Genomic DNA, 110261 nt, shown 5'->3' on the forward strand with positions numbered 1-110261 from the left:
CTCTCCTAGGCAAGGCACAAGAGGGGCTTAATGCAGACAAGCCCCCCGTCCCGCAGCCCCTTTTCTGTGTAGCTGTGCGGGGTGGGCTCTACACGGACCCCGTGTCCCCCCCCCCCTGGGGGGGGGGGAGGCTGATCGTTCCTGTGTAGAGCAGAGGGCCGTCTTCTCCCGGGGGCATCACGTGGGGTGGCCTGGAAGGAGGCCAGAGCTGCCCCTCCGCCCCTCCACGCGGGCGTGACGCAAGGCGAGGCCGGTCCTCCCCTCGGCCCTTCCTGCTTGGCCCCGTGCCTTGGAATGTGCCCCTTCCTGCCTGGGCCCTCTCCGAGGGTCAGGGTGTGCTGGGTCTGTCCTCCCCGCCCACCCGCGTGAGGTCCGGCCTGTGACCACTCTGGGGCTGCTGCAGCTAATTGCTGGGGAACTTTGGTCCCAGTCCTGCTGGGCCACACGCTCGGCCTGGCCCATTGCGCAATGTCCCCGGCCCCCAGGCGCTGGAGATAGCTGCTAGAAGTGCCCGCGGCGGAGCGCGCCGCCACGCTCGGGGAACACGGAGGCTGGGCGGCAGGTCCAGGCGCCCAACATTCAGGTTGTGCTTGGTCCTGGGGACAGAACCTTCCCCCACCCCCGGGTGTGCGTGCGCCTCACAACTGGCCTCTAACTCCCAAGAGGCCCATGGCTGAAACCCCGAGGAAGAGTGGGGCCATCCGGGGCTGGGGTCCCCACACCACGGCGCCTCTGTGGAAGCTGTGGCGGGGCTGGTCCCGGCGGCTGCAGCCTCCTGCTTACGGCTGGCCGGTCATGACAGCCCGGGCCTCGGCCTGGGGCTGGGGCGGATGCGGGCGCTGCCCTCAGGCTGGAAACAAAGGAGACTGCGTGGCCGCTCAGCTTCTAGGGGACCCAGGCGTCCCAGGGACCCCAAGCCTTGGCCCAAGCAGCAGGAAGGTGGGATGAAGACGGGCACGCTGCAGGCATCCCCCCGCCGCAGGCCAAGGCAAGGACGTAAGAGGTGCCGGCTGCTCTGCAGGCTGGTCCGGCACTTCAGCTCATGCAGGGTGGCGACACCCTGTGCCCTAGCCACGTCTCTGGAGGTGCCCGGCCAGTCCCCGAGCGGAGCCGGGGCAGAGGCTGGGGGGGCACGCCAGCTGCTCACAGCCTCAGACCCCAGTCCAGCTCGGTAGCTTGGTCCCTGGGCTCCGGAAGGCTGAGGAGGGCATGCACTGAAGACCGGGGAGCAGGCGTGCCCTGGGCCAGTTGGGAGTCATGGACGGAGCGAGCCCTGGCAGGGGCCCCCAATGTGAATGAAGAGGGTAGGGGCAGTCAACAAAGACCCCCCCCTCCCCAATGCCCTTCATTTCCCCAAGAAAAGCCAGTGGCAGACCCCAGCAGACTAACGCTCCAGCAAGGCCTCGGGGAGAGCCAGTGCCGAGATCACTGGGGGGATTGGAGATATTTCCTATCAAATGTTTTTATTAGAGTTGAAGGGGCAAAAAGAACACGGGAGCAGCTCTGCCGTCAGTGTGAACCTTCCCAGAGTCCAGGCCGCCTCGGAGCTGGTTCCTCCTGGTGGTGTGGTGAGCACGGAGGGTCGTGGCTGTGCCCCGTCCCCGGGGCCCTGGGGCTGCAGCACCGCCGGCTGGAGCGCCAGTGGCTGGAGGCTCCGGAGAGGACAGAGCCACCCCCCCCCCCCCCCCCGAGTTCTGGGAACTGGCTGGAGGAAAAGTAGTCGCCAGGTGGCAGGCGTGCTCAGCCTCAGCAGGACCGAGGGCCGGGCTGGGGAACGGGGCGGCTGCCCGCGTCTCCTGCAGCTCTGGAGAGCCACCCAGCTTGGTTAGGACCCCGAGGCCCCGGAGGCTACTTTAGGGGCCCCGGCACAGATTTGGTTAAAGATAGAAACCGTCCAGCTCCAGGGAGGGTGTGGCTCATGGCAGGCACACAGTGCCCAGCGCAGCGCGTGTGACACGGGAGGGCCGCCACCTGGCACTCACACTGGGGGTGTCTGGTCAGACAGTCGGCCTCGGCGAGCCGCAAGCGGGGCCTGTCCGTCTGCTCACAGGAAAGCACGCCTCCGCTCACCTGGGGGGCCGACGCGCGCCCTGACCGGCCAGCTCTACTCCCGGCACAGCCATGCTGGGGGGACGGGCAGCCTGGCCTCTCCCCCAGAGCCAGGCTGCTTTCTAGAGGGCACCGTGCGGCTTCTGCCAAGGCAGGAGGGAGGCCCTGCAGACGCTCAGGTCGCACTGGCCACGTGCTGAGAGGAAGCGGGCTGGGAGCCGCGGCCTCGGCTCTGCAGAACCCACGGCCCCCCGCCCCCCAGGTCGCACGGGTGCCGTCGCACGGCATGCAGGGGCCCCCTTTCCTGGAAGGAGCTACGTGCTGGGGCTACACGATCACAACCTCCTCCACCGTGCATCCCGGCATTGGGGAAATTCCACAGAAAACACCGAGAGTGGGTTAGTGATGTCACTTTACACAACCACCTGGAAGCCGAGCAAAGGACACAGGCACCTTACAAACACCCGGGGGAAAAGGCACCTGGTGACCCCTCCCCAAAGCCACGGCCGGCCCGTGTGTGCCTGCCTGCCTGCCGGCGCGTCAGCGAAGCACGGTCACGCGGGGCGGGGCGGCGGCCAGGTCGGCCTTGGACGGGTAGACCACCTTCAGGGTCCCCTCCAGGTCCACCACGCGGACCTGCTCCACCACCAGGGGGCGCTGCCCATCCTTGCCAGAGTGCGGGTTCCTCTGGGAATCCGAAGGTGGTTCAGAGGGGTCTGCTTCTGCATCGGAGAGCGCTCCTTCCTCTTCGTTTTCTAAAGTGTATTTGTTTAATTCTGCCATTTTCTGCGGAGGAAAATCCTTTTTAAGCCCAGTGGGCAGGCAGGCCGCTGTGCCCTCGCAGGAGCCAGAGGCGGCGGTGGCTACTCACCAGCACCAGGGCGTCCATGATGTCTTTGCAGATCTGCAAGCTGGTGGCACTCGTTACTTCCAAGAACAAATCACAGGTCGTTTTCTTAATCTTAAAGGAGTGAGATTTCAGAAAAGACCAGTCATCACAACACAAACCTACACAAGCCAAGACCAGGACTTCTAACAGGGCCCCCCACCCCCGAAACACCTGCTGTGGGGCGGAACAGGCAGCTGAGGAGGGACAGCCCAGGCCCCCAAGACGCCGGGACACACAGATGCCACGTCTGCCTCCCGTCACCCTACCTTTGTCTTTTCGCTGTTTGTGATTGGTGGGAAAGAAATCACGTCTCCATCGGCATCCACGAGACAAGGGTAATTTTCCTTCCCATCCAGTAAGTGCAGATACCTGGAGAGGACATAGATAGCAGGCAGGCTGTTAGGGCCCGCAGCTTTGGGGGCGTGCTGTGACCCGCCACAGCCAGGCAGGGTCAGTCAACCTACCTGTGCAGTCCCGACACCGTCTGCCTCTTCCTCTGTTTCCTCTGTTCCTCAGCTTCCAGCTGCAGCTGCCGCACCAGCTCCTTGGCCTTGGCTTCTTTCCGCCCCAAGGGGACGATCTGTTAGGGCAGACAGACACCTGGTGACCCCACAACCCCCAAAGCTCACTGTCCAGCTGCTCCTGTCTTGGCACACTAATGACATCCTGGCTCCCGCACTCCCCGGGGGACTCGAACTCAGAGCCAGCCGGTCTCAGAGCGGAAAGCCAGCGAGCGGGCTGAGGATGGAGTGCTCTCCCGTGGGATGACTGCACAGATGCTCCGCGGGCTGCGCCTTTACAGAAGGGCCTCTACTCAAACGCTCCACAGCCAAGCTCTACCTCGCATCCAGCAGACGCACAACTGGGTTTCTGAGGGTCCACAGTGCGCAGAGGCCAAGGAGACAGGTCCCCGCACGCAGAGCTGGCCAGGCCAGATAGCGGGCATCCGAAGGACCCCCACAGTAGTGCTCACCCAAAGCCAGCCCTAAGGTCGATGCTTTACAGGTGGAGCACTGACTACCATTTCCAGTTAAAACTTAATGAGCGGTTGGGGGCCAGTGGCTTACACCTGTGTTTCTAGCTACTCGAGAGGCTGAGATCTGATGACTGCAGTTCAAAGCCGGCATAGGCAGGAAAAGTCTGTGAGACTCTTATCTCTAATAAACTTCCAAGAAGCTGGAAGTGGCGCTGTGGCTCAAGTGGTAGGATGCCAGCCTTGAGCAAAAAGAAGCTTGAGGACAGGATCCAGGCCCCGAGTTCAAGCGCCAGTATTGGCAAACACATCCGTTAATGACCCAACGAAAGAGGCCGCTTTGAGATTTTGTGTGATGGGAATTGGGCTTCAGATAGGGCGTGTCTCCTCATCCCCCCCCCCCACGCTGGCTAGAAGCACGCCGGGAGGGCTGGGCTCCGCCATTAGCATCTTTGGAAAGTAAGCGCCAGGGCTCGGGCCCGGCAGGTGGCACCTTGAGGTCCTCAGGCGGCCGGGCCGCGTAGAGCAGGGGTCCCCGCACGGCGAGGAGATCGTGGGTGGCGATGGTGGCTGCCGTCCTCTTCTCGCAGAGGTCCTCGTGGAGCTTCGTCTACAACACAGGCAGGAGAGGAAGAGGGGCACGGTGGGGTGCTGCAGGCGTGCCCCACAGACCACACCCCCACAGGCCTGCCCCCTCTGCCCAAGTGCGGCCGGCAGGACCCTCATCTGGTCACAGCAGCGCTGGTTCTTCAGTTCTAGAGTTTGGTGTTTCAGATCTCAAGAACCCACCCAGAAATGACATTTATGACAGCAAAACAAGTACAACTTCAGGAAAACGCCCCAGGAACTCTTCTAGCACAGCAGCCTGCCAGGGAGGGAGGGGTAAGCTGGGCTCGCGGGCGGCGGAGAGTGGGAGGCCCGGCCCCGCGGGGCTCGCGTGCAGAGGTGTGCCTCCTGTCTTGAACTGGCATCACAGACGACAGCTGGGATGAGTGACACCTGCCCAGCACCGTCGCTGCTACAAGGGGACGATGTCCTGACCCTCGCAGGAGCGCGATTTACTACACAGTCAGAAAACCCGCCCGGGGCCCGGAACGGAGGGGGCTGGCGTGCACTCTGGGTGGTGGTGAAGCCATTTGCAGAGTGCAGGGTAAAGTGCAGAAGCTGAGTGTGAAAGGCGCGGGCCCCGCGCGCCAAGCCCACCATGGGGCGAGCGGGGGGGTGCTCCCGACCAGCCCCCGTGGACGGGGAAGGTGAGGAGCCAGCGAGGGGATCGGGGCCGGGACCCACAGCCGGCCGGCACCGCGCCCCCCCCCTCCCCGGGCCGCAGTCTGTGCCCACACCTGAGAGCTGAGGAAGCGCTTGAGCGCGTTTCCGGGTTCCAGGTTCATGCCTCTCACGACGGCGCCCACGAAGTACGGCCGGATGCCGCGGACCTCGGGGCTCACCCGGACGGTCAGGGGCGTGGGGTTCTCCGAGACCCGCAGCACCCGGAGCAGCAGCTGGGCCGTGTCCGCGGCCGCCGCCTCCCCCTCGCCGCTCTCCCGCCGCTGCTTCCGCTGCTCCCGCCGCTGCCTCCGGCCGTCTTCCTTCTCGGAGCCCTCGGCCCGGCCCCGGCTCCGGCCCCTGGCGCGCAGGTACTCCAGGATGGACCGCGTCTGGCAGCTGCCCACCATCTTCTCCAGGCGCTTGTCCTGGAGCTTGTTCCCGCGGAAGTTGATCTCCTTGAGCTTGGGGCAGTCGGCCAGCTCGGCGGGGATCTCGCTCAGCTGGTTGTTGGCCAGGTCCAGCGTCTGGGGAGAGAATGGAGAGCGGGTCAGGGGACCCAGCGGGCAGGTGAAGCAGGAACGCGTCACCTGGCTGCCCGTGGCTTCACGTCTTGCTGCTGCGTGGCGGTTCTGGGGCCTGCACCCAGACCTGGCTAGTGCCTGACAAGCGTTCAGCTTAAACCCTCAGCTGCCCTGCCCCACTTTTGCTTTTTTGTTTTTGAGATAGGGCCTAGCCTTGAACTTGCGATCTTTCTGCGTCTGCCTCCTGAGCAGCTGGGACTATAGCTATGCACCACCATGCCCAGCTATACACACCATCTCTGTCCTACAAGGAGTCGCCAACAGCAAGGAGCTGCCGCGGGGCCAGTCCCTCCCGTGAAACCTCTTCTGTGCCTGAAGCATCTCCCTCCGGCTTGAATCCTGGTCGTGGCAACACCTGTCCTCTTTGGGGCCAGCCACCGAGCTAGAGAGCAGGTAACAGGCGAGGAACATGAGCGCCTCAGCAAACAAGCATTGCTTCCTTCAGGAACAGGTTCCCATGTGGTGCGGAGCAAAAAAGAAAGCACGGAGCGGAGCCTCCGGACCGCGCGCTCCTCCACGTTCAGACTCGAAGCTGCCAGGATGTGGCCCGTCTCTGCTCTTCCCTTCCACAGTTGCAGCTGATGGGCTGAGGAACAGTGCTGGGGTCACTGTCTGTCCCCGGGCATTCTTGGAGTCTTCCATAACTCCCCACGGGCCAGCAGACCACAGTGCTCAGCTAACACTGCCCACTCCTCAGAGCCTGGGCGGGGAGCCCTGGGGCAGCGCTGCGCAGGTCCCTCCTTCCCTTTGGGCTGTGGGAGAGAGGCTCCTGCCTGCTTTGAGCTTCTTGTTCCTGACGGGTGTCTTGCCCAGTATGGCTGGCTGGCAGCTTTGGAACCCTAATGATTCTTATGTCCTCCAGGGGTGGCGGGGGCGCTGGCCGGCCTTGCGGGGACTAAACAGTCAGGGTCTCTGGGAGTCCCAAGGGAGGTGTGGCCTCCACAGACAGATCTGAGCTCTACAACACACAGGTGCCTGGCGGCATTCCCCCCGCCCCCCCCGACCGCCCCATGTGGCGGAGTCCCAGTCCCACTTGGGAGGGAGGGGATGTCTGGCGGCTCTGGGGCCCAGGGAAGGGGCTTCCGACATGCTCATAAAGGTTCCTGGGGCACGGCTACGGAAGCCGCCCAAGGAGAGCACGGGAGGGAGGAAAGGGTGACCCACAGCCGCCAGGCAGGCCCGTCCGGTACACTGCAAGGTCAGCAAGGCTGGCCTCAGCACGCGGGGACCCCCGGGAGGGAGGAATACCTGGCGCCCCTGCAGCGGGAACTGGGGGTCAGGCCATCAACACAACTGTTGCGCAGGTGGGGTGTGCTTTCTCCAAAACAAGTGCTTCGGATTTGGGACGCACCCATGAGGAAACCCGAGTGTGAACAGGTGGTCTGCACGCGCTTCCCAGGACCCGCGCGGCAGTGAGCTTACACGACCACCGCAGCGAGCGGCCTTTCGCCGCCACCCGGCACAGCCGTCACACGCGGAATTCCCCACTCGGGCACCATGCCAGCGCTCAAAGTTTTAGATCGTGGGTTTCTGGACGAGGGATACTGAACCTATTATTTCCGACCTCTCCAGGCTCTCTAGCACTGTACACAAGCCTGGGGGTGTGGACTGAGTGGTGGGGAGCCCGGCCATGCGCCCAGAGCCTGCCCGCCAGCTTCTCCGATCGGAGGCAGTCTCTCCCGCCAGTCGCTCTAGCAGGGGCACCGCACGCTGGTTCGGAGCCCAACTTCCGGGGCTCGGCATTGGGGCAGGCTGGAGGCAAGGGCCGCAGAGTGGGCCTGCCGGGCCACCAGCCCGGAGGCGTGGGTGCCTGGGTGCTGCGTGGGAGGTCAGTACAGCCCAAAGGGGCTTTGACTGGAAAGCTCCATTAAGGCAAGAACTTTCCACAGAGAATCCAGACGAGGGAAGATTTCTCTAGGATCTGCCAGAGGGGGCAAGGGAGAGCCAGAGAGAAGCAAGCAGAGCCGCATCCTGCAGTACCAACACAGCTTTGCAGAGTTGAGACATTTTCCTCCGAAGCACACTCAACCCAGCAACACCGGACCCCCACAAGGAAGCAGGAAATCAAAGCGGAGCCTCAGGCTTCACAGTGGAGGCCTGGCTGGGTTAGCAGAGCGCCCCCCGACGGCACAGCAGGAAGTGCCGAGCAGGCCCCCCTGGTCCCAGGGACAAGGTGTGGACATGCTATGCGGAAGCGTCCCGGCTGCGTGGCTGTGACCGGAAGAGCAATGTACGGGATCACCACAGCGCCCTTTTTCAAATCACACCCTGCCAACAGCTGCGAGGAACCTGGACTTTCCAGGCCCTGGGTGTGCCCCGCCTCCTCCCAGGAGCTGAGACGTGCGGAGCATAAGGGAAGGGTTCGTTCATCTTGGTTTGACCGTCAGGAGGCAGAAGAGCTCATGCCGAAAGCGGAATTGCTCTGTGAAGCACGGCCCTGGAGGAGGCCCTCTGAGCTGCACACAGGGCCTTTCCTGGGTCCCAGGAGAAATCTGGATGGTGTGTCTCTGTTAACTAGCTGTGCCACAATGCAACAGCTTAGCAGCCCCGGCAGGACACCACCACGGGCCTGGGTGATGGTCACCCAGATTCAGGCAGGAGAAACCTGACAGACTTCGCCCACAGCAGCCCTGGTGGCACTGCACCAGAACCTGGAAGACGCTACTCCCGTGTCGCCAGAAGAAGCAGGTTCAAGACAGGGCAATGAAGCCGAGCACATTGGCGGACAGAGGACAGGGGAGGGAGGCTAGCTCCTCAGCTTCCTTGACCCAAGAGGCTTAGTGGCAAGCAGGGTCCAGCTCTTCCTGCCGCACAGTCCCAGAGAAGTGGGCCTAAGAACGAGGCCCAGGAGCTCACCTGCGATCATTTCCCTCTGGGAGGTCAGTGGGCAGGCAGAGGCCTCTGCTCTGACTCCTGCCCCTGATCCAGGCACCTTCTGGTGTCTGCGTCCTTGCCCAGTGCCTCCTCAGACCCCTAGCCTGGGCTCTGCCTGCTTGTTTGGCTGGATGAACTGGAGACGTGGGAAAATGCTACAAGTCTGGGCCTGAAGGCTTGGCAGCGTCTTCATCAGTGTTAAGGAACGCCACACTGTCACACGATGAAGTGATGGGGAGGTATCATGATGGCACAGAGAGCAGCCAGCCAGCCAAGCAACCAGCAGCAAGAGCAGCTAAACTAGCCAACTAAGCCCGGGCAGACACAAGCGACTGCGGAAAGCAGTGTACGCTGAGTATGTACTCGCATGACGTAGGGGCCTTGTCAAGACACACAGATTCCTGGGAGGCCAAAACATCCACCACAAGGGCAGGCAGAACAGACAGTTCTATACCTGTGTGTGAGTGTGCTGCCTGCTTCTGGGCAAGCCTGGGCTTTTCATAGGTCAGGCTCGGTCACCCGGACCTCGGAAGGTCGTTAGGTCCAGGGAGGCACCGCCCGGGAAGGAGCTCGGTCACCAGCACCCCCTCCACCACCGCGTGTGGAAAGCAGACCCGGGTCCCTGCGGCGGCCTGGCTTCGGACCCGAGGGCCGCACGTGCCGGCGGCGTGCGGGGCACCCAGGGGCCGCCCCGGGGCGCGGGGCGGGAGGCGGCTGGCCTCCGAGGGGCCCCTCCCCGCGCGCGCCCCGCCCACCTTGAGCGCGGACAGGTGCGCGACGTCGGGGCTGAGCGCCCGCAGGCGGTTGTCGGCGGCCGCCAGCTCGCTGAGCAGGGGCAGCGCGCCGGGCCGGAAGAGCTCGGCGGGAAAGGCGTCCAGGCAGTTGCCGGTGAGGTTGAGGCTCTGCAGGCGCGGGGCGCAGCGGGGCAGGTCGGCGGGCAGCTCGCGCAGCCGGTTGCCGCTGAGGTTGAGGCTCTGCAGCTGCGGGAGGCCGGGCGGCTCGGCGGGGCCCAGGCCCTGGCCCGGCGGCAGCGCCTCCAGGGCGTTGCCGGACAGGTCGAGCACGCGCAGCGCGGGCAGCGGGCCCAGGCCGGGGCTCAGGCCCGGGCCCAGCGCGTTGCGCCGCAGCACCAGGCTGTGCAGGCGCGGCAGGCCCTGGGCCAGGCCGGGCCCCGGCGCGCGCAGGCTGCCGCAGCCGCTCACCTCCAGGCAGTGCAGCAGCGGCAGCGTGAAGAGCCGCGGCGGGAGCCGCCCGCCCGCCGCCCGCACCCGCTCCTCCAGCCCGGGCCCGCTCAGCAGCAGCTCGCGCCGCCGCTCGCGCTCCGCCAGGTCCAGCTCGGGCCAGGCCTCGGGCGCCGCGGCGCCCGCCATGCCGCCGCCGCCGCCGCCGCCGCCGCCGCCGCCGCGACGGGCTTCCGGCGCGCGCGCGCCACTTCCGGTCTGTACCGGCGGCGCGGGCGGGGCGCGGCCCGCGCGCCGAGGCGCTCGTGGGAGGGGCGGCGCGGGCCGCGGGCGTGTCCGGCCCGGGCCGGGATCCCCGCGTGGCCGCCGTCCGCGGGGCTCCGGGCCGCGGGGCTGCCGCCGGGACTGCGGGGCGGGCTGAGAGCGGGCCCGCTCGGCCGAGGGCTCCCAGCCCAGGCGGCTTCGCTTGTTCCAAGGTGAGCACGAAAGGGACGCTCACGGGGAAGAACGGCCACCAACACGCCCCCCCCCCCCCCTCCTAAGACGGGGTCTCCGTCCAGCCGAGGGCCCGGGCTGGCGTCCAACTCCAAGTCCCCCTGCCCCCGGCTGCCCGACTGGTGCGGTTACGGGAAGGAGTGCCACACCAGGCCCGGGGCCTTCATAGCTGCTCCTCTCTGGCCGCACCCCCTAAGGAAGAGCTGGGGGTTGAAGTCAGGGCCTGGCCTGTGCAAACTGGTGTTCCCGCCAATCAGGGCCTGGCCTATGCTAACCTGTGCTCCCGCCAATCAGAGCCTGGCCCATGCTAACGTACTCCCCCCCCCCCTCCGAAATCAGAGCCTGGCCTATGCTAATCAGTGCTCCCACCAATCAGGGCCTGGCCTATGCTAACTGTGCTTCCGCCAATCAGAGCCTGGCCTACACTAACCGGTGCTCCCGCCCTCCGAAGTCAGGTGCTCCCGCCAATCAGGGCCTGGCCTATGCTAACCGGTGCTCCCGCCCTCCGAAGTCAGGGCCTGGCCTATGCTAACTGTGCTTCCGCCAATCAGAGCCTGGCCTACACTAACCGGTGCTCCCGCCCTCCGAAGTCAGGTGCTCCCGCCAATCAGGGCCTGGCCTATGCTAACCGATGCTCCCGCCCTCCGAAATCAGGGCCTGGCCTATGCTAACCGGTGCTCCCACCAATCAGAGCCTGGCCTATGCTAATCAGTGCTCCCACCAATCAGGGCCTGGCCTATGCTAACCGGTGCTCCCGCCCTCCGAAGTCAGGGCCTGGCCTATGCTAACTGTGCTTCCGCCAATCAGAGCCTGGCCTACACTAACCGGTGTTCCCGCCCTCCGAAGTCAGGGCCTGGTGCTCCCGCCAATCAGGGCCTGGCCTATGCTAACCGATGCTGCCGCCCTCCGAAATCAGGGCCTGGCCTATGCTAATCAGTGCTCCCGCCAATCAGGGCCTGGCCTATGCTAATCAGTGCTCCCACCAATCAGAGCCTGGCTATGCTAACCGGTGCTCCCGCCCTCTTAGTGACAAGTTTGGGGACCGTGGTGTAGGTTAAGTTCTGGCTCGCCTCCTCTTTGCCCACCCTTAGCATTTACACCCTGGGGAGCCTGTGTTTGTCAGCTTTCTATTGCTGGGACAAAGAGGACGAAAAAGGAAGTGTTTATTCTTGTTCCATCTCAGGTTTCAGCCGTGGTGAGCTGGCCCCGCGCTTGAGGTGTGGTGTGGCAGACTTCCTCACAGGGGCTGGGAGAAGGGAGCAGCAGAGCCAGGCGCCTGCAGGCTGACCTTCCCCGTGCCCCTGGGATGGGACCCTACTCTTTTGGTCAGTCACCGGGAGGAACGTGTTTTACAGCCACCTGGGCCTTGGACAGCAATGGCACACACTCGCCCCCTGCGGGCCAGTTGAGGTGGTGTGTATGCAGGTCCTGGACCACCCCGAGTGGGCTCCCCAGGGGCGCCCTTTGGGGTGCACTGGTGCTGTCCATCATCAGGTAGCTGCTGGACAGGGCTCCTGTCCAGATCCCTGCCCTGCCCTCCATACACTGGTCACGCCAGACACGTCTCAAGTAATAATGCTGTTTAAACACCCCAACTCCTGGTTGTAAGCTAGTCCACGCATGAGTGTACACTAGGATTTCAAAATAGGAGCAAGTATAGGACCATCGACGGTGCTCTGCACACTCAGCGTGAACACGGACAGCACTGGGCTGTGGCCTGGCGCCGTGGGAGCGCCTCCTCCACGGGCACTTGGAGAACTGACAGCAGAACTTTGCCAGCAACTTGCTCTAATCTGCTGGTGGCTTAAAGTCCTTCAGGTTCTTCAGCGCCAGCTCATCTCCAGGACTGCCCACAGGACCCAGCTATGTCAGGGCAGCCTAACACTGAAAATTTCTTTCTGGCCACTAGTCCCCCCACTCAAAAGCTCCGGGCCTAGCCACTCTCCACTCGTGTCTACTGATGTTGTAGTCACTTAGGAATTGCTGTCTCGTTGTAGTCTTCAAATAAAAGTGACCAAACATTTAGTGATCTTTTTATTATATTAATATGCTTGAGGTGAATTCAGTGCTTAAGCCCTAAAACAGTAACAATAAAAAATATATTACTTATAATTCTGGTACCTGAAATAAAGACAAATAGAAAAGTATGTTAAAACATTAAAAAGTTGCAAATTTTCATTAAAAGTATTTACATTTGTGTTCTCATGTCAAATGCATATATGTTCAAATTAGATTACTTAATAAATATCTTAAGTTATGAAAGAATAACAAACAATAAATATTAAATATCCACAACATATGCATAAATGAAAATTTAGTTATTAGCATCCACATTTATATATTTATGAATGGCCAATGGGTCTTTGTACTTTTCGTGCTCACACCAAACACCGATGGCTACCAGAATCATTCTAACAGTCACTCGCAATCCCCCGTAACAGGCATGGCTAAGACGGTCACGTGAAGTATCTGGACAAATACTGTCCTGAAGTGACAGCAGGTGAAAACATTACATGTTTATTTCAGTCAGAGAAAAGAATAATGCCTTGATTAGCTTTTCCATTATTGTTTTATTTAAAGAGGTATTTTACTAAAAACGGATTAGAAAATAATGGTGGGCACGTCTGAGACCGCAGCATCTGTAAACACGGCGGTGTCCGTACCTTGCTGGCTTAATGAAGCTGTATGCCCTGCAGGTCCTGACCAGGTGTCTGCGCGCACAGACGTATCCAGGGACTTCACTCGTCAAGTACCTGTTATTTTTCAGTTTTACTGTTCTACATGGTCAGGAGTTAAGAGAATACTTACACACTAATTGTAACACTAATTTCCTTGATCCCCAACGTTTCCAATGGCTTTTTGAAAGCCCGCCCGAGCAACCTCAGGAAGCCAGCAGAGTCCTGGCCCCAGGTGGACGGGGCGCGGGGAGCGCAGACGGCGACCCGAGGACCGACACACCGGGCTTCCAGGCCAGCTTCCCACGGCCCTCCCCCCCAGCTGCCTGGCGGCCAAGTCTGTCCAAGCCAAGTTCCCAGAAGGGGACCGTGACCTGCGGCCCGGGATGGAGGGTGGGGGTGAGGGCTGGTCCGAGCTGCGGAGATGACGGCTTCCCGCTAGGCCACGCGCTGCTTGGGAAGGGCCTGGGCACGGTAGGGGGGGAAGGACCGGGTGGCAGGCTGACGTGGAAGGCGAGGCTTGTGGAGGCACGTGTGTCAGGGAGTGTGGGAGGTGCTCCATGTCACGACCCTAATGGTCTCAGACGTGGAAGACTACAGGCCATCAGAGACGCCCGTGACACCCGACTTTCCAGGACCCAGTCAGCGTGGACGGTTTGAACCCCTGAGCCAAGGCGTGGACCCCGGTGTAGCACACGGCCAGGCGGAGTCACAGGAAGTGCTCAGGGAGTGGGTGCAGGGCCTTCTCGCTTCCTCTTCTACCTTGATTTCTTGTTCTGGTGGAAACGGGAGTCCTGCAGACCCAGCCCCGTTCTCCATGGCCAAGCACACTGCCCAGAGGCCTCACAGACACGGCTGCCATCGGCCTGGGGGGGCCCTGTGCAGGAAGGGGGGTGCTGCTGGCCGCCGCGGCCCCAGGCTGCAGGCACCTGGCCCTCTGGCGCTCCTGCCCATGCCCAGGCGCAGCGTGGCCAGGCCCTAGCTCGGGGTGGGCTCTTTGGTCAGATTTCTGCCCTGTGTTTACGTGAAAGCAGCCGCGACCAGCCGCTGAGGGACAGAGCACAGGACTCTCCGCCAGAGAGTTGCAGATGTGGTTTAGAATCAGGACGTGGAGACACAGGAGGCCAAGGGCCTGTCACCGCTGGGTGTGTGTCCTGCGAGAGCTCTTACTCAGGCCTCCCTTGGGGGTGGGGATCTTGCTTCCGATCTTGGCCACGGATGAGCATGACCTGGCTGCGGTGGGGCCTTTACCTGCAGGGAAGACAGTCATATGGGACACAGGGAATGTGCTAGAGCAGGGACACACTCCTCACTGGGGCAGGAGGAAGGGCTGGAACAGAGCACAGGCCTGAGGCTATGGCTGTCTCCCAGCCTGGCAGGTGACAGTCCGCAGGTGACCACAGCAAGGAACTGGTCCCTGATGGAGATACTCGCACGGCGGCAGGAGAATGGACAACGGCTCAGAGAGGCCTTTCGTAGGGGCAGAAGGAGCCATTCCTCCTGCCAGCTCAAATGCCCAGCACTGGAACATAGCAGCAAGGTTGGGCACATGGCTAAGAGGAGCCACGGGCCTAAGGCTGGACCAGGATGGCATCTGGCCACGTGAGCCTGGGGCAGGGCCCGGGGCAGCCTGCGGTGACACAGGTGTCACTTCTAAAGTGAAGGTGCATGCTCTCATGAGGTGACCCAAGTCGGAAACAAACCAGCGACCCGGGTGGTTTGCAAGCAAAATAGTAGCACTACTTATGGGTCCATTTAGGTCCATGTGTCCAAGCCCTTGGGCTCCATCTTGTAGGGAGAGCCACGGGCCACCGTGAGTGTGTCTTGTCCTTACTGGTTGAATGCCTCTAGGAGGAATTCAGTGGAGCAGCCGGAGCCGGTGCCCACCAAGAACTCGGTTGTGAGACTGGCCTTCTGCTCACGAAGGAGCCAGAGCACCGAGTGCAGGGATTGGTGCTGGGCCCCGCAGGGCACAAGCCTCACCCCGCTGGGGCGACTGGGCCTTGTGCAGGACGTGGACCCCCCCGCTCCCCAGGGGCCAGGCCTCACCCCGCTGGGGCGACTGGGCCTTGTGCAGGACGTGGACCCCCCCGCTCCCCAGGGGCCAAGCCTCACCCCGCTGGGGCGACTGGGCCTTGTGCAGGACGTGGACCCCCCGCTCCCCAGGGGCCAGGCCTCACCCCGCTGGGGCGACTGGGCCTTGTGCAGGACGTGGACCCCCCACTCCCCAGGGGCCAGGCCTCACCCCGCTGGGGCGACTGGGCCTTGTGCAGGACGTGGACCCCCATGCTCCCCAGGGGCCAGGCCTCACCCCGCTGGGGCGACTGGGCCTTGTGCAGGACGTGGACCCCCCCCCCACTCCCCAGGGGCCAAGCCTCACCCCGCTGGGGCGCCTGGGCCTTGTGCAGGACGTGGGTCTTGCGCAGGTTCATCGTGCAGCCGGTGGGGCTCATCAGGTGGGCCTTCCAGGCCTGCAGTGGAGGAGGGGACAGTCAGTGTGGCCACCGGAGGGGCCAGGGCGAAGCTCGTGACCTCCATGACGGTGCAGGCCGCGGGTGTGGCTCCACCCCAGCCAGTGCCAGGGGCCCACAACCCGCTGGGCCTTCAGAACCAGGTCTGGGAGGAGCCGGGAAGGGCGTCCTGCCCCGGGTGAGGCTGTGGGTGAGCACAGGCCCTGAGGGTGGGGTCAGAACCCGGTGTGCATGGACTGGGAGGTAGGGCGGGGTCAGGTGGCAAATGCGCTTGCTCGGTGTGTGGCTGGGCGCATGCCGTTTGCGCTGCCAGCTCAGCTGCCACAGCGGGCGCTGGTTCCCAGCACAGCGGGCCCCAGGGGAGGGGCGGAGACCACCAGCCACCGTCGGCACCGCTGAGCGCTCAGCTCAGCTCGGGGCAGCTGGGGATGATGCTGTGCCAGGCAGCAAGCCTGGGAAGGGAGCCCATGTGCACACCGACGCCACTCATGTCAGAAAGGGAGAGGACGGACAGCGCCGCGGCTAAGGGTGCCGACTCAGAGCATGCCGTATTCTACACGGAGGGACATCCACCAGAGCTCTGATAAAAACTCCCCCAGGACTCGACTGTGAAATGCACCAATGAACCTGGGTGCGTTTACAGTCGCTACGGAGCCCGTGCAGCTGCTTGAGGACAGAAGCAAGGCCCGCGGCTCCCATCGTTGAGGGGTGAAGGCGAGTCCTGTGTTGTCTCACGGGGGGCAGAGCCAGGGTGGAGTGGGGGACGTGTGTCACCTAATTCCACATCTCTGGGCCCTTGGGGACCGGAGCCTGGGCTGGAGGATGGGGACCTGCAGAGACGGAGCTCATGAGCTCCAGGGAGCCTCGCAGCTGACAAGATGGAAGGATGGAGGCCACGCCTCGTCCCCCCACGCTTCCTCTGGCTCTGCCCATGGAGCAGGCCTGGCTACAGCACCCGCTTGCAGCCCCGTGTGTCTCAAAACAATTACCCTTGGAGAGAGAGCCCACCCAGGCTGCAGGAGGCGATCGGAGGCTACGAGGTCGGATGGCAACCTCAGGAGCCCCGGGCAGAAGCCCGAGACGGCGTCGTCACCGAGAGCGGGGACGGAGTGAAGGGGCACCCTACGGTTACTCTGCAAGTTCAAGGTGAGGTGGAAACCAAAACATCGGCTGCCACGGAGGAGCCAGGACCTGACCTACACTCGGGGAGCCGGAGGGGAGCCAGAGCGGGCCTGCAAGGGTGATGCGGCCCCACGGAGGGCAGCGCTGGCTGGCGTGGCGTGCAGAGCCATGGACTGCCCGGGGCCCCGGGCCGCCTCTGACGGTGGAAGGGCAGAGCACCACGCGCTGGCCCTCCCCAGCGAGTCGCCACGTGCCTGGGGTAGGGAGGCCCCACAGCGGGGCCCAGCTGCGCCCCCGCCCCCCCCCCCCCGCCAGCAGCCAGAGGGCTGCAGGGTGAGGCCGCAATCTACCGGTGATGGCGGTGAGCAGCACGGCCGTCCGCTCTGACCTCCTGCAGAGTGGGGGCGCCTGGAGGGGACCCCTGACGAACGCTCGGGAAGGCAGGCGTGGGGCCGCCCGCGCACAGGTCCTTCCCCGACGCGCGGCCGGGGGCGCGTCCGCGTGTCTCCCACGCCCCCACTCACCTCCTCACCCGGCGTGAAGTTCTCATGGCACAGAGGACAGCGGTTCGCCAGCTTCTCTGACTTAGCAGCTGAAACGATTTAGTAAACTGATTTAATTGAGCCGAGTGAGCTGCTCAGATGGTAGAGCACCTGCCTAGTAAGATCAAGGCCCCGGGTTCAAACGCCGGTAGCCCCCTGCCCAATAACATAGCTGCATGTCTGAAAGCTAAGTAAGGGAGAGAAACAGGACACGTGGATAGCCTGGCTGGGCAGACAGGCGGCTGGCGGGCAGCCTTGACTGTCACTCCACTCCAGCTGCCCAGGCCCAGGCCCAGGCCTGCCGAGGGGGTGGGGCACTCACCGTCCCCCTCCCTCACCCTCAGCTGCCCAGGCCCAGGCCCGCCTGCAGGGCGCAGGACACTCACGGTTGCATTCCCTGGCTTTGAGGTGTCTGGGCAGCTCCTCCTTGGGAACAGCCTCGCTGCAGCGGTGGCACTTCCCAAACTCGTCCCTTTTGTCACACTCTGTCAGCAGGTGCTCCGTCAGGCTTGAGATCTCGACCACCTGCACCCAAGGGGACCCAGGGCTCACTGCTGAGCTGCGGCAGCGTCCCGCAGGCCGGCCCTGCTCGGCGCCCACACACGCAGGACCGTTTGCCAGCGCTGATTAAACCCTCGGTACTCATCCCACAGGGCAGCTGTAGGCGCGTGAAAACCTCTCCACGCCCCTCAGAACCACCAAAGGCCCTGCAGAGTGGTGGGGGCGGGCTGATCGGAGTGCCGTGTCTGCCAGGGGCGGAGGAGTTCATCAGTGGTTGGTTCTATGTATGGCTCTGGATTCAAATTCTGACTCCCCAGTGGTGTTTTTTTTTGAGTCCTGGAGCTTGAACTCTGGGCCTGGGTGCTGTCCTTGAGCTCCTTAGCCTCAGTGTTATGTCTGGCTTTTTTTTTTTTGGTGATTAATTGGAGTCTCATGGACTTTTCTGCTTGGACTGGCTTTGAACTGTGATCCTCAGATCTCAGCCTCCTGAATAGCTAGGATTACAAGTGTGAGCCACCAGCGCCTGGCTACTCAGTATTTCTAAGAACAGCCAGAGATAAGAATCTCTTGCCAATGGGGCTGGGAATATGGCCTAGTGGCAAGAGTGCTTGCCTCCAACACATGAAGCTCTCGGTTCGATTCCCCAGCACCACATATATGGAAAACGGCCAGAAGGGGCGCTGTGGCTCAGGTGGCAGAGTGCTAGCCTTGAGCAGGAAGAAGCCAGGGACAGTGCTCAGGCCCTGAGGTCAAAGGCCCAGGACTGGCCAAAAAAAAATAAAAAGAATCTCTTGCCAATTTACACATGTGGCACCCTGAGCTCTGTCAATGGACTCCGCACCGAGCTGGAGAGGACATTCCCACATGGAAGTTTTTGGAGTCTCCTGTCAGAGGGTTTGGTGCCAGGACAGACTCCTACCTGGGCCTGAAAGAGCCCAGGGCAAGGGAGAGAGTGGCTTCCTGTCTAAGAAGGTGGGTGGCTTTGTACAGCTACTAAAGGATAATAAAAAATACATAAGAAGAAAAGACAAAGAAGCAAGCGAACAAAAGGAGCATGGCACTGTGGGAAAATGAGCTTTATCACCCGTGGGCAGGGAGGGGAGGGGGGAGCAGGGAAAGCAAAGGAAGAAGTGTGTTCAACACCCAACTTGTGAGATGGTAGGCCCTCTGCACAACACCTCAGTGATAACAGTAAAATTGTATGAAAAGAGAAAAAAGCATGGAGCAGGCGCTGGTGGCACACGCCTGTAACCCTGGCTACTGGAGGCTGAGATGTGAGGGTCGCAGCGGGAAGCCAGCCCAGGCAGGGAAGTCTGTGAGACTCTCATCTCCAATGAACCAGAAAAGGCTGGACGTGGAGCTGTGGCTCAAACGGGGAAGAGTCAACCTTGAAACCAAAGCTCAGGGGCAGTGCCCAGGCCCTGAGTTCACACACACACACACACACACACACACACACACACACACACGGAGCATGAGCATGGCGGAAGCAGGCCAGTGCCTGCCCAGCAAGCACGAGGCCCTAAGTTCAAACCCCAGTACTGCCAATAAACAAACAAAAAAAAATTGGTGAATTCAGAAAGTTACGGTAGGGAAGACTTCTCAAGCAGCTCATAAAAAGCATGAACCACGAAGAAGACTGGGTGGCGGTGGCCACAGGTGGCACATCGGTACTGGGTGGGATCAGGAGTAGCTGGGGCTCTTGGGGTGGTGACGGCCACCCGGCGGTGGCCTCTGCTGCACTCCCGCGGGCCTCACCTGCCGGCAGTGGCCGCATCTCGTGAGCATGAGGCAGTGCTTCCAGTAGTGCAGGTCCAGGCCTTCCTCCGTGAAGGACTCGCTCCGCTCCCCACAGAAGATGCACAGGCTGCGAGAGAGCACAGGGGTTCCTGCCAGGCCGCCCCAGTCCCGGCCCACACGGACCTTGCTGAGGGGTGGGGGTGTCCTCCCGTCCTGCACCGCCCAGGCTGGCTGGCAGGGCCGAGGGGCCCCGTCAGTGCCACGCGGTGGCTGAGGCGCGTCAACTGAGGCTCCCCGGCTCTGCATTTTGAAGGCAGTCATCAACACGTGGGAAGTTTAGATCACGAGGAAGGAAGGGGCCTGAAGGGCCTTGCGCCTTTGTCATGGCCACTGGGTGGGGAAAAGCGTTTTGTTGCCACAGAACTTGTGGTTGGTGGGGCAGTGACGTGTGCTGGAGTGATGGGGGCGGTGGCCCCCGGGACGTGTGCTGGAGTGATGGGGGCAGCGGCCCCCGGGACGCGTGCTGGGGTGCGGGCGGGGGCGGTGGCCCCCGGGACGCGTGCTGGGGTGCGGGCGGGGGGCGGCGGCTCCCGGGACGCGTGCTGGGGTGCAGGCGGGGGCGGCGGCCCCCGGGACGCGTGCTGGGGTGCGGGCGGGGGCGGCGGCCCCCGGGACGCGTGCTGGGGTGCGGGCGGGGGGCGGGGGCGGCGGCCCCCGGGACGCGTGCTGGGGTGCAGGCGGGGGCGGCGGTCCCCGGGACGCGTGCTGGGGTGCGGGCGGGGGCGACGGTCCCCGGGACGCGTGCTGGGGTGCGGGCGGGGGCGGCGGCCCCCGGGACGTGTGCTGGGGTGCAGGCGGGGGCGGGGGCGGCGGCCCCCGGGACGCGTGCTGGGGTGCGGGCGGGGGCGGCGGCCCCCGGGACGCGTGCTGGGGTGCGGGCGGGGGCGGCGGCTCCCGGGACGCGTGCTGGGGTGCGGGCGGGGGCGGGGGCGGCGGCCCCCGGGACGTGTGCTGGGGTGCAGGCGGGGGCGGGGGCGGCGGCCCCCGGGACGCGTGCTGGGGTGCGGGCGGGGGCGGCGGCCCCCGGGACGCGTGCTGGGGTGCGGGCGGGGGCGGCGGCCCCCGGGACGCGTGCTGGGGTGCGGGCGGGGGCGGTGGCCCCCGGGACGCGTGCTGGGGTGCGGGCGGGGGCGGCGGCTCCCGGGACGCGTGCTGGGGTGCGGGCGGGGGCGGCGGCTCCCGGGACGCGTGCTGGGGTGCGGGCGGGGGCGGTGGCCCCCGGGACGCGTGCTGGGGTGCGGGCGGGGGCGGCGGCTCCCGGGACGCGTGCTGGGGTGCGGGCGGGGGCGGGGGCGGCGGCCCCCGGGACGCGTGCTGGGGTGCAGGCGGGGGCGGCGGCTCCCGGGACGCGTGCTGGGGTGCGGGCGGGGGGCGGGGGCGGCGGCCCCCGGGACGCGTGCTGGGGTGCGGGCGGGGGCGGCGGCCCCGGGACGCGTGCTGGGGTGCGGGCGGGGGCGGCGGCTCCCGGGACGCGTGCTGGGGTGCGGGCGGGGGGCGGGGGCGGCGGCCCCCGGGACGCGTGCTGGGGTGCAGGCGGGGGCGGGGGCGGCGGCCCCCGGGACGCGTGCTGGGGTGCAGGCGGGGGCGGTGGCCCCCGGGACGCGTGCTGGGGTGCGGGCGGGGGCGGCGGCCCCCGGGACGTGTGCTGGGGTGCAGGCGGGGGCGGGGGCGGCGGCCCCCGGGACGCGTGCTGGGGTGCGGGCGGGGGCGGCGGCCCCCGGGGCGCGTGCTGGGGTGCGGGCGGGGGCGGGGGCGGCGGCCCCCGGGGCGCGTGCTGGGGTGCGGGCGGGGGCGGCGGCCCCCGGGACGCGTGCTGGGGTGCGGGCGGGGGCGGTGGCCCCCGGGACACGTGCTGGGGTGCAGGCGGGGGCGGTGGACCTTTCTGATCCAAGACAACTGTGTGTGGGCATAGGGTGATGTCCCCAGTTTTCAGGCCGTGGTGAGGCGCCCACTGACGGGGTGGTGAGCGCAGTGACCCATGGGGAGCCACCCATGCCGGAGGTTTAGACTTTCTGCCGCAGCCCTCGCACGGAGGTGGAGCCGGCTTGACTCACTTATCCCAGTAGTGGTCATCAGGCGCGTCCGGGGCACCGGGTGGGGCTGCTTTTCTCCCCTGAGGGTCTGGCAGAGAAAGGAGAAGGGTTTGGGTAAGCTTTTGCAGAGCCACTTACTTTAGCAGCACGGTGGTTGGTGCTGGGAATGAGCGGAAGCGGATTCCAAAGTACAGTCACCTACCCTGACTCCCGGCCGTCACAGCTCCGCTCTCCTTCTCCTGGGACAGAACAGAGACACCGTCACCCTGAGTGTGCACTGTCGGCAGTAGTCAACACGCAGGATAGTTTCTATCACAGGGAAGGACCCTGAAGGTCCGCGCAGGCTTGTCGTGACCGCTGAGGGGCGAAAAGCGTTTGGCACCCACAGAACTTGTGGTACAGGACCCCCACGTGGGCTGGGGCAGCCCAGGGCCGGTTCCGGGCTGCGGCTTCAGTACAGCTGAGGAGGCCTGGCTCGGGATCCCTTTCTGCCTCTTGCTCCATTGCTGATCTGTCCTGACTCCCAGCCCTGGCGGGAAGCTGCCGTGGCTCTCCTCCCCAGCAGCTGTGTTCGCAGGCGTACGTGCCAGCCTGCCTGTGTGCCCCGCCAATGCCCTGTGTGGGGCATCGGCTTGGCAGGTCCTGAGAGATCACCCCTTTCTCCTGCCCTGGGGCTGCGTGGCTGTTAGCCACTCCTACCCCCTTCCGGGTTGGAACTGGAAAAGGTAGCAAACCAGCCCCGCCTTCCGCCTCGGCCACGTGTGTGTCAAAATGGCGCTGGGCCAGGCCCAGGGGGCGGTCCTGTGGGATGTGACAACCGCCCATAGGGGAAGTTCTGTGACATCACTGTGATGGACAGTTCATCAGCCTATCGCTAGTATCCAGTTAGTCCCTCCCCTTCCTGCCGCCATTACTGTCATATAAACCCCTCCCCTGAGTAAAAGGACGGATTTCCCAGAAGTTTTCCCTGAGACAGCCCGTGTGTCCTGCCTCCTTATTCTTAGCGAGTGGGTGGGGGGGGGGGCATCTCGCGGCCACACACGCCAAGGCTTGCACGTAGCCCTCACTCCAGCTTTGCCGTCCACGGGACGGGCGGCTCACGCTCGAGGGTGAAAGGGGACTACACAGGAGGTAACAAGGCCTGACACCCGCTGCTCCTTTAGCACATGCCGTGAGGGCGCAGAGCCAGGCAGCTGCAGCTGCCAGCAAGAACCCCGTGTACTTTGCAGACGGAACCTTGAGCCCGTGAACAGTTCTTTTTCTTTTCTTTTTTTTTTTTTTGTGCCAGTCCTGGAGCTTGGACTCAGGGCCTGAGCGCTATCTCAGCTTCTTTGCTCAAGGTTCACGCTCTGCCACTTGAGTCACAGCTCCACTTTTGGCTTTTTGTTTTTTTGTGTTTTTTTTTTGCCAGTCCTGGGCCTTGGACTCAGGGCCTGAGCACTGTCCCTGGCTTCTTCCCGCTCAAGGCTAGCACTCTGCCACTTGAGCCACAGCGCCACTTCTGGCCGTTTTCTGTATATGTGGTGCTGGGGAATCGAACCTAGGGCCTCGTGTATCCGAGGCAGGCACTAGGCTATATCCCCAGCCCTCACTTTTGGCTTTTTGGAGCTAAGAGTCTCATGGGCTTTCCCGCCTGGGCTAGCTTTGAACTATGGTCCTCAGGTCCGAGCCTGTTGAGTAGCTAACATTATAGCCATGAGCCACCGGTGCCTGGATCACCACTTTCTTCTTAGGGTACTTTCTTTCAACTTAGGAACTTAACTACAACATTAAGGTTTCAGTACTAATTCCAGCCCCAGGCATAGGGCAGTTTAGTCAAGGACACATTTTTATCCAGCCAAATGGTCTGGTCCCACTGCAAGCAACAGGCCGGAGGCTTTGGGGAGGGCTGCAGGTTAGGAGTATTTCCAGACTTCCTTCAGTCAGAGAGAAACCCTTACCTCTTCTTCCCCGTCTCCTCCCTGCCCTCGACCTCCTCTGGCCACCGGCCCCTGGCCCCCTGCAGCAACTTCCTACAAGCCCCACAGCTGGAGGCGTTGCATTTCTGACTTTTTTTTGCCAGTCCTGGGCCTTGAACTCAGGGCCTGAGCACTGTCTCTGACTTCTTTTTGCTCAAGGCTAGCACTCTACCTCTTGAACTGTAGCACCACTCTCAGCCTTTTCTGTGTATGTGGTGCTGAGGAATCGAACCCAGGGCTTCATGTATACGAGGTGAGCACTCTACCACTAGGCCACATTCCCAGCCCTGGATTTTTGACACTTGAGTCCAACTCCCAACCTAAACTAACTCAGGAACAGCAAAGATACCACTTGTGCCAAGCAGCAGAGTGAACTGCAGTGGAAACCCACAGTCATAGGACGCGCGCATGTTCCCGACCTGGACTTCAGCCTCCATTTCCTTCAGGGCCGCCAGCTGCCCCTGTAGTGCTTTGATTTCTTCTTTCTTCTGCTTTTCTGCTTCCTCCGTAGCGGCTCTTTTCTGTGCCTGGAAAGATCATTTTTCTGTGAGGAGGGCTTTCTGACAGTAGAAGACACCGAGGTTTATTTCTGACACATTATGATACTTAGCGACAAGAATATAACTAGGATTAAGTAAATTGCACAGGTTAATGTCATGAAAGCTTAATGGCAGACAAAGGTGCCAAGCATGGGTCAGTCTTCCCAGACTGGGGTGTGAGGGGCTCACTGGAAAGAGGCAGAAGAGCCAGGACCAGAACTCCAAGAACCAGCTTTCTTACTGCAAGAGCCAGGACTTGGGGAACCAACATTCTTTTTTCTTTTTGGTACCAGTGCTAGGGATTGAATTTAGGGCTTAGCTTTTATGCTCAAGGTTGGCACACTAGCACTTGTGCCACAGCTATACTTCTTCTGGCTTTTTGGTAGTTAACTGGAGATCAGAGTCTCCTGGATTTTCCTGCCTCGGCTGGCTTTGAACCCTGATCCGCAGATCTCAGCCTCCTCGGTAGCTGCGCTGACAGTCGTGAGCCACTGCCCCAATGGCATCCACTTTCATAGTGTAGGAGCCAGGTCCTGGACTAAGGGAAGTATCACTCTTAGCTTCGTCCGTCTCTCACAAGGGCGAACTCACCCTAATTTCAGCGTCTGTGAGCCTGCCATCTATTTTGGCGAATCCCTCAAAGATCGTCTTGTAGAGCAGGTTCCGGCGCGTGCTGCTGTCGTCTGGAGGGAGGTACTCCAGGGCGAGGGCCGGGTGCTGCCGGTACACGTCCAGAATCACCCGCACCGCCATCTCTCGCACCTCGTACACTCGGTGCTCCAGGGTGCTCACTGCGAACTGAAACAGAGTTGGAGGCCACGCGAGGGGCCGCTGATGCTCAGGGTAACGAGGCTAACTTCCTTCGCATACGAGAAGACACACAGGCGCACCACACAAGTTCGGGAAGGAAATGCTCAGGTCCCCTAGGTCCGTGCCATTTCCTCGCACACACTGCACACGTATGTGTGCCTCGGCTTCTGTCTACCCCGCATCAGGAAGCACCGCTTCCCAGACTTCACGTGAAAATCACAGCACACACTAGACACGTCGACAAGGAGACACGGCGGCCCTCACGCACCTGCCTTCAGTCAGCTACGACTGTCCTGAAGTGCTGCGGGGGTGGCTGGCCCCGCTGAGCCTCCCTGGGCCGCCCTCTCTCGAAGCTGATGTGCGAGCCCACCTCCTCTGCAGGTGTCTGCCCACACTGTGGGTGCTCCTGCCACCCTGCCCTCGTCTCGAGCCCCACTGGCCTGCGTCCGGCTTGTCACTGCGGTCACTTCTGCCCTCGGGGCCCCTGTGCACGGGGACTCCTCCTTCCTCGGCACTGTGGGGCCAGGGGGAACGTGACCCGGACACCACGATTGCCACCAGTGCACCCTTCAGACTCGGGCCACACCGCGGGATGCCCTGGGCACAGATCACGACGATCGCCTCACGGACCCTCTGCCGTCCTCTGCCCTGCTCTTGTCTGAGCCCAGCTCGTCTGTTCACTTAGCCTGGGGCCTGGCAGTTCAGGTCCTTGGTCCTACGGCTCCCTGGCCTGGTGTCCTGCTTTGCCCGGTGCCCTCCGGCCTTGCCGATGGTATGGAGCCACAGCCACAGAGCGCCATCAACGTTCAGGCACCGACACCCTAGGGTTTGTCATACACCAAAGCTCACTGGGACCAACGCTTCGCCTGGTCTGAAGTGGGGTGCTGGGGGATACCGCTGCAGAAATAGGAATGTGTGTGGCCCTGGAGAAATAAGGACTCAAACTTGGGGGCAGGAGAGGGTGATGGCAAGCCGGGCGTGCCGGCACACACCTGTGAGGCTGGCTCTCAGTGATGAGGCAGGAGGGGCGTGATTCAAGTCCAGCTTGGGACCACACAGTGAGGGCCTGTGTCACACGGAGCTAAACAAAGCCACCAAGAGACCAAGACCGTAAATAATGTCAGGCCAGCGGAAACGGCAGCAACAACAGGGCACTGGTGGCTCTCGTCTCCAGCCACCTCTGACAGGGTCCACAGAGCGGAGCTCGAGTCAGGACTGGCGGCGTGAACAGGACAGGGCCCTGCGCAGTCAGAGCAGGGCAGTGTCACGGCCTCGCCTGCGAGGAGCCGAGGGTGGGGGGCTCTGGGGGCCGAAGGCAGTGATCCAGGCTGGAGAGGAAGGTGGCTGTGCGGAGGATGCGGCTATTCAGTGTGGCTGTTACCTCCCTCACGCACCACGTTCTGATTCGTGCAAACGTCACGCCACTCACGGCGGGCGGACGGAAGACGCGAGGTGCCCTCAGGCATTGGGCAGACCTGGTTATGGTCACCCGACACTGATGAGCTGTGCCCCGGGCTGCAGGCCACGTGGCGCGTCGCCGCGGAGCTGGCTTACCTTCATCACGTTGTCCACGGTGAAGCCCGAGTTCTCCGTGCCCAGGTCCCTCAGCAGCCGGGCCAGCAGGTCCACTTGGCTCATGGCCAGATGAACGGAAGTGTTTGCTCTCAGCGGCTGCACCAAGGCAGGCGGGATGATCTGCAAACACCTGACCTCCTTGAACAGGGCCATTTCCTGCAAAGCCAAGGGGGCCTGTCACTTTCTACTTGAAAATGCCACAAGCAATGTGGTCCACGTGGCGCAATCTTCACACTGATGCAAAACAGGGAAAAGTGATCGGAATTAAACGACAGGAAAACCGCCGATGTATAAACTCACATTTCTACTCAATGGTACAAGCCCCATGCACAAGAAATAAAGTCACGGTCACTGGGAGATTAATGAGGGCTGCCGAGAAAACAGTGGGAAACTTGAGGGTTGAGCTCCAGTACTCCTCAGCTTCATGAGCGAGGTTAACCTGAGCCACACAGGAGGCACAGACTGGAGCATCATGATCTGAGGCCAGCCTAGGCAGAAAGCACAAAATCCACTGGAAAAATGACCTGAGACAGAAAGAGCTAAGGCAAGGCTCAAGCAAGTACAAGGGTCTGGGTTCAAACCCAGGTATTGAAAAAAAAAAGCTATCTGTAAAATACTTAGAGAATGGAATTATACCTTCACATATAATACATTTTTAAAAATCTTTTTTGTTGTTGTTGTTTTTCTTTTTTTGCCAGTCCAGGGGCTTGGACTCAGGGCCTGAGCACTGTCCCTGGCTTCTTTTTGCTCAAGGCTAGCACTCTGCCACTTGAGCCACAGTGCCATTCCTGGCCGTTTTATGTGGTGCTGGGGAATTGAACCCAGGGCTTCATGTATAGGAGGCGAGCACTCTTGCCACTAGGCCATATTCCCAGCTCCATTTTTAAAAATCTTAAATGATGAAACCAACATATTTTTGGAAAGCTGCCTTTTAAAGTTGACATTATAAAATACTGAAGCACTTGAATTGCAGCATAGGAAGAAATGTTTTCCTTTGCTTTGGAGACAGGGTTTCACCACGTAGCCAAGGCTTGCCTCTCCCTCTCAGTTCTTCCTCAGCTTCTGGAGTGTTGGGATTGCAGGCAGGAGCCACCACGACTGGCTAATAGCTCCATGGATCATGTCATCTAAAATAATCTCTCGGGGCTGAGAATATGGCCTAGTGGTAAAGTGCTCGCCTCGTACACATGAAGCCCTGGGTTCGATTCCTCGGCACCACATATATAGGAAAAGCCAGAAGTGGCGCTGTGGCTCAAGTGGCGGAGTGCTAGCCTTGAGCAAAAAGAAGCCAGGGACAGTGCTCAGGCCCTGAGTTCAAGCCCCAGGACTGGCAAAAAAAAAAAAAAAAAAAAGTTAAAATAATCTCTCATTTTTCCAGCACAATTAACTTTGTTTGGGCCCCTGAGTTGACTGTACAAATATGAAAGACCAAAGAAGATAAACTGCTTCAGAGAAGCATGTACCGCAAACTTCTTAAGCAACAAACAAGAGTGGTAGACATGTGGCCGCTCATTTGGCAGGTTTGCGTGCAAGAGCTCAGTCCCTGTGACGTGTCACTACAAGGCCACCTGAGATGCAGACTACAGAACAATGGCAGGGTCACACACTCCTGTAATTCCAGCTGCTGGAGAGGGTGGGGCAGGAAGATCAATGGAGTCTACGAGTTCAAGGTGACTCTGGGCAAGAAAGTGACACGTTGTCTCTTAAGGAAAAACAACAACACGTCCTTCGTATGTTAATTAAAAAAATAAATGACGATCAATGTATGTTCCAATTTTCTTCCTTGAAAACTAACATTCTGTCCAAATTTTATACTACATTATTGAGAATACGGTGACACTTCAATATGATTTTTTACCTTCCTATTAATGTTAACTATTTTCCTAATTAATTTCACTTAAAATTTTTAAGTTTTTTTTTTAAATATAGGAGATTTGCAGCTCTTCATATTTTAGAGAAATGACCTTTTGAGACAGGAAACTATTAGATTCCTACCTCTGAAAAGATGTGCACATTCACAAAATTCTACGGAGGATTTTAAGGAATTTGTTAGATCTCTGGGAAATGTGGCTTAGTGGTAGAGTGTTTGCCTGGCACGCATGAAGCCCTGGGTTCAATTCCTCAGCACCACATACACAGAAAAAGCCGGAAGTCATGCTGTGACTCAACTGGTAGAGTGCTAGCCTTGAGCAAAAGAAAAAGAAGCTCAAGCACAGTGCCTAGGCCCTGAGTCCATGCCCCAGGACTAGAAGAAAAAAAAAAAGAATGCCTACACTGGCTAATTAAAGAGAGTAAAATATTTTTATTGTGTTAAAGAATCTCTTCTCTGTTCACATCTACTCAGTTTTTCCCACAACACCCAGCCTGGAGAAGGCATGTTTTGTCAACGAATGAAAATTGGATTAAGAGTTATACATTTATTTGTATCCTCATATTCTCTGTTTTAGTATGGGTGGGTTTTTGGGGTTTTTTGGTTGGTGTTGGAGCTTGAACTTGGCCTGGACGCTGTCCCTGAACTTTGGATCTCAGCCTCTTGAGTAGCTAGAAATATGGGCCTGCTCATTTCTTTTTAAATGTAAATAGTCCATGTTGCATAAAAGAAATGTGAACCCCAAACCACTGGTTTTACTTAAAGGTTATGTCTAAGCCAAAACTCCTCTCACTGGCATGGGGTGAACAGGAGGATGGCTCCGGGGCCTGGGGCTCCAGGGGACGGCCGCGAGGGGCCCAGGGCCAGAGCTGGGGGAAAGGTCACACCTGAATGAAGTTGGAAGCCATGACACGGAGGCGGGCCGAGGAGTCTCCGGTTCTGGCGAGCAGCGCAGGCAGTGTCCTTTCCACGCAGTGTGTCGTCTCAGCTTTACTCAGCTTGTGCTTGGGAATGTACTGCGTGATTATCATCTTCAGCAGCTTCAGGGACGCCTGAAAGACCTGCGGGAAAGGGGGTAACACACGGGGGCGGTGGCTGGAGTGGCGACATCAGACTCCACGGGACATCTAGCCTGAAGGGCTGGCGTGGCAGGCAATCTGGAAACTGCTTCCCAGATACAGACTCCCGCACCCATGCGGTCCTTGTGTTCCTCCTGCTACCAGGAGGGGTGCCGCATACCGCTGTGACCTGAGGCTGCTGAACACGCTGTCCACACACGGGCTCCTGCACCGTGAGCCCACGCGTGGGCGGAGGCACTGACTCTTCTCTGGTGGTGGGACCGACGGACTCATCCCATGTGTCAGGTGGGTTCGCTGCCACCCAGCTACAGCCCGTGCCTAGGTACCACGTGCGATCAAAGCACCATTCCGGGCGGAGAGCTCACCCTGCTCACCAGCACGAGGGCAGCTACTCGAGCTGGAAGGACATATTTCCCTTTCCTTTTCCCTTGTCCTGTCTCCTTGCCTGCTTCCCACGTGGGGTGGCCCGGGAGTGGGCTCGCAAGCTCCGGGCAAAGGCACTGCGCTCCTCTGCGGCCCCAGACCACAGGGAGTGGAGGGAAACTCAGGACAGCAGAAACAGAGCGCTGGATGCTAATGCCAGCCTGGCTTGAACGCTCACTCTCAGATGCGCACAGAGCTACAAAAAAGCAAGGGAAGGGTGACAGTGTCCAGGAAGAAATGCATTCTTTTTTTTTCCTTTTTTGGTCTGTGTGGGGCTCGAACTCGGGGCCTGGGCATGGGCCCTGAGCTCTTTTACTCAAGGCTAGCACTCTTGTTTTTGAGTGGTTAATTGGAGATAAGAGTGTCACAGGGACTTTTCTGGCTGGGCTGGCTTCTAACTGATTCTCAGATCTCAGCCTCCTGAGTAGCTAGGATGACAGGCGTGAGCCCCTGGCGCCCAGCAGAAATGCATTCTTTACCTGACTAACCTAACTGTAACCCCTCTGTTCACAGCTTTATAATAACAAGGAAGATAACGTGGGGAAAGCATCAGTGGCTCTCGGGCTCTGCAGGTGCTGTGCAAGTGGACACGAGCCCCCGCACACGCCGCCGCGGGCCCAGCAGGGGGCAGGGCTGGGCGGCTGCACCTCTGGCTGCATGGCATCGGGACACAGTGGGGGCTACGCGGGGACCAGGCGGCCCCCCAGCCATCCGGGGCCACTGTGGAGCCCTGGGACCTGGGGCGGGGAGGACTCACCGAGATCACAATGTCCTTCATGGCTCTTCGGATGAGGAAGACGGATGCTCTCAGGGTGTTCTTTAAATCTTCCTTGGGGGTTCCAACGGGCAGCTCCATCAGCCTTTTACACAGAGCGAGCAACGCGTCCTCTCGGCATGACCACATCTTGGAATAGGCCCCGGCCACCTGCCACAAACACGAGTCTGCCTTCGCTGCAGGGCACCATGGTCCCCACCCCATGCAACATCCCCTGGACTGCGCAACCTGGACACATGGCTTATTTTTGTATGAAGACTGTTCTAGTGTCAGGCTGTGTATCAGACAGCTTTTCCCTAACAGAGAAACCACATGGACGTTAAAATGTGACTGGCGCAGACATTTCTAAGCCAAGGCCCAGGGAGAGCTGGGCCTCTTTTGGACACTTTGGGAGCAGCCGGCATTTTCCAGGGGAGCTGGTCTTCAACATGAAGCTTGGTCTTAAATAAATGCTCATCCACACGACCTGACATTTTAGCTCCTATTTTCAGTGGGGCTTCTTCGGGGACATCAGGAACATTCTAAAACAAGGCCTGGCTGCTCCCACCTCCTCCCTTCCCAGTGTGTGTGCATATGTGTGCATCTGAGTACACTTTGGGTTCTCTTTTTTTTTGTCGATTGTGGGGCTTGAACTCCGGGCCTGGGTGCTGTCCCTGAGCTCTTCAGCTCAAGGCTAGGGCTCTACCACTTGAGCCACAGCACCACTTGTGGTTTTCTGGTGGTTAATTGCACATTAGAGTCTCACAGAGTTTCCTGCCTAGGCTGGCTTTGAACCGTGATCCTCATGTCTCAGCCTCCTGAGTAGCTAGGATGACAGATGTGAGCCACCAGCACCAGGGCCTGGGTTTTCTTCTTTACCAAGGTCTCTCCCAGCACGTCAATGGCGAAGCTGGCTTCTCGCAAGGCCTTTTCTGTCAGGGGCTCCGGCTCCACTGTGCCTCCCCTCTGAGCACCACGAGAGTCTGCCTCACTAATTTCGGGGTCCCCCGAGGCATCCCCCTGAGGCTTGCGAGTGGCTGGAAGAGGCCGTTCGTCATAGGGCAGAGTCTCTGTCTGCGGTGGGAGGAGAGGAAGCGGTGAGGCTCTGGGGGGCCGGGCAGGGCTCCCCCACAGCTTTCCACTCCTGCGGGAAATGAGGGATCCTAACGGTGCATTTCCTTAAATAGCAGCATCATCAAATTACTTATGATTATTATATCATCACAGTACTTTCTACTGCAAGTGGGACGTAAATGACCAAGTTAGGCCAGGCTTTCTACTATACGGTCTTTCTAACCCACAACTAGGTGAAACAGAAATCCATGTGACTCGAATGCTTGCTTCCCTCCCTCCCTCCCTCCCACCCTCCCCTCTTCTTCTTTCCTTCTCTCCTCCTCCTCCACCCCCGGCCATGTATTACAAGATACACCGTTGGATTAATGTACGGATTTACAGACACGCTTCCCTGCCAGGGAAAGCTGACCAGCGTGATAAACACCACCGGTTAACAGCTCCACCAAGGAGGAGCCACTTCAGTTCAGTCACACAGGTTATAAAAGTGACGGCTATTCTTTTCTTTTTCTGACAAGATCATGATGTTTTCCTAGTTTATTGCCTAGGATTAACTACCAAACTTGACTTTAACAGACATATTTCTGGTAGCTGACATTTAACAAGCTCTCTCTGCCCCTGCCTAGGCCCATTCCATTTTTTTGCCCACCAGACCAGCTAACACTGAAACTAATTTATGCTGGGCACTGCTGCTGATGCCCCCTACCCCCCAAAGAAGATGGACTTCCTGCCCTCATGGGGAGGGTCCTGCTCCCACGGGGACACAGCAGGCACGGAGCGGAAGTTCAGGGGATGAGCTGAGATCCGACCCACTTCCTGGGGAGGTGCGGTTGCAGTGCTGAAGCTGCCCAGCACGCGCTGCAATGGCAGTGCGCGTGCGCCCTGTGGAGCTCTGCCCCTGTTCCAGCATCGACTCCATGGTCAACGCTGAGAGGACTCAACAGCGACCTCTGCAGGGCATTTCAACTCCAGTCACCGGCCTCACGGAGATGGGGTGTTGGGGAGGTGACAGTGCTCCTCTCAGGGGCACCGCGGGACCAGGATGGAGCCGTGGCTCCCCGTGGACATGCTCTGGGGTGCAGGGGCCCTTTCTCTCCCAATGTGGTGCCTGAAATCTCTGCCACATCTCTCCTCCGCTAGAGGCTGGCGAGGTGTGTGGCTGAGGCTCACCTGGGGGGGCGAGCTTGAGGACCCCCGCTTAGCACGGGCACGCGCTCACCCCGGATGGTACAAGTGGCCAGCATGCTAGCTCTGTGGTGCCGGGGACCAAAGGGAGCTGAGCGCTAGGAAGAAACCCACTTCCTGCTCACACTGCTGAGCTCCTGAACCAAACCAGCCCTGAACCCCACATGATCGTTCACACTGCTAGTTGTAGGAGCCAACAAAACCCTTACTTCAAGTCCTGCTTTCTGTCACCTGACCAAGTCCACAGGCAGTACTGGGCCTGGAACTCAGGGCCTGGCACGTGTGAGGCCCAGGTGCTCTACCATGTGGGCCGTGCCCCGGCCATGCCCACGGCCTCTTGTTGGTGTTCAGTAATCCTAGAGTGCCAGGGTGGGCCTGGCGCAGGGCCTGCCCTCCACAGGCCTCGGGGGGTGCAGCCCCGTGCCGCGCGGGCTGCGGAGGAGGGACTTACAGGGTTTCGCGGCGGCACAGGGCCAGCGGCAGGGGGTGATGGGTCTGCTGCGAAGCACCGAGGCGTCGCCAGGGTGTGCGACGAGAGTTGCTCTTGAAGAACGGGGTCTGCAGGCGGGTTTTCGGGCCCCACCTCCGCTGGCTGCGGTGGCGAGGGCGCCGGCTTCTGGTGGCGGGGGCTGCCGGGGTGGGCCAGGGGCTGGAGGGGCAAAGCGCAAGGCCGTCGCATCTGGAGGAGAGGAAGGGGTGCTGCTCGGGAAGGGGACTCCCGCCCGCCCGCAGCCTCCGCGTACGGCGGGGCTCCCCCCGCCAGCGGCCTGTGCGGTCACCCTGGCCACAGTTAGGGTCGGGGCTACAGAGTCACTACGCACACCCAGATCCCAGTGTGAGCGTGGGTGTGTACACGCACCCCCACCCCCCTCCCAGGGAAAAGCAGGATGGGGCAGAAGGCACTTGGGGTGGACCCAAACAGGCCTGGGCTGGAAACGGGGCACTGCCGTGCACTGTGTGGCTTAAGTGGCTTTGTGCCATGCCACCCAGGAAGAACGGACTTGGGGTCACCGCCCGGCGGCTCCCAGGCCTCAGCCAGGGCTCTGGCCCATCTCCTGCTTCGAGTGCTGGACAGGTGGAGGCACACCGCCACCCCATCAGCCTGAGGCCAGTAGCCGGGATGGAGGGGCTGGGCAAGGCCCGGGAACCGGCATTCCCCACCCACTCGGTGGGGCTCGGGGCCTGAGCTTCCTTCCTGCACTGGGTTTTGATCACCTGTCTACATGAGCTGGCGTGATGCCCGCTGGCACTGAGCTCTGGACGGAAGTCACACCTTACACAAGAGGCCAGGGCTGGAGGGACAAGGAGCTCATGGACAAATGGCAGTGCCATGACCTCCCGACCCAGGTTCCCTTCCTCCTCTACTGTAAATGCTCAATGATCACATCATAGCAGAATCTGCCTCGCACTGGGTCCTCCCCCCCCCCCCCCCCGCTCTCCCCCACGTCCCCCCGGCCCCGCAGCATGCCCTCACCTCCGGCTCTCCTCCCTGCAGGAGGCCGTGCAGCTCCAGCTGCTCATACACCTGGGCGCGGTAGCGTGCCATCTGCTGCTTCTTCTCCTTGGCCAGGTCGTAGTCTTCCTTCTCCACGGCACAGCGCTTCTCCACCTCGTACCGCCCCAGGCGCTCGCCAACCTGTGGCACGGAACAAGCTCAAGAGTTCCAAGGTGGGCTGGGGATATAGCCTAGTGGCAAGAGTGCCTGCCTCGGATACACGAGGCCCTAGGTTCGATTCCCCAGCACCACATATACAGAAAACGGCCAGAAGCGGCGCTGTGGCTCAAGTGGCAGAGTGCTAGCCTTGAGCGGGAAGAAGCCAGGGACAGTGCTCAGGCCCTGAGTCCAAGGCCCAGGACTGGCCAAAAAAAAAAAAAAAAGAGTTCCAAGGTAATGTTTCCTGTGGCACGCCTGGGCCGGGGCGGCGGCCACATGTGAGTCCACGTGGGAGGGCCACGCAGGAGAGCACTGTAGGACGGGCCGTGTCTCCCGCTGCCATCCCAGCACCCGTAAGCCGGGACCCTCACACGAGCTCTGAGGCAAGCCGCTGCCCGCCAGCCCCTGCAGCAAGTGCTGAGGGCCCTGGCTTTGGGCTGTGGTGGTGGTGAACCCTTTGGGATGCTCACTGTCCCCACCACCTGACCGAGACCCAGGACCGGGCCCTGCACTAGCTCCTTGGCTTTCGGGAACCTGCGCTCTGCGGTCTATCCCTGGCAAAGGGGGAGGCGGCTTCTCAGAAGCGGCACCTTTTGCAAGTCAGCGATTGCCTGCTTCAGTTTCTTGGCGTGATCGTAGCGCTCCTTCTGGACAGCTTCCCGCTTCCTCTCATCCAGCTTGCGTATGATCTGGGCGACTTCAGGGTCTTGGTACATGTCAAAAGCCAGGTCATCGAGTGGGGAGATGTAGTCCGACCTCCTGAGGGGAGAAAGGACCACGTAGGGCAGGTGGGCCCAGGGGCCCATGCTCGCCGCTGGGGAAAGGCGCTGTCTGTCCACAGCCGCTCTGGCGGGAAGGGTCGGGTGGCCTTCAGGCCAGGGCTTGAAGTGAGGGCGGCCTTTCTGCGGCTAGTGCTGTGCTCCTGATGCCTAGCTGCTGTGCAATGAGCCTCTGAGCTGGGGGTGCATTCGTTTGTTCGTTCACTCTTCATTCATTCATTCATTCACTCACGTAGCAAGTGTTCTAAGAGCAGATCTGGGCCAAGTGAGGCAGAAGCAAGAGGCCTGTGCGGTGCCTGAGGCAGATACAGCTGGGGAAAGTGAAGAACACAAAGGGTGGCCAGACCTCCCCCCCAGCGTGGATGTGGGGGCAGCAGTCCAGGCTCCACGTCGTAACAATACCACACTAACTCGGAGGACCACGAAAGGTCTGTATTCTTTAAGTACTTCTTAACAACTTATGTGACGTGTATCTAGCTCTAAAGTAGCCATAAAATGATCTTGCCCAACTGATCACTTGTGTCAGTTAAGACCTTTGAACTCTGCCTGTGCCCAAGGAGAGCTGATGGCTTCACTGCCTGTTCCTGAGGGACCGGAGACACCTCAGTGCCAGAACTGAGGCAGTCTCTGCAAGGCAAAAGGGCAGGTTGGCAGAATACCAGTCCCGGGGGTCGTAGTCTTTACAACCTGGCAAGGTATCCCCAACACTTGCTTATCAGCCCCAGATGCCTCTACAGGCATCCAGACACCCTGAAATCCAGAGCTCCGGAAGGGGCTTGTCACTGGCGATTCTGACCACTGCGGAGCAGGGGAGGGAGGGCTCTTACCCAGAGAAAGTTCCTTCCAAGGCTGGGTCCTCAGGGTTGTGCCCAAGATAATGGTCAATGAGCTTCTCTCTAGAGGTCTGTAAGAGCAAAAGATCTGCTTAGAATCTCAACACACAAGGGACGACACAGAAGTGTAACTTTAGTGTTAGCTAGCAAGCTGTAGCAAGATTCAGTGATCTTCTTGAGTAGAAGAGAATTTACAGTCGCTAAAATAATCTGACAATTATTCACTAGTCAGTTTTAGGAAGGTTTAAAACATATCCTTGTAATGGTGTTAATGACACGTTTCGCGATGAAAATAAATGACTTGGAATGTGACTCCCAAACTTACAATATTGTTCTTGTCACCAAAATCCGCAGGGTCTCCAATGATATTTATCGCAACCAAAGCAACCTAAGAAAGAGTTAAAATCAACAAAATGTTTGTTTGAGATGTCTCACACCTTTTATAACTGGTTATGAGCTACACAGGGATGATGTGCGTATCAGAGTGTTATGATAACATACAGAATTATTAGTTTAAAAAATGAATTATGTGCTGGGTGCTGGTGGCTCATGCCTCTTATCCTAACTACTCAGGAGGCTGAGATCTGAGGATCATGGTTTGAAGCCAGCCTGGTACAGGAAGTCCGTGATATTCTGATCTTCAATTTAAAAAGTTGGAAGTGGAGCTGTGGCTCAAGTGGTAGAGCACTAGCCTTGAACACAAAAAGGGACAGTGCCCAAGGCCCCAAGTTCAAGCCCCAGGACCAGCACAGACACAAAGATTATGAGAAATAATATCATGCTGAACCAATTGGCTATTCTAGCCATTGACAGCAGGGGAGAGGAACCTTTTTTCTGCCACATACTACTAATTGTGTATTAGTAACTTCATTCATGGGCCATACAAAACTACCAACACAGCAAACAGCCACAAGCAGCTGGACAGAAGCATGTGCCTGGCCCATCATATAGACCAAATGATTTCTAGGGCCTTCCATGGCTCGAGGCTGGATGTTCCCTAGGCTTGGTTGTTCAAGGCTGTCCACACATCTGGAAATATGGTTCTTAAGGTCCCTTTCTGCCCTGCATCTCTGAAGTCCCGTGTCCTGGTCTTCAGTGTTCGGCTGCAGGCCCAGTGCTACTCCAGGGAGACAGCCTAGCTGAAGCCAGGAGCAGTGGTTACCCCAAAAGCTTCTCTTGGTAGCAAAGTCTTCACACGCACACAAGAGAAAACACCCAACTCATAACGCTGTGAGAGGATGGCACAGAGGCACGAGTGTAGGGCATCAGTCTTACCTGATTATATATGTTGTATTTGTTGACATAGTTTTCATGAAAAATCAGCTTGAGAAATTGCCCGACTGCATCCACATAAACAGACTTTAGTTCCCGGGCTTTGCAACCTGTCTTTTCGTTGTCACAGAGAGAGACGTAGCTAAAACAAAAAAACACACACCAAGGAATATGTTGAAGACAAAAGTGCGGCTTTTCCTCCTGGACTTGACTGGTTTAAATAAAAGCTAGGCCTGAGTGAGAAGCCTAGAAAAACCCCTCAAAGTCAAATTCTCATCTATAGTGTTTTAAGAGTGGGATTAGAACTCAGGGCTTCACACTTCAGTGGCAAGCACTCTATCAATTCAGCCAGGCCACAGCTTTTTTTTTCCTTTCAGTTTCTCAGGTGGGGTCTTGGACTTCTGCCTGGGCTACAGGTGGTGTGCAATTTTCCCATCTCTGCCTCCTGGTAGCTGGGGTTACAGGCTTGGCTTGTGCCACCACGTCTGACCCTCTAACTGATACTCTCGAGGAAAGCTCTCTACTCGCAAAGTAGCCAGCAGGTGTGACATAGGAGACAGTGCTAGGAATGGCACAGAGGACCAAGACCGGGAATCCATGGACTGTTGAGAGCTCTGAGGGAGTGTGGTCAGGTTAACAGTCAATATTACCAAGTTTTAAATTCCATTCTTACCCAAGTCTGCGAAATCGCTCAGCTTGGTATGGCGCAAAATATTCTGGCAAGCTTTCACTAATGTAGAACTCGATTTTGCTCGCAATCATGTACTGGTGGGCTAGTAATTGTAGCTTTCGAATTCGACACCGCTCTACCATCTGAAGAACAATTTCTTGTGGAAACTGGCAGAACCTGTAAGTCAATGCACACGTGCTTGTGTTCCTGAGCAATGCCTGCAGCTCCCAGCTGCTGTGATTAGGCAGGAGCAGGCTGGAGAGGCTGCCAGGAGAGGACCGTGATCACATCCTGCCTCTGATGCTTTGCAGAGGCACGGCTGAGGCTGGGACCTGCCAGCTGCCCAGCATAAACCTTGCTTTGGCAACTAGACGAATGCTGGAGGGGAGCCTCAAGTTATTATTGATCCGAATGAATCAGTCTAACAAGGCTGGGCCCATGGACTGGGAGAGGCCAGGGCCTTCCTGCAGGGACTCGGGCAAACGCCTGCTTCCAGGGTTGGGCTAGCATTTTGGGACCACTTGCTGTGTGTGCCTGGGCTGGGGAAGCTCACACTCTAGCACGTGGGGGGCCCTACCCACGGAGGAACACCCCACAGCATGCACTGAAGCATACGGGGGCTTCTACCCACGGAGGAACACCCCACAGTAGACATGGAAGCATACGGGGGCTTCTACCCACAGAGGAACACCCCACAGCACACATGGAAGCATGTGGGGGCTTCTACCCACGGAGGAACACCCCACAGTACACACGGAAGCATGTGGGGGGCCCTACCCACGGAGGAACACCCCACAGCACGCACGGAAGCATGTGAGGGACCCTACCCACGGAGGAACACCCCACAGTACACACGGAAGCATGTGGGGCTCTACCCACGGAGGAACACCCCACAGCACGCACGGAAGCATGTGAGGGACTCTACCCACGGAGGAACACCCCACAGTACACACGGAAGCATGTGGGGCTCTACCCACGGAGGAACACCCCACAGCACGCACGGAAGCATGTGAGGGACTCTACCCACGGAGGAACACCCCACAGTACACACGGAAGCATGTGGGGCTCTACCCACGGAGGAACACCCCACAGCACACATGGAAGCATGTGGGGCTCTACCCACGGAGGAACACCCCACAGCACACATGGAAGCATGTGGGGGCTTCTACCCACGGAGGAACACCCCACAGCACACACGGAAGCATACGGGGGCTCTACCCATGGAGGAACACCCCACAGTACACACGGAAGCATGTGGGGGGGCCCTACCCACAGAGGAACACCCCACAGCACACACGGAAGCATGTGGGGCTCCTCAGGACAGTGCTGCGTCCCTGTGCAGGGCGGCCCTGGCCTCACCGGCTCCAGAGGCCCGAGCAGCCGCCCCACCGCTGCCCAGGGAACACGCGTGGACAAGGGAGGGCTGTCCAGGCTCTCCCAGCAGGCCCGACGCGCTCCCAGAGCTGCCCGTGGCCAGGTCTCCGTGGCGTCTTCCTGCGCTCTGGGCCTCCTGGACAGCCTCATTTTCAAACCACCCTTTGGTGACCCTGCATTCCTCTCAGCAAATGCCACTGTGACTGCAGTCACCACAGCGGCGTTCGCAGCCCCTTGCCGGGCCCCTTCCGGGGGGCCCCACTGTAGCCACCACAGCCTCCCCGACACCCAGGACCCCATCTCCTGGGTCCAGACCTCGCTCAGTCCACACACCCTCACTCTCAGCCCAAGTGGCCGCGATGCCCTCGCAGGTCCCCGTCGAGCCTCGAATGTGCCCAGGGCTCCCTTCTCTCCTCAGCCCCACAGCTTAGGGAGCCCCACGGGGCAGTGCCGGAGGCAGGCCCTTCTACATGGGGCGGGAGACCCGGCATTTCCACGCCGGCATCTGCGACGCAGCAAGCTCCACGGCCCAGCCTCATCTTAGGGCAACAGGGAAGCTCCTCTTCTCTCACTACGCGGGACCACGGCCTGGGTATGCAGCAGGCTGTGGCTGCACTCAGTGCCCGCCAGTAGGGGGAGCAGAGGAAGGGATGGGAAGGGGCTTTCTGGACTGGATCCGGCCGTGGGCATGGTGAGGACCAGCTCTGCACAGACACTGACGTTAGAGGGATATAGATCAGAACAGAGCCCGCTAAGAGGAGGGCTCTGGGATGTTTGCTTCTGGGGGCATGACTGCTGGTCTTTCCTAACCTATTTTCAAAGATGCAAAGGTTGTGTAGAGATGCAGCTGGGAAAAGGGTTGGAGAAAGGACTCGGTGCTTGAAGTAGACACTGTGTGTGTGTGTCTTTGTCCAATCCAGTGCTGTTTCAGATAGGAATCAGTCACTGATTTCAAACAAAGGCCTTGATCCCCGTGTTCTTTGTAAGACCCTTTCAGGAACACACAGTCCCTGAAGAAATGCAGCCAGCACTGACCTCAGCGGAAGGAAGGGCCTCAGGGTGACCTTTATGTGCTGGGTTTGAACCCAGGACCTTGCATGTGGGAGGCACGAGCTACTCTTTTGGCCTCTCTGAGGCGGCGTCTTGCTTTATAGCACAGGTTATGCCTGTGTGCTAAGTTGCCATGATCGCAGGCATGCCTCCAGAGTGCCATGATTATAGGCATGCACTGTCACATCTTGTACAGTCTCTTGAGTGTGGGCTTATCTTATAAGAGAAATAGGCCCATCCCATTTTCTTTCTTTTTTTTTTTTTGCCAGTCCTGGGGCTTGAACTCAGGGCCCGAGTGCCATCCCTGGCTTCTTTGTGCTCAAGGCTTAGCACTCTACCACTTGAGCCACAGCGCCACTTCTGGTTTTTTTCTATATATGTGGTGCTGAGGAATCGAACTCAGGGCTTCATGTATATGAGGCAAGCACTCTTGCCACTAGGCCATATTCCCAGGCCCTCAAATTTTCTTTAAGAACAAAAAGCCATTGAGATGTACAACACTGAAGCACAATCTGACAGTCCTGTAGCATATGACATCCAAGTTACAGTAACAGCAGAGACAGACCAAAGGAAGTCACGTGACACTGTCACACACTCACACACACACACACACACACACACACACGCCCCACTCCAGCTTCACCTTGGTGACCGCCATCCACTGACGGTGGGTGCATGGATCATTAGTTCCCGGGCACTGAAGCCGTCTTCGTGTCCAGAAGAGCTGACCACTACGAATCCAATCTTGTGGGGCATTCTGCACGCTTGGGCTGTGTATAAGAGCAGGGACATTTTCTTTAAAGGAATTCATTAACCTAACACTGAAAGTGCTAGTTCATGCACATCCAACGTACACAGTAGTTCACAAAGATTTTTTTCCATCACTTTTCACAGACATCTCTGGTCCTACTTAAAGTAGAACTTACCTTGATTTTCCCCAAGTACTTGTCCAAAAGTTAGGCTTGTGTTATGGGCTGACTCATGTCCCCAAAGATGTTCAGTCCCTACCTTGGTACATGTGAATGTGACCTTACTTGAATCAGGGTCCTAGTGGGTGTGATCCAGTGCAAATGAAGTGTTAAGGGTGGGCCCAATTCAACATGGCAAGTGTCCTTCTAGGAAGGGAAGAGGAGTGGGGCGCAGTTCAGTAGTTCAGAAGGAAGACACTTGACTCACATGTGTGAGGCCGTAGGTTTACTCTCCAGAATTGCCTCAAAACAAAAGCCAAACAAACAAAAAAAACCAGGGCTGGGAATGTGGCTTAGCGGTAGAGAGCTTGCCTGGCATGCATGAAGCCCTGGGTTCAATTCCTCAGCACCACATAAGCAGAAGAAGCCAGAAGTGGCGCTGTGGCTCAAGAGGTAGAGTGCTAGCCTTGAGCAAAAAGAAGCCAGGGACAGTGCTCAGGTCCTGAGTCCCAAACCCCAGGACTGGCAAAAAATGAAAATAAAAAAATCAAAATCTAACCACTGAGCGCTGATGGCTTACACCTGTAATCCTAGCTACTCAGGAGGCTGAGATATGAGGACCACAGCTCAAAGCCAGCCTAGGCAGGAACGTCCATGAGACTTATCTCCCTCCAATTAACCACCAGAAAACTGGAAGTGGTGCTGTGGCTCAAAGTGGTAAAGCTAGCCTTGAGCTGAAGAGCTCAGGGACAGTGCCCAGGCCAAGTTCAAGCCCCAAAACCGACAAAAGAAAAAAAAAAACCCACCAATAGTGCCAACAAAAACATGCATGCTAAAGAAGTGAGTAAAAGACAGACACACAGAAACATGGAGAATACCACACGGTGACAGAGGCAGAAGCCAGAGCCAAGGAGGAATGCCAAGGGCTTCTTTAAGCCCCCAGAGGCCAGGAGGAGGGTGGGACCTTTTCTCAAGCCTGCAGAAAAGGGAGGCCCTGCTGGCATCCCGACTTCACCCTTCCAGTTCCAGTTTGTGATACGTTGTGATGGCAGAAACAAAGGTTTTTTTTTAGTTAGGAAACTAATAGGGCCAATGTGTAAACTAGTAACCAATGACAAGGAGAGGCAGAGCAACTTACTCACAAGTGGTGTAACAGGAATTGATCACTAGGGTGACAGTGATTGATCACTAGTGTAACAAGAATCAATCACTAGGGTAACAGTACTTTAACCACTAAGGGAAACAGTAATTGATCACCTGGGTGACAGTGACTGCTCTGTGAAAATGATAGGTTCATAAAGTGCAAACTTGATGACTACAGAGACTGGATGATTGACTGACTCAAAGTATTTTAAATAACACTAGGAGCTGGGTGTCAGCAGCTCATGCCTATAATCCTAGCTACTCAGGAGGCTGAGGTCTGAGAGTTGAAGCCAGTCCTGGCAGGAAAGTCTGTGAAACCCTTATCTCCAATAAACTACCAAAAAAAGCTGGAAGTGGAGCTGTGGCTCAAGTGCTAAACAGCTAGCCTTCAGCAAAAGAAGCTCAGGGACAGTGCGCAGGCCCTGAACTCAAGCCTTAGGACTTGGCAGTAAACGATATAGTGTTGGCATAAGTATATCCACATAGAGGAGACTGAGAACGATCGTTCTCAACTTGTACAAAAATGAATTCCAAATAGACTAAATGTTTGGATGTTAGACAAACTGGGCTGAAACTTAATCACTAGGCACTATGTTGAAAATGAACTATATTAACTTGTGGGTGAGGACAGGAGGGGAAAACTAGGGGAAAGCGAGGGGGGGGAGGCATTGTTGAAAAACAAATGTCCTCCTTATCTGACTTACACAACTATAACCCCTCTGTATGTCACCTTTATAATAATAATAAAAATAAGAAATAACTAAACCATGTCTTATCAGTAAGAAAAATGCTGAAACTGCTAGCCACAAACATAGGGAGAATTCTTGAAGGTATAGATATCATTTTTCTGAACAGAACCCCAATTCCTCAGAAAATAAGAGTAAGCGTTGAAAAATGAAATTATATCAAACTAAGAAGCTTCTGAACAGCAAAGGCAACAACCATTGGAACCCAAAGAAAAATCTACAGACTAGGAGGAAATCTTTGACTGCTAGCTAAACACCAAAAGGGTAAGAAATACAACTGATAAATGGGAAAATGGACAGACAGTTCTCAACAGAAGTACAAATAAACACGTGGAGAACTGTTCTCAGTCAGCGGGTCAGCCGTAAAGGAAATGCAAAGCAAAACAACACTGAGATTCCATCTCACCCCAGTCAGACTGGCCACCACCAAGAAAACAACAAACGTTGGGGGAGGGAGGGCCTCCTGCACTGTGAGTAGGAATGAATGTACATTCATCACTACGAAATCCGGATAGAGGTTCCTGAAAAAAAACACAGAGCTATGACCCGATCCTACTATACCACTCCTGATATAAATCCAAAGAAAGGCGAATCACCACACCGCGGAGACTCCCACCCAGCCATGTTTACAGCAGCCAAAAGATGGAGTCAGCCTAGGTGTCCATCAGCTGATGGGCGGATAAAGACAATGTGGTAAATGTACACAATGGAGCATCATTCAGCTATGCAAAAGAATGGAGTTAGGTCCCTGGTGAAGTAAGACAGACTGAGAAAGATAAACATTGCCTGTTCTCTCTCTTATGTGGAATCTAGTTCTTAAAAATGAGTGATGGGGAGTTGGAGGAGTGGCTCAATTGGTAGAGCACCAGCCCGTGAGGGAAAGCAAGTGTCAGGGAGTGAGTTTGAGTCTCTGTCTTGGACCAGAAAAGAAAAAACAGGTTCTTCTTGGGGCCAGGTGCCTACAGGAGGGGAAGAATGAAAGGAGAGTGTGGTGTGGGTGAATGCGGTTGAAGCACTTTATATACATGCATGAAAACAGAAAACGAAAACTTTAAAAGTAGGGAAGGAGTCTGATCAAAGTACAGTTTGCATGTGCAGAAATATATCATGATGAAACTCCTTTGTGCGATTAGTAGTTTCTCATTAAAAAGCTCTACTCCCTCCAAATGCCCCGCACACAATGAAGAATTCACTGCAATAAAAATGCCAGAATGTAAAGAGTGAGAAAAGAACGTTCGCGGGGTAAGTTTTCCATGTTGTGATGTGATGGAGCCCAGCTCTGGCCCCCGTTGGATGGCAGCAGCACGTGGAGGGTGGACGGGGGTGTCTACTTCTGTGGCCTGGCACCCGCGCGGACGGTCCTCACTGGAAACAGTACCACGCTCCGATGGTCCTCTGGCCCTGCGGGGCTGCCCACTGGCTCCCCCATGCCGTCAGGTCCTGACCTGCACGGGGCAGGCTCCCAGCCGGGATCGGAGCGCGGAGCGCGGAGCCCACGCCTCCCCACGGGAAGGGGCTCTCAGGGGAACAGATGTTTGTGGTCCACATGACTCCATGCCCGGACTAAGCAGAGGGGCTGCTGGGGCCACCCGTGGCAGAGGCGCCCCACAGTGGCACCGGCTCAGGGCAGAAGGCCCCCTGTGAGGACTTCAATCACCTGCACCGCTCCCAGACTCCTGGGTACTTTTCAGTTACCAGCCAATTAAAGCCCTGCTGAGCAAGCCATTGGAGCTAGGTTAAATCACCCGGTGAACAGAAGAAAAAGAAAGCCATCCGTCACTAAGTCAGAGGACATTAGAAATGTCTCTGAGATAAAACACTGGTAACTGCAATTTTCTTTCAGAGGTCACTTGGAGCCGGGCTCGTTTTAACATGCCTGACGTGTGATCTCCATCTTCCTCCAGCTCACAGATTCACTGAGGACGATTGCTTCCATAAACCAACGACTGGCTGGCGCTTGCTAATGTTTCTTGAAATATGTGAGTAAAAACATAACGATATGCCACTAAAAGTCTTATCTTGTATAAAGTAGAGGACAACTCAGCTAAACAAACCCAGAAGATAACAAAAAGCAAATTCAAAACCAAAGTTGAGTGAAGTAGTGCCTTGTGTAGCCCCAGCGGCAGCTCCCTGTGCCCGGGAATGGCACAGACTTCCCTGATCTGCTAGGTCACTCGGGTTTCGAGCCTGGAGCTTACCTACCCCAACTGGCCACATCTGCCCTTACCACCCAAAGCCACCTGGTGTGCCAGGCTGTACTGAATACAGCCCTCTTCTCCAAGCCTTTCTTGGCCTGAATTCTAACCTCAAAATTCTAATGCCAACCTTCACTAACGCTCATGGGTAGCATCCTTGAACACAGAATTTCTCATTCATTCGATCACTTCTAAGGGCGGAACCTTGTCAGTATCTGCCTACTCTGTCTCAAGCAGCTAGGTTCGCATATCCATCAATATATCGTGTACCACAGTTACACACTGGATATTTACGTCCAAATATGAAGGTGTCTCCACTGCTGCCCCCAATACTAAAGTATTCACCCTGAAGATCTGCAGGATGATGACCGCGATGTGTGTGTGTGTGTGTTGCGCACGCATACTGGGGCCTGAGTGTTGTCCAGCTTTTTTGTTCAAGGCTGGCATTCCAACACTTGGGCCACAGGTCCATTTCCAGCTTTTTGCTGGTTAACCGGAGATTAGAAGTCCTACCAACTTTCCTGTCCAGGCTGGCTTGGAACTGAGATCCTCAGATCTCAGCCTCCTGAGTTGCTAGGATGAAAGACCAGAGCCACCAGCACCAGGCTCCACGACGGTACTGACATCTGAAAAATCATCCCCAAAGGCCCGAGTCGTCCATCCCTGAATGTCCTCCTCATAATAAACCTTCAGTGTCGCACGGAGACATTTCCAAGGCTTTATTAAAACAACACCACTGATCCTATGGAAGAGCCAGAGTCTGATGAATGCATCCTGCCAGCTGGTCTTCGCCAGAGGCGTGTGCGATCCCACCAGCACACCCAGCAGATGCCGCTTCTTCCCTGAGTGCAATCACTTTTCCACCCCCGGCCATGCTTACTTCTTGCCCCAGAACAAGCTAAACTAAAATTCAACAGTAGCAGCTTCCAGATACTTTGTTACACGATCACTGGACTAAAATGGTTTCTAGGCAAAGAAACTTAAGTGTTAGAATTAAATAACAACTTGGGGGTTGGGTGGCAACGAGGTACTTTTTAACAGACTGAAAAAGGCTTCGGGGAGACCTGGAACGTAAAGAGCAGCCGTCCACGGTGTTTTGGAAACCGGTCCCCGTCAGTGAGGCGCGCACTACAGGACGGGGCGGGGGCGGGGGGTGAGGGGGGAGGGCTAGGAATGCCTCCGACGCCCGGACTCGGGGCGCCGGCGGCGGGGCGGCCGCTAGGCGGGGCGGCCGGGGTGGGGGAGTGGGGGGGGGGGGAGCGGCGCCAGGCCCCGCAGGGCCGCCGGGCAGGGTGGCGGGAGGGGATGGACCAGGCTGGTGTCGGGCCCCGGCGGGACCGCGAGCCCCACGGATCCCTAGCAGAACGGAGACGCCCGCCGCCCCTCGGGTACCTGCTCAGCACCGACGACTGCGGCGGAAGCGCGGGCGCTGCAGGAGCGCGGTGGGCGGGCGGCCCTGCGATGACCGCCGTCCTCCCGGGCTCAGGGGATGCCTCCGCCGCCGCCCCGGGCCGCCCGCACCCCGAGGCCGCCGCGGCGGCGGTGGCAGCCGAGGAGCAGCCCGGGCCACCTCCGCCCACCGCCCGGGCCGCGGCCGCGCTCTCATGACAACCGGGGCCGGCCGGTGCCTCCGCGCCTGCGCGCCTCCACGCCCCGGCCTGCGCACGCGCACAGCGCCGCCGTCCCGGACTGCGCCTGCGCACGGGCGGCTAGCGCTCCGACCTGCGCCTGCGCACACGGGGTGGGGTCCCGGCCGCGCCTGCGCCGGAGGAGCGGGTGCGGAGCGCGCGGGTTCGGATCCCAGTCGGCCCCGGCGTTCGCTGCCGCCGCGCCGCCATGTGCGCGGTGCTCCGCCGGCCCAAGGCCGTCCGGATCCGGGCCTTGCACAGCTCACAGAAGTTCGGTGTGGCGGCGCGGAGCCGCGAGGAACTGCTGCGCAAGGGCTGCCTCCGTTTCCAGGTCCGCCGCGGGGGTCGTGCGGGCTCCGGAGCGCGGGCGCGGCGTGCGGGCGTGGGGGCGCGCGGCGGGCCGGGGCGGGGTCACGCGGGGTCACCCGCCACCGCCGGTCCTCCGCGTCCCCCGGGCGTGTAGACGGCGCCGTGGGCGGCGTGCGGCGGCTGCGGCGCGGCCCGAGCGCGGCCCCCCCCGGTCCCCGGCCCCCCGGCCCCGCACTGGCTCGGCTTTCTCCCGCCCGCGAGGAGCGCCCCCGGGCGCGCCCCGGGCAGAGGCCTGCACCCCTTCCTACCCGCCGACCGCGGTCGCGTCCAGGCCCACCCCGTCAGCCCCCTGTCCTCCCCAGCTCCCGGTGTCCGGCTCCCGGCTGTGCCTGTACGAGGACGGCGCGGAGGTGACCGAAGACTACTTCCCCAGCCTCGCCGACGACTCCGAGCTCCTGCTGCTCACCGCAGGCCAGACCTGGCAGGGCTGTGAGTTCCCAAAGCGGGGAGAGGCAGCGGGTTGGACGTCCTGGGGGCTTCAGCAATGCAGATGGAGATGGGTGAATCTAAGAGAGGAAGCCAGCCACCAGTTAGAGCTGGAGCCCAGTAGTTCATGTTTTTGTCCTTGTTTTTCAACAGTGCCCAGGGCTAAGGTTGGCTGCTGTCGTGCTGGGTGCTTGCTTTGGCAGGTGGTTCTTTTAAGGGTGTCTGTATAGGAGCCCCCCCGCCCCCATGGGAAATCTTTCAGAACCAGCTCAACTGCAAGTTCTGCACCTCGTATGCCCTTCCTTCCTCTGGGAGGGACATTGGGTGCTTGCGCAAAGGGGATGTTGCTGCAGGAGGTGGATCTGGGGACACGGGAAGGACTAGAAGCTCCGACAGAAGGGGAAGTCACCTGGTGAGGGACTGAGAGAGGGGAACTGAAGAGTGGTGCTCTGCGTGGCCACAGGCTGAGGACTCGGCTGTCGGAAGTGACACTCGACTGGCGTGCATTCTGAGTGGGTTTCAAGCACCTATTCTTGTGGGGCCTCTAAGAAGCAGGCACTCGGGCTGGCCCTGTAGAGGTGGAGTCTAGACCAAAGAGCTGACGGGGCCATGGGGAATGGATGTTTCCCTTCATTCCCTGGTTCCTGGTGGTGTTTGGACAGAGCAGGACCAGGTGCTCTCTCCCTAACCATCCATCTCCATCTCTGTCTTCTCTACTTTATCATCCTCCCTCTCCTGAGGCCACTCATCCTTTCCTGCATAGATTTTTTTAGGTTTAAAAAATGGTGATAAGTTTGCAGAATGTTGCCAAGATAGCTGGAATGCTCTGCGTACCTTACCTGTTTCTCCCCAAGTTTCACCTGACATAATTGTAGTAGTGTAGTCTCAAAACCAGGAAGCAGACAGCCATGCGGCATATGGCTTGCTCTGTGCCAGTCATAGAACCAGCACTGCAGGCAAGGTGTGAGGTTCTCCCGCCCCCTGCCCTCCTGGATACCACCCTGTTATAACCCTGGTGATCCCTGCCGACTCCTGGTGTGTCCGCAGTCTCTTTGTTTGTTTCTGGAATGTGAGGTTAGTGGACTGAAGCAGTCTGTGACCTGAGATAGGCTACTCTACTCAGCCAGCCGGTCACCCATACTTCATTGCTTTTCCTTGGCAGCTTGCTCATACCACTTAGCTTTCCATTTACCTGCCGAGAGATGCTTTGGGTCTTCTCAATTTTCAGCTACTACCAGTGGTTTTCAATTTCTCTGGGAAAAAGGGATAGGAATCCAGTGCTGGGTCATAAGTGAATGTTTAGTTTATTTTTTTCTTTTTTTAAAAAAAGTTTATACTTTTTAAGAATTTAACATTATTTCCAAACAGACCTATCAAGGAACATTTCCCTCCCCTTCCATTTATGTAGACATTTTATGCGGTCAAACAGACAATTCCTTAAAGGCCATTACTTGTGTTTACATAATTACTCTACATACATATGTTTAGTTTTTAAAGACATAGAGATGTCCAGTCTTCACACTTTTATTTAGTATTATACTGGAGGTCCACTGCAAGGATAATTAAGAGAAAGAAATGAGGCATTCAGACTGGAAAGAAGTAAAACTCTACTTGCAGATGATACAAATGCTCAGGAGTCCACTAAAAATCATTAGAACTAATAGTTGAGTTTAACAAGTTGCTAGATATAAGATCAACACAGAGCCAATTTATTTCTGTGCATAAACAGCAATCTGAAAATGAAATCAACTCAATTTATAATAGCATCAAGAAGAATAACACAAATGTGACTAAAAAAGAAGTGTAGAAGTTAGGCTGAGGGGCTGGGGATATAGCCTAGTGGCAAGAGTGCCTGCCTCGGATACACGAGGCCCTAGGTTCGATTCCCCAGCACCACATATACAGAAAACGGCCAGAAGCGGCACTGTGGCTCAAGTGGCAGAGTGCTAGCCTTGAGTGGGAAGAAGCCAGGGACAGTGCTCAGGCCCTGAGTCCAAGGCCCAGGACTGGCCAAAAAAAAAAAAAAGAAGTTAGGCTGAAGGCTACAAAGGACCGTTGAAGGAAATTTAAGATCTGAGTCTGGTGATGCTTGTCTGTGAGTCTAGCGTATGAGGCAGGAGAGCCACAAGTTCCATTGAAATAAAACATCCCAGGTTCATGGGTCAGAAAAGTAACATTGGGGCTGGGGATATGGCCTAGTGGCAAGAGTGCCTGCCTCATATATGTGAGGCCCTGGGTTCGATTCCCCAGCACCACATATGCAGAAAATGGCCAGAAGTGGCGCTGTGGCTCAAGTGGCAGAGTGCTAGCCTTGAGCAAAATGAAGCCAGGGACAGTGCTCAGGCCCTGAGTCCAAGGCCCAGGACTGGCAAAAAAAAAAAGTAACATTGGTGCAGCGTTCCCCACACTAACTGACCTACACATCCAGCATAGCCCATGAGATGTGTGGGGCTGAGTTCTCAGATCCTCACCCACACTGGCGTGTTGCAGAGAGTGGGTACAGAGGTTCCTCTCTGGGTCCTGACTTGCATTCACTGACACATCATGTCTTTAGATGCTTATTCTCCATTCGGATGTCTTCCCTAGAGGACTATTTACACAGATCCTCTACCCATTTTGAACTTGGTTATCTTTTTCCTAAAGAGTACAAGAGTCTCTTGGATTTGTGTGCCCAGGCTAACTTTGATACACAATCTTCAGATCTTAGCCTCCTAGGAAGCTAAGATTACAGGTGGGAGCTACCAACACCTGCTGTCTTTGAACTCAGAACCTGGGTGCTATTACTTAGCTTTTTCACTCAGTGTTGGTGCTCTACCACGTGTGCCACAATTCCAGTTCTGACTTTTTGGTGGTTTATTGGAAGTAAGAATCTCATGGAATTTCCTGCTTGGGCTGGCTTTGAACTGTGATCCTCAGATCTTAGCTTCCTGAGTAACTAGTATTGCAGACTTGAGCCACAGCACCTGGTCTGACTATAGTAATTCTTTTCTTTTTGCCAGTTCTGGGCCTTGGACTCGGGGCCTGAGCACTGTCCTGGCTTCTCTTTGCTCAAGGCTAGCATTCTGCCACTTGAGACACAGCGCCACTTCTGGCCGTTTCCTATATATGTGCACTCTTGCCACTAGGCCGTATTCCCAGCCCAGTAATTCTTGATAGGGTTTTGATCATGGGTCCACTTGCATCTGTTCTTGTTTTGTTACAGTTGTGAGGTGTTTTTACTTTTGATGGAGGTCCATAGGGCCCTGGTTTCACTGGATATTAAGTGCCTTCTGGGGAGAGCACACTACCGTTGGAGGTGTGGAGTGGGTCCCAGGAGAGCGGGAAGAAGGGGTGGAAGGCCTTAAGTGAAGGCAAAGCCAAAGGAGGGGCGGGTGTGCCTGGGTGGTGCTGGGGTACGCTAGGTGCTCCCCCTGACGGGGGGTGGCAAGAGCAGCCGATTTGGGGTCCCCTGGCAGGGCTGGTGCGGTGGAATGTCAGTCTTGCAGTCCTGGGGGCTGAGTGGGCAGGCCCTCTGCTCCTGGCCTCTCTGCTGAGCGAGGTTCTGTGTGTTTCCTGCTGGTGGCAGATGTGAGTGACCTGGGCCGCTTCCTCAGCGTCTTCCAGGAGCCACACTCTGCGGTCATCGAGGCGGCCCGGCAGCTGCTGGCCGGCGAGCAGGCCCCACTGCGGCAGAGGCTGCTGGCCGACCTGCTGCACAACGCCAGCCAGAACATCGATGCCGAGACCCGGGAGCAGGACTCTCCCTGGTTTGAAGGTGGGTGGTGGGGGTGGGCAGGGAAGGGCTTCCTCAGCAGTAGCCCTGGAGAAACGGAGTCCGCGCAGGTCCCCTCAGCTTCTCAACGGGTCCGGCCTTAGGGAGGTCAGGACAGATGCTCATGGACAGCCCGGGCTGTGGGCCCTGAGCCAGAGAGGACTTGAGGGTGGGGGAAAACCCCCTGGGTGCCTCTGGCTGGTCTTGATATTATTATTTACAAAATTGTGGCAATGCAGGAAACATCAGATTTAGCAATTTTACCTTTTTTTTTGGTGGTAGTGAACTTAGGAGACTGGGTCTATGCTTCCTCTAGAGAACTGGCCCTTGTTATCCCCTGCCTGTTTCCCGAGGTGGTTTGCTTTTTCATTGGGTTTAAGTGTCTTCTTCTGGTTTACTTTGCTCATGTAAAACACTTTTGTTGGCTTGATTCCAACACCTTGTGTGGTTCGGGCCTATGTGAGCTTTGTGCTGGCTGCATTCAGGGCTGCTGGTCTTTGAGACAAGAGTCCACCAGCAATCCTCCGCTCTCCAGTAAAGGCTCAGCGTTTGGCCTCTTAAGTGGTGACTTCTTTATTTCTTGTGACTGAGTTTCCTTACAACAGTAGTGGGGCTTGAACTCAGAGCCTCCCCCTTGCTAGGCAGGCGCTCTACCACGTGAGCCATGGGGGAGCATGGCTTCTAGGCCACCCTCGCGGTGGTTTTTTTTTTTATTTTTTATTTTTTTGGCCAGTCCTGGGCCTTGGACTCAGGGCCTGAGCACTGTTCCTGGCTTCCTTTTTGCTCAAGGCTAGCACTCTGCCACTTGAGCCACAGCGCCACTTCTGGCCGTTTTCTGTATATGTGGTGCTGGGGAATCGAACCCAGGGCCTCATGTATACGAGGCAAGCTCTCTCGCCACTAGGCCATATCCCCAGCCCCTCGGTGGTTATTTTTTAGATAAGGTCTTAGTTTGGGGCCAGGGCAAGCCTTGGGCTACAGTCCACCTACCTGTGCCTACTCTGAAGCTAGTCTTGTAGATGTGCACCCCCACACGTGGCTTCTTGAGATGGGGTCTTGCTGACGTTTTGCCTAGGCCGGCTTCAAACCTGGATCCTCCCACTGTCTGTCTTCCGAGTAGATGGGACTGCCCAGCCTCCTAACCTCGTACAACTCTGTGTTGTCAGTGACCCAAATAAAATGTGGTATGCTGCTTTCAGAAAATGACAAAATGACAAAAAATTGAAAAAGCCCGTACGTGTTTAGTAGAGTTTAAAGTCTGGTTAGCAGGATCTCCTTGGGCGATTGCGTCAGCACTGAGTATGCAGTTACGCGGCCCAGGGCTACCAAATCTGTCAGAGATAAGAGGCTCCTGGATTTGTCTGCCTGGTCTGACTTTGAACCTAGATTCTCAGATTCCACTCTCCTGAGTAGCAAGGATTGTAGGTGGGAGCCATCGCTATCTCCTGCTCCTTATCTCCCTCTTATGTGGAGTCATACAGCTGTTTCTGTTCTTATGTGGAGTCATACAGCTGTTTCCGCTTGGTGATGGCTTGTCCTGTAGCAGGCTGTCCTCAGGTTCAGCGACATCCTGTCAGATCACCCATCCTTATTAAAGTCCATGCTCTGTTGCTGAAAAGAGCACACTTCATCATTTAGTATCCCAAGGACACCGGGGTTGCTTGTGTGGAGGGCCTGGGGACCTGGGAGGCTGTAGCCCCCTGGGCAAGAAAGGCTGGAGGGGAGAAGCCGGGAGTATTTGAGATGCTCCAGCGCAAACCCCACATAGACCCTGCATGTCCCAGTCAGGTGCTTCTCCAAATGAGGCAGCCTGACCCTGTGTTGGGCCCCCTGTCCCCACCCAGGCTGCCCCGTGGGCTCAAGGGGTCTCCCTCCCTTGTAGGCTTGGAATCCCGATTCAGGAATAAGTCTGGCTACCTGAGGCACAGCTGTGAGAGCCGGATCCGAGGCTACCTGAGAGAGGTAAGCTCCTGTCATGGCCAGGTCTTCTGGGTGGGTTCTGCGCCCAGGGCGGGTGGCATTTGGTGTGTTGCCACCCCTGCTGGTGTGTTCTTTGTGGCTGCTGACCGCAGCCTGCACAGGGCTGTGACACCGTAGCCTCTGCCGGCTGCCTCAGCAGCTCCAGAATCTGGGCCGCGTCCTGACTGTGGCTGGGAGGCCCTGGGCTGCGCATTGCGTCCCATTACAGAGGCTTCCTGGCCCGTGAAGGTCTTGGTGGGCCTGCTGGCAGCCCGTTCTGATGGGAACCAACTCCAAGTAGGGAGCCTCCTCGTCCTCTCTGATCCGCCTGCCTCTGCCTCCCAAGTGCTGGGATTACAGGCATGCACCTCCATGCTCAGACGGGTCTCTTTTCATTCTTGTCAGCCTCATGGGCAGCATTGTTGCTCACTCAGGTGCTCTAGAGGTTTCTCAGGATGGGATAAGTAAGCAGTGGCCAGACTTTCAGACCACATGACTGTCGTTAAGAGTCTGGACCCCTGGCCAGAGGGACAGAGTTCCTGAGGGCCATGAATGGGAGGCAACTGTGGACTTCGGGGCTCGGCAGTGTCCTCTGGCCCTTCCAGGTGAGCACTTACGTCTCGGTGCTGGGTGGCAAAGCACAAGAGGAATACAGGCGGATCCTGGATGCCATGAGCCAGCAGCTTAAGCTATGAAGTACCATGGTAGCTACTTCGACCGCAGAGCCCCGGCTGAAGGCCGACTCTGCACGCCGGAAGGCTGGTTCTCCTGCCAGGTGAGCTGGGATTGCAGGTGTGCCCACCATGCTTGGCTCAAAGAACTTTTTAGGGACTAACCCCACCGGGTCTGCCACCCAGCAAGCCCACCCGTGGGTGGTAGTGGGTAGTGAGGGCCTCGCTCTCCTTCCCTGTCCTTGGTCCTTGCAGGGCCCTTTCGACCTGGATGGCTGCAGGTCCAAGCACTCCATCAACCCCTACGGCAGCAGGGAGAGCCGAATCCTCTTCAGCACGTGGAACCTGGATCACGTGTAAGTGCGTGTGGGCCTGGACTTGCAGGAGCCTTGTCGCTGAGACGCAGTTCTCTGAGCCTGTCCTTACTGAGGGAGTGTGACTGTCTTGTGGTGTCGGGGCTCAAGACCCCCTCTCTCCTCTTCACCCAGGGAGATGATAAATCCCAAATTGTGAAAAAACACTCGGCTTTACCCCCCCCCCCTCGTGTCCGGAGTAGACGCAGGAAAGAGATTTCGGGGAGCCGGATTGGGATGTTCCACCAGTCTCAAAGAGCTTTAATCAGGGAGAGGTTTTATAACGGTAATGGCGGGCAGGAAGGGGAGGGACTAAGTGAATATTAACGATTAACGATTGGCTAGATGGGCTGTCCCTCAGGTGATATCATGGAACTTCCTCTATGGGCGGAGACCACAGCCCCCCAAGGACCGGGCCTCCGCCATTACCCACATGGCCGAGCCGAGAGGCGGGGCTGCTTTGCTTCTCTTCCGGCCGAACCCGGAAGATGGGAGTGGCTAGCTTTTACACTGTCCCAGGGCTGGGGGAAGGGCGGCGTCTTGGGAGCTCTCGTCCCCCTTCCCTCATCAAGGCCAAAACTGAATCCCCAACATCGCGGGCAGTCATTGGTGCTGCCTTTGTGGTTCTGGTTGGAAGCCCTGGTGTGTGTGGGAAAGGGGTGGCTGGACAGAGGCTCTTTTGTCGCTGTCCAGTGCTTGGTGCTGACCTGTCCCTCCTTGCTCTCCATTGCCTGCCTGTGCCTTGCTCAGAGCTCAGGGTCCGGCCCCTGGCTGCCCAGTGCAGGGCTGTCAGTGGCTCTGTGCTGCATGTCGGAGTGGAAGAGCAGGAAGGGGAGCTCTGGCAGTGACAGCATGGGGTGGGGGGTGTTCTTCAGGGGGATGCTCTCAGCTGTGAGCTCATGCTGAGATAGCACAGGGTGGAGACTTCTTGGTCAGTGTGGTCTTTGCTGGTAGATTTTTGTTTTTGAATTCCATGGCCTGTGCTTGCTCGGCTTAGTTTCTGGCTGACAGTATACCAGGGAACACTTCTGAGGCAGGATAGATTAGGGAAAGCCAGGAATGCACAAACTCAGGTTAAAGCAAATACAGGACAATGATCTTCACCCATCAACTTTCCTTGAGATTAAGGAACTAAAGTTGTTTTATGGGGAAATAAGGCAGGATAGACTAGGGAAAATAAGGCATGGTTAACGCAGCCAGGAATTTAGAAACTGTGTATTTAGAAATATAGAATCATTGTCTTCTTTGTTTTAATCCTTGTACTACTTTATATGCTGTAGTATTAGCATAAGGAGAAAAAAAGCGCAAGAGCAGCTTTATCCATCTGACCTTGTCTGCTGGCCCAAAACAATTAGCATGCTCAGAAAACTGAGAGAGGACATCATAAAACAATTAGCATGCTCAGAAAAGTGAGAAAGGACATCATGAAACAATTAGCATGCTCAGAAAACTGAGAGAGGACATCATAAAACAATTAGCATGCTCAGAAAACTGAGAGAGGACATCATAAAAAAGACACATATTCTGGAGAAGCAAATACTTGGAAAAATGGCTTATCCCAGCACAAAGTGCTCACTTCAGAGGATAAACTCTATGGTAGGATGTGTTCTTTATCTCAAGGGTAGACACCAGTTTGAAAATACCATGGCAGAATGTATTGTTTCCTAGAAGGGATGCCCAAAGATAATGGTCATATATTTAAAGTACAGGTCAGTCTCAGAGACCTGAGCCCGAGCGGGAAAGGTAAACACCTGTCTGTATAACTTGAAGTCACACCCTGCCTTTATCATGTAAGTGCCCTTGATGTCAAAGAGCTCCGAGTCTCTTCCTCTGAGAGCACCCGCACTCTCTGAGAGTGGGCCTCTGCCCTTCCGCTCGCCTGTCCTCTTGTCTGCTTGCCTACTTAGTTCTGCCAAGTTTTCACACCATTATGACTTGTCCAGAAATTCTTATTCTGTGCTTGAAGTCAAGGACTCTAAGTAAAGAGTCCCAGCTTTTAGCAGGAAACTTCATAAACATCACAAGCTGGGGACACTTGCAGTTTAGCTTTTTGTTGTTTATTTTTGGAGATGAGATCTTAGTCTTCTTTGCCCAGGTTGACTTCATCTCTGCCTCCATATTCGCTGGGATTACAGGCATAGTCCTTGGGTACCCGGCACGTGATTCTCCTGTTAGTCACCACCTTTTGTCTCTTAACTGGGGCTTTGTCTTAACCTTGCCTTGAAATGTTAACTCTGTGGGTCACTTAGTTCCACATCTGGCTACAGTAGCCATTCAGTAAATATTTCTTGACTTGTGTTGCATGAATAAATATTACTTACCTATTATTCTATTCTATTCTGAGTTTCCTTTCCATGTTTCCTTCTCACGTGTCATTTGTTTTTGGTCTCTGTGCTTTCTGTTGATGAGCTCTGGTTTCTTTTTCAATCTGCCCTTTGGCGTCTGGAAGCAAGCACTCGGTGTGTTCTTTTAGCTGTGTCCCTACTATCGGTGGTGTGGAAAGTCGGCATGGCTGCCTTCCTCATTCTTCCTCATGTTTCTGAGGGCTGTTGTCCCGCCTGGTTTCAATCCTGCACGGAAGGCTTGCATTTACCCTCCGCAGTGTCACCTGCTTCTCTACTCCTAGGCGCTTCCTGTGGCTCACTTCCTTTGGAGGGCAGGTGAGGGGTGGTGGCTGCCTGGACTGCTCCGGGCTCCCAGGCCTTTGTCCTCCTTCACTGCTGTCCTCGGCCATCCGCTTCTGTTGGCCATCTGAGTTTCTGTGTTTCTAGTGGTAGTTTTAGGACTGTTTGTTTTTCTTCAAAAGTGATGCACACGCAGGCATGGGTCTTCCTTTCCGTTCTGATGGGGGCTTGTGTTCTCTGTTCTGTGGCAGGTGTTCTTTGGGTTGGAGAATCCCTGCAAAGCTTCTCCAGGCTCTCGTGGGCGTGGCTGGCCTGATCCTGTCCTCCCCTCCACCTTCTCGCTCTGTACTGCTCCTCCCTCCTGGCTGACTCGTGGCGTGGACTGCATTGGGTCCCTGGCTTGACACTGAGACTTCCCCAGTGTGATGTACGTGGGAGATTCCTTGGGAGGTACTGAAGGTATGTGGTCAGCAGGTGGGGCTAATCCAGCAGAGCTTCCTACAAGGGGAAGGAGGCTCTCCCGCTTTGGCCCGCTGCCCTGGGCGGGCAGACAGCATGGCAAGCTGGCCACCTGCGAATCAGGAGGCGGGCTGACCTGTCCAGACCATGCTGTACCTTTAACTTGGACTGCAGGCTTTACGCCCCCCCCCCCCCTCAACCTGCACATGCATTTTAGTTTGGTGTGAGACCAGGACTCGGAACTTGGTATCTCCTAGTTTCATTCATGGGCTGGTGCTCTGCCACCTGAACTGCACCCAGCTCCTTCCCAGACGTTTACCTGTGGCAGCATGGAGCCAGCACTCCCTGTGTGCTTGGTGGTGCTCTGGCCTCAGTATCCTCGCTCTGTCCACTGTTTATTTCCTATTTGGCAGAATCCTTTTTGGATTCTTTTAAAAATAAGCCTGTTTTGCAAGGCCAGCCCTGCAGGGGTCCCTGCGCCCCGGGTGCTCTCCCGACCAGTGGGAGAGGCGAGGAAGCGTGCCCCGCTGAGGGTAAGCCCAGAATAGGTAACGAGCCACGAGTTGCTCGCACGCAGCCCAACCTAACCTTTCTGCCGCGGTTAGTTGACTCGGGAGAAGTTCAAGACTGCTTTCTGTTTATTGGCGCGAACCCGATCTTAAGTCTGGGCAATGGCAGCAGGAAGAGGAAGGGTGTAGTGTACCTAGCCAGGTTACGATTGGCGGTCAGAGCTGTCAGTCAAGGGTGGAAGGCCGTGGGACCTCGCTAAGGGGCGTCCGAAGTCTACGTCACTACTAGCGGGACCGCCCCCAGGTTACTGCCGGCCGCCATCTTGCTGCACTTGGTCTTAAGGCTGGGAGGCGTGGCCAGCTAGAGCCGCCTTTCCCGTTCTGGACCCTGAAGGCAGGCGGGGCTAGCTGGGATCCCTCTTCGGGTTCCGGTGTAAACAAACACGCCCAGGGGCAGGTGGGGCTCTTCAGGGCCTCACTCCCGGGAGGCGGCACAACAGCCACACACTTCCGGGGCGCGAACAGGCGGGGCCAGTTGGTGCGCCCCCATATCTCCCCGTTTTTCGTTTTTAATAAGCAGGTGGATGTCCTACTCGAGAATGCGCTTGTCTTAGGTTGTTTCCCCCTTGAGGAATCTTACCCATCTTTGGCTGACCATCCTAGCTCTTCGGGCCATCCTACCTGCGAGGCTTGCCAGCCCCAGCCAAGGAACTCGGGGGGGAGGGGTCTGCACTTAAGAGGAGGCCCTGCTATTTCTGCCTCACACCTGTACACTCCGGCAGACTGCACATCCTGGAAGGGGCCATGACCAACCTCCTAGGCTTCCCAAATGGCTAAAAGCAGCATAATGCTGCCAGACCACCATTGACTGGACAGCTCTGGCTCATTGCTTAAGAACTAGGGTGTCGGGGTTTTTAGCTCCCCCCTCCCCCGTGCTCCCCCGACCTGCGGGAGAGACAGGGAAGGCACGCCTCAACCCAGACGACCCAAGAAAGGAAAGGGCTGGCAGACTGCCCACACCCAGCCCTCCCTCACTGGAGGACAATCAGACGGCCTGGGAGTCAAGTCAGCGCAAGATCTCGTTTATTGGGGAAGTTTGTGCCACTAATATAAAGCACAGGAGCCAATCAGGTCTAAGATCGGCAGGAAGGGGCGGGGTGAGCTGTCCATCAAGGGCGGAAGAGCCGGGGCGTCACAGCCCATAGAACCGCCTCCGGATTATCACCAAAGACACTTGCAGCAGCTGCGCGCTGTTGTTAGGCGCCGCCATCTTAGCCATACGTTGCCCCAAGACTGAGAAACAGGTGTGTTGGGCTATACTGATTGTGGGGGGATAGCCCTACACGCTTTTCCCGCCGGCCGGAGGCCAGAGCGTGTTCCGGTTGAGACTAAGCCGAGATGGGGTAGAGCAGGCGAAACCACCTGTCCCAAAGCCCCCCTTACATTTAAGAGCAGACACTGGACACGGAGATTTTGGGGAGCTGTCTGGCGAACTTCCGTTTATTCAGGGGGAGTGTAATTGCATTTATCACAGTGATGACGTCGGGAAGGAGAGGGACTCGGGGCGCCTAACTAGGTACTAGCGATTGGCTGACCTGGGCTGTTTGTCAATAGTGGCACCTTAGGACCGCCTCCACGGGCTGACGTCATACCCCAATAGAACCGCCCCTGGGCCCCGGCGGCACCATCTTGGAGGCAGACACATGGATCCAAGACGGGAGGCGGGGCTGGTCCACAACTACTCCTTCCGGTTCAGGACCCGGAAGGAGGCAGGAGTGGTTTCCAGCCATGTGGCCCCAGGGCGGGAGAAGAGACAGGACTCTCGGGACTGCCCCCTTAAAGGTACAGCCAGAGCCCAACACAGGTGGGGCCAGCTAGTTGACTTCCAGGTGTGCCCCACACTAGGGGAAGCCTATTTGCCCTAGCATGGGTCAGGTGTAAATACAGAGGCAATATAAGCACAGAGGCAAATGCAAACACAGAGGCAAATATGAACACAAAGGTCATGCATGGGAGGTCTCTCCCATGAGGGGGAGAGGGTAAGGGAGCCACCCATCTGGCTCAGTCCAGGGAAGGTTGGAGTTTAGTCCGTCTCCGCGCTGCTCAAGGTGGGCAGGCAGCGCCATCCCCATCTCTGGCAGTGAGGTAGAAGCAGGTCCAGGCCTTGGTGGTTCTGGAGGTCCACAGCAGCCAGGGTGCTAGCAACTTAATTCAGGTAGTTAGTAAACAGTTTATCATAAACATTGGAGCAAGGTGTAAAAACTCTCAATGCCTATTCCCCCCGCCCAACGGGAATCCCCAAGCTCAGCAGCAGGGGAAGGGCAAAAGGGAAACAACAGTGCAATACTCCATTCCGGTTTTTTGGCAAAGCTGTAGGCGATATCACCACAGCAAAACATTGCGCCATAAAAGACGGTAAGGTAGAGTCCAGAAAGCAAGCAGCAAGCAGGGCTGGGCACTGGAAGGAAGGGAGGCTGGCTGTCGCCATTGTCGTCCACCGCTGACACACACAGACAGGTTTCCCGTGGTTCCAGGGAGGAGCAGCCTTTCTCTCAACCGAGAAAAACGAGTGCTCAGTAAACTCAGAGGATACTTAAGGGCAATGCACAAAAACATTCTCTCCAAAGAGGAATTTGGTTAGTAGCACAGATGGCGGAAAGCAGGGAGAAAAACCATGCATTAAGACCTTGTTGCTGTTTAAAAACAACCCTGGAATCCCCCAACTTGTCAGACCTGTGGTGAAGCAGGAGCGAAAGCAAGTAATTTTAAAACCATGATGCCAGTTTTTACATGTTTTACCAACAGACAGACGGACAGACATGCAGACAGACAGTTGTGCACAGTTTTGAGCACGCTTAGGAATATTGGGAATATTTGTCTTTTTTGGCCAGTACTGGGGCTTGAACTTAGGGTCTGGGTGCTGTCCGTGAGCTTTGTGCTCCAAGCTAGCTCCCTACCACAGCCACAGCTCCACTTCTGGCTTTTTGGTGTCTCGTGGACTTTCCTGCCCAGGCTGGCTCTGAGCCACCATCTTCAGATCTCAGTCTCCTGAGCAGCGTGGGTTACAGGCGTGAGCCACTGGTGCCTGGCTGGGAATGACCCATTCCCCCCCTCCCCCCTGTATTTTCAGCACTTAAACAATGTCCACAAATCAAGGTTTAAATGGCAAGATAACATTGCTTACATGGGGCTTTGCTGAGTAGTCCTGGCTTGCAAACAGCCACGTGAGGCTCTGTGATTCCCTGGTGTTCCTGCCACCTGGCTCTTCTGTGATGTCCCCAGTGGGCCTCCCGTAGTGAGGCCTTCCCACGTGAAGCTCTGGGCTGATAGGAAACGTGCCCAGCGCCCTGTGGTCAGGGGCACCGTGCCCACAGAGGGACAGTCTCCAACCCGGCTTTGCAGGATAGAGAAGAAGCGCACCATCGTGCCCGCCCTGGCGGAAGCGGTCCAGGAGCAGGGTGGACGGGAGGTGGACTGGGAGTACTTCTACGGCCTGCTCTTCACCATGGAGAACCTGAAGCTAGTGCACATCGCCTGCCACAAGAAAACCATCCACAAACTCCAGTGTGACCCCAGCAGGATCTACAGAGCCAGGACTGGGCCTAAGAGGCGCCGGCAGCCTGCTCGGAAACGGCAGTGAGGCCGGGCCCTGCGTGCAGTGCGCAGGACGCGTGCATACCTGTGACTGGTGCTATTTTTTTTTTTTAATCACTTCAGTAGTTCCTGGAAAAACACTTAGAAGTCTTTCCTTCAGTCCAGTCCAGTTCTCAGCCTGTTTCCCACACCCTCCGACAGCCTAACTTCCAGGGGCAGCTCGGGGGTGCACGTGTAGTGGGCAGGCCAGCGGTCTGGAGCTCGGGGCCTTCTCTCTGCTACAGCCGCGCTGCGTGCCTCGTGCGTGGCCTCAGCATCCCTGAGCACCAGGGCTGAGCGTGCTGCACGGCCTGAGGCCTCTGTTCTCTGCTGCTCCCTGCTCCACTGCTAGATGGCTCACAATAGCAGCGTGGCAGAAATGTCCCAGATCTCTCAGTGGGAGTAGCTGTGTGGCATTGCATCGAGCCATGCAGAGTCCTCTTTTTATAGGTAAGTGGGGTGGGTGTATTTAATTTTGTGATTCAGTCACGAACATGCTTATAAAGCAAAGCTGTAGCAGTTTTACGCGTTGGTGAGACAGTGTTTCTTATGGTTCTTGGAAACAGAGCTGTGAAGTGCTCCAGTCCTGGCTGAGAGTCTGCTTTAGTTTTTTTTTTCTTGTCGGGGCGCTTTAGCTCAAGGCTAGCACGCTACCATTTGAGCCACAGCACCACGTCCTGCTTTAGAGTTTTTGGCAGTCCTGGGGTTTGAACTCAGGGCTGTGTGTTTGCTAGGCGGTGCTCGACCACAGGGCCCGCGGTCCCTTGGCTCTGGTAAGTGTTGCTGTGTGCAGAGGCAGTCCTGAGGAGCATGCCATGTGAACAGCGCTCATTCTGGGAGCTGGGCAGGGGTGGGATCCAATTCTAAATTACTGGTTTCCTACATCATGTACTGTATCATACCTGAACTATTTTTTTTTAAAGAAACGTGTCATAACATTTCATTGTTTTTAAAGCCATACATTTTTATGATGCTTGCATTTTTGTATTCATCATGTAATCAGAAAAATAAAGTGTTTCCAAAACAGACATATGTGAGTTTTGCACTCACTGAATGGTAAACATCAGGATGGAGGCAGAGGTTGGAGGTTGACTGGTTGCTGAGTCCTGCTTCTCCGAAACACCGACGCCTCAGAGCCAGCAGCTGGTGGAGCCTTTAAAAGTCCCGCTGCCCCTGCTGTCCAGTCCAGCCTCTCCTTCCCTCTCAAACACCAACCCCAGAGCCACGCCCCTCCCCCCAGGTGCTCCTGCTGCTTCCTCCCTGCTAAGGAGCCCTGGGGAAGGAAGGTCTCTCACCCCTCCTCCTCCCCGAGGCGTGACCAACCTGTGCAGAAAGAGCGAGCTTTGGGCCCTCAGCTGGGAGGGGCAGGGGGTTACAGGTGCCAGGTATGGCACGAGTGGGTAGTTTGGGCATGCCTATGTTGCAGGCCTGTGCCTGAGTCTGTGAGCCAGCATGCACACTTACACACACACACATGTACACGCACACACACACTGATTTTCAGAGGAGCAGTCTCCACACCCCGGCTTGAGAGTCGCCCTGGGCAGCTTGGTCCTTGACTACACTTGTTCCCTTGCACCCCAGCTGAGGGATGCGGAGAAGCAGCCCCCCTGGGGTCCCCACCGCGGAGCCACAGGACTCCCTGGCCAGGCCTTGGAGGCCACGCTGCTTCCAGAGGACAGAGCCCGCTCTTCCAGCTAGGCTTTAGGATGTGGCATACCCAGCATGCTCTAGGGTCACTCGAGTACTGCAAGCAAGGGAGGCTCACAGGAGCAGGGAGGTCCTCAGAGGCCTGTCCTGCAGTGGTATGGGTTGTGGGGGGCACTACTTTGGCCGGCAGTGGGGTATCAGCAGGAAGGTCCGCACAAGGCACCCCAAGCCTAATGGCTGGCCTTAGCAGTATACCCAAGACCCCAGCAGCGCTGAGCTTCCTGGCTGGCTGGGGGAGAGGGCGGTGTCCCTGCAGCTGCCTGGGGACACCGGAAGCTCGTGCTTGGCCTCACCAGGCCCTGGGCCCGCTTCCTGCTGCCTACTGTGTTCACGGTTTGCTGTGTCCTGTGACTAGGTGAATGGGTCCCAGGTCTGTCCTGGCCTGGGTCCCAGGAAAGCACACACACCTGTTAAAGGCTGGCACACAACCCAGGCAGGGCAGTGCAGTGCTCGCGGCCGGGGAGTTTTTTGTCTCTAGGCTTGGTTCTGTGAGTTGCCACACTGACATCGGAGCTGTCTGAGCCCGCACCACTTCGCTTCCTGTCCCCTAGCTGCAACCACCGGCCCCTGCCTATGTTTTTTTTTTTTTTTTTTTGGCCAGTCCTGGGGCTTGGACTCAGGGCCTGAGCACTGTCCCTGGCTTCATTTTGCTCAAGGCTAGCACTCTGCCACTTGAGCCACAGCGCCACTTTCAGCTTTTCCTGTGTATGTGGTGCTGAGAAATTGAACCCAGGGCTTCACGTATGTGAGGTGAGCACTTTACCACTAGGCCATATTCCCAGCCCCCCTGTGCTGTTTTCATTGGACATTTGTGTTTCTATGGGACCTTGACAGTGACCAGGGGTTTGGGTCTGTTGTCTCAACACTAGGAGCGTCCACATGGGACCCACTGACAAACATGGCTTCCTGGGGTTGCCATGGGGACAGGAGGCCCCGATCGCTGCCCTGGCCACACCTGTGAGCACAGGCTGGACGGCCAGAGGGCAGGCGGCCCCCAGAGGCACTGAGCTCCTCTTACCCCTTTGCCAGGTGTCTTTTCTGGAGGCATAGTGGGGTTCAGCGTCTCAGAGCTGCATGCCGAGTTCCACTTACAGGACTGCCGGAGTTGACAAAGTTCTCTACTCAGAGGAGCAGTCACCTCACTCACAGGCACTGTAACTTACTGTACTTCACGGGAGGACTTGACAAGCAACAGCTTCAAGTCATCGCTCCTCAGTCAATTGGTTATAGGATTATTCGGAGCAGATGAAGGTCCCACTTGAGGGGACGATGACTGCAGAGAAATTCACCCGCGGGGGGGCCGGCGTTTTCAGTATTACCGTGTGAACTCAGGGCTTGTGCTTGCTAGGCAGGTGCTCTACCACTTGAGTCATGCCCCAGCCCCTTTGCCTTGGGCCTGGACCACGGTCCTCCCATTACACTTCCCAAGTAACTGGAATGATATATGACAAGCACGTGCCACCACATCCAGCTTTTTTGCTGGTTGAGGTGGGGTCTCCACCTCTTGAGTAGCCAGGGTTACGGGTGTGAGCCAGGCAGCTGGCCTGAGGACAGGTTTTGAGCCGTGAGAGCAGGGGGCTTCTGCCTCCAGAGCACGCGGACACGGTGCTCCCACTTGATGTGGGTGTGAGCCACATCCGGCGCTGGAGGACAGCTGGAGCCAGCAGCGATGGCCAAGGCACAGGGAAGCTGCTGCCACGCCTGCAAAGCGGCGCGTGCCCCTCCCGTGTGCCCCTCCCGTGTGCCGGGCGGGCTTTGTAGCTGGCTCTCGCTTACCTGGGACCCAGGCTCCTACCTCTTGCACAGCTGGTGTCAGGAAGGGGTCTGCTCGCCCATCCTCTCGCTGGCAAGCATGTCCCCCAGGGCTCCGCAAAGTGAGGAGGGGGCTGGGGAACCTCTGCGAGGAGGGGGTGGGGAGGTCCGAACGCCTGGAAGCACCGCACCGGAACCCGCCCCAGGGCCTCACCTAAGAGCTGGCTGCGGCCCACCACGGGACTCAAACACCGGAGAATGGAAGGAAGTAGGTCTTAGGGGGTCTAAATCTTCATTAAGAGGATTTTCAAAATAGACTTTATTTCTTCCCCATATATATCTCGCAAAAAGTTTTCAAGGCAAATAGAAGCTTCACATTCAGAAGAGTCTTCTAAGAACCGGCTTTAACTTGGTCTTAAGAATGATCAGATCTTGATAACAGAAGTTTGTACACTGTCAGAGCTCGAGTGAAGCTCGCCTTCCCCAGCCGCCCAGCCCGCGCTCACCCCGTGGGGAAACCTCGGGCGCCCTGCGTGTGCGCTGCACTTTTATGCACCAATGTTCCAGTTCCATCAAGAACACATGGTCTTGCAGATACATTTTATAAAAATGTTACAAATTCCTAAGTCATGGAATTGTCAACCACAGAGTATGCCGAGAAGTCACTGCTGCGCTCCCTGCATTTCTACTTCGTCCTCGTCCTCGTCGTCTTTGGCTCTGAAATGCATTTTCCTGAATTCTCGCCTGCTCATTGAAGGGCAAGATGAAGAAGCTGGTGGCAGGTCCTTAGAGGGGAAAGAAAGCTGACTTCAGTCCTAAGTGACACTGCACAGGCCCTAACTCCGCAACCCAACACGGCTGGCCCTGGATCACACATGGCCTGGCAGCCTGGCAGGCGGCCTCTCAGACATGGAAACCATCACTCGAGTACTCGGCCTTTGACACGAGACATGCTCCAAACAGGAAGTGTGGCCGTCTCCAACCCGCAGATCGATGTCCCTAACCCTGCCGTGGGGTTCAGCGTGGGGGGACTCGGGGGCTGGGTAAGTACCTTCAGTTAGCATCGTCTCTTGTGCCACCGTCGCTAGCTCGCGTTTAACTCTGCAGGTACTCTCTGCTGAATGATGGCCTGCGCAGCCCTGGGCGGGAGGGGCCTTACCTGCATAAGCTCAACGTTCCCGAAGAACCGGCTCACTGGCATGGGCTGATTACTGTCTTCATCCAGAAGCACGCTGTTGTCCATCTGCAGCGGCGGTGCCCGCGCCTCCTCCGCCTCGCCTGCGGCCCTGGCCTGCCTGCCTGGTCCGCCACTGGACTCCTCCGCCGCCGCGCCGGCCCCGTCTTCAGTCTTTGCGGAGTGCGTGTCACTCGCTGCTCGGCCTGGGCTGGGGACGGGAGCCGCAGCTTCCGGCTGGGGGGGCGCCGCGCCGCCTTCCGCACACTGGCTCTCTCCAGGGGCCTCGGGGGCCACTTTAGGCAAAGCACCGTCACTTTTAGGCACTGGTTTCTGCAACTCTGCCTTCACCAGATGGCCTTTGTCGTACTTGAACTTTTTGGAAGATCTTCTGTCCAGGGCCTTGTGCGACGGGGTAATCTGCCAAGGGGGAGAGAAGGAACCCACCATGGAGGCACGGCAGACGCCGCTGCCCAGGCGGTTCCTGTCCTCACGCCTCACACACAGGAGCTACAACATCATCTCTGACCTCTGTCTGCCACCAAACCACTCCAGAGACACTGACACTCAGTCCTCCCGGGGCTGGGGTTTCTTGACTGTCATTTAAAATTCTAGTCATATGGAGGCACAAGTATTTGCTTTTGTCACCAGAGAAGACCTGTCACGTTGTTAGTGCTCTGCAAACACTTGTGAAACTGCCTTGGATGAAACGTGACAGCAGCTCCACAGGCGAAGGGTGGTAGCGGCGGTGGGTCCTCAGCCGTGTCCCAGGTCCTGGCTGGGACAGACAAGCAGGCCCAGCTACCAAGTATAGTGATGAGACTGGTCTAGCTCAAGCACTACACCACACTTCATGGCAGACTGTGAAAGGCCTTCATCCCATCCCTGAGCTTCTCAGAGCCTTTGGGTTAGTCCAGGCACCTCTAAATCCTAGCTATTCAGGAGGCTGAAATGTGAGGATCACAGTTTGAAGCCAGCCTAGACAGGGAAGTCTGTAAGACTTCCATCTCCAATTAACCACCACAAAGTTGGAAATGGAGTTGTAGCTTAAGTGGTAGAGTGATAGCTTTGAGCAAAAAAGCTAAGGGACAGTGTATAGGCCCTGATTTCAAGCGCCAGTACACACACACACACACACACACACACACACACACACAGCCTTTGGGGTGAAGCAGTGTGGTGAAGACCTCTAACACCTTCACAGGGGCACAACTGGCCAGCATGTCTCTGACCCTCACGCGCGCCCCAGGGGGCTATGCCTGGGAAGTGGCCTGGACTGCAGAGTGGATCGCTGCAAGCAGGGACAGCGCTGCCACGGGTCCTCTGCAACGTCCCCTCTAGTGCAGGAGCAACACTGATGTATTTCATGCCACACTTTTTGGAGTGACAACTGTGGAAAATGGGTCCCCAGCCAGGACCCTGGCATTCTCCAGGGGACCAGGCTCACCAGACATGCTGTCTTGGCAGACTTGGAGCCAACGACGTCCTGGGCAGAGGCCAAGCTGGCGGCAGAGCAACTCCGGGCTCTCAGGCGTGCTGAAGACCGCACTCCACCTGTGAGCTAGACAAGACCACAGCTCAGAGAACGTTCCCAAAGGAGCACACACAGCTGCCAACTTCCCAGATCAAGAGAAGGGCTCCTGGAGACCACCCCATGCCCCCAACCTCACCATCTTCATGGAAAGGTAGTGACATCCTCAAAGCTCCCATCCAGACCCATCTCTTCTGGGTGACATACAGGGTTTGGGGGCTTAGAACCATCTATCCCCTTGTCCCTATTCCTAGAAACCAGTGTCTGCATGTTAACCAGCCTGAACTCACCTCAAAGTGGTGACAATAAGCAGTACATACATGCCCTTTCTTAGATGCCTTTCAAACTTTTATATGGTAATAAGGTTGGCAGAAGCTAACAAGAAACAGCAGAACCCTTCTCTGAGAGTCCATCCTAGTTTAAAGCATGTAGCTTCCATATTATTATTATAATTATTGTGTTGGGGACTGAACCCAAGGCAGTGGTCTGACATTGAGCTCAAGTGACAGCCTAACGCCTGCCTCAGAAATTGCAATGTCGGGGCTGGGGATATGGCCTAATGGCAAGAGTGCCTGCCTCGTATACATGAGGCCCTGGGTTCGATTCCCCAGCACCACATATACAGAAAACGGCTAGAAGTGGCGCTGTGGCTCAAGTGGCAGAATGCTAGCCTTGAGCAAAAGGAAGCCAGGGACAATGCTCAGGCCCTGAGTCCAAGCCCCAGGACTGGCAAAAAAAAAAAAAAAAAAAAAAAAGAAATTGCAATGTCAACAAACTGTCTACTTATCCTGAATGCAAGGGAACTGTCTCCAAGACTACAGAGCACTACCACACTGACCCTAAAAACCAGCACAACCCTGCTCCTAGCTCCAATCAGTGCAACTCTGTCCCTGACTACTGAGCAGTGAAGAAAAATGGAGATCCTCAGAAACACTGACACTACTACATGCACAAACATATGTAAAGGGACAAGAGAAGAGAGAGAGGAAGCAGAAAATATACCCAAAGAAATACTGAAAACAGCTCTCTATACATCTTGGTACAGAACTTCGGGTAAGACATATCCACAGATGGACAGATCTTTGTAAAGTTTTGGAAAGCCGAAGATAAGGGTAAAACCTTGGAAGCATGAGGAGGAGAGGAACTCCGCTCTACGGGGAGTGGTGGTGGGAAGAATCTCAGATGAACCACTGGCTTATCAGCAGAAACAGCGGAGGCCAGACACAATACTCAAATATAACCAAAGCACTCAGAAAACAAACTACCAGCCCCAAATCCAATACCCGGGGAAAGTACCTGTCAGAGATAAAGGTGGAAAAAAATTCTAAATGGACAAAAGCTGAGAACTTGACATACACATTCCTCCTTTTGTCTCCTAATTGACTTAAAAGAAGTGGTACACAGCAATGTGCATATAGCATATACAGAAACACCACATTTACAAATAACAAAACTGTGGATAAGAGCAAAGCCTTACTGGACTGAAGAAGTCACTGCAGATGATAACACGCCATAATACTGTGTAGTTGGGTACTGATATGAATAGATATGATGTACAAATCACACGAAAAGTGGGTCTAGGGAGAAGAGCCACTAATATTTCTGCATCTCACTGGGATTAAGCTCCTACAACTCTGAAGTTGATGTGGTTAAAATGCATACGATGAAACAGTTTCCCCGAAAACATGCACGGGTCACACGTTAGTAAAATGTTAAAGCGGTTCACTTATGCAGAGGAGGAACACGGGAACTATGTAGGGCGCCCAGAAAACTAGGAAATACGCTACTCAATCAACAAGCCTGAATGTAAATGGGTTAAACAATTCAGCCAAAGGGCAGAGGCTGTCTGGGGGTGGTGGCGGTGGTGTGTTTAAAGATCCAGCTAAGGTCGACGGGAGCCACACTAGGGTGGAAGGCCAGAAGGCAGGCGGGAAGTGGCGAACTCCCGTGACCCCACGGGACCCCAGCACTCCCGAGGTGGCGGCGGGGAGAAGGCAAGCGTGAGGCCCGTCCTCCAGGCCAGCCGGCCGGCCAGGGGCCCGTGCCTTCTCACGCCCGTCCGTCGGACATGACCGTGCCCGGGCCGAGGTCAGCAGGCCCCCGGCAGACCTCCGGGCGCTGGGCCACCCCCACTCCCGGGGAGCGATCTGGGGCGAGCCCCCGGCCCAGGGCGTAGGGGCTGGGGGCTCCCACCCCCAGGGCCCGGCCCGGGGCGAGGCTGGGAGCGGCCCCGCCCCCGGGGCAGGCGTCCCGGCCGGCCGGCGGGAGCCCGGCGCACGGCCCGTCGTCCGTCGGTCGGTCGGTCGGTCGGTCGGTCGGTCGTTCGGCCCCTCCCTCACCTTCCTGCTCCTCATGAGTGCGCGCCGCGCCGCCGTCCCGCCCCGGCCCCAACGCTTCCCGGCCGAGCGCCGGCCCCGCGGACCCGAGCCCGCGCCGCGGCGGCGTCTGACGTCACCGCGGGACGGCCAATCACAGCGCGGCACGTGACCCAACAAAGCCGTTCTTCACGTAAGCGGGCGGGCGCGCGCGCGCGCGCGCGGCGCGGCTCCCAGGGCCCGGGAGCCCGACGCCGCCGGAACCGGAAGTCAGGCGGGCCGTCGGCCATGTGGGTGAGGGGCGGTTCCCACCGGGTCTCCGCGGCCGCCATGTCTGGGAGGGGTGGCCCGGCCCCCTCGGCGGGGCGCGGGGACGGGGCGCGGGGACGGGGCGCGTCCGCTCGCCGCCGCCAGCCAGCCGGGCTTCCGCAGCCTCCCCTTGTCTCGGGAGGGCCCGGGGCCCCGCACTGCAGCTCCCGTGGGTTCGAATCACACCCCAAGCCCGTGTCCGGGCCACGCGGGAGGCCCGGCCCGGCGGGGCTTCCGTGCCCGCCCCAGGCCTCCTGAGCACGCTTCCCGCAGAGGTGGGAGCCCCCGCCTTTCCCCCCCATGGTCAATGTGGCCCACCTCCGGGAATGGGAGGCGCCCCCCCCCACCCGCCCGGCCCCGAGGCCCTTTCACCGAAGCCGGGCCCTGGCCGGGCCTGTGGGAAAGCACCTCTGCGTCCTCAGGCAGACTCTTCTGGAATTTGGCAGTTGAAGGCGTTTGCAGACAGACACACAAGCAGACAGGCAGACACACACACAAGCAGACAGGCAGACAGACACACACACAAGCAGACAGGCAGACAGACACACACAAGCAGACAGGCAGACAGACACACACAAGCAGACAGGCAGACAGACACACAAGCAGACAGATGGACAGACACACAGACAGACACACACACAAGCAGACAGGCAGACAGACACACACACAAGCAGACAGGCAGACAGACACACACAAGCAGACAGGCAGACAGACACACAAGCAGACAGGCAGACAGACACACAAGCAGACAGATGGACAGACACACAAGCAGACAGACACACACACAAGCAGACAGGCAGACAGACACACACAAGCAGACAGGCAGACAGACACACACAAGCAGACAGGCAGACAGACACACAAGCAGACAGGCAGACAGACACACACAAGCAGACAGGCAGACAGACACACACAAGCAGACAGGCAGACAGACACACACAAGCAGACAGGCAGACAGACACACACAAGCAGACAGGCAGACAGACACACAAGCAGACAGGCAGACAGACACACACAAGCAGACAGGCAGACACACACAAGCAGACAGGCAGACAGACACACACACAAGCAGACAGGCAGACAGACACACAAGCAGACAGGCAGACAGACACACACAAGCAGACAGGCAGACAGACACACAAGCAGACAGGCAGACAGACACACAAGCAGACAGATGGACAGACACACAAGCAGACAGGCGGACAGACACACACAAGCAGACAGGCGGACAGACACACACAAGCAGATAGACACACACACAGGCAGACACACACACACACAGGCAGACACACACACAAGCAGACAGGCAGACAGACACACACACAAGCAGACAGGCAGACAGACACACAAGCAGACGGACAGACAGAAGCAGACAGACGAACAGACACACAAGCAGACAGGCAGATACACACACATAGGCAGATAGACACAGACAGATGGATAGACACACAAGCAGACAGACACACAGGCAGTCAGCCAGACAGACACACACACACATAGGCAGACAACAGACAGGCAGACAGACCCACAAGCAGACAGGCAGACAGACATACAAGCAGACAGGCAGACAGAGACAGACAGACACATGCCCCCGACCCGGGCATGTCCTCACCTCCTCCTCTCCAGCACAGAGCTGCGCGTTGATGACATTGAAGGGAGCTGACATATGTGTGACAGGCGGAACATCTGTTGTAGAGGAAATGAATGTCAGCGTTGCCAGCTGTTCAGAACCAGTGTGGTATGGATACCCAGGGAGGTGGTTTGGCTCAGTGGTTCCACTGAATCCTCCAGAGGGTTGGTGTGTCACAGAAGGCACTTCCTCTCTGTGATTAGCGGAGGATGATGTAAACACACATGGTGTGTGCGGATTCAGTCAGCATTCGGGCCTTTCCACGCCAGAGGTCAACACCCCAAAGGGCTCTTGGCCTTTTTCCACAGATCTGCTCTGTTGCTCCCTCTCTCTCCCCAGTGGGGGGATGGGAATGGGGTTTGCTGTACTGTGGCTCAGGCCTCCCTCTAGGATAGTGCTTGACACTTCCTTCGGCCGCCCCACTAGCACATCCAATCAGCAGCGCGGGTGAACTTTAGGTCCTAAGCCCTTGGAGCTGGTTTTCACTTTTCTGGCTTCTCCTGACAGCAGGGGCTATCACTGGTCACCAGTCCATGTTTTTCACTGCTCCAGGAGCAAGGCTACCAGTCTAAAAGGGATCTGCAAGGCCCAGCCCAGCATCTACACACAGTAGCCACTGGCTAAATGCTCGCTGACTGGGAGGCTCCCTGGGCTTGGCAGCTGCTGCCCTCTTCTGGGCGAGGCCTTACCAGAGGCCCCTCCCTCAAGGTCAGTTGGCCAGTGGCAAATGTTTAGACTGCTTCCCTTTGCCATCTGGTCTGTATCTCCTGCACATCCCAGAGCATGGCTCGTTCATTCAGAAACTGTAGACTTGGCCTTCAGGTCCAGAGTCCTGGGATTCCACATGTTGGCTCCAGCTCTTTCCTCTCTACACCAGAGAACGAGAAGATAACGGTGAAGGGCAGAGAGAGGAGACTTAAACCAGGCCTGGGCAGTTGTGGGAAACCTTTCAGCCCATCTTCAGCCATTTTCTCAGTATAGACCTGAGCTTTTGGTTTAAAGAGACAAGGAAGTGAGGATAGACACACAGACACATGCACACACACACGGGGGGGTGGGGCGGCAGGAGAGTTGCATAATTATTCAACAGTCCTCCTGTCCTGGTTAACGTGTGGTCTGTTTGATCATTACAGAGGGGGTCCTGAGAAGTTGTCATCAAAATCTGTCCTGTGAGGCCCTGCTGTCCCCTCCTTTGGGGGAAATTTCCTTCTTCTCTCTTTGTAGACATGTTATTGATTAGTTCTATCCTGCCTGGAACCCAAGGTGAAAGTGACCACAGGAGAAGAGATACACAAAATGGAGACAGAGATGCTAAGCTTTTCTTGTGCATTTAGCTTATTCTTGGCCCCGAGTAAAGAGTCACTGCTTTTCAGCAAAGGCAGTGGAAGCCATTGGTACAGTTCACCGTACGGCTGCCGACTGGCCGTTGTGGGCCTCGGAGGGACCCGGGCTGGGTTGCAGTGCTGGTGAGCTCGAGCCGGACTCCCTGTGGGCCTTTTTGGAGCCTTGCTGACAGTCCCGTCGGGGAGACGGGTGTTCCTGAAACAGTCACACCAAGACCTTGACTGAGCGAGCCACAGAAGCGGCGCTCTGTGGGGTGGGGTGTGAGGCGTTGGACCTGCACCGGGAGGCCCGGCGATGCCCCTGGGGAACCACAGGTCACCACTTCCCTCCCCCACCAGGAAGAAACATACAGGAGACAGGCACGGAAACTGGGAGAGGGAATATTCTGGAACTTTCCCTTTAGCCTCTTTCTCATTGCTGAGAGGGTGGCGGGAGATGCCACGGGAGGGAACACGGATGTGACACCTCTTCCTGCCTCTCTGTGTGCCCTTCCCCCATCCCCATCAGCTGGGCCCCCCCAGAGTGAGAGGCTCTGTCACCCCGGTGGCAGCACGAGGTGTCTGCACCGGGCTGCATGGAGTCCGTCTCCCACACAGGCTGTGGGCCCCTGAGGATGCGGACAGCATGGTGTCCCGGACCCCCTCCTCCTTTTCTTTTTCCAGTCTAGGTTGGAAACCAGCCCCTGATCATTCAAAGCAAATGCTCCACCGCTCAGCCACTCCCCAATCTCCCCCTGCCCCTTTCAGTGTCGAGACAGGTTCTTGCTAAGTTGCCCAGGTGGGCCTTGAACTCGCCAGAGTCCTGCCTCAGCCGGCCAGGTAGCATCTGTAGAATGAACAGTGGTCCTCACTGAAGGGAAGGCGATCACAGATTCCTAGGAAACTTTGTATGCCTGAACACTGCCATGTTCATAGCACAGTGTTTACCTTTGACAAACACTTGAAGGGGGCGACGAGCTTTCGGCTGATCAGTGGTCAGCAGGCTTTCCCAGTGCAACTGGCCAGAGCGGGGCCCCTAACTGCCGAGACATGATTGCTTCTATGAGGAGGGATTGTATCTTACCCCCCCCTCCGCCCTCTCGACCCTTTTCACTTAAAAAGTGATGTCATAGGATGACACAGAAGGCAAGGACAAGCCCAGACAGCCTGCACTTGTTTCTAAAGTCCTCTTGCTTGCTTCACTCTGTGAAGGTTTTCCTTTGCCGGTCACAGAGGCCCGCAGCAGGACAGCCCTCTGTTCTTGTCTTCACTCCTCATGTGAGTTGATTCCACACATTTCTGCTAGAGTCCTAAGAGGGGAAAGGAGGCTCTAGATCAAGAAAGAGTGCAGCCAGAGCTCAGGAAAAGCTTTCAGGAGCTGGGGGGCCTGGCGTTGGGCTTTGTGAGTGAAGGGGGTGTCAGCCACCGCCCTAGAGGAGAGGCAGGCAGAGCAGCTGGGAGGTGGCTGAGGAGGAGGCCCCCGGCCTTCCCCACCCTGGGGCTTAGCATCCCGGCAAGCTTTGCAGCCTGCGACATTAAAATGGGAATGTAGTAAACCATCTGGGCCTCAGACCTCCTCCGTGGCGCTGCGATCGGGATGTGGCTGTGGGCTGACTGCGCCCCTCCTGTCACAGCCACGTGGGCATCCACGGCCTGAGTCGATGGCTCAAGGAGGTGTGCGGTGACCCGGCTCATGGCCCCTTCTCCGTCCCCTGTGCTCCTCAGACAGGAAGCACAGAGCACACTTCACTCGGCTTCTGCACACTTTTGTCTTCCTTGTCCACGTACCTTTTCCATTCTTGGCTTCTTTCTTTCGTCTTTAATGAATTGTGTATTGTGCGGTTGTGCTGTCGCCACTGGCAGCTCAGAATCAGCTTTGTGCGGGTCATCTGGACATAAAGGTTTGCGAAGCCAAGTCCTCGGTATATTCCACCTTCAAGGACCCCGCGGAAGCATGCCGGGGAGGCCCCGGCTGTTTCCCCGGGTCTCGGCTTCCTGCAGCTGCAACTGCTTTCTCGGAGTCCCTGCGAGAGGCTGCAGCTCCACCTAAGGGCACGGCTGGAGCTGGCAGCTCCGCGCCATCAAGGGAGAGCTTCTGATCTGCGTGGCCCGTCCACGGGGGCGCGCCAAGCTGGCCGGGAAAGCCAGACGCCGAGAACAGCATCCCTCCTTCCGGATCCAAACGCAGCGTTCCCATCGCGCGCTCCGACGTCATCCGGGCCCCAGCGCCGGCCACATCCGCTGCCGCAGCTCTGCCAGCCCTGCCAGCGGCGCCATCCCGCTCGAAATGTCCTTGGAACAAAAAGCTTGGAACTTGCACAGCCTGGACAAGGCTAACTTTCTAGCTCTGTGGGAAAAGTACCGTTTTTTTTTTTGAGAGGCTTTGGGCCAGTAGGAAAAACAAAAAAAGCAAGCAAGGATGAAAAGCCTTGTCCGGCCAGCTCCGTCTGGTGGCCGGGGAGGCACCGGCGCCGTCGGTCGCGGGGAGCGCGGGGTGAGGCTCCACTGCAGGGCAGGACGTGCGAGGGATCCTGTGGTGGCTGCCTGGCAGGAAGCCGCTCCTGTGCCCCTCCCCTGTGGCCGTGCCGGCCGCACCCAGGAAGAGAGCCTGGAAAACGGCCGCGTCCAGGCCTCTCCGTGATCAAGACCCCGCGTCACCCTCTCCTGCCGCCCCTGATGCCGGAGCGGGTGCCCAGGGGGAGCCATACAGCGGGGATCTGCCAGGCGGATGGACCCAGCTCCAGCCAGGGACACCCGAGCCCAAGTCAGCCTCAAGCGCCATTGCCGCGGGGCCCACCAGAGCTAAACCTGATCAGAGTTGAACTCACCTGCGTCCTCCAGGCCACAGAGCCCCCGGGCCCCCCGGCTGTCCAGAGGGATTGAGGGCCTCAGCGGGGACAGTGAAGGCCAAGCCGGGAAGGCAGTGTCTGCCCCGGAGGGTGAGGCCTAGAGGCCTTCCTCCCACTGGCAGGAGGAGCCGTCGCAGGCGTCCCGTGGCTTCCAGCGACGAGGGACCGGATGGGTCTGGTGCCACAGGAACAAGCTGCCAAGGAACCTGCATCTCCCCGTACCACGCGGTGGACCTCAGTGGAGGACAGAGACGTCCAGGAGGAGCGTGACTCGCTCACAAAGGTCTGGCCGGCATGCAGGCCAGAAGCAAAGCAGTTCTGAGCAAGCCAGAGCCACGTGGCAGGCCACAGAGAAGCCTTGCTCCCCTCGCCAGGCGAGGGGGGGGGGTGCTGCCCCCCCACGGCCCAGGACCAGGAGGGCAAACGGTCAGTTCCTTTCACCCAGATCCTCCGCACGGAGGGATCCATGGATTCCTTGATGGGCACTGTCTGCCAAGGGCCCTTGGTGGGCGCCGTGTCCCGCGGTTTCCTAAGAATCGGGAGCAAGTCCGGGTCAGGGCATTGGGAAGCAGCTAAGCGCTGGGCAAATGGCACTGCGTGTTAACGCTGGCAGCCTAGCCAGGGCTACCTGCCGCCTGTTCACAGCCACTAACAGGTGTGAACTGAAGTCTCAGCTGTCACCTTGCTGCTTGGGTCTGGCTTTGGCAAGGCTGCATGCTCCCCGTCTACTCCCAGCTGTCTAATGAGATGGGTTCACCCTGCCATGTGGGAGCGTCAGCTTCTCCTTGCTCCCTCCTCCCCCTCCCCCTCCCCTCCCCTCTCCTCCCCTCCCCCTCCCCCTCCCCCTCGCCGCCTGGCACCGAGCACGAGGCGGGCCTGCCTCCTTATCTGGGCTCCACACATGTCTCTGCGTTCATGGGGTGCCGGCGCACACCCAAGTCGCAGCTAACAAGGTTTCCTCATTGTTAAGGATCTTGTGGCAGAACTGTTTGGAATTTTTGGACATTCCCAAGCGGACTCAGCCTGAAGTCAGAGACCAAGAGGTTGAGGGCTAATCTTTCCCCCCCGGAGACGTCACTAGGATGTGCACTGCTCGCGTTCCGCAAGGGAGAAGGATCCAGATCTGGAGTGCGTGCACACGCACACACGCGCACACACGCGCGCGCACACACACACAGCAAGCATTCAGGCTCTCTGCGAAGGACCCAGCTCACCCAAGACGGCGCATCCCCAACCCTAGGGCTCCCTGCTGGACCCTCAGAGCTGGCAGCCGCCACCCCGCGCGCAGTGAGGGCTCATTACGGGGAAGGGGCACAGGGCAAGTAGGCGAAGGAAGGGGTGGGCGTGGCAGAGTCCAGGAAGAGCACCCGGAACAGTGCTGTTCCTGCGCACTCCCCCGGGGTCCCTCTCCCTCACCGAGGCGTGACACACGCGTGGTCTCACCAGCCGCCTCCGCTCCCGCAGCTCTCATTAAGGGTCTGTCACGTGAGCAGGCTTTGTAAAGGACTCATCCCCCCCCCCCAGCCCGCCCCACCCTCGGCTCCTGCGTCCGGCTGCCCCACCTGAAGTGGCTTGGACTATCCAGGGTGACCAAGGCCCCGGGCAAGCAGCGTCTGAGAGGCCACCTCCTGCGGGAAGCGGCGGGCCCGGGCCAGGCCCCGGGGGCAGGACTGAATCATTCACCACGCGCGTTCTCGCAGGTGCTCCTGGGCGCCCGCGCTTGCTGCGAGCTCGCCGGCCTCTTCTCCCTCTGTCTCTGTAGCTCTCGGATTTCTGCTGACATTCCTTTGAACGGCGCTGGCCTGTGGCAGGAGCCTGATGAAAAGGAAGCTAGAAGCTTCACAGAACACTGTCCTCGAGGGAAACAGAGGCACCCTGCCTTTTTCTCAGTGAGGAAGACATGGTCTTTGGAATAATATTTTAATTTACTAGAAACCCTTCGTCTCTGTTGCTAAGGGGAAGCACCCTTCCCACAGAGCGGGATAATGTAATCCACTCTTTGTGCAACGCCTAAGCCAGGCCCAAGAGAGCCTGGGGTGCCACGTTGCTTGACTCACCGAGATAGAGGCACCCCCAAGACTAGAAGCCCAGCCTTCTCCTCCACACACACGGCCACCGGCACCCCAGCCAGCCAGGCTCCTCAGTCTTTCTGCCCCCAGCAGACCTGAGCCCCTTTCCAAGCCCCAGACCAACTTTCCCTTGTTGGTGTCAAATGCACGATCACGACTCGCCACCCAATGACCGCTGAAGCCGCTCATTTCTATGGAGGTGAAGAGGCCAGGCAGGCATGGCACCGTTGGGGTGCTGCTGTTCTATTCGCAGCAGCTTGTGTGCCAGCAGTTCTCATGGGCCCCGCTGGCGGGGGGGCTGTGGTTGAGGGGTGCTCTCATGGCCCCCGCCGGTGTGGGCTGTGGCTGAGGGGTGGTCTCATGGCCCCTGCAGGCGGGAAGCTGTGGCTGAGGGGTGTTCTCATGGCCCCCGCCGGCAGGGCTCCATGCTGAAGGGAGTTGCTTTCTGTTTGAGGCTCTGAGGAGAAGGGAGGTTTTTCTAGTGAAGGCTTAAAAACAATCTGTGCCTGTAGTCTCAATGTCGGGGCCACCTGATGTCCTGAACCCCTTCATGCCCGGGGCACCGAGTGAGGGGTCTGGGGGGCGGTGCGCCCCTGCAGGCTGGGCTGGCAGTGCGGCAGAGCACAGGTGCCCACCGGTGCCAGCCTGGGGGTGGGCATCCGGGACAGGAGCGCTGTGGTGTGTGTCACCACGTGTGGACAGAGAGGACCGCTCGGGCTTGGCCCCACGTGACAGGCCGGGGATAACCGTCCACGTGTGCTGAGCACACGCCTGGCGGAGCCCAGGACTGTTCCAGAACCCTCTGGCTTATGTCATGGGAGTCTCACCACAAACTACCTGAGCTGCCTCTTGCCTTCATTCATTTATCTTTGGGGAAACAGGCGCAGAGGGGACGTAATTTGAAGATCACATGGCAAAGCGGTGCTGAGGCTACGCTCTGGATATAGACTGCCCAGCATTGCAGACCACAGGAGAAACCTCAGCCCCCGCGGAGCCTGTTGTGTCTCAGTGCTGACAGCAGGGGGCAGCACAAGACAGGAGAACAGGCAGCTGCCCATGTGGCCCACGCAGGGGGCGTGCCTGCTCTCTTCCTTCCCCCCTCGGCTGGACTCGGGTGGGGCCCCCCGTTCCCAGCCCACGTGTGCCCTGGAACTCAGCTTCCCCGCCGGAGGCTCCGACAAGTCCACACCAGGGCCGCAGTCTGCTCCATGCCTCGTTCCTGACAACACGGAGATTGTGGTCCTCTGTCCACCGGCACATTTGCCTTATTTCTTAGGGGTCCAGAACCCATGTTGGAAGCAAGGTGGCAGGATTTGGGTCCCTCAGAGACCTCGGCAGTGGGCAGCTCTGCCTCTCACCTGCGGTGAGGCCTGGGGAAGGTGGCTTCCCAACAGTTGAGTCTTGGTCGTAAGATGCAGACAAACGTGCTTCTCATGGCCACGCTGGGAATCAAACTGGATGGCTAGCGAGTGCGCAGGTGTGCCACGCGCCCCGGGGCACCACCGACGTGCGCGGTAGATCCCTGGTGGCGGGAGTGCACGGCGGTGTGGCGTCCAGGAGGTCGCCATGGCGGAAGCCCACGCGTGCTCGGTATGAGGAATTCAGTATTGTACGGCACAGATTTGTCTCCACACCCGTCACCCACTGAGCAGATGCTACCGCTCAAGTCTAAACTTTCTACTTCATTACTTCAATGAAGCACATTCACCTTTGTCCTGAGGGTTGCTTTTTGGGAGGTAGATTTTCACAAAATGGAGAGCGGGGAGATGGCAGATCCCGTAACAGTTGCAACACGCTGGATCACAGTGTGGGGTGGACGAAAGCTCTTCAGAATTGCCTGAGCCGCAGGAAGCCGGCACAGGAGGGAAACTCTGTGCTGAGTACAGGCGGCTCCCACCTATAACCCTAACTGCTCAGGAGACTGAGACTGGCAAGATCGTGACTCAAGGATAACGTGGGAAGAGAGTTTATGTAATCCTTGTCAACAAATAGCTGAGCATAGCTGTCCATACCTGCCACCCTCGTTACGTCGCTGTCCATACCTGCCACCCTCGTTATGTAGCTGTCCATACCTGCCACCCTTGTGTGGGGCTCAAATTCCCCATCCCCCCGCTTTACCCGGGGAGATGCCAAATCCCAAATTATGAAAGACACTGGGCCCCGCTTCTCCCGCCAGTGGGAGGGGTAGAGCGTGTCTTTCTGGGCTAAGCTGAGCTGAGGAAGGATGCCTAGACCTCCCCCCTGTCCCCCTCACGTGTCAGGAGCAGACGCAGGACAGATTTCGGGGAGCCGGTCTGGATGGTCCACCAGTCTCAAATTTATTCAGAGGGAGGGCAGAAGAATTTATTACAGTGGTGAAGGCGGGAAGGAGAGGGACTTGGGGTGACTAGCTGGAAGTTAGCGATTGGCTGAGCTGGGCTGTTCGACAAGAGAGGCACCCTGGGACTTCCCCCACAGGCTGACGTCATACCCCAATAGAACTGCCCCTGGGCTCCGGCGGCGCCCTCTTGGAGGCATCCACGTGGATCCAAGATCAAGACGGGAGGCTGGGGGGCTGGGGATATAGCCTAGTGGCAAGAGTGTTTGCCTCATATACATGAGGCCCTGGGTTCAATTCCCCAGCACCACATATACAGAAAATGGCCAGAAGTGGCGCTGTGGCTCAAGCGGCAGAGTGCTAGCCTTGAGCAAAGAGAAGCCAGGGACAGTGCTCAGGCCCTGAGTCCAAGGCCCAGGACTGGCAAAAAAAAGACGGTAGGCGGGGCTGAGCCAGAACTACTACTTCCAGTTCCGGGCCCGGAAGGCATAGGAGTGGCTTCCAGCCATGCGGCCCCAGGGCGGGAAGAGGGGAGGGTCAGTCGGGGACCGCCCCCTCTACGTATGCAGCCAGCATCCCCACACCCTTGTTAAGAACGGGGCTGAGGTCAGGAGAGCTGAGGTCCCAGGCTACCTAGGCATGCCAAGAGTCGAGGACACTTCAAAAGTGCTGGGCTCCGGATATACCTTTAAGAGCAGGCCTCTTCTCCCGCCCTGGGGCTGCATGGCTGTTAGCCACTCCTACCCCCTTCTGGGTCCAGAACCGGAAGAGGTAGCAAACCAGCCCCGCCTTCCGCCTCGGCCGTGTGTGTGTGTGTGTGTGTGTGTGTGTGTGTGTGTGTGTGTGTGTGTGTGTGTGAAAATGGTGCCGGGCCAGGCCCAAGGGGGCGGTCCTATGGGATGTGATGACCGCCCATAGAGGAAGTTATGTGACATCACTATGATGGGCAGCTTATCAGCCTATTGCTAGTATGCAGTTAGTCCCTCCCCTTCCTGCCGCCATTACTGTTAAATAAGCCCCTCCCCTGAGTAAAACTGGTGGAAGTTCCAGAAGCTTACCCTGAAACGCCCGTGTGACTCCCGTGTCGTTCTTTAAGTGTGCGAGGGGAGGAGGGGGCGTCTCGCGACTACGCACCCCCAAGGTTTGCTCATTGGGCCGCACTCCAGCTTTCCGCCCGGCGGGACGGGGCGGGAAACGCGCGAGGGTGAGAGGGGGTCCCGACACAAAAGTCTGAGACGCTCCGTTGCATCAGAAGAGGCTGGCGTGTGGATGCATGCCCGCAATCCCAGCTATGGGAGAACAAAAGCCTAGGAGCATCACAGTCCAGGTGAATGTCTGGGCAGGAAGTGAGACCCTCCCGGGACTGGAGACGTGGCTCCGTGGAATATTGCCTATCTGATGAGCACAAGGCTCCAAGTTTACATCCCAATACCTCTAGGAAGATTGTTCTAGAATTCACTTTTATTGACTTATTTTGACCGTTCACACGTGAAGGGGGGGGCGTGCTGTCGCTGTACCACTCAGGGCAAGGGTGTTGTGTGCCGTTCTGGCCCCCCTCTGAATCACCTGCTCCTGACCCTGACTTCCGGAAGACGTGGCTTTCACCCTTGGTGCCCCAGGTGACAAACCCAGGCGTCCTGGTTGAGCTGAACATCTCCCTTTGACTCCTAGAAAGCGGCAGCATGCAGGCGTGGAATGCTAATCAGTCGCTTAGGAGAGAGGCCTCAGACACAGCAGCAGGCCTCTGTAGAAAGCTCTTTCTCGTCACTCCTGGCAGTGACCCAGCGATGACACTGTGGGAGCCACAGACAGCCACGCTGAGTCAGAAGGTGCCTCCGACAGCAGCGCTCTGAAGGCAGGAGCTCGTTTATTCTCCGTAGATGGCCTTTTTCTGAATGAGTGTGAGGAGACGTAGAAATCTCCAAAAACATCCAAAAGTTCCCCCCAAAGCTTCTAAAGTAAAATTATAAATGATAAGGAAAGCACCATGTTGAGGTTTAAAGGGCAGCATTTTAAATTCTTTTTTAGAATGGGAAGGGACCGACATCTACGATTACCTACCGGTGTGATGTCAGACCCAGTGTGATTTATTCCGGGTGGATTCAGACGCATCTGAGCTAAACTTTGAAGCGCAGCCTGCACTTCAGCGCAGTGTGCACCTGAACACATTGCTTAACCCTCTGGCTGCCATGTTCCTTCTCTGACTTGGGGACAGTGTGCCACATGACTCTGGGCTGCACCCCAATTGGCTCAAGCCAAAGAAAGGCCCCCAGGAGTAGCTGCAGACCCCAGGGCTCAGGTGCTGCCTCTGGTTTCCACCCAGGCGTGAAGGCTTCGGTCTCAACGTCCATGAGGCTGGGGAGCAGGCAAAGGCTCAGGGTCCACATCCCCGATTTCTTACGGGCAGACTGTGCTTCTTGCATTCTGATTGGGCCCTGCTGTGAGCCAATCATCAGTGTCGGAGGAAGACTGAAGCGGATTGGTCAGATCCTGCTGGGTGGGTGATCCCAGGGGGTCCCGGACCTGGTCCCAGAAGCCCCCTGCTTCTGCTTCTGAGTGGAGACTGGCATGTCATAGAGGCTCAATAGACTAGCCCCCCGCCCCCTTCCTTTCCTCTGCCTTGGGGGCTAACGGGGGCAGGTCAGAGGCCGGCAAGTTGAGCAGGGGTGTTGGTATTCCAAAGGAGGCCTGGAAAGTAGGGCGGAGCCTCTGTCTGCAGATGGGCACTGGGACGATCTCCTGATTTCCCTCAGGGCAGCTCTCTCCCCCCATGCCGAGCGGCCTTGTGACGGGTTGGAAGGAATGAGATGACACCTGGATTGCGCGGCCAGTCTTTTCCAGGCAGCATTTAACCTCCCGTTCTGGGGTGAGCACAGGTGTTTCAGGGAGGATGCCTGGCCTCTGGGGGCACCTGCTCCTGTGGCCTGTGGAAACACTCCAGCGGATTCCAGGGCGAGTTCCCAAACACAAGCCCCGGCTGCCCACAGCCCAGGATGGCGCGTGACTGGCAGGGTGTGGCCGGACACCCGAGACGCGGCGGTCCCCGCCGGCGCTCCCGGGCCAGGGCTGTGCTGGCGCGATTGCCACCCCGGGCCGCAGAGGAGGCAGCGCTGTTCTGAGCCGTGTGGAGGATGGAGCGCCCCTTCTCTGCCCAGCAAGGCGCCCCTGCTTGCCCGCCTGCCTCCCACCTCTGGACCCCGTCCCGCCATTCTGCAGCTACAAAGGGCTCGCCCTCTCGGTGCTATTTGTGGCTTCCTGGCTCACGTGGGTCTCCTACTCGGTTCAAGGGAAGCCTTTGTGTGGCGGCGAGGCCAGCCGCGGAGGCCGCCGCTTCCTCCTCGCTCCTCAGCCCACAGCAGCAGCTGCCTTTGCACAAATCATCGGTTTTCTTCTCCAAATAAGGACTCAAAGGTGTCCGCGTCTCCACACTCAGGAGCTGAGTGGCTGTGGTGATGCCGTTCCCTGCTCCCAAACCATCCTTCCTTTTTTTTTTGTCAGTCATGGGGCTTGAACTCAAGGCCTGGATACAATCCCTGAGGTTTTTTTCCCCCCTCATGCCAGCACTCTACTATGGGCCACTTTGAGCGACAGCACCACTTCCAGTTTTCTGTGGTTAATTGGAGCTGTGAGCATCACGTACGTTCCTGCCAGGGCCGGCTTGGAGCTGTGGTCCTCAGATCTCAGCCTCCTGCGTAGCTGGGATGGCAGGCGGGAGCCCCTAGCGCCCAATCCATCCTACTTTTGGTACCAGTCCTGGAACATGAGCTCAGGATCTGGGTGCTGTCCCCGAGCTGTGTTTAGTTCAAGGATGGCATTCTACCACGTGAGCCACAATCCCATTTTTAGCTTTTTTTTTTTTTTGGCCAGTCGTGGGCCTTGGACTCAGGGCCTGAGCACTGTCCCTGGCTTCTTCCCGCTCAAGGCTAGCACTCTGCCACTTGAGCCACAGCGCCGCTTCTGGCCGTTTTCTGTATATGTGGTGCTGGGGAATCGAACCTAGGGCCTCGTGTATCCGAGGCAGGCACTCTTGCCACTAGGCTATATCCCCAGCCCCCATTTTTAGCTTTTTGATAGTTAATTGGAGATGAGTCTCATGGACTTTTCTGCTTGGGCTGGCTTCAAACCACAATCCTAAGATCTCAGCCTCCTGAGTAGCTGGGAAGAGCCACCAGCACCCAACTGAGACTGTGTGTGTGTGTGTGTGTGTGACAGTACTGGGACTTAAACTTAGTGCTACCTTTTACCTAGGTGCTACCCTTTAGCTTTTTCATTCAAGACCAGTGCTCTACCATTTGAGCCACAGCTCCACTTCTGGCTTTTTGGAGGTTATTTAGAGCTAAAGAGTCTCATGGGCTTTCTTGTCTAGGCTGGCTTCAAACTGCTATCCTCAGATTTCAGCCTCCTTAGGCAGCTAGGATTACAGGCGTGAGCCACCGGCGCCCGGCTTAAGAAGGGCAGCACCCTTCATGAATGAGAATGTGTGGGGAATGGAGGGCTGAGCGTGTTTTGAGACTGCGGCGTTTGCTCTGGCTCTGTACCCAGTGGCCAGGGCAAAGGCTGGCGGGGTGGCTGAGGTGGACGGGATCCAGGGCCTGCTCAGGATCCGGGGGTAGAGCCTGACTGACAGAATCTGACCACCAGAGGAGTGCCTGAGCGCAAGCTGCCCTTCGCACACGGCCAGTGGATGGCGGTAAGGCCACGGAGCCCCGGAGAAGACATGACCGCGGGCGAGCGCCCCCTCCTGTGGGCACTGCTAGCTCCTTGGAGAGGCCTCCCCTGCCCCTCCCTTTCTAGCGCGTGCTCCGGCCTGCCGTGGCTCCTGGGTCCTCCCCCAGGTGGACCCTGCCTGTCTGAGAGCGAGATCGAGATCGGCTGTGTGGCTTGGCCCCCTGTGGCGCTCAGGGGCAGGCGCTGCGTGTTCCCTGCCTGTGGGGTGGGGTTAGGGTGGCACTGTCGCTCAATGCTCCCAGGGGCCTCGGAGAGGGCCTCCGCCCCCTCTCCTCCCCCAGGGAAAGCTGCAGCCAGATTGTGACCAAGGGTTGCTTCCCACTGCCTTGGTCCCGCTCCCCAGCAGAGGAGCCGTGCCCTGTGGGGAGAGGCGGGGAGGCAGGGGCTGCAGCCGGGCTAGGGCACTGTCTAGGGATGGAGTCCTGCCGTGCCTCTTACTCTGTGCAAAGATTACAGCAGGCCCAGAAGTTGCCAGACGTTACTGAAATGAGCACCTCAGAGCTGTGCGTTTGGGGCATGCGAATCATGTATTGATTAAAAATGTTCCATAACACCTTCTACTAGAAAGTGGGGATTGATGTGAGCTTTAAATGAGATAATCCATCTGAGCTCCGAGGAGAGGGCCTAAACCTGGCATTGATCAGCAGAGGCTGACAGTCTCCCCAGAATTCCTGGGATTTAACTCATTCTTCCCATACGTGCAAACGCCATGCTCTCCTCGGCAGGAATGGAGGATTCTCTTGGCTCAATATCCTCCATTCGGGAGGTCTCCCCGGGGGGGGGGGGGGGGCGAGCTTCTGGGGTTTGCAGCCCGGCCTGAGTGCAGTCCGCAGGGAGCGAGGGCCGAGAGGAGGAGGAGACCCTGTCCCAGCGGGCTTGTGCCGGGGTCACTCGGGGACAGTCCCGCTCCGTGTATGCCGGCTTCCGTGCCGATGGATGGACGGCTTATGTAAGATAGCTGAGGCGTCGGAGGGATTAAGGAAGGTGGAAGCCGTTTCAGGTGCTCCGACAGCTGCCTGCTCAGCCGCGGCCTGGCCTCCGGTGCCGCGCTTTGAAGGGGGCCCCCCTCCCCGGGGCCGCGCTGGGGAGACCCACCTCAGGGCCGCTGGGTGCGGGCAGCGGGAGGAGGGGCAGGCGCACGGCCCCCTCCCCCTCCCCCGTGCGGGGACCCCCGCCAGGGGGTTCTCGTGGGTCCGGCGGGCACCCCCATGGCTGGCTTTGCCCTGCCTGCGTGGGCCAGCAAGGTGCCGGGCACTCCTCTCCCCGAGTTGTCGGCCTCCGGGAGAAGAGCGAGGGGCCCGGGCTGGGCTGCAGTCACCCCCGTGGTCCGGGCAGCGGAGGGCACCGGCGGCGGCAGCCCTCGTCCAGGGCCCACGTGACCTGTGCTTCCTCTCCATGTAGGGGCTCTGCCGGCACCCCAAGTTCACGCCCGTTTCCCCAGGCCCCCCGCGGCGTGCTTCTCTGACCACCCCCTGCAGAGCCCCTGTGACTCCCTGTCCTTCCTCGTTCCACAGGGAGTCGAGTAGTTCTGGAGGTGCCCCCCCCCCCCCCGGCTGTCCTTACCATCTCCTGAGTCACAGCGTGACTGGCACACGTCTGCAGTAGCTGGGTGGCAGATGCCTTTCTCAGATGGAGCCATCTGGTCAGTTCTCCAAAGTTGTGGCAGTTTGTGGCAGGTGTGTGTACCCAGCAGGTGCTTAATGTATGCAGATCATCTTCCCCCCACCCCCTCCCCGGGCTGCCTCCAGGAGAGCTGGGACCACCGCCATCTTGGTGGCTTGCTGGGGGCTTTGGGCTTCCCCAGGGCAGGGCCGAGGCTCGCCCTGCCCATTCCCTGACTCTTGGCCAGGGCCCCAGTCTGTGCCCACCGCGGGGCGTTGGCAGCATGGACCAGCATATTCCAGGAGCTCTGTTCTCTCTCCCTCAGGGGGGCTCTGGGGTTGGGAAGGAGGGGGAGGCCTCCCCATCTCCTCCTCATCCCCCCAAGGTCACCGTGGAGTCGCGTGAGCCAGATGTGGCTTTGCCAGCCCAGACCTCCCTTCTCCCGGCGCCCCCTCCGCGGCCTCCGGCCGGAACGCTAGCCCGCTGGCGTGGTTCCTTCCCCGTGATGCCCACGGAAGCTGAGGGGGAGACATGTCCTCCTCACGGGGCTCTTGCTTTTGCACTGGGTCAGCGTGTGGTGAAGGAGTGACCCGTGCTCCCATCATGGGTCGCCGAGAGGGGTAGGGCGGCTCCAGGGGGCATGGCACAGACAGTACCCACCTTTCCCAGGACCTGCCGTTGCCCTTACTTAGAGCAGAGACTCGGGCAGGGAAGTGGGGGGAAGATGGGAGGCCGGCCTCCTGGGGAAGCTGCGTGGCTGGCTGGTGGCTCAGCAAAGGCCCTGCTTCTCCGCCCTCTCCGTGACACCGGCCTGCCACACTCCCGGGCGTGCCGCGACGTTGCCCTCCTGTGGCCTGGAGGACACAAGTCTAAAACGGGTGCGCTCAGGATGGGATCGTTCTGGAAGCTACCGGGGAGAGTCCGTTCCTTGTTGTTCTCAGCTTTGGAGGATGCCCACACCCCTTGGCTAGTGGCCCCTCACGTCAACTTTGGATAAAGACACTGTGACCACACGGACCTCAGATAAGCTAGGATGTCCCTCTTGTCAGGTTTCTCCAGAGAAATAAGGCCGTAGGATCTCTGTCTGTCTGTCTGTCTGTAAGTATAGGTGTAATCGTCCCTCAGTATCGGTGAGAAGTTTCTTCCAGGATCCCCCATAAATACTTGCTCAAATCCCTCCTAGGAAGCAGCCCAGTATTTGCGCAGAATCTGTACATATCCTCCCATAGACTGTAGGACTGACGCGTTTTGTTGCAGTGCTGGGGATGGAAGCCAGGGCCTCAGGCATGACAGGTCACTGCTCTGCTCCCCCCTGGGCGACACCCCAGCCCCCCCGCAGGCTGGAAACCATCTCTACATTACTTACAGCTAATTCAATGTAAATGCTATGGAAATCCAATGGAAATGCTATGTAAATAGTTGTTATACTGTATTGTTTAGGGAATAATGACTCGAAAAAGTGTATATGATCAGTACATATGCAATTTTGCTGCTTTTTAATTTTTCTGATTGATGTGGAATATTTGTACATATTTATGAGGCTCCGTGCGCTGTTTTGACTCGTGTCTGCGTTGGGTAGCGATCAACTCGAGGTAATTAGCATATCTATCATCTAAACATTTGTGGTGAGTGCATTCCGAGGCCTCTAACTGCTCTGCTGTGGACGCTGTGCCCACGCCGCGGCGACGCTTTCCTCCCGTCAGACGTGACCCCAGCGCCCGCCGCCCGCCTCCCTTGCCTTCCCTCTCCCCATCGCGCCGCCTCTGGGAACCCCACGCTCCTCTCGGCTCAGCGGAGATCAACTTGCTTAGATTAGACCTTTGCGCAGACTCAAGCCTTTTTCTGAACATTTTTAATTTGAAGTTGGTTGAATCCATGGAGCCTAGAAGTATGGAGGGTCAACTGCATACCCATATCAATATCAATATCTATCTATCTGTCTGTCTGTCTGTCTGTCTGTCTATCTATCTACCTCTCAATCTATCTGTATGCTGTCTGTCATCTATCATTACAAACGTCCATCTCTCTAGAAAGGACTTATCATGGGAACTGGCTCACATAATTATGGAGCTGAGACATCCCTGAGCTGTACGTCTGGCAGCTGGAGACCCAGGAAAGCTGACAGGTGCAGTCAAGCCGGAAGCGCAAGGCCTCATGGGTCTCAGGACCAGAAGCGCTGAGGCCCACGGGCAGGGGAGAAGAGATGGCCAGCTCAAGGAGAGAGGTCAACTCCCCTCTCTCCACCATTCTGTTCTATTTGGTTGGATGATGCTGTTTCACTGGAGGACGCTCACCTGAGTGGGGAGCACCCACTGCCCCTGGAGGACGCTCACCTGAGTGGGGAGCACCCACTGCCCCTGGAGGACGCTCACCTGAGTGGGGAGCACCCACTCCCCCTGGAGGACGCTCACCTGAGTGGGGAGCACCCACTGCCCCTGGAGGACGCTCACCGGTGTGGGGAGCACCCACTCCCCCTGGAGGACGCTCACCTGAGTGGGGAGCACCCACTCCCCCTGGAGGACGCTCACCTGAGTGGGGAGCACCCACTCCCCCTGGAGGACGCTCACCTGAGTGGGGAGCACCCACTGCCCCTGGAGGACGCTCACCTGAGTGGGGAGCACCCACTCCCCCTGGAGGACGCTCACCTGAGTGGGGAGCACCCACTGCCCCTGGAGGACGCTCACCTGTGTGGGGAGCACCTACTCCCCCTGGAGGACGCTCACCTGTGTGGGGAGCACCCACTGCCTGGAGGACGCTCACCTGAGTGGGGAGCACCCACTGCCCCTGGAGGACGCTCACCTGAGTGGGGAGCACCCACTGCCCCTGGAGGACGCTCACCTGAGTGGGGAGCACCCACTCCCCCTGGAGGACGCTCACCTGAGTGGGGAGCACCCACTGCCCCTGGAGGACGCTCACCGGTGTGGGGAGCACCCACTCCCCCTGGAGGACGCTCACCTGAGTGGGGAGCACCCACTCCCCCTGGAGGACGCTCACCTGAGTGGGGAGCACCCACTCCCCCTGGAGGACGCTCACCTGAGTGGGGAGCACCCACTGCCCCTGGAGGACGCTCACCTGAGTGGGGAGCACCCACTCCCCCTGGAGGACGCTCACCTGAGTGGGGAGCACCCACTGCCCCTGGAGGACGCTCACCTGTGTGGGGAGCACCTACTCCCCCTGGAGGACGCTCACCTGTGTGGGGAGCACCCACTGCCTGGAGGACGCTCACCTGAGTGGGGAGCACCCACTGCCCCTGGAGGACGCTCACCTGAGTGGGGAGCACCCACTCCCCCTGGAGGACGCTCACCGGTGTGGGGAGCACCCACTCCCCCTGGAGGACGCTCACCTGTGTGGGGAACACCCACTCCCCCTGGAGGACGCTCACCTGAGTGGGGAGCACCCACTCCCCCTGGAGGACGCTCACCTGTGTGGGGAGCACCCACTGCCCCTGGAGGACGCTCACCTGCGTGGGGAGCACCCACTCCCCCTGGAGGACGCTCACCTGTGTGGGGAGCACCCACTGCCCCTGGGGATGCTCACTTTTCCGGTTAATATCCACTCCTGTTGGATGACGCTCCGTTGGATGGTGAGATTCTTCACTCAGCCTGTTGGTTTAAGTGTCCGTCTCTCCTGGAAGCACCCTCACAGACACACTCAGGAATGTTCTATGGACTATGTGACCATCTCTGGCCCAGGTACCCCAGGGACCCCTTGCACTGTCCCCCCAGGTCCTCAGAACACACACACACACACACACACACACACACACACACACACACACACACAGTCCTTTTCTCCATATCAGCCACCATGGTGACATGGCGGCGGGGGGCGGGAACAGCCACCACACCCCAGGGCTCTGAGAAGTGTCCAGCGTCCTCTGGCATCGCGAGAGGACCGGCCCGTGCGGGGCTTGCCTCGGCCGAGGCCCCGGCTGCCCTCGCAGCCCCCCGCGAGGGCTTGGCTACCATGGTGCATTATTCAGCGGGGTGTGCAGAGATTCAAATTGCATCTGGCTGAGGAAGCTCCTGCCCCCAACACCTGCCTGTGACAGAAGCGGCTGCCTCACAGAGACTCATTAAAAATGAAAACATGATGTTGATTTCCAGCAAACTTAAATTACTTAAGCTGGTGTAAGTGGGTAAATATTTCATGTGGCAGTTTATTAAGTTCCCACCAGCAGCAGGTCTGGTGGTTTGGCCGTGGGACCTCTGCCGCTCACCCTTGGTGCGGTGGCCGGCGCAGGGGGCCGTGACCAAGAGACAGAACTGCGATGCACGGGGGGGGGGGGGGGGAGCGAGCAGGGGGGGCGGCCGGCGGTCGGGTTTTCTTGGTGAGGGACATGAGAGCCGTGAGCAGCCAGGGGCTCCCGTCTGCCTTGGTCCTCTTTGGTGGATTTTGGAAGCTACCGGTACCGTGGTTGCCGGGAGCCGCCTGGGCCTTCCTCGTGATGTGTCTGCACCTGGCGGCGGCGGTGGAGCTAGAACACAGGGCGTTCATCCCCGGCTCCCCACCTCCTCCTCTCTGCCTCAACCATGTCCCCCAAAAGAAAGTCTACCAAGGAGCAAAGTGACCCAAGGGCTGGTGAGGGGCGGGGGATCCCGTGCACCTGCACTGGGGACTCCGTGTAGGCACCAAGCCTCTTCTTTCTGGGGTTCGTCCCTCCACGCGTGCGCACGGCAGCTTTCCTCGGCTGCCTCGCGCGGCGCGAGAGGCTTCCTGGGGGCTCTTTCTGTGCTGACAGCTCGGCCACGTGGCCTGGGATAGCCGTGGCCTAGGTCGTTTTACAGAGATCGCAAAGGCTGTGTTTGCTGGAAGCACGGACCGCCCCCTCCTCCCTGCAGCACTGGGGTTCGGACGCGGTCTGAACTCTCTCGGCGGGCACTCGGTAGCGTGAGCCATGCTCCCAGGCCTATTTTCTCTGCTTATTAGTATTCCTGTGATGGTTTTTGCCGGTCCTGGGTCTTGAAGTCAGGGCCTGGCTGCTGCGCCTGAGTTTTTGTGCTCCAGGCTAGCACGCTACCGCGTGAGCCGCAGCTCCAATTTTTTGGCTTTTTGTGCTTATGTGGAGATAAGGGTCTCCTGGACTTTCCTGGCTGGGCTGACTTTGAGTCACGATCCTCAGATCTCAGCCTCCCGAGTAGCTGGGATTCGAGGTGTGATCCACCAGTGCCCGGCGTGCCGTGGTTATTTTTGAAAATAGGGTCGTGATTTCTGCCACGCTGGACTGTGGTTCTTGTATTTGGTCTCCCAATACAGTCGGGAGGCCAGGCGCCTGCCGTGTTGTGCGGCTGGTTCTGCCGAGGGGGGGTCCCACGCATGCGTGGCCTGGCACCGCGGTCCTCTGACCTCAGCTTCTCGATGACCTGGGGTGAGGGGCATGTACCGCCTTGCCTAGCTGTTGGTTGAGATGGAGGGCTCATGCACTCTTTTCCCAGGCTGGCCTTGAACTGGGGTCTTCCCAATCTCTGTCTCACAGAATAGCTGGAATTACAGGCGCGAGCCAGCTCTCCTGGAAAAACATGGACTCTTTGCTGGAAGGCACAGGTAGCTGAAGAGCGCAAGGAAATCAAAGGCGTGGTGTCTCCCTGTCACACGGTGTCTGACCCCCGTGGGGGGTGGCAGTCTCTGAGCCAGACTCCTCTCGGGGCTGCACACAGGCGCGAGCGTGCGGGGAACGTTCTCCCGAGTGAGCAGCCGGCATCCCGGCTCTGCAGGCCTGGCTCTGCCGTGCTGCTTCCTGAGCATTCGTGGGAAATAATGGCAGCTCGCCCTGCACGTGGGATAGGGTGACAGGGCCGCCAGTCGCAGCTTCGGGCTCGGAGGGCGGAGGTCGCTGAGATGGAGTTGTGTCGGTGCCAGGGTGTGGGCTGTTTGGTTCCACGTGGCCCTCCACAGCCGTCTGTTATTGGGGGGCGGGCGGAGGGGGGCTGAGGGCCGAGGCATTGACGCCATGAGCCGGAATGGTCCGTTTGGCCGGCACTGCCCTCTCAGTAGGAGGAGAAAAGGACCCGGGGTTGCCCGCAGCCGCTCTCGGACCTTGAGAGGAGAAAGTCAGAAAGCTGTTCTCCTTTCCATGTAGAAAGGGCCGGGGTCGAGCAGCTCCCCCAGCTGGTGCGGGGTTTCCAGAGGCGCGGGGACACAGAAGGCCGAGTGACAAGCAGCTCTGGCAGCCTCTGGTCAGTGTCCCTCACCTGCTTGGACAGAGGCATCGTCCCTGGCCGCCGCATCCCGATTCCAGCCACTGTAAGAGTCAGGGGTGGGGGTGGGGGTGAGGTCTCTGCCCCAAGGGGAAACCACAGCCTGTGCCCAGCCCGTCCTCCGAGAACGCTTCGGACGTCAGCACGTAGCTCTCCGTGTCACCACCGCGCAGGGGCCCAGGAGAGAAGGGATGCCGGATGCCGGGGAGCCTGAAGGTGTTTGTGGATGTGGCCCAGATTGTCACCCCACTGTGAGATGGGGAGGTGGGAACTCGCTAGGACTGTGGAGGGGGGTTAGTGTCCAATGAAGCCGTCGGGGCAGAGCCCCGTGATGGAATGGAGGTGCTGTACGTCAAGAGAGAGATCAGAATAGGCCTGTTGATGCTCTCTCCCTGTCTCGTGTCCTGGGCCTCCCCAGGACTCCGCCAGCCGTCTGGCCGCCACCACAATGGTGAGCCAGATTGACCTCTTTTCTTCACAAAACCACCCGTGTCAGGCACGTCATTATAGCAATGGACAACAGAATAAGGCCCTGCTTTACATTCTTCGTCACATGCGTGCTCCCAGTATCTTGATCACCTTTTCACTGGCAGTACATGATCTTCTCCCCCCATGCTGAGATTTTTTTTTTGTTCTTTTGTCTGCTGTGTAATTTTGTATTGCATCCTGAACATCTGAAAATCCCGTTAAGAGACTCTGCTTTGTTTAAACGTGAAAACACGTCGATGTTTTCCTTTTAACAAGCAGCAAACCTCGTTGAGTTCAAATGACATGTTCCAGTCTGCTCCCTCCCTGTGGATGGTTCCAGCGTCGGCTCCGTTTGCAAGGCCTCTGCGGAGCTGGCTGTGCGGGGGGGGGGGGGGGGTCTGGCCCACCCACCTACCACCTGGTGTCCGCCTTTGAACTTGAACTTGGGCCAGCTCAGTGCCGCCGGAGGGGAGGGGCCACCTTCACAGATCATGGGTAGGATTGCTTCCCAGAGCTCTGCCCCCGCTGCCATGTTCCCCAGCTCTCTTTGGCCCGTTGTGACCCTCGGCCCTGACGTGCTTCTGCGATGGTGTCCGTAGGCAGTGACAGAAGGTGGATCTCCAGATCGCAAGGAAGGCCCCCTCCCTCAGAACGTGAGCACCCTGCGAGACTCGGGGTATGGGAGAGGAAAGAAAGGCAAAAGGTTGGGATTCCCGGCCACTCTCAGAACACCGGGAGACTGCTCTTCTTCTCACCGAGCCGGAATCCGAGGGCTTCACTCTGATTTTTCTCAGTGCCAACGGCCACCTGTGGCTGTCCAGAAGCCAGGCCCTGCCCTCCAGGGGGAAAGGTGGCGCTGGTTGAGATCTGACGGGCGATTCTGAAATTTGACGTCTGTTCTCAGTCTGCTTCCTGCGAGTTCCCTTCAGGGTCCTCAGCGACCGTCTCACGCACCTGGTACGTTCACCCGAACGATTTTCACCCGTGACTTCTCTCAAGCGAGCTTTGCATTTCTTCCTTCTCCTTCCGGAATTCCAGTCACACACATTTCAAGCTGCTCGGAGCGATTCGCAACATCCATAGTTCTATGCTGAATGTTGAAAAAAAATGTATGTCTTCAAGTCCACTGATCTTCTCTACTGGAGCCTCAAATCTGCTGTTGGTTCCGTCTAGTTGATTTCTCCTCCCAGGAGCTGGAGTTTTCATGCCTAGAAGTTTGATCTGAACATTTATTTTTCATTTATTTCTTTTACAGTTAAATTAAATGAGTGAACCATACAACTTGTGGGTGAGAAGGGGAAGGGAAAAACTGGGAGACAGCAAGGGAAGAGGTGACATCGCCCCCAAAGAAATGTACTCATGTAGGACTTACGTAACTTCAACCCCTCTGTATATCACCTTCGTAATAACAATTAGAATACATTAAATAACGTTACATTTATTTTTTCTTGAACTTTAAAAGATTGTGCAAGGGGTTACAATTGAGCACATCCATCTAAGTGTCCCATACTTCTTGGTTGAGTCACTCTTTTCCTTTCCCCATCCACCTGTTCTTTCCTTGTAGACCTATTTCTCATGTCCTACGTCATCACATATGTACACTGAGTATTCTTCCTGTTTTTGTCCCTTTTTTCATTTTTCATTCATGTCCACCCTTCCTATTACACCCCCTTTACAATCTTATTTCAAATTCCTGATATACAGAGATCTCTCTCTATGTCTCTATATAGTTTTTGTTAGTATATCATATTATGTATTAAATATTTTGTATATAATATAATACTATGTTATGATATATCTATATATGCATATTTTTTGTTAGACTGCCTGTCAATTGTTCAAATGGCTTATACCATGACTTTTACAGTACTTTTTCACGCCTGACTTTTTGAGCACATGAATACAGTTATAGTAGAAACATCAATGTCAGTTTCTGTTGATAGGTGTGTGTGTGTGTATGTGTGTGTGTGCGTGCATGTGCACACCCTGGTTTGCACTCAAGAGTCTATGCTTGCTAGGCAGGCACTCTACCACTTGAGCTGAGGCCCCAGGCCCAGGGCAATGAGTATCTGTCAATTCGTCTATTCCACTCCTGACTGTCGGGGTAGAAGAGTTTGGTTATGTGGATTTCCATTCCTCTGACCAAGGAGACTGCCCACCATGTTGAGCTCTCAGAGAAGACCACCAGAATCAGTGAATGAATCTCAGACTTGGCCAGGGAGGTCTCCGTGGGCCATAAAGAGAACTGTCACTGCGTGTAAGCACAGGATCTGAGACAGAGCAGGCTGTAGGCATAGCCCAGTCAGGGCTCCAGGTCCATTTCTCGACTCAGCTTTGCTTCTCTTCAGGTGGCCTCTCGATGGCTATATGAGGACAACCAGCCAAGCTCCCATTCAGACCATGTGGGAGACGGAGAGATGGAGTCGAATTTTTTCTCAACTCTGATTGGCTGGTGGAGGTCATGTGCCCACTCTGTAACCTATTATATGCTGGATGGAGTTGAATTCTTTCTCAACTCTGATTGGCTGGTGGAGGTCATGTGCCCACTCCGTAACCTATTATATGCTGAGAGAATTCTATGTGCTGATTGGTGAAACAATCTCTGACAAAGACAATGCCGTAGTGTGATGGGCTAATGGGGGTTCTTCCAAAAGGAGAGGTGGAATGACCTCTAGGGCCAGGGGCAATGCAGAGATGGGAGAGACAGTAGCCCCAAGCTGGATGGCATGGCTCCTTCCTTCCTTCCCTCCCACCCTCCCTCTCTCCCTCCCTCCCTCCCCCTCCCTCCCCCCTCCCCCCTCCCTCCTTCCCTCCCTCCCTTCTCATTGGGAACCAACAGCAGCAGCTGCATTTGCTGCCCATCCTCTCAAATCCATCACCCGCCAATGCCTGGAAAAATGCAAATAAAAGCAAGATTATGATATTTTTCGTAAATAAGCAATGTAGCAACTCAAATCTGGTTCGGGCCGTCAGCGGAATCCACCAGAGAGATATTGATGTTGAAATATTTGCCTGTGTTCTCATGGAACATTTATTGTAGGACGCTGGGCTCCAGTAAAGCTTTTATATAAATTATTCATTATGGAATTCAGACGACACGCCAAAAGCCCTCCCACCGAGGGATGCCTTTCCCACGTTTTCTTTTATTCTGACTGCTGAAGAGCCGGTCTGCGTTAGCACCCGGTGTCCTCCGCCAGGCAGGCCGTGTTGTTCGCAGGGACTGTGGGTCCGGGGGTGAGACTGCTCTGGCCTTGTGCTGGCATCCCTTCAAAGCAACGGGGCTTTTCCTTAGGGGTTTCTCTGCCGGGGGACATGCTAGGGCCCTTTCCTGTCCAGGAGTGTTCACAGGGATGCCGGGCCCCGGGAGGACCTGTCCCTCTTCTTGTATTTGGAGAGAAGAAGGGGACCACGAGCTCAGCCCTTTATGGCTCAGGCTGTGGAAGCTTCCCGGGCCCCACCTAGCAGGTCTGCTGCGGGGCACCGTGGGGCAGATGTTCCCACCTGGGTTTTCACCAGAGGAGCTGAGATTCGGAGATTGTTAGGGGCTAAGCTGTGTCTCCCTCTCTCCCCCTTCATTCCAGTCACCTGTAGATGTGACCTTGTCTGAAGAAGTCATCACGTTACGCTGCGGCCGCCGGACGGGCCTTAGTCCGGCCTGACGGGTGTCCTCAGAAGGGGAGACTGAGAAGATTGCGGTTCAAAGGCCGTCCAGGTAGAAGAGTCCTCCAGGCTTCATCTCCAAGTCACCAGCCAAATGCCAGGCTGGAGGCGGGGCTCGAGTGGGTGCAGTGACGGGGGAAACAAGCAAGCTGAGCGGAAGTGAGGCCTTGAGCTCAAGCCTCTACACCAGCACACACGCACCCGTGCACGCACGCACGCGCACACGGAGCCCTGCATGCCCCCGCGAGAGGAGATGAGATCACAGCCCACGTGGAAGATGGTGTGAGCCCCCAGGGAGAAGAGGAGTGTTGGGCGACAAGGCCAGGGCAGAGGCTGAGGCCGCTGCCTGCGGGACAGACAGACAGACAGACAGACAGCCTGGAGCCCCGTTCCGTCAGCCCCAGGAAACAACTGGCCAAGGGGCCACAGGCCAGGGCGGGGACGGAGGCCCCCGTGTGGAGGCCGGGAGCAAGGAGCCCTGGCTAGCCAGCGTGTCTCGAGAGGGAGGCGCAGACGGGAACCTGGCCAGCATCTTCGTTCCTTCCCTCGAAGAGCCCCGTAAGCGCTCTGTCAATATTTGTGGGATTAACTTCTCAACGCACCCGTGAATAATCGCACGCGTGGGGAGGGAGCCCGCCGGCCCGGGACGACGGCTCGAGGCAGGGCTGTGCTCAGCCCCGGCCGGCCCCGCACGCCCACCCCGGAGGCGGCCATGGGCCGTGACCCCATCGCCCTCCAGCCCGGAGGCCGGCAGCGCGGGCCGCTCCGCCCTACAGCCTGGGCCTCCAGGGGCAGGCAGAGTCTGCTCACCTACCCTACTGGGGGTCCCGGCAGTGACGGCTAGGGTCAGAGGTCAGGGGACTCTGTGTCCCGTGCCGCAGCTGGCCAGCGACCCCGGCCTCACTTTCCCTTCCCCACGGAGAACAGCCGGTGGGCTGGTTCACACGCAGGTCCGCTCTTGATCTGTCTTTCAGGGACTTTGGGGGGCGGGATTTGAACTCAGGGCCTCCTGCTCGCTAGGAAGCTCTCTTCCACTTGAAACATGTGCCAGTGCTCTTTTTTGAATTTTTAATGTCTCAGTTTTTTTTTTTTAGCATTATTTATCATTTTCCCCTTAGGGAAGAAATACATGGTACAAAAAAATAAAGAGATGTATCGGACTTATCCTGAGAGCACTGATCACTTCACAGGGGACACTGGTGGCCCAGGGCCTATGGGGCTTTGAAAGGCTGGGGACAAACATAGGTGGAGATGTGGAACAGAGCCAGGGCAGGAAAGACCAGGGCCTGCCCCCTCCCTTCCTCCCTCCTTCCCTCCCTCCCTCCCTCCCTCCCTCCCTCCCTCCCTCCCTCCCTCCCTCCCTCCCTCCCTCTCTCCCTCTCTCCCTCCCTCCCTCCCTCCCTGCCTCCCTCCCTCCCTCCCTCCCTCCCTCCCTCCCTCCCTCCCTCCCTCCCTCCCTCCCTTCTCCTTCCTCTATTCTCTGCTTCTTCCCAGCAAGCACCTACCCCAGTGCCTTTGTGTGCACGTGTGTTTAATTTTGGTTCTCCCTCGCACTCCACACCGTTAGAAGCTTCCCGTTGGCCCCGGGACCCAGCCAGACCTCCCGCCGCCCCGCGCCCTCTGTGGGAAGCCTGGACCCAGGCTGGGAGGTCCTGCCCAGCTCTATCCGTGTACTCCCTTCACCTGGGCACCTCCTTCCCTGTGAACTGGACCCACGATGCTGCTTGGCTGGGTCAGGCTCTGACCTCTCCCATTCCTTAGGTCCTGGTCCCTGACCTCCGACCTTCCTCTGAGGAAGTCCTGGACTCTGCCTGGGCCATCGGTCTTTGCCTGCATCAGGGCCTCAGAGAGCCATGGAGATGATTGAGCTCGGGAGGGACAAGGCAGTTAGGTAAACAGCAACGTCTTCCTTCCCTGACCCCCTGCGAGGGGGGCCTTTTCCCTTCCCTGAAGAGAGCAGCACAGGGGAGTCTCCAGGGGAGGGGAGGCTGGCCCATCCCCGCCCCGCCCGCCGTGGCCCAGGACTCTGCGTTCAGGTCCGCGGCGGCAGGCCCCGTGAGATCGGGGCAGAGGACGCGGGGACGGCGAGAGGGCGGGGGGAGGCGGCCGGGCGCTCCGCGGCCCGCGAGGTTATCAGGGCGGCGGAGCCGGGGAGCGGGGGCTCCCTCAGGGGGCTCCGCCGCGTGCCCCGCACATCCCTGGAAGGCGCCCGGCCCATCCGCCTCCGGAGCGGGAGGCGCGCCAGCTGCCGGAGCGGAGGCCGATGTGCAATTGTAAACCATCTTCCTCGTTCTTCCTTGGCAGGCACGTGCACCGGCGCGGGCGGCTGCGAGGGGCGTCCTGTGTGCACGATATGGGGCTCCTTTCCACATGGCAGCAAACAGCACTGGAGTGCGGACCGGCCGGGCCCCCCCAGAGTGGGGCTGGCGACCCAGGGCCCAGGAGGCCCAGACAGAGGGCCTGGCTCCACGTGGACTCTCTTAGAGCCCACGCTGACACGCTCACAGGTGAGAAGCACTGTGTCCCACCCACACTGACCTCCACCTGACCTCCACGCCTCCACCCGACCTCCACCCGACCTCCACCCGACCTCCACCCGACCTCCACCCCTCCACCTGACCTCCACCTGACCTCCACCTGACCTCCACCTGACCTCCACCCCTCCACCCGACCTCCACCCCTCCACCCGACCTCCACCCGACCTCCACCCCTCCACCCGACCTCCACCCCTCCACCTGACCTCCACCCCTCCACCCCTCCACCCGACCTCCACCCCTCCACCCGACCTCCACCCGACCTCCACCCGACCTCCACCCCTCCACCTGACCTCCACCCCTCCACCCGACCTCCACCCGACCTCCACCCGACCTCCACCCGACCTCCACCCCTCCACCTGACCTCCACCCCTCCACCTGACCTCCACCCCTCCACCCGACCTCCACCCCTCCACCCGACCTCCACCCGACCTCCACCCGACCTCCACCCCTCCACCTGACCTCCACCTGACCTCCACCTGACCTCCACCTGACCTCCACCCCTCCACCTGACCTCCACCCCTCCACCCGACCTCCACCCCTCCACCCCTCCACCCGACCTCCACCCCTCCACCCGACCTCCTGACCTCCATGTTTAGTCTTGGAGAGCCATACCACATTTTAGCTCCTTCACCATACAGGGCTCCTGCCCCCGGCACAATGTCCATGTGCAGGACCCGGGCAGCTGGGCCCTGGACAGGCTGCTGCCTGAGACCCCTCCCTCCTTCCCAGCTCCGGGTCTACTGACCTCATGACGGGGCTTCCAGCACCTCCAAAATTAGGCAAAGAGAGGCCGAGTGTGGTGGTTGGCACCTGCAGTCCCAGATACACTGAAAAGGCAGAGGTGGGAGTCTCAGGGCCTGGGACCATCCCTGGGCAAACAGGCACAAGACCTGAAATGAAAAGCCGCTGAAGCATCTTGGGGTGGGAGCCCGGCTCACAGACAGTCTGGGTGAATGCAGGGCAAGCGCAAGCGAGGCAGCAGGCTCTTGGGGTGCGCTGCGTGTGGACCTGAGGGGCCCCGCCCTCCTGTGCTCAAGGCTCGGTCTGCAGGTGGAGCCGGGGTTGAGAGCGGATTAGATCGTCATGGCGACCCCTTCCTCAGTGGATCATCTCATCCCCGAGCTCGAGCTCGTGGCTGAAGGGGCGGCCGAGGTGGGGTCTCGTCGGAGGAGTCCATTGTTGAAGGCCGTGTCTTCTCCCTGCCTCCTTCTGCCTCTCTTTCTGCGTCTTGGCTGCCATGAGGCGAGCAGCTCTCTTTCTTCATGCCCTTCTGCCATGGTGCTTCTGCCTTGCTACAGGTCTAGAAACCGAGGAGGCGGCGGACCGCGGACCGCGGCCTCTGAAGCCCTGCCTCCAGTTACCCTTCCCTGTGTCGCGTCCCCTCCGGCCTTTGCTGACTTGCACGGAGCTCCCTGGAGAATGGAGACGGGGTTGTGGCAGGCAGAGGAAGGCTCCCTGGGACAAGGCCGGCCTGATGGGGGGGTAAGGTGAGGGGCCACCTCCCCGACAGACAACCAGACCTCCAGGGAGGGTCTGGAGACAGACCGTGGCCATCGCGTCCCATCTGGGAATGGAGACTTTCACGAAGGAGCCGTCACTGTTGACTCCCGCCAGGCCCGTGCGTCCTGGAGCACCAGCCTTGTAGACCACGCTGCGTCCTAGCCTCTATCTGTGGGATCCCCAATTTTCTTTCCCATCTTGCTTTTCTTCCAGTAGAATAAAACAGGAGCCCGGCGTGTAGGCTGGACCAGTGCCACCGGACGGACTTCGCTGAGGGATCCTTGTTCCCTCTGCCTACAATTGCTTTGCTCTCCGTCTCACGGAAAGGCATGTGTGCGCGGGCTTGCCGCGCGGCTTCTGCCCAGCCTTCCTTGCCTCTCTTCTGCTTGACTCGCCCTCATGGAGGGTGGGACCGCGTGGGGAGTTAGGCTGCCCGCTGACATGGCGCAGGGCAGGGCTGTGTAATCAGTAGGAGCTTCGTACGCGTGTGTTTCTGTTTGGTGGGGCCATCTTTGCTCTGTGAGCCCCAAGAGGGAGGTGCAGGGTGAACCCCAGGCAGGGTGAAGGGGCTGCGGCTGAGCAGGAGAGCGGGGAGGGGGGTGGGGAGGAGCCCTATGCTCAGGCCCTCTCTCCCTCCCTCCCTCCCTCCCTCCCTCCCTCCCTCCTTCCCTCCCTCCCTCTCTCCCGGCTCAGCAGACACCTGTGGCTGCCGGCAGGGTGGAGGGCAGTGACCTACCCCTGAAGTAGAGGGGCGCTGCAGAACGGCCCTGGAGAGCCAGGACGGGCCCCTGGCCCCGTGTCCTGCCCGCCCGCCGCCTGGTGGGTTGAAGGGGTTCAGCCGCCAGCATCCCGCGCCTGTCGCTCTCCACGCGGAGGCAGCCGCGCTTGCTTCCCCTTGTGCGGCCCAGGGGCCAGGAAGGTTCGGCTCTTCCCCGGGGGCCTGTGGCTTACCCACGCCAGCGCAAGGATCTGAACTCTCTTCAGTTTCCAGAAGCTTCTCTGCGTGCGTGTGCATAGGCAGGAGCACAGGACGCACGCCGGGAGCTTGAACACGTGTGCACGCCTGTGTCTGTGAGTGTGTGCCTGCGTGTGTATGTGTGTTCAATCATCCTACCTTCCAGTCGCCGCCTGGCTCCCCTGACTGGTGAACACTGATGTGGGTCAGGAAACCCCGGGACCCCCGAGTCCCCAGGCTGGGGGGGCCCTGGAGGACGGCTCTGGGCAGGAGCCGGGGAGACAGCCGAGTTCTCCCTGAGCTTTGAGGGCCCTCGCTTCACAATGCCTGGGCCCCCATGTCTGTACAGTCGTTGTCCCGGCCCTCTGGTGGCTGGGGCGGCTGCAGATCCTGGCCGCACCTCCCAGGAGGCCAGGCCGCGTCCACACGCGCAGGTGTGGGGTCTGTGAGGGCTTCAGCTGCCCAGGCTCCGGCCGCATCGCTTCCCACCCCCGGCCGTTGAGGCTGTGCGTGTGTGTGCGTGCGCGTGTCTCAGCCAGGCACTGGTCTGGCTGCACTGAGGGCTGGCACTTCCTAGAGGTCCCACAGGGGACGGGGTTTTGTGTCACCCACTTCGCACTCCGAAGAGCCATTCTGGTGGAACAGGTGGTGCAGTTCCTGGGCTGTGCTGCGCAGATCCCCCGACCCCCCCGTCCCCCCAAACCCCCCATTCTCCAATCCCCCATCCCCAGCCCCGCAGCCCCCGATCCCGACGCTGTGGCCGGCCTGATTTCCGTGCAGCATTGTGTATGCCAGCGTCATGCACCCGTTCCACCTGTGTGTCTGGCTGTGCGCCCAGCCCAGGCAGCTCAGCCCGGGGCGGGCAGTCCGGCCCCGCCTGTTGGAGTTGTTTTCTCCAGACTTAGGGGAGAAAGCCTGTCCTATTGCTGGAATGTGACCGCCTCCCCCCTCCCCCACCTCAAGTATTTTAAATGATTTGTGCATAATTTGGCTAATTTAGAAGGAAAGGCAGCAGCAATTTGCTCAAGTTGCTGTCTCCTGGAATGACATTAACATTCCAGTTCCAGGAGGGGCCTGTAAGTTCCTCACTTACAGATCACATAATTGGACTACCCAAATTCTTCCCCTGAATTAGTACAGATAGTTAAAAATACTCTCCTTTTAATTAATCTCCTAACAATAGTCTTATGAATACAAATGGGTTGTTATTCTCTGTACAGGCTGGAGGAGAGCTGAGGATCTGGGTTGGATCCTACTCTGGGCCTTGGGCTCTGAGGAACTTGAGGGTCACAGCCCTGGGGGTTGAAATGGGGGTCTCCTGCCCCTTCACCTCACTTCCTTCCTCTCTGGCCCCGCGGGGCCTTGTCTTGGACACAGCGTCCCACGCAGATGGACCCACGAAAGCCAGGTCCCGTGTGAGGACCCGGGCTGGGCTTCCCAGGCCCTGTGGGAGGAAGGTGAGGAGGAGGGTCTTCCCGCCCGCCAGGACCCTACCCTCTTAGATCAGGGCATACCCCTTCCTCCGAGGAGGGCCGAGCAGCCTGCGCCTCCGCTGGGTCTCAGCCGCCTTGCTGGAGACAATCCACGCGCTCATCCAGGCGGCTTGTCTCCGGTGGCCTGTCCTGACTCCTGTAGTTTGTTGTGTGTGATGTGCATGCTATCGAACACAAGAAACCCAGATTCCCTCCGTAGGTCAGCTTAGCCCCGTCCACCGGAGGGACAAGAGATGGGTCCCATAGCCCTTCCTGGCCCTCCCAGGAAGTGTGGAGCCTGGAAAACGTTCTCTTCCTCAAGCCCAAGACAGCCGGCGAGCCCGGAAAACTCTCTCTTCCTAAAGAGGAGCACACATTCTGCTTCCGTCCTCGCGACTGCGGCATTGGCGATGCTGTCGTGAAGCCAGGCCCATCCCAGCGCCCTGAGGTCTCCACAAGGCCGCTGAGGAGGGCCTCCTGCCCGCTTGTATTTAACCTGTGTGACGCAACATCACCGAGAACCCCCAAAGTCTCAGCTCCTGTTTATGCAAAGAGAACTCTACCGCGAGGAGTCGACACCAAGGATTACCCAGCCCCGGGCAGCCCTCCGCGGGAGGACTCCACACCAGGACTCCACACCAGGAGGTGCCCACTCCGAGAATTCCCCACTCAGGGGTCCATCCCGAAGAGCCCCACCAAGGGCTCCAAGCCCAAGGCCAGACACGAGAGGTTGCACACCGAGCCTTCCTCACTGAAGCTTCGCCACCAGAGACGAGATGGCACAAGGAGGATTTCCCACCGAGCGCGGCCTGCCTAGGGGTCCATGCGGTGTCGGCACCATGTCCGCAACAGGGGTCCGCCCGAGGATTCCCTTCTGAGGATCCCACTCCAGAGTGAGGGACACACAGAGGAGTCCATGCACATCAAGGAGCCCATCAAGTGGATTCCACAGCAAGGGTTCTATCCTGAATGTTGTACCCAGAAAATCCATGCCAACAACCGCATACCCAGAATCTACACAGTGTTGGGCACTGGCTGGCTTGCAGCTTTAAGAGGCGGTCCTGGCCCGCCCGCCCCTTCTCCAGCCCTGGGGCTGCATGGCTGCTGTCCCCCGCCTGCCTTCTCCGGGTCCAGAACCGGAAAGGTGGCGAAGGCGGCTCTAACCAGCCCCGCCTCCCGCCTCAGACCACGTGTGCACCAAGATGGCCGCGGGTGATCAACCCAGAGGTGGTCTTGTGGGCTGTGACGTCTGCCCTTAGGGGAAGTCCCATGACGTCACCTTTGATGGACCGCCTAACCAGCCTATCACAGTGCCTAGCTAGCCGCTCCAAACCCCTCCCCTTCCTGCTGCCATTACTGCTTTATAAACGCAACCCCGGAATAAATCCTTGGATGAATGCTAGACTTCTCCTTGGATCGCCTGCGTCTTTTCTGGGCTGCAGGCGGGCGGTACGCGGCTCTTCTACCTCTTCTCAGCTCGACCCCGTGGGATACGCTCAGCGCTTCTCTTGCCGGCGGGGGAAGCGCGCGGAGCCGAGAGTCCCGACAACACAGGCTTAGACACAGAGGCTTCCGCCAAGGATTCCACAGAGATGGTGCCACGCTACGGGTTGCGTACTGAGGATTGCAGACCGGGGTATGAACCACACACTCACCAAGCGCTCTCCGTGGAAGGCCCTCACCAAGGGTTTCCCAGGGAGGATTCCACACGAAGGTCTCTACCCCACCGTGTCCGTGCTGAGGAGTTCCCACCAAGGGCAGACACTGTAGATTCCGCACGGGTCCTAACCCATGGACCCCTCGCCGAGTATTCCGCAGCGAGATCTCCACACCAAGCACGTTCCACGTGAGGGATTGCGCACCCCGCGGCGCCATGTTTCGCACGGAGGCTCCCACAACACGAACTCCGGGCCCAGGCGTCCGCCTCAAGGAGGCGCACGGAGGATTCCACAGCGAGGCTCCCGGGGCTCACCATCCCGGGGATCCACACGGGATTCCACACTCGCGGTTCCCGACAGAGCGCTCCGCACGGAGGACTGGGCACTGGGGTTCTGAATCAGGACTCCCCCCCCCGTCCCCCCAGTCCACTGCGAGGCTCCTCCACTGAGCGTCCCACACGATTTCACGCCCGGAATCGCGCACCAAGGGCTCCGCACGGAGGCCTCCGCTCTGAGGCTTCCGTAGCGCATGCTCTGTCGTGAGGATTCCACGCCACGCGCTTTGTGCTCAGCACCCCTTTCTCGGGGAGGTGTGTGTTCCCCAGGACCGAGTCTCGGGCAGTGACTTCCAGGGAGTGGAAGCGGGGATGGTGGAGGTGGTGACAGGGCTGAATCTTCTGAGACGATCACAGACGAGTCCGCTGGGGTCCCGCGGGCCCTGCGTGGAACACGTCTCATTACTGTACCTCCGAGAGAAGTCGCCACCCACCTGTGCGCTCCCACCCGGACCGTGTCCGGGGATCTCTGAGACAGACTTTCCCGTCGCCTGGGCGGTGCCAGTTCAAGGCAGAGCCCCGCTTTCTCTCCAGGGAAGCCGCCCCTTTCCCCGCCAGCCCAGTCATCCGTGCCGTTAGTCTGCCGGGCATCTTCCGTGGTGGCACAGGTCGGGGTGACGGTGCGGCAGCCCCCCCAGCCCCTGCGAACTCCCCAGGCTGCAGGCTGGAACCAGAATGCTTCCAGAATGCTCCCCTCCCTCTGCCGTCCGTCCTCGGCGCTTTCTCTCAGTCCTGCCTTCTCTAACCAGGGCCCTGGCGCTGCCGCTTCACCCTTCCGTCTCTGTGGGTGGGGGAGGCACGGGGCGCCGGTCCCCCAGAGAGCGGAGGGTGGCACACCAGCCAGGCACCTGTTTGCCACCCATTTGTCAACTCCTGGGTGGGTGGGGGGATCGACACTGTGCCGAGAACGCGGCACACTGGCTCCTGCTTTGCACGCCCAGGGGCCGCCACGCCAGGAGGCTGTAATCTCAGGCCGGGAAACAGTGCTTGCCCCCAGTTTATTTAGCCTGGGCTCTTGGAGACCAGCGTCAGCTGCTTCATCCAAAGCTAAGTGTTCCCTGGGGCCGAGACGGGCGGAGCGGGAGCCCGGCGGCTCCTTAGCCTCCCCTGGGTGGGGGGGGGCGGGGGGGTGCAGCTCTCGGAAGCTTGCCCTAGTTTTCCCACCTGCCTGAGTTCTCACATCACCCTGAGTTCCAGGGTTCTGGTCTCCTGGCCCACGAGAGAGACGGAAGGGGCCCCCTCTGTGCAGGAGGGGCCCGGGAGCGCTTGCTGGGCGCCGCGTGGGGCTCTGAGTTACGTTCGGCGTTGCAGACACCCCGGGGCTGGATGTGGAGGAGCCCGGGGAGGTTCCCGGGCGGGGTCCCCACCCTCACTGCAGTAGGGACAGAGGGGACCCATTCCGTTTCCTGATCCTGGACGCCCTTTCCTCAGAGTTCAGTGAGGGGGGGGAGGGAGGGAGGGAGGGGGATGGAGGGAAGGAGGGAGGGAAGGGGAAGGGGGAGGGGGGGGAGGGAGGGAGGGAGGGAGGGAGGGAGGGAGGGAGGGAGGGAGGGAGAGAATGTATATTGGGCCGGATGTTGATTTGAATCCCGAACGCCCGCTTATTCAGCAGCGACTTCTTGAGTCTCTCTAAGCCTGGGTTTCTGGCGACAGGTACAACGCACTGACTCCTATGGCACACCTGGGCCCTCCGGAGAGGGGCTCCCCGTTCCTCTGGTTGCGGGGTGCTGGGACACCTCCATGCACAAGCACGTGAACCATGTACGCACACTCGTGTGCTCACGCATACACAGGTGTAGACACATGTATGCTGTCACACAAGTGCATACGCGTGCGCATCATAGCCACACACACGTGCACACGTGGGGATGTGTCCTTCCACCTGAGCCGACTCCAGAGCACGCTGGCTCGTTCTAAGCCCCCGGGACAGGAGGGTTCTAGAACTCCAGGAGAGGAAGAGTCGAGCTTTCTTCTTCAAACTTGAAGTCCTTGCTCCAGGGCTGTCCCCACCGGAGACCCCCCCGGAGCCGTGCCTGCCTGCGGCTCCCAGGCGGGGGGGGGGGGGCGCAGCAGGGGAGGGGCGGCTAGAACCTCAGTCTGCAGCACTGGGGGTGGCGAGGGGTTGAGGACGCCCCGGGTGTGACCAGCCACTCACGCACGCTCATTTGATCACGCTTCCCAAGGGCTTGTGGGGCAGCGGCCACGTGCCGCCTAGACGTAATCACGAGCAAGACAGGCAAATACTTGTGCTGGCGCAGCTGACCTCCGGGAAGGCTCAGCTGTCCCTGCGGGCCCCCGACACTACGGCCGTGCGGGCTCCTCGGCCAGGCCGCCTCCTTGTGTGGGTGACACGGGTCACAGGGCGCCAGTCACCCCGGCGGAAGTCCTCGCTCCTCCTCCCTGCCTGCTGGGACTGAGGGAGGGGCTTCTCGGGGGGGGGGGGGGGGGGGAGGATCGAGGTTCACACTCCACCTGCTCTGAGCTGCCGGCTCTGTGGCGCTCAGCTCGGAGGTGGAAAGAACCTTGAACTTTCTGCCCTGCAGGCTCTTTAGCATGCAAGCCAGCTATGATTAGACTTCGGAGCCCGTATTTATTCCTTATTAATTTGATGTTCTGAAGATCCTTTTCCTTGAGGGCCGCTGGAAAGGCATTTTTCCAGGAAGATGGAGGACCTGCACAGAGGGGAGGCTCATGGGCGAGTCTGTAATGAGGGCCTCGTCTGTGTTGCAGCTGGGGGAGGCCTTGGCCGGAGCATCGTCTTGCTTTCTGTGATCTCCTGATCCTAGGTGTTGAGACCACTCGCCCACCCCACAGAGGGGACCCCCCCCCCCCCCAACCGGCGCCAACCTTTGGCTTAGATGCTCCTTGCACAGACCCGCCACGGTCCCCCTGTTCCATCGGCTCTAGAGGGCACAGAGGCCATCGGAGGCTTATTTCAGGGCTGTGAACCCAGAAGCGATATTTCCCGGAGTCTCACAGGGAGCAGCTTTCCTTGTCCATTGTCTTTGGAAAGCGCCGTCTTGTGTGAGCTGAACAATGAGCACTGGACTTTATAGCCAGCAAGTCACCTCAGAACCAACCCCCTGGGGAACTGGTGGTCAGAGAGCACCAGGGGCTTGCTCAAGGTCCCGTAGAGACTGTGAGCTCTTCGAGCTTCTGCCTTCAGCTCTGCTCCAGCCAGGCTCCGTGGGAGAGATGAACCATTTTGCTACTGCGTGAGACAGGTTCTACATTTAATTTAAACACATTCATGTTGGAAGGGCAGCACGGTATGCCAGAGAGATTCCCGAGCTTCCATCTGTCCTTCCTTCCATCTGTTTTCTGTCTGTCCATCTGTCCTTCCTTCCTTCCAGTCATCATCTGTCCATCTGGTCCTTCCTTCCATTTATCAGCTGTCTATCCATCCTTCCTTCCTTCCATCCATCATCTGTCCATCTGTCCTTCCTTCCATCCATTCATCTGTCTGTCCATCCTTCCTTCATCTATTCATCTGTCCATCCATCCTCATCTATCTATCCTTTCTTCCATCCAGCATCTGTCCATCTGTCCTTCCTTCCATTTATCATCTGTCTATCCATCCTTCCTTCCTTCCTCCCATCCATCATCTGTCAATCCATCCTTCCTTCCACCCAACATTTGTCAGTCCATCCTTCCTTCCATCTATATCCTTCCTTCTATGCATCATCTTCCTCTTACCTGAGAGAGGGAAGGGCCACCATGTGGTGGTGGGGGGACAATAGGCAAATAAACCCTTGAGTTCTTAACCTATTACCCATTGTAAGCATGCTTTCAACAGCTTTGTCATAAGAGGCCAGATCAGGCCATTAGGGCAGAAGGTCTACAGACGAGGACTAGGACTTAGTCAAACTAAAACTGGTGGGTGGGTTTGTATGACAACACAAATAACGAACAATGACAAGGGAGACAGGAAGCTGCCTAGTTTGGCTTGCTCTCAGTTGACCTGTGTCACTGGTTTCAGAGGCCACACAGTGGAGAGATATGTTGCTAGTTTGTTGCTGTAGGGAATTGTCCTGGCCACACATGCGTCCCTTCAAAATCAAATCGCAAACAATGAAGAGGAAGTAACAGTTGATCCTTCAGCTGTCTCCCTGCCTGGGATGCATATGCAGGGCCTGGACACCGTGCAGCCAGAGTGTGAAGGGCGGTGACTCTCCAATCAGTGCGCATTCCAAGTCCTGAAGAAACGCCAGGGCTTTGGCCATTGGGGAAACAGGAAAGCCCAATGATTTCCTTTTGGACCCATGTTCTGGGAGACCGTTTTTGTAGGATCTTTCCCCCATCCTCTGACCTGGGGATTATAATAACAGTTGCCTAGGTTGCTTTTCAGAAACATGAAGGTGCTTTTGCTACATACACTTACTTACTCTTCGCTGGAGCCTACAGACATCTGATGCATGGCTAACACGGGGTGAAAGGCCTGGCATT

At 58.1% G+C, this 110261-nt stretch overlaps 4 protein-coding genes across 9 annotated transcripts; 1 reads left to right on the forward strand and 3 right to left on the reverse strand.

Moving 5' to 3' along the window:
* Nucleotides 1-2444: 2444 nt before the first annotated feature.
* Nucleotides 2445-10005, reverse strand: LOC125354495 (leucine-rich repeat-containing protein 47-like). The gene is made up of 7 exons (XM_048350121.1): nucleotides 9391-10005; nucleotides 5255-5704; nucleotides 4405-4521; nucleotides 3403-3518; nucleotides 3205-3307; nucleotides 2921-3010; nucleotides 2445-2835 (listed from the first exon to the last, which is right to left on the reverse strand). The coding sequence occupies exons 1-7, from the start codon at nucleotides 10003-10005 to the stop codon at nucleotides 2590-2592; spliced, it is 1737 nt and encodes a 578-aa protein (XP_048206078.1). The 3' UTR covers nucleotides 2445-2589.
* Nucleotides 10006-14064: 4059 nt separating this feature from the next.
* On the reverse strand, nucleotides 14065-46974 carry LOC125354493 (centrosomal protein of 104 kDa-like). Of its 6 annotated transcripts, none has more exons than XM_048350118.1 (23): nucleotides 46736-46974; nucleotides 41381-41466; nucleotides 40995-41121; nucleotides 37931-38104; nucleotides 37261-37399; nucleotides 36311-36373; nucleotides 35980-36056; nucleotides 34964-35132; nucleotides 34194-34355; nucleotides 33171-33398; nucleotides 31343-31537; nucleotides 30467-30634; nucleotides 29095-29268; nucleotides 26317-26493; nucleotides 24544-24750; nucleotides 23833-23940; nucleotides 21658-21694; nucleotides 21477-21543; nucleotides 19381-19489; nucleotides 17508-17646; nucleotides 17104-17171; nucleotides 15367-15457; nucleotides 14065-14237 (listed from the first exon to the last, which is right to left on the reverse strand). In XM_048350118.1, the coding sequence occupies exons 3-23, from the start codon at nucleotides 41105-41107 to the stop codon at nucleotides 14122-14124; spliced, it is 2781 nt and encodes a 926-aa protein (XP_048206075.1). In that variant the 5' UTR covers nucleotides 41108-41121; nucleotides 41381-41466; nucleotides 46736-46974; the 3' UTR covers nucleotides 14065-14121. The 6 variants fall into 6 exon arrangements, with proteins under 6 accessions (XP_048206075.1, XP_048206070.1, XP_048206074.1 ...); XM_048350113.1 differs by having other exon boundaries at nucleotides 41360-41466; XM_048350117.1 differs by lacking the exon at nucleotides 41381-41466.
* Nucleotides 46975-47140: 166 nt separating this feature from the next.
* Nucleotides 47141-62340, forward strand: Dffb (DNA fragmentation factor subunit beta). The gene is given in 8 exon segments (XM_048350123.1): nucleotides 47141-47302; nucleotides 47643-47769; nucleotides 51332-51520; nucleotides 53400-53479; nucleotides 54082-54163; nucleotides 54166-54251; nucleotides 54403-54503; nucleotides 61495-62340. Coding segments are annotated over 8 exon segments (1026 nt in total). The 5' UTR covers nucleotides 47141-47179; the 3' UTR covers nucleotides 61733-62340.
* A 3127-nt stretch (nucleotides 62341-65467) lies between these two features.
* Nucleotides 65468-70322, reverse strand: LOC125354500 (UPF0688 protein C1orf174-like). Its single transcript, XM_048350125.1, has 4 exons — nucleotides 70232-70322; nucleotides 67809-67922; nucleotides 66347-66781; nucleotides 65468-65972 (listed from the first exon to the last, which is right to left on the reverse strand). The coding sequence occupies exons 1-4, from the start codon at nucleotides 70244-70246 to the stop codon at nucleotides 65850-65852; spliced, it is 687 nt and encodes a 228-aa protein (XP_048206082.1). The 5' UTR covers nucleotides 70247-70322; the 3' UTR covers nucleotides 65468-65849.
* Between the last annotated feature and the right edge of the window lie 39939 nt (nucleotides 70323-110261).

This window comes from Perognathus longimembris, chromosome 7, assembly GCF_023159225.1.
Source record: "Perognathus longimembris pacificus isolate PPM17 chromosome 7, ASM2315922v1, whole genome shotgun sequence".
Taxonomy (NCBI): domain Eukaryota; kingdom Metazoa; phylum Chordata; class Mammalia; order Rodentia; family Heteromyidae; genus Perognathus; species Perognathus longimembris.

Bases quoted from the DNA above. Each gene is read 5' to 3' on its own strand.
- LOC125354495 (XM_048350121.1), bottom strand. From the start codon at position 10,005: ATGGCGGGCGCCGCGGCGCCCGAGGCCTGGCCCGAGCTGGACCTGGCG. The intron at 3,519-4,404 runs GTGCCACCTGCC...CTGCCCTAACAG, and splicing joins GGCCGCCTGAGGACCTCAAG to ATCGTCCCCTTGGGGCGGAA. The intron at 2,836-2,920 runs GTGAGTAGCCAC...TTTCCTCCGCAG, and splicing joins TCATGGACGCCCTGGTGCTG to AAAATGGCAGAATTAAACAA.
- LOC125354493 (XM_048350112.1), bottom strand. From the start codon at position 41,143: ATGTCCCTGCTCTTATACACAGCCCAAGCGTGCAGAATGCCCCACAAG. The intron at 38,105-40,994 runs GTGAAGCTGGAG...ATTGACTTACAG, and splicing joins AGTGGATGGCGGTCACCAAG to GTTCTGCCAGTTTCCACAAG. The intron at 35,133-35,979 runs GTAAGAGCCCTC...TTCTCCCCTCAG, and splicing joins TTGGAAGGAACTTTCTCTGG to GAGGTCGGACTACATCTCCC.
- LOC125354500 (XM_048350125.1), bottom strand. The intron at 66,782-67,808 runs GTGAGCCTGGTC...CCCCCTTGGCAG, and splicing joins CTGCCAAGACAGCATGTCTG to ATTACCCCGTCGCACAAGGC. The intron at 65,973-66,346 runs GTAAGGCCCCTC...TTCCCCTCTAAG, and splicing joins GGAACGTTGAGCTTATGCAG to GACCTGCCACCAGCTTCTTC.